Genomic DNA, 144179 nt, shown 5'->3' with positions numbered 1-144179 from the left:
CTCCCCATCCCTCTCGGGCTCTTTCTATCCTGTCTTCCTCTCCTCCCTGCTCCATGTGAGATTGAGTCTTCAAACAATAGATCCCCCTGCCTGCTCATTTAATCTGCATATCACTCTTCCATTGACCATTATCAACAAAATAGCCACCCATACTTAGCATGCAAATTATCTAGTTATTTGGAGAAAGAGAGAGAAAGAGTGAGGCCCAGCAGGGGGTTTGCTGAAGGAGTGTGGGCTTCCTTGAACATAATGGGATTTTAACTGGGGGAAGGGGGCTTTATTGTCTTTTGGCAGCTCATTGAAACCCTTCAATTTTCTGGGGGTTTGTTGATAAGATATACCTGTTAAACTGTGTCAGCTTTTGTCTCTAAAGTGGTTTGAGCACATGTTACTTTATAGCAGTTCTTACCGGTTTAGTGGAGCATGCCAGTTTAAAACTGGAAAAGGAATAAAGTTTAAAGGATTGTTCAAGGTTGAGAACAAGTTGTGCTTTATCTATGGGTCAAGGATTAGAGCAGAAATAAACACCATACATTTGTTTGTACAAAAACTGTACACTATTCTGTATAAGTATACTTTGATCTCATTCATTCATTTTTTTCTTTCAGCTTAGTCCCTTTATTAATCTGGGGTCGCCCCAACAGAATGAACCGCCAACTTATCCAGCATATGTTTTATGCAGCGTATGCCCTTCCAGCCGCAAACCAACACTGGGAAACACCTATACACACACATACACTACAGCCAATTTAGTTTATTCAATTCACCTATACCACATCTCTTTGGACTGAGGGGGAAACCGGAGCACCTGGAGAAAACCCACACGAACATAAGGAGAACATGTAAACTCCACACAGAAATGCCAACTGACCCAGTCAGGGCTCGAACCAGCAACCTTCTTGCTGTGAGGCGATCGTGCTAGCCACTGCGCCAGCATTACTAGCTTACTCACTCTCCTTCAGCTTAGTCCCTAATTTATCAGGGGTCGCCACAGTGGAATGAACCGCCAATTATGCAATACATGGCCTCCAGCTGCATTAAATACGGGAGAGCGGGGCACAAAGTAAAATTTTTTGGTTTAGGCCAAATAATGAACAAAGTAATGGGGTTAAACAAACCATATTTTTTTAACAACAACACACAAGCTTCTCCTACAAATGAGCACTGGTTGTTTGATCGCCGGACTTATGGTTTCTGTGCAGTATTGCCAAACATGCCAGGAGTATAAATGCTACTATTTACCCCACCTGCGGGGCAAGTTGTAACAGACACAGGGTTAGTTGTTAATTTTACACAATTAATTCAAATCCAGTTTACTTTAAATAGTATTTCCTCAGTACTTAACTCATTTTATTTTTTATTCTACATAGCACAGTATGTTTATTTACTTATTTATTTATTGGATAAACACATTTGGATTGATTTGGATTATTATCCATGATTATACAATGCATTTATTTGTAGTTTTTGCAAGAAAATATATTTTTTGTCTATTAAAAAAATATTTTTTATTAAAAACATTTTATATAAAAAGTTCTCAACATTACACTCAAAATTGACTAATTATTTTGTTAGTTTAGTTTAATTGGTGTCCAACTGTGTGTGGCTTAATTGTAACACCCTGTTACAACTAACCCCACTGTGTCGTGTTTTCCTCAAAACTGGCCAGCAGTCAGTGTGTGTTTTACATCTTTCAAAATGGTTCCATCTTTTAGCCTAGAAGACAGTAGTCACAACAATATACAATTTTACGTACATACTTTCATAGATTTTTTTTAAATAAAAAAATATTGACTATAATAAAAAATACTTTTATGCTGCAAAAATGGTTTCTTCTGTGTTTCTCATTCAAATTTCGCTGAACTTTTTCAATAATTGGCAGGAAGACGTCTGCCGACACTGTAGTGAATACCTTGGAAGCATGCCATGGTTAACCCTGAGGAAATACCTTAAAACTCTGTGTTACATTTTACTCCGTGTTACTTTGTGCCCTGCGCTCCCCTAGATTACATGACATTTAAAAAGACTAATTATTTCTTCACTCCACCGGTACTATTAAAGCGCATGTTAATGAGCGTTAAATGGTCATCACAGTAGTTTGACGATTGGATCTGTCCATCTATCGGCTATTGTGTTTCTCAGCCACGTTTCTGGAAGCCCACCAGCACTGGATGTCACATCCATTGCAGGTCTGTCAGTCTCTGATAATGAGCTGATGATCTGGATCAGGTGTGTTTGATTAAGGAGACATGGACTGCATGAATGCATTTGAATTTACTACTCGGCCATTTACTTGTGTTTTGGCAAGGTGGTTCAGTTGTTAGCACAGTTGCCTCACAGCAAGAAGGTTAAAGTCCCGGCTGCACCAGGAAGCCTTTCTATCTAGAGTTTTGATGTTCTCTCTGGTTTCCCCCAACAAAGATATGCGGTATAACTTGGATAAACTTACTTGGCGTAGTGTGTGAATGAGAGTGTGTGGGTTGCAGCTGGAAGTGCATCCACCGTTAAAACATGTGCCTGAGTAATTGGTGGTACATTCCTCTGTGGCGAGCCCTGATAATGCAGAGAATAAGTCGAGGGAAAGTGAATGTCATCTGCAAGTGGAATTTTTAAGAAATACAATGGTTAAGTTTTTCATTGTTACATGAAATATTGATTGAAATAAATATTATTTATTACTTTAATAATGTTTCCGACTTTCTGTATGTAAAAAAAGTATCATGGTTTCCACAAAATGCACTGTATTTGATTATAATCAAATTATTTAACAATAAGAAAAATATTTTTGAGCACCACATTAGCTTTTAAAGATTTTTTTTGTCCTGAATGATTTTTAAAAATCAGGACTAAAATTTCAATACTAAATAACATTCACTTCAAATTGTAATAATATTTATTGACATTCACTGTAAAAAATGCAATGTTCCACACAATTTCTACATGTTGTCTCAACACAAAACCATTAAATCAACTTAATTGTTTCTGCAAATTTAAGTAGATTTAGCATATGACAATTGAGTTGACCCCCTTAAAAAACTCAAGAATTGTGTTGATTCAGCTTATTTTAAATAAGTAGTTTGAAAAAGGGCGACGCAGTGGCGCAGTAGGTAGTGCTGTCGCCTCACAGCAAGAAGGTCTCTGGTTCGAGCCTTGGCTGGGTCAGTTGGCGTTTCTGTGTGAAGTTTGCATGTACTCCCTGCGTTCGCGTAGGGGTTCCTCCGGGTGCTCCAGTTTCCCTTAGTCCAAAGACATGCGGTACAGGTGAATTGACTAAGCTAAAATGGCCGTGAATGAGAGTGTATAGGTTTTTCCCAGAGATGGGTTGCAGCTGGAAGGGCATTCGCTGCGTAAAACATATGCTGGATAAGTTGGCGGTTCATTCCGCTGTGGCGACCCCTGATGAATAAAGGGACTAATGAGTTTGAACAAGCAGCAAAAATATTTTTGAGTGGTATTTTTTTTGCTGTTTTTGAATCAGATCAATGTAGCTTTGATGACTTAATTGAAAATGTAAATAAAACAATCTGATCCTAAAATGTAACTTTGTGAAAGCACAATCGAGGAAAAGCAAACTACTGTGACGTCGTTTCAAACATAATCAGGATGACAGTTTGTTTGGAGTTCGTTTCAAGAGTTTAAATCAGCTTGCCAAAGTGAACTTTCAGGAGAAATAGGTTTGCTTCACCCAGTAAACACCTTTAAACTTCTTCTTTTGAAGAACGAAAAAGAACTTTGCTGCAAAAAAACATCATGCCATTTAAACTCTATAAACTGTAAACTGTTTTGTCCTCTATTTCCACCTGGGGATACTCATCCCGAGGCCTCTAGAGATTGTGCAGTGCCATTGATGTGATCTAAGTTCTGTGATGAGATGATACCAACTATAGAGTACTTCTAGAGGTCTCCATAACCCTGGACCAGGCCGTATCCTGAGCAGATGCTGTGGCGGTCATGAAGAGGTGGAGAGCATGAGATTGATTCCTGAAAGACCCCAATGACAGACGAGTCTCCGCATTGATCCTGTGGGCCAGCCTGAACACCCGCCGGTGACTTACTCACACCTGCAGCTTCTCCACGATGCACTTCCGGCATTCTCCGGACGCCTCAATGCCTAGACTACAGCTCTGCAAAAGAAGTTTGGCCAGAGGAGAAATGGTCGTGCCCGACTGAACCTGGATTCTCTCTAGTTTTTTTTTTTTTGTTGTCACTTGGTAAAGTTTGTTCCTCGCCACCGGCTTGCTTGGTTTGGGACTTGTGGAGCTGCGCATCGATGGATTGGCTCTTCAGCGTTTGGACTTTCAGCAGTGAAATTTAAACCACACTGAACTGAACCAAACTGAACTTCAACTCTGAAAACTGGACTGACGCAGTTTCAATTTCAATTTACTAGAACTTTTATGTACAATCTACATTGTAAAAGTGCTAAAGAAATAAAGATGAATTGAACTGAATTGAATACAGCAGCCCAACATTTCATTACACACCAACCAGTATCTGATCTTTCCACAAGTTACATCAGCTTTGCCAAGCAGCTCTGTCTCATCCTCCAGTTCTCCTGTCTGACCCATCAAGCATCCGACTGTGTAGTTTGATATACTTTTACGTTTGATTATGTTACTCGAGAAGTAGGGCAGCACATGGGGGACCTGGACAGACAGACAGACAGATGCAGACATACAGTTGAAGTCAGAATTATTAGCCCCGCTGAATTATTAACCCCCTGTTTATTTTCTTCCCCAATTTCTGTTTAACAGACAGATTTTTTCAACACATTTCTAAACATAATAGTTTTAATAACTCATCTCTTTTATTATTGGGGGTCCAATCACTCTACCAAAAATATTACAGAGATGGTACCCCCACTCTGAGTCTCTGGGCATCATCGTAGGACACCCAATCAACCTACCTACCTGTTCACGGTTTATCCTCTTACTTCCCTTCCCCTTCATCCCACTGTTCTCTTACCATCTCCTTCAACATCCCTACAATAAAGTCTAGCTCAAAGTGTGGCGTGGTCCATGCTGGTGAAACATTATTTAACCCCTATTTTGATGTTTTTTAAGGTTAATTTACAGTCATTAAATAACCTTTGCTTTAATAAGTGATGCTTTACCATCACTTTTGTAAATTAAATTTGATGTAGACCCCAAAATCGGACCAATATTTCTTTCCAAAACTGAATAAATCTAACAATAAAAAGAACATCTAACATACTCCATATGTAAGCATAGGGTAAAATTCCCCCAAAAGATCAACACGGTGGGACAATATTACTCTTAAATAATAACTTTTGAAATTCTCTGAATCCATTAGATTGTTTCTAAGCACTCAATAATCTGTGGTCAGAGTCAGGCCAAGCGAAGCACTACTCTTTCTGCATTCCTGCTCTGCTTGCAGCCAAGTTTTTAACACAGCCACCCATTTAGAGTCAACCCTGCCTGCGTTCGGTCAGCACAGAGCCGCTAATAAAGTGAATCAGTGCAAGAGTGTGTAAATGAATTTTTCCTCCATTTGAGACCAAACCAAGTCAAATGTATACACAACCCATTAGCAGTCCTGTACACAATGTGTTTTTTTTTTCCTGAAATGGGGTCTCGGTGTTTGACTTTCCTGGTCTGTTCTCACTCAGACTCATACACGGTAAGCGAGGAAATGAATCGAAAGGCTTAACATTGACTGAAAAGCCCCCAAGAAACAGCTGCACATTATGAAACACCTATTAACATTCTTTTGTTAAGTGAGAGAGGGAAAGACAGTCACATGGACAGACAGACGCACACTGAAGTATTATTCTCTTGCATATTTCCTCCATCTTAGTTTAGTCACAGGCTGCAAATACACTGGCGTATAGAAATGAAAGCTGGGATTATGGAGGATCAGGTGAGTTAATAAGTTAATGAGCGGCTTAATTCAGAAAATATTGTTACTTTGGCAGTTGTGTGGTAATTTGATCTTCCAGTGACTCTTCCATGACTCTTTTCTAAGCAGTTTGACCCAGTTTGACACACTGGAAGAAAAATGGCTGCCAGAATAATTTTATTTTTTGATGATGTTTATGGTTTTATTCGACGTCTTTATAATTTACCATGTATAATTGCATAGATATATATTTCAAATGATGTATAATGTTAACATAACAGATCAAAACCTCCCATTACTCTTCTAATACACTGATTAACCACCGTCATACATGTGGTAAAATAGAAAGTAACATGTTGACTTAAACGCACATGAAGAACAACATTCAGTACACTAAAATAAAATATATAAATAATATATATATATATATATATATATATATAATAAACAAAACACATAATAAATATTAAATATATTAGTACAAATTTACTGAAAATATTACTGAAAATAAACATAACCAAAAAAACCTATTATTTTCTATTATTTAACTATTATTTCCACAATACATGGATACAACTACATGGTGACGCAATACAATACAATTTGCACTTACATGTGACACGGCACTAAGGTTGCACGGATTACTGGTACTTCGGCAGCACCTCGATACTATGGCTCCAAAATACTGGCGGTGCCTCTGTAATTTGTAATGATAGTATCATTATTAACAGTTATTAGTTAATGTTGCATGTGGAAAGTCACTAAAATGCTCACACATTTGTGCCGGCATATAATCAATAGACCACTTTATTTTAATTGTAACAGTCTGCATTAAGGCTGCAAAACTGTGAAGAATTTGTGCCTTTCTGATGCTTCAAACAGAAATCTGATCATCAAATCAGCTCATTTCAGATCCTGTGAACATGATTTAGCTACAATGACCGCAATAATTAAAAAAAAAAAGACTCACTAAAGTGAAAATTGAAATGACTTTGGATTCTTACCTAATAAGACTGGAAAAAATACAATAGATGAAGAAAAAATAAATAGATGTTTCTGTAGCATAGTGTTTAGTGTGGATAACCATATTGCTTGTAGCTGGAATCTTGTTGCATTGCATGTAGATAAAATACGGTGTTAGCTTCTTGCTTTTTGGAAATTTACTTGAAGCTTTAGTTTTATGCAAAAGTTTCAGATCACAACAACAGAAAACCACGACTTCATATCTATAGATCTGTCAGTGTCCCACGTTTAATTTTTGACATGAGTGAAAACAAGACTCTGAAAGATAGAATTACAGTTTGTTCAATAAAGTGTACTGTTGTTTAACAACATTTTTCAGCAGACAGATATTTCAAAAGACAAAAACTCCATAAAACTATGTTGAAAGTTGTGTTTTATACTGTGCATTCCACTGTAAGTCTATCCCTCACTGCCTTGCTTTCCTACACATTAAGTTTTACATGCTGTTTGACAGGTCTAAAGGGAACAGAATATCATAGAAACTAAGGTGGGGCTCTTTTGATTTGAGTCAGAAAGGATCCACCCTAGCAACCACTTAACTACAAGCATTTTGGATGGTTTTGCATTAACAAGCACAAACACTTCCCTCAGAAAATCGAAAAATATGATCCCACATTTAGTCGCTCACATTTACCTAAAAATATGTGGAAAACAATTTTGGACCCCCATGGAAATGCAATGAGCGCTCAAGGCTCTGTTTCCACCTGGTCTTAATATGCGCTCAGCTCCATCTTATGTGAGACTATTCCCTCTTGTTTCCTCACATTGAATTTTGAATGAACAAACTCATGCTTTTTTTGAGCAAACAGGAAAGAAAGAGATTTAAATGGATGTGGATAGCAATTGTGATTTCGATCCTATAATGTTTGTTTTAGTGCTCTTTCTCAACAAACTACCCATAATGATCACATGTTCTGTCTGTGTGTAGATGATTGTTGGGCTTTAGTGACCATTTGAATGTGTTCTATCATTGATAATATTAAAATGTGTTGTTGTTTTTTTCCCTGGAAGTGGTTGAAAGAAAAAAAAAGGGTTTCATGTCATCCATTTGAGATTAGATTGATGACAATGCATTCTAAAGCAGGCCTAAGCAGAACCTACGATCTATAAGGATCAGAATATATCTGGTTTCATGTCAGTTCTCACATTTATTTATTGTGAAAGATCATTTTGGCCTGTTGAAATACCAGAATGTCATGCTGACCACTGAAATGGATGCCATATGATCTGGATCTAGAACAAGTTATTTTGGCCAATTTTACACTGGATGCATAAACAGTACATAACTGTCATGCGAACGGCACATGTTCTGCTTTTTTTTACGTCAGCAACATTTCAAGTGTTCAGCTGATGCTCTAAATTGTATTCTGTGCTTGCTTATGTATTTAAAGCCCTGATTACATCTGGTATTAAGATTTTTTTTTTTGGCAGTGCAGTGGCAGTGCAGTCACAAGTGGTCCACTTCCAGGTGTAGTGGAAAAATACAATCCGATTTTTACCTATTTATAGCATAAATGCTCATGCTATTGAATGTGAAAAACCACAAAACACCAGCTATACTCTCCATCTAATGACCGAACGTGATCTTTATGTAACGTGTTATGAGAAAGCAGATAAACAAGGTATTCCTATTTTGTATATTCTTCCCAAAATGCTCAGATCTCAACCATTTAAGGAAAGCGATTGCAACAACTCATTTAAGTTCAAAAACTAATCCTAATGAGTACTGTAAACTTAATCCAATTGAGTAAACAAAGTAATCTGAGCACAGTAAAACCCAATAAATGAAGAGAACTCAAACCAACTGAGTACTGTAAAACCTGATAAGTTAAGTCAACTCAAACCATTTGAGGAAACCAATTGCTACAAACCATTTGAGCTAAAAAAAAAAAGTTATCTATATGAGTGCTGTGAACATACTCCATATAAGAAGTAATGAAGTGTTTAATTAACTCATTACCTTCAACACGGAGCTCAAAACTCTTTTCAATTGAGTAGATTTAACTTTTAGTCAATTCCGAGTTAACTACACTCATTTTATTTGATAAAGCTCACTGTTGGGTTTTACAGTGTACTAACTGTACTAACTTGACTAGCTAAAGTAATATATGAAACAAGAGATCCAAATACAAGTGCTTACAAGATGCAGTTTAGTAAAGCACTTTAGTTTAGGGGTTCCCAAACTTTTAGCTTGTGACCCCCAAAATAACAATGTCAGCGACTCACGACCCCCACTTTTCTCAAATGTGGTTATAAATTGTCATGATTACCAGCGATTTCTAACCACCAGAGGTTGCTGGTAAGCACTCACTTTCACATGGACTACATCTTATGAACTACATATTCAGTCATGCCACACACACACACCTGCTCCAAGTCTCCACTGATTGGACTCCCACAGCTGATGCTGCTTCTGGACTAATTACACACACACTACTTTAGCAGCACACACACTCACTTCCTGGCTGAGTCTTGTTTACCTGTAAAGTGACAATTCAACGTGGTTTGCTTACTCTTGTTTCTCCGTGTTTTGACCCTTGCCAAGTTTGTCTGTTTGTCCATGTTCACTGCCTGCCTTCCGACCTCTCGCCTGTTATAGTGACTACGATTCTGTATTTGCCTTTATTCATCTGTTTGCACCTGTGTTGACCCTTGCTTGCCTGACTACCGAATAAACCTGCACTTGGATCTTAACGTTGTCTCTGTCATCCACGTGTTACATAAATATATAAACGTTGCACACACAACTATAGGCCTATATAAACATGAGCATATTGAAAACACAAAAATGCAACAGTCTAATAACCATATCATTTTTAATAGTCATTTATTAATTTAATTAATTTATTAACTTCAAATATCTTATTTTTAATGTATGAGAGTGTCGTAAAGGTTTTCAGAAAGTTTAACCTGGCCCCATAAAGTCAGTCTGCTGCAGCTGACACTATTGCTGTGTGGTTCATCTAAACACCCCAGAGGTCACAATCCAATGGAAAAAAAAATTGAAAGGCTGTTAAATTTTTATGTGTATGTTGTTGTTGTTTCTTTAATGTAACTATGAACTATCTTCTGTGGGTTATGAATAAAATATGGTAATATAGTAATATAGTGTGGTATTATATTTTATTCAAATTTATTTGTGGTGTGGAAATCACCAAGCGACCCCTCATCATTGTCCCGTGACCCTCACTTTCGGAACCACTGCTTTGGTTGACCACTTGGATCACTAAAATTGCATGCTAATACCAAGTGGAAATGGGGCATAAATAGGCCGTTCACATCGAGAATGAAACCTGTATTGACAAAGATAGTTCTATTCATTCATTCATTCATTCATTTTCCTTCGGCTTAGTCCCGTATTTAGGGGTCACCACAGCGAAATGAACCGCCCACTTCTAAAAATGTTATTTTAACTATAAAGAAATTAAACTATATGATTAAAATCCCTTTCAGAACTTACGTTTTTCCCAGTCAACACTGTCCAAAGTGATTAGGTACTTCAAAAAATGCCTTAAAAGCAGCAAGTTGACTTTACTTAAATAAATGATTAAACCTGTAGGAATTTGGAGTAACATGTAATTGTTAAGTTAACTTAACTTTTTACAATTTAAAATATTTCTATAATGAAAAAAATTAAAACCACACAATCCCTTCATGTTGTCCCAACACAAATCAATTAAGTCAACTTAATCTTTTTTGTGAATTTAAGTGGATTAAACATAAAACAATTAAGTTGTCCCAAAAAAAATTAAGAATTGTGTCGGTTTAACGCATATTAAATAAGTAGTTTGAACAAGCAGCAAAAGTAATTCTTTAATAGTTAATTTACTTAAAAGGTTTACTCACCTTTTTAGTAAAACCAACTTATCACTTTAAAAGCAACAGGTTTACTCAATTTTTTAAAGTAAAGTCAACTAATCACTTTTTTTATTTTATTTTTTTTACAGTGAATGAACAATAAAACATTGACAGCTAATTGGAGTTCAATCGAATTTAAAGATTGTCAAAGTGCCAGATGACAAAACTGTAGCGCACACTAAATAAACAGCACTATTATTGTGCAGTGCTTCTTCACAATATTGCACAATATTGTTGCACTGCATTGCTTCTTACATATAAAGCTTTAAATAATCTAGCTCCTGTTTATCTAACCAACCTTCTGTCTCGCTACAATCCAACTCGCTCTTTAAGGTCTCAAAACTTAGGGCTTCTGGTAGTACCTAGAATAGCAAAGTCGAGTAAAGGAGGTCGAGCCTTCTCATTTATAGCTCCTAAACTCTGGAATAGACTTCCTGATAACGTCCGAGGCTCAGACACACTCTCCCAATTCAAAACTAGATTAAAGACCTATCTGTTCAGTACAGCATACACTTAGTGCACCACTTAAGGGGCTTCCACACAGGTTATGCATCTTGTTGATATACACTGTGAACATCAGCTATGCTAATTATTTTCTTTATTCTCCATTTCCACCTGGGGATACTCTTTCCGAGGCCCTCAGACTATGCAGAGTCACTGATTCGATCCAAGACCAACGACGAGATGCTCCCAAGGTTTCCATATTCTATACAAATAAAGGTGAATTGAATTGAATTGAATTGCAGTGGTGTGGATATTGGATATTAATATAGTTATCCTAATATTTTTATTTCTCAATGTGAACTTCTATTTACTTTTTATCTCTAGCATAAAGAAATAGATTTGAAGCTTAGACGTGCCTTTTGTTAACGATAATTATTTCACCGTTCATTAAATTTCATTAGTTGTTGTTTTAGCCTAAACAGATGTGAATTGCGTGAGTCTTTAAATCTCACCTCTCTCACACAGCAAAAGAAAACCAAATGCCTCTTTGGCACCATCAAAGCTACAATACAGTGTTAGGAATGACAAATTGTTGTCAGAGAGAGAGAGAGAGAGAGAGAGAGAGAGAGAGAGAGTGTGTGTGGGTGTGTGTGTGTGTGTGTGTGTGTGTGTGTGTGTGTGCGTGCGTGCGTGCGTGCGTGCGTGTGTGTGTGTGTGTGACGGAGGTATAGAGAAAGAAAGGAGATAAACATTGCTAGGTGTCAGATTTAGCTGCATAATCTAGTCTTTAAATTTACGTAAGAATTTTTTTTCATGGGCTTGTGTACGGTTTATTCAAATTTAAAAAGGTAAACATTATTAAAAATTCAAATACTTCATTTAATCCTTGTTATCTTTACAGCTTTGTAAAAAAGTTTAACTTCAAAGTACCTAAAAAGTGATTTTTATTGAAAGATTTAGTATTTGATTGCCTCCGTTTAAACACACTGTCTGCTTTTCTCTCACATAATCAGTTTTCTTTCAGATCAGAGTCCATTTCTGAGTTCAAACTGCTCACAGCGAGATCCCTGGATCAGTTTTAAGTGATATTGATGGTCTGATCAAAATACTGTGTATTTTCTTAATTAATTCATGAGAAAGCGAGAGATAAGGAATGCTGACAGACGGATAAAATATTCAGGTGGATGTGAAAGGGAGAGACAAATGTTTGTATAATAGATGCTGGATCCAGACATCTTTCTGGCAGAGATGCTGATAAGCCAAAGAACAGACAGAATGATAAACATATCTTTAGAATAACTGATTATGTTTATTTAGACTCTGATAAAGGATTGATTGCTATCAGACTCGCTTTGCTTTTAAGAACGGGCCCATGTGCATGCTATTCAATTACAGGTGAACCAAAAAATTTTATTTGAATAATTGGGGGAAAAGTCCGAATAGTACTTTTTTAAAAGCATCTGTTATATACCTTGCTTTCAGTTTAAAAGCATAGCGCAATAGTCAGCAGTTCCCCCTTCTTATGAGTTTTTGATTTTTTTACATGATCTTAGAATGTTCGCAATAAAACAAAAGCCAGAACAGTTCCAGAAAGTCTGGAGCTCTTTTCTAAAGAAATTTTAAGAAATTTTTAAGGAGACACCTATATCTTAAATTATTTTTCTTTGTATATATATATATATATATATATATATATATATATATATATATATATATATATATATATATATATATATATATATATAGCCTACGCGAACATACAGAGAACATGCAAACTCCACACAGAAATGCCAACTGACCCAGCCGAGGCTGAACCAGTGACCTTCTTACAGTGAGGCAACAGCGCTCCCCACTGAGTCACTGCATCATGTATTTTATATTTATAGCCATGATAGTCTCGTGCAGCCTCTTCACCCTTGTGTATTACTCCGCCCATATAGAGTGACAGCAGATGAACAAACTCACTACAGTTTGACAAATATTGCAGCTGTTGGACAACATAATGTACTTTTGAGGCTTTTTAGACGATAATGTAGTTGTTTAGATTACAACTATGCAGTTTATAATAGAGACAGTGCCTAATTGAAATATTTTTCATTTCGCAGATTCACCACATTCGTGGTCATCAGTCTGTCATACTGAGCAGAGCAAAGATGGTTTCTTCCGCCACAAAATGGCAACAGAGACCACATAATAAGTGCTTAGGGGAGAAAAACTCATTATAAAAAAATCATTCTAAAACAGGTAAGTGACATTTTAAGTCGATCTCTCTCTTTTCTATGTTGTAGTGCTGGATTTATAACATTGTAATCTGGTAGTGTTTGCTTTGCTTTGGCTTTTTTGCAGTTAATTATCGTGATATCCCAATTGCATCAGAGAAATAATGGGAAATCTCTGTAGACTGATGGCATTTCATGCCGTTCAGCCTCATAATCTTAAAATGTGAGCAAAATCACCTGTTTTGTCATCACTTTAGACATTACACTAGAGAATCATTCAAATACTAGCTCTAAAGTGGCGTTTGTGAAGTGGCTACGGTTTCTGCTGTTCTGACAGTCAGCTGCAGATGTGAATGAATGGCGGAAGAAAGTAGTTCCTCTTACAAAAGGGTTTTTGAGACTCTCCGTGTTTGATTTTTTTTTTTTATACACATGATTATGCTGTCGAACTGTTGTATAAACGCAATATCACACTCGTAGCAGTGTGATATGGCTGTATATCATCATTTGTGGGGGGCACCAAGGCACTCGGTCTGCAGCCTCGAGTCAATACCACACTGCTATGAGTGTGATATATATATATATATATATATATATATATATATATATATATATATATATATATATATATATATGTGTGTGTGTGAGTGTGTGTGTGTGTGTGTGTGTGTGTGTGTGTGTGTGTGTGTGTGTGTGTGTGTGTGTGTGTGTGTGCGTGTGTGTAATCCTATTGTTTGTTTTATTTTTTATTATTATTGTTATTGTTTATTGTTATTGTTATCTAATGTATTTTTGTGTATATTTGTGATATTTTACCTTATTATTTACATATAATTTAATGTATAATTATGTTTTCCTGATAATTTCTTGTTTGATGAACTGTATCAGTGCGTGATTTTTATGGCATGTTTTGTATTTCTATATGTATCAATATTATTTGCATTGTATTTACGGTGTTATTTTCTGTCTGAGCTAAGATGAGCCTAATAAAGCAACAAAAAAAAGTTTAGTGCAATGTGTCACCTTACTGATCGTCCTGAATGGTTTTATCATCATATGTGTTTTTTTAGCTGCATAAATCTCCACGAATCGCATACCGCAGAGATTTATCAACAACTCTGAGCTCAAACATCCCCACAAATATGGCCATTACAGCAGTTTTGGCCAGCAATTTCTCATAAACAGATTTCTCATTTATCATAGACACACACGCACGGGCCATTTTCAGGTTACAAATCACCAAACGTAACTTTTCACAAGTTAAATGTCCTCTTATATTTTTTTGAGAGCAATAACTCAGTACAACTCCCACTCCATCACCAAATGGCTTTATGATGTATGTGGCAGAAATCACATTCAGTTGAGGAGTAGCTGTTATAAATCCATTAGTTTTATTACGCAAACATCTATTTCTAAAGGTCTTGCATTGGAATCCAGGATTGCTAAAAAAAATACGACAAAATATGACCAAACATTTATTAAAGGGAGTAGATCATGCAAAAATGAAAATTTCCTAGTACTTATACTTTAAGCCATTCGAGATGTAGGTGACTTTTTTCATTCATTCATTCCTTTTTCTACGGCTGAGTCCCTTATTTATCAGGAGTCGCCACTGCGGAATGAACCGCCAACTATTCCAGCATATGCTTTACGCAGCGGATGCCCTTGCAGCCGTAACCCAATATTGGGAAACACCCATACACTCTCGCATTCACAAACACCCTCATACACTACGGATAATTTAGTTCATCCATGTCTTTGGACTGTGGGGGAAAGCGGAGCATGGCTTTTTCATTCAGCAAAACATTAAAGAAGATTTTTAGCTGTGTGAGCGCACACATATACGTCATTATGCAGTGGAAATGTCAAATAATGTAAATAATGTTTTTTATTGTTCAATGAAAAAAAGATTCATTTGATTTTTTATTTGCAAACAATTTAAACAAACAAATTAAGTTGAACATTACTAAATTTAATTTGTTTGTTTAAATTCAGCCCATATAAATTGTTTGCAACCACTTAACTTACTTTTTTTTTGTCAATTTACTCAAGATACTTTTGGAAAGATTGTAGTGTATGAAAGAAATCTGTTTTGATTTTGATCTGATTTGCTTTTTTTATTATTGAAAATGAGAACTTGAGTTGGAAAGAACAATATATTGTTCATTTGTTTATGTTATTAAGAAAGTGCCATATACAAAAGAAGAAGTGGACGTAATGTACACTGAAAAAAGTGTTGCATGCAAAACTGTTGCAAACAATTTATTTGTGTTGAATTTAAACAAACAAATCAAATTTAATAGAGTTCAACTTAATTTGTTTGTTTAAATTCAGCCCAAATAAATTGTTTACAACCACATAACGTAAAAAAATTGAGTAAATCCAAGGAATCATCTTTGAATTATTTTTTTCAGTGTAGACCAAATTTCACATTTTATAAATGACGTCAAATGATATATAAATCTTTTAGAACAATAAAAAAAGCACTGAAAACATCTACAGCCTAATACATTGAAAAGATTTCAGTTAGTGCTGGGCAAAAATTAATTGGGATTAATCACATCCAAAATAAAAGTTTGTTTTGACATAATATATGTGTGTGTACTGTGTATATTTATTATGTACATATAAATGAATATATTTGAGAAAATGTTTATTTATATTTAGATATAAAATATGTAAGTGATACAAATTATATATAAATTTCAATATCTATTGTTTTGTATTTATATCTTTGTGTATGTTGGTGCGGTGGCTCAGTGGTTAGCATTGTCACCTCACAGCAAGAAGGTCGCTGGTTCGAGCCCTGGCTGGGTCAGTTGGCATTTCTGTGTGGAGTTTGCATGTTCTCCCCATGTTCACATGGGTTTTCCGGAGTGCTCTGGTTTGGTCCACAGTCCAAAGACAAGCGCTAGGTGAACTGAATAAGCTAAATTGGCTGTAGTGTATGTGTGTGAATGCGAGAGCGTATGGGTGTTTCCCAGTGCTGGGTTGTACATATGCACAAAACATATGCTGGATAAGTTGGCGGTTCATTCCACTGTGGCGATCCCGGAAAAATAAAGGGATTAGGCCGAAGAAAAATGAATAAATGAATGAATCTGTGTGTATCACATATACAGAATAAATATAAATAATACACCCACATATATTTTGTCAAAAGAAACTTATTTTGAATGTGATTTATTGTGATAAATCTTTGCCCAGCACTAATTTAAATTCATGTATAAATGTCTATTTTTCTCTGTCAGCTAAAGATACCAATTTTGAGTAACCTATGAAATAATAGCGCTTGTTTTTGTGTCACTGAATTGATAAAGTATTTTTGTAGGAAAATAATATTTCGTTTTTTTCTGCACAGACCGATTGTTTTGCTACATAAACCTTAATTCATTGTCAGAAGTCATTTGTGTCATTTATATCCCTATATTTGTTTTTGACTACTAAATAGTAAGGAAACAAGTTCACACATACGTCATTAAGCAACGGAAATAACGAAAAATGTAAATACTGATTTTTAATTGTACTTAATATATTGTATTTGAGTGTATGAATGAAATTTGTTTATTTGATTTGCTTTTTTATATTGAAAATGAGAACTTGTGTTGTCATCAAATTATTCCATTGTTTATGTTATTAGGAAAGTGCCACATATACATAAGAAAAAAATTGCATTAATGTTGACCAAATTTGATAAATGACTTAAATTATACTTAAATTATAGATAATTCTGTTCGAACAATCAAAAAACTACATAAAAAATAAATTAAAACATGTATGGCATATTGCTCTGAAAACATTTAAATTAGTGCTATGCAAAAAACAATCGTGATTAATCACATCTAAAATAAGTTTGTTTTGATTGATTGATTTGCATATATGTATTTGTATTGTATATATTTATTAAAAATACACATGCAGGCATATATTTGAGAAAATGTTTATTTAACTTTAAATATAAAATATATTCATGTAGGCCTATATGATTCAAGTTATATATAATTTAAATATCGATGTTACAAAATTGTTTTGTATAGTTTTGTTTTCTATCTCTGTGTGTGTATCACATAGTACATAATACACACACACACACACACACACACACACACACACACACACACACACACACACACACACACACACACACACACACATATATACATATATATATATATATATATATATATATATATATATATATATATATATATATATATATATATATATATATATATATATATATATATACCCACATGTATTATGTCAAAACATACTTTTATTTTGGATGTGATTAATCGTGATTCTATATATATAACCCACAAATTCCTGCATATATAAATATATAAATAGTGTGGGCAGATTAATAATAAAATAAATTACACGGATATGGGGGAATAAGAAAATGCTAAACTAAAAGTAGATTTTTCCCCCTTTCACACTGCACTATTAATTATTTATATATTTGTTTATGCAGGAATTTGTAGATTTATATATACATTTATTTATTTATTGGCATATTTATTTATTTATTTATTGTTTTGTTTATTCAGGAATGTGTGTATTAATTAATTAATTTATTTATTTGTGTGTTTATTCATTGATTTTGCAGGTTTTGTCCTCCATACACCAATTTATATTCATGTTAATGTCTATTTTTTCTCTGTCAGCTGAAGTTACATTTTTGTATTCTTGTGTCATTGGATTAATAAAGTATTTTTATAAGTAAATAGTGTTTAGTTTTTTTTTCTGCACAGACTGATTGTTTCGCTACATAAACCCTAATTGGTTAAAAATTTGTCAGAAGCTCTTTGAGTTATTTATATCCTTATTTTTTTATCTTTATTATTAATATTATTATTTTTTTACTATTAAACAGAGTAAATAAATAGCTAATTTTCTTATTTAAAACTTTGAAGTGGGACATAATTTAATTTAGCTCGAGTGCCAAAACTACAACACACACACTTATGCATAAATATAAAATAAACCTGAAAGTGACTAATGTTCGTGAATAAGATATTAAAATCCCACCCTTTTTCCAAAATATTCCTTCCGATCCAATGAGAAACGTCGCGCTAAGGAAAACACATCTTCTCATTGGTCGGACGGCGGGTGGTTTCAAGGCGCCCCGCGGAGAGGCGCTTGGGAATGGTGAATGAAGGGCCGCTTGAAACCGTTTTATCATTACTGTGTGTGGAGCAATGTGGTGTCCGCGTATCAACTTCACACCGGAGAGTGCGGATTCAACAGGAGTGGCGGAGAAAGTTTCTTACATTGTGTTTGAAGCGAGAGGAGGGCCGAGCGCTAAAGGAGGCAGATGTTTGAGAGTTTTGATGATGAAATATGTGGAGGAGACTCAAAAAGGGGGTCATGAATACCTGAACGCAACAAGTCTCTGAGCTAGAGGATAGTTTGTGGCTCGCCTTGTTGTACGAGTGATCGGACACGTCTGGAGCTCCAGATCGGATTTGAGGAATAGCAGCGAAGCTCAAGCCGAAGTTTCGCTGGATACGCGAGCTCAAGTAAGATTACATTTCTTTGTGTTTGCTTTCAAAACGATATTGTATTAAGTTCGAGTCTCTCTGTGACGCTTTATGTGTGTGGAAAGATTTAATCTTATTACTCAGTTTGGTCTGCGAAACATCCCTTTGTTTAAAGGTTTCCCGAAAACTGTTTTCAGATGTTTATTTCTTTAAGCTTAATGTTAGAATACGAGTTATTTTGATGTTGTGATTTGACTTTTTTAGTTTCACTAGTAATTATTTATTAGAGACTATTACTTATTCCAGTTCTAGTTATCCAATTTTCACTAGCATACTAGTAATCAATGTGGTTAGTTGCTAACTCTTCACTTGCATTGTAGCTTTACCAGCTGTTACTGTAACAGATTTTGCTATTGAATTTGATGTAGTTACTAGTAACTTTTATTTATTTTTGTAACTTCTTATATTAATAATAGTTTAATTTTATAACTTTTGTTTAACTTAGTTTTACCTAGCACTGAAAATGCATTTATTAGTCTTGAATGTTAACGTGTGAGCTCGCACTAACAATATTATAACCAAAACTTATATCTGTTAACATTAGTCAATGCACTGTGAACTAACAAGCTAGTTTTATTTAAGTAATGTTAGCTAAGGTTAATAAGTGCTCTAAAAATGCTCCTAGTTGTTAATGTGCTAACAGATGAGAACTTTTAGTAAAGTGTCAACCTTTTTTTTTTTTTTTTTTGCTTTTTTACTTACAGATTAATGAGAGAAGTAATAGTTACTAGTAAAACTAAACTAGGTACCAACAAAAAATATAATGCATTCTAAATCGCAGTTGATTAGCTGATATGCTTCCAGTAACAATAGAATACTTGCCACCATTTGGACTTTTATTAACTAAACGAATATTTTAAATAAATGATAGTAACTAATAGTTTCTAATTAAATAGTACTAGACACTACAGGATTACTTAACAAAATAAGCGCTATAAAACATACATGCTAATTGTAATGAATAACTGTTGAAATGGTTTCCCTATTTGTGTGTTTACCAGGCAATCAATGATGGCGGTACGGGAAGTTGGTCCATGTGTCTACAAAACATACTGCGTGTTCATCACAACACTTCTGTTTGGACTGTCTTCTGCCCAGTATCACGGAGAAAAGGGCATCTCCGTCCCGGAGCATGGTTTCTGTCAGCCCATATCTATTCCCCTGTGTACAGACATTCAGTATAACCAAACGATCATGCCAAACCTGTTGGGACACACCAACCAGGAGGATGCAGGACTAGAGGTGCACCAGTTCTACCCTCTGGTCAAAGTTCAGTGTTCTCAAGATCTGAAGTTTTTCCTCTGTTCCATGTATGCACCAGTGTGCACCGTTCTGGAACAAGCAATTCCACCCTGTCGCACTTTGTGCGAGCGTGCAAGGCAAGGGTGCGAGGCCCTTATGAACAAGTTTGGCTTCCAGTGGCCTGAAAGACTCCGCTGTGAAAACTTCCCTGTTCACGGAGCAGGAGAGATCTGCGTGGGACAGAACAAATCAGACCCTGATGTCCCGACGACAGACCCCACGCCATACATACCAGAACCCTTCAGTCCACGTATTCATGCGCCAAGCATAAATCAGGCATTCACATGCCCTCTTCAACTCACAGTCCCTTCCTACCTCAACTACCACTTTTTGGGAGCGAAAAACTGTGGTGCTCCTTGCGAGCACAAGCAACCATATGGCCTGATGTACTTCAAGGAGGAAGAGGTACGATTTGGTCGCCTCTGGGTGGGAATCTGGTCTATCCTGTGCTGTGTGAGTACCCTGTTCACGGTCCTCACTTACCTTGTGGATATGCGCCGGTTCCATTATCCAGAGCGCCCCATTATCTTCCTCTCTGGGTGTTATTTTATGGTGGCGGTGGCTTACGCAGCAGGTTTTTTACTAGAGGACAAAGTAGTCTGCATCGATAAATTCAGGGATGATGCTTTTAAGACTGTGGCTCAAGGGACTAAAAAAGAGGGCTGCACCATTCTCTTCATGGTGCTGTATTTCTTTGGCATGGCCAGCTCCATTTGGTGGGTGATCCTATCTCTCACTTGGTTCCTCTCTGCTGGGATGAAATGGGGTCATGAAGCTATTGAAGCCAACTCTCAATATTTTCATCTAGCAGCATGGGCTGTTCCTGCTGTGAAGACCATTACTATCCTCGCTTTGGGTCAAGTGGATGGAGATCTTCTGACTGGTGTATGTTATGTAGGCATCTACAATGTTGATGCACTGCGTGGATTCGTTCTCGCCCCCCTTTTTGTTTACCTCTTCATCGGTACGTCTTTCCTTCTGGCTGGATTTGTCTCATTGTTCCGCATTCGTACTATCATGAAGCATGACGGCACCAAGACAGAAAAACTAGAGAAGCTTATGGTACGGATTGGGGTGTTCAGCGTCCTCTACACCGTTCCTGCAACCATCGTCATTGCGTGTTACTTCTACGAACAAGCGTTTCGTGAGCAGTGGGAAAAAACCTGGCACATGCAAACGTGTAAGCGATTTGCCGTGCCATGCCCAAACAACAACTTTGCACCAATGACGCCGGATTTCACTGTGTTTATGATCAAGTACCTCATGACCATGATTGTAGGCATAACATCAGGATTCTGGATTTGGTCTGGAAAAACTCTACAGTCATGGCGCAGGTTTTACAAACGGCTAGGCAACAACCAAGGGGAAACAACGGTGTGAACTGAACTTTGTGGACTGCATGTGAGAAATACAGGTCAATATAGAAAGGAAACGTGAACTGCGATCAGGTCACACATTTGCTGATGGTAAAGGACACTGATGTGTGAGCCCAGCATGAAGCATTTCTCATTTCTAAAGTGCCCAGATTTAGCAAACACTTTTTTTTTTGAAAGCACAACTCCAAAGAACATGCCTTTCTCCAATGGACTACGTTTTAGATTGTTTTTATAGCCTTGGAAACCCTACCTACTAATGATTTTTATGGAAACATGGCATCATTCGTATCTTTTATACATATGTGGGAACTTTAGTACTGCCTTTTTGTTTTATCAGGAGTGTACGCTGTGATTTCTTCACCCAGCGTCAGCCAAAAATGTCTGCAATTTAGTCTTGTGCCTTGCAGTACTGATCAATTCCTGTTGTTGAATGAATGTCTCCTTTGTTTAGTCTTTTTTTTTCTTTTCTTTTCCGCATTTTGGGTCATTTTCTCATAGATTACATATTTTAGTATCTGGTTGCACATGGCCGTTTATTTAGATTTTAGAACTAGTTGAATTGAATGTTCTTCGGTCATGAGTTGCTTATTCATCCATGTTGCCATATCAAGTCAGGTCTTATGAAGTAATTTAATACTCTGGCGTTTTTAAAGGCCTTAGCAACCATCTGGATTTCAAAATGTTTAGCTGAGAAAGCATGGACAGGAGGAAATGTTACCATTATTTGTAAATATCACATTTCTGTCAAAAGATGTACGATGTATTTAAGCAGATTTTGTTTAAGGCCTTTTTCAGTTTCACTTAATAAAGTGATTAGATTTTTAAAAGCTTTGATTGGCTTGATTTGGTTTGCACAAATGGTGACCTGCTGCTTCGCTTTGATATCCCCCCCTCAAAACAGTTGTTAGCAAGTAGTTGAAACTGATAGCAGCATAATTTACTACAATAACAGACCTCAAGTGAGCAGCCCTCCATGTGTCTCGACTCCATTAATGCTTTCGGTCTGTATGTGAGAGGAAAGCGACGACGAACAAAGGAATCAAGTGGGTGGATGAAGGTGAAAGAGTAAACGTTACTCTTCAGAAAGAAAGAAACATAAAAGTGGCCTACAAAAACAGGATCCAATCACGAGTGGTGTGAATTTTGCCACCCTGCCTCTGGGACAACAGGAAGCCCCGAGATGCACCAAAGCATGAGATTTCTTCCCTTCCTCTCTAAATGAAACTGGAGACGGCTTCATTCTTTAGGGTGAGGGAAACGCCCCACCCAAGTCCCCTTCTCCTGTTTTGTTTAGTTTTTTCTGGGGGTGGGGGGGCTGTGAATGTTTCTCAGCGAGGGCATTTAGAAGGTGACTGGGGTAGATTACTGAATCTGTAAACGCAGATACTGTCCTAATGATTTTGAGAAGGAGGGACCCAACATTTTTGTTCATGTTGCAACCATGTCCAAATAGTACAAGGTTATGATTACATGGCAGTAAGCCATAATGGTACAAAACTGCCTCTGTAAAACATTGTTTATTTAATCTGTATTTTATAATGAAACTAACAAAACATTACAGGGGAAACTCCAAGGTTCTTACGGATCCTGGAAATCCTTGGAAATTACTCTCTGGTCTTTTTCAAGGTTTGAAAAGTGCTTTGATTTCGGATAAAGTGCTTGAAAATGTAATTGTCTTGCTTTAATAATAATTTATCTTACTATATAGGTAACAATAATTGATTATTTAAATAAAAATCTTTGCTTTTTCATACAATGAAAACTCTTGAGTCTGCGCAAGTGCTTGTAGCTTGATCTGCCTCTCTTATTTATCATTAAATAAATATGTGTCTTGATGTTAAAAATAAATCTATATGTTGTAGTAATGGTTTTGGGAAAAGCGTAAGAACACTTAAACTGAAATTTGGCATCAATGGCAACAATATATCATTATTGCAATGTGTGCATCTGCAATAGTCACATTGCAGGATTAGATTAGATACAAGTATTATTAAATACATATATATTTTTCCATTATTCATATAATGACCATTTTATTTACATTTGATTGTTAATTTCTGTATATACTGGAACAATGTTAGACTCTTTATAAAACCAAAAATCACTGTTTATTTACTTATTTTTGCTTGTAATGTATTAGAATTTATGCAGATCCACTACATAGGAAAATACTTTATCATCCCCTTCAATCTTAACTAATGATATCTTTCCAAATAGAGCTATTTAAATCAACAATATTTATATATATATATATATATATATATATAAAACAATGTTTATTTAATCTGTATTTTAAAATGAACCTAAAAAACATTACAGGGGAAACTCCAAGGTTTTTTGCAGATCCTGGAAATCGTTGAAAATTACACTCTGGTCTTCTTCAAGGTTTGAAAAGAGCTTAAATTTTGGAAAAAGTGCTTGAAAATGTAATTGTGTTGCTTTGATAATAATTTATTTTACTATATAGGTAAGAATAATTGACTATTTAAATAAAAATCTTTGCTTTTTCATAAAATAAAATCTTTTGAGTGAGTCTTTTTTGTTTTGAATCCATGTCCTTTGAGATTAAAATAAATATATGTACTATATTTGTACTAGTAATGGTTTTGGAAAAGGAACCCTAAACTCGACGTTAGCATAGGATCATGCATTTGGTTTTTTAGTGTAATGTGGGTACATGCACCCCGGTGTGTTGGCACGCGGTGCCTGTGGGGATGTGAAGTGTGTAAAATTCACAGCATGTGCAGCCAAGAAACGTCCATCACTTGGATTGACAGTTGGGTTTATGGATTTTTTTTACAACAGTGTAAACTGTCACTGTCTGATTTGCTCCCAGGCCATAAACACACACACACACGCATACACATTTGTAACATACAAGCAGTTTTACTGAGGTGAGATATGGGGCATTCTCTAAAAACATTGCACTCTAAAAACTGTAATTTTAAACCAGCAGTTGGGTTTATAAATGTAATTTAGATTTAATTGTAAAACTTAACCCAACAGATTTGACCAAATATTGGGTTATAGAACGTGCAGCTTGTGTTTTATCTTTGATCCTATGGACTATTTTTAGGGATGTAAACAAAAACAAGGGTCCCAACATATTTTTTGCTTTACATTGTTTAATTTCTATAGCTTCCAATAATCCAAAAAAAAACCCCACATATTAATAAATAATGTTCTGGCAGCTGTTTGAACATTAAGTTATGATTAAATTGCCTCTTGTTACAGCTATGAAATAGTTTGATAACAAGCAGAAAATGACATGACCACATTGAAATGGTCTGTACACAAAAATAATTCATTATCAATACCATTTTATGAAAAATCCTTTTCCTATAGGGTGGGACTGTCACATTTGTTGGCAACCAATATTGTTAAAAATCAGTAACACTTTCCAATAAGGTTCCATTAGGTAAATTAATACATTTACTAACATAAAACACTTATTTTAGTATCTATTCATCTTTGTTAATGGTTAATGACAAAGTTGTTCATTATTAGTTCATGTTAACTAATAGTACATAAATGTAAACAAGCACTTTTAATTTTATTAAAGCATTATCAAATATTGAACTGTGATTAATAAATGTTCTATATTGTTTATTCTTAGTTCATCTTAGTAAATATATTAACTAATAAAACGTTTTTGTAAATTGAAAACATTATCACTTCTTTTGTGTTCAGAAGAAACTCGAGGAAAATTTGCATAATTTTTTTTTCATAAAACATCTTGGGGGTGAGTAAACGTTGATTAAATTTGCATTTTGGGGGGAGGTAACCCTTTACCATGATCACATAGCTAAAACAGGTTTATTTCTTTTAGTCTTAGCAATGTTTTATTTTGAGTAAACACTGCCTTGTTAAGTTCAATAGTTTGTCAAGCTTATTTATGGGAAGAAACCACATTCTTGGCACAAGTGAACAAATTGTAATTAATGTGTTTGACAATGGTATTTGCTAGCTAAAACTTATCAAGCGTTAAACGTTGTTTAAAAGGGCTGACATCAAAGACATTTGGAAAGATGAATGTCATGGGTCAATTAAATCATGTGCAACTTCATAAAAGCCACACAAAAACTGAGTAATAACATCATAATTTACTTTATTATCTATAAAATCAAATTTGAAGCATGAATATTAGAAATGTTGTGTAATGCAGCACTTAGGGATTGGCTTAAATGGGATAGTTCAACCAAAAATGAAACATTGCTGTTAATTAATTCAACCTCGCACTTTTTTGTTTAATAGTACATTGAAAAATAGTTTAGCCTGGTCTTTGGTGATTTATAAATAAAATATAAAATTATATAGAAATAAATGTTATATATTATATCATATATATATATATATATATATATATATATATATATATATATATATATATATATATATATATATATATATATATATACACACACTGTAAAACCTAATGCTGTAACTAATTAATTGAACTGAGTTGTGTTAACTTAAATCATTAAAATTCGTTAATCTTAATTAACCGTGACGAGTATTTAGAACTTTTTCTAATTTTTGAGTTTGTAAAAATTAAATCTTTCAAGTAAGGTGAACAATTTTGCTGTGTTTAATTTATACAAAATGACTCTTTAAAGTTTTACTAACTTAAAATCTTTGAGCCCACTGATTTTGCGTGTGACGTCATTAAGGTTCACGTACGTGTTCGTGCTTCATTCGTTTTTTCAAGATGGCGGATCGGCCTCGCTATATATATATTATCATTAAGTCATAGGCCAGTTTGAAGGTCATAAAAATAAAGAAAAATACAGTCTAAACTAAATTACTATTTGGCTTCTAATACATTAATCTGAATGTGTATGTATAATCCACTGTATGTATAATAACTTTAATCCACAGCTTTGGGAAACTATCCTGGGGTGCGTTTCCCAAACAACGACGTAACTCGCGGCTGAACTATCATAGCATCGGTTGGGAAAATAACGATGTAGTGACGAGTGTTTCCCAAAACCATAGTTTCTCTGTCGCAGATCCATCGTTTAAACCACGTTAGTTATAACGTAAAACACCCATAATGATGCTCTAAATGGGGTGGTAACAACTTCTTTAGAGAAGAACCCCATAATTTCTTTGTTCAATTTATATTGTTTTACACGCACACGCATTTAAAAAAAAAATTCAATATTAGTTTTGGTAAAAACATGCACTCGTTTTCCATATTAATTGAAATATATGAGACTATTTATTAGAAAATGAAATTTATATTTATTAATAATTAGGAAATGAAAGAAATCCTATACTTTAAAAATAATAATATTAATGATGATGATTATCATTATTATTATTATTAAGTAGGATATTGTTTATTTATTTTTTTAAAGTCTACTTTTACAATTTGACACATGCAAAACACTGCAGAAATGTTCTAACCAACAGGCCCATGTCATATACAGTACAGATAATAAATAACCTACTATAAATTAAAAGCATTAACGTATGCTATGTTTTTTGTTTTCAAACGCTTTGGAGACGTAACATAAATTACGCATTTAAAATAATAGGTCACCTATAGCTTTTGTCATGAGCCACGGCTGTGTTCAAAATGACATCAATGTTTTCAAAGTGCATTGCGAGGGGAGCGCAATTGTAAACATGAAGATTGCTAAAACTGAACTGTAAAAATGCCTTGAAAGCAAATTACACCTAAGAGAGATGACTTTAATGCTTTTTTTTTAATAATTCCAAGTTAAAATGTCAGAACGTTCTCAACGAATTGGCCATAGGGGAATAACTGGGAATAGCACACAGCCAGGAACTATGTTTCTAACTACAGCTACAGAGGTGTAGTTGCAGGCATAGCAGTTTGTGACGCAGTTTGCGAATGTTCGTTGGAATGACGGTTTTGGGAAACGTTAAATCAACAAACTATGTTTGTAACGACGGATTTTACTACCTTAGTTGGCTAATGATGGTTTTGGGAAACACACCCCTGAATGTGTTCATGACGGTCTGGAGCTTAATTAATTAATCACTACTTTGTTAAATAATGATATATGCTTCATATGTGGGTTTTTTGACTATCAACGTTGACTTGCTTTTAAAAATTCACCAAAGACTAAAGCTGAAAACCTTTAAAAGATAAATGTTTAATTAATAGCCATAAAAATATGTTAAAACTGAAAAATGACATGACAAAAACCCCTAAACACATATTGGTCTAATTCTTATCATTTGTTTCTTACTCAACAGAAAAACCTGTATATTAAAAATTTAAGTTGTATTTGTTTACTCTAACCTAAACATTTGGAAAAATGTACAATATGTTCTTAATCTATGTCTATTGCTGGTAAGGGGCCATGATATTTTGACCCCAAAGTTAGAAAAATGATGTATTGAAAGTTCAACAGTAACAGAGACGCCATAAATGCCACTGCCTTGTGAGAACCACTTGTGTATTAGTGCTAAAGTCATTTCGAGGGCAACATTCATGTGTTTGTCCTTAAAACAAGATGTCTGTGAACAAAACAACACAAAAAGCATGCGTGCTTTAGGCTCAAGAATGTATGTTGTACATCATGTTCCTAAAGCAAGCTCTGTTTACATGCCCAAACACCAAAACAAAAGCACACACAGCTTCTCTGAACATGACCACCTGAACAATTTATGGTCACCCGCAGTCAAGCCTATTCGGTGAACAGGTACATTTATCCAAGATGAGCATTTCTGAGGAAATCTGTTACCTATTGTGTGTCACAGGTGCCTTCGATGTCCTAAAAGAAACATGTTTTCCCAGGTAACTGCACACCCCTTTATAGGAACAGTCTTTCTCTCCCTTGAGATACAGTTACCTGAATTTATATCGAAACTCAGCTCACAAACAAAGCTGTAACCTGTGTTTTTCAAGGTGTTAACAATGTTTACCTGTGTAAAGAGCTGTCTCAGCACATCACCCCTGATGGTTGAGGTATCTGATGTCCATTCTGTCTTCTTAATAGAGATATGAAAAGGAAGTTGTCAGCGGGGTTGCCCTGGGAAACATTCCTTCTTGAAATATAATGTTTCCTTCAAATCCTGCAGTTCGGTACAGTTTCCCACAGTACAGTTCAGGGAGTCTTGGTGCCAAAAATATTACACATTCTCCTGCTGTGTTTCTCTGTCTCTGTTAGGCCTGTTATCTGCAACCTTAAATGGTTATATTCCCCCCTGAGGTCCAATTATAGTGTTAGTGAAAGTTTTTCCATCAAAACAGTCAAAACCGTCTGATTATTTTTATTTATACCCTCTCTGTGACAAATTATTTTTCAGTTTCAAGTTGTTTTTTTTATCGGGTACTGTACACAACAGCTCAGAGCTGCTCTCTGCTGGTCAGGTAGAGCGGTATAGAAATAGTGCGCATGCGCCAACGTCATTTTTAAACGATGCTAATCGCGTGTTCCTTGTCATTAAAATGTACGCACTGCTTACTGTGGTTAGCTTTATACAAAGTAAGTTCTTTTACATTTTTGTTACCTATTAATTAATATGTTCTTATATCCAACTGATCCTCGCGTAACAATTTCTGCATCGAAAACTACAGAATAGTATTTCCCAATTCATAGCAGGCTAAAACAGTAGGTCTAACCACGTCAGGGTGCGAATTATACATTGACGATCGAGGGGTGAAGTTTTTCGATTATGTTCCAAAATAGAACCAAATTATTTAATTCAATTACATCTAATTTGTTGATCAAACTTGTTTTCAGTGTTTTGAGCGATATTGAGTGGTTCTTAATAACGTTTGTGATATTAAAAAAAGCGGTGACAGGTTTGCATTCCTGCACCTAACAATGGATGACCATGAAAGACTGCGCATATTTTTTTATTTTACTGATTAACTTCCATGTGTGAGCAAGTGTAATGAAATACAAATTATGCATCTAGTAATAGAGACACCTACAAATGTCCATTTTTACAAGAAACATGTTTTGTGAACACCGCTGTCTGTTGGTGCTCTTGATTTGCCGCTGAATAAATTTTTTTGGCGCAAACAAAACATGCATTCACAATGGTATGAACCATTATAGAGGTGGTCAAATGTATATTTACGTTATCTATTATTTCAATTATTAATATTATTTAAAATACAGATCAGAGGAAACAATTTTTAACTATTAAAGGGTAGATTCCCCCTATACATCTTGTTTTAATGTCCTTCAGGGGGATCATGCGTTAATTAGGGTGGTCAGACCCCCCCAGACTCCCCTGTAATTCGCACCCTGTCTAATGTTACATACTTTTAAGGATTGCAAAGTAAACTTTAAACCACAATGTACAGCACCTATTGCAGGATCCAATTCCAGACACAGCACAACTCTCCTCTGGTGTGTTTATAGGTAACAATCTTTCACTCACATCACACAACAACAAATCGTAACAATCATTTTTTCAACCTACAATATCAAGTTCTGTCCTGCATGTTATTCTTATTTGAGAAGATCTTTTAATCACATATAGTGTTACAAAGTTTACTTAGGTAATGGAACAGGTTACAGATTACAAGTTACTTTTTTTGAAAAAGTAACTTTAAGTTACTGATTAATGTAATGGATTGCATTTGATTACTTTCTCAATTTCTAATGATTTTTTTAATCTTACGGTAGTTCTCAAATTAGATTTTTATTAATGCTAATGCTATGATTTCAATGCTTCTCAAATTAAGATTATAGAAGTTTAATTTTGAACTACAAAATAAGACTTTAGCACGTCTTTTGAGTTAATCTGAAGTTAAAAATAGATTGAAATCATAACAAAATAATACTGTTTCTGAAATAAAATTTTTGCACAGCCATGACAGCACTGTGCAGCATCAAAAACAGGCAAATCAACTCTTTAATACATTATTCAACATAAGTAACTACACTTTTTCCTACATTTTCCAAATTTAACTGAAACAGATTAGAGTTATGTCTATTTCATAACTGAATTATGTAATAGTTACATGTAATTCACAATCAAAATTTTTTTTTTGTGATTATTAAACCACACTGAACTGAGCTAAACTGAACTGAACTTAAACTTTAAAAACTGAACTACACTATTTCAATTTACTATGATCTTTTATGTGAAGCTGCTTTGACCCAATCTACAATGTAAAAGCGCTATACAAATAAAGGTGACTTGAATTGAATTGATATATATCACAATATGTCTCTGAGCTTCATCAGCCTGATTTCTGTACTCTGCAACTTTGTCCCGCTGCATAAATATTTGTGTAACTCTGAGTCAAAACCTAACAAGATTATTAAAAATGTTTGTTTTCTGACAAAGGATAGAAATGCTGTTGGCCACAGATCCGTGAGTATCAAGGGATCTCTACAAAGTAGCACAAACACAAAGTTGTCAAATAATTAGGGGAAAAAACATTGCATTTAGGAAAAAAAATGCAGTTAGCTCATTTAACTGCACCATGCCTAGCTTTTACAAATTATTATTTTTTTTTTTCTTAAATGTAATTGGCACTGCTGGAGAAAGTTACTTTTGAAAGTAATGCATTACAATATTGAGTTACTCCCCCAAAAAAGTAACTAGTTGCATTACTTAGTTACTTTTTATGGTAAGTAATGTTAAGTAATGCATTACTTTTTCAGATCTGGCTGAGGATTGATCTCTTTCAGAACTTGCACACTGTATAACCTTTGTTTACTTAAAAAAACACATAAAAATAATAATGTAGCATAATGTTATCTTCGTAGAACTTACTGACCTCATAGCTAAACAGGCCGTATATACAGATTAATGAAAGTTTAAAGCAATGCGTTTGCTACTTTTGTACTTTTTGTCATGTTGAAAAGTAAAATCACTGTCCATTATTTTTATTGCAGAAATGTAAGGCTCTGCCATCTTCCTTTCTGCCTGTTCCTGCATTCTCTACATTACGTGCAGGGTTCAACGTGACTACGTTCATTTTAATTCAACAATTAATTAAAAAAAAAAAGTGAATTAGCTAAACTAAAAAGTAATTCGAGTTACATTTTTTGAAAAGTTACTCAAATATTATTACTTCATTTTGAAAAGTAATGTGCTGCTTTACTAGTTACTTAGAAAAGTAATATTATTAGGCAGAATCTGCTGACATTGCTGTCTTGGTACAGCAAACGTTTGCAGATTTATTTGGAATCATTTTGAAAGAATAGAACCAAAAACTAAAAACTTTTTTACGGTTTACAGTGCAAATTAGATCCGCTTGCTTGGTAAACAATGCAATTCTCTCATATAATGTGTCTGCTTAAAGACAGAAAATAAGACTTTACGCACTGTATTGTAAGTAGATCACATAAATATTTGCATATTAGTTAATAATATCACAGAAATTAATATAAAAACTTAATTTATATATGTTTACATACATTTACATAAATGAATAGATTCAATGGGCAAAAAAATCTGTGGAAATCCAGATTCTGTGTGGGCTTATACACTACCTGACAAAAGTCTTGTCATCAATCCCAGTTGTAAGAGCAACAAATAATAACTTGACTTCTAGTTGATCATTTGGAAAAGTGGCAGAAGGTCGATTTTTCTGATGAATTATCTGTTGAACTGCATCTCAATCATCACAAATACTGCAGGAGACCTATTGGAACCCGCATGGACCTAAGATTCACACAGAAATTAGTCAAGTTTGGTGAAGGAAAAGTCATGGTTTGGGGTTACATTCAGTATGGGGGCGTGCGAGAGATCTGCAGAGTGGATGGCAACATCAACAGCCTGAGGTATCAAGACATTTGTTCTGCCCTTTACATTACAAACCACAGGAGAGGGCAAATTCTTCAGCAGGATAGTGCTCCTTTTCATACTTCAGCCTCCACATCAAAGTTCCTGAAAGCAAAGAAGGTCAAGGTGCTCCTGGATTGGCCAGCCCAGTCACCATACATGAACATTATTAAGCATGTCTGGGGTAAGATGAAGGAGGCATTGAAGATGAATCCAAAGAATCTTGATGAACTCTGGGAGTCCTGCAAGAATGCTTTCTTTGTCATTCCAGATGACTTTATTAATAGGTTATTTAAGTCATTGCAGAAATGTATGGATGCAGTCCTCCAAGCTCATGGGAGTCAAACACAATAATAATACTTTTTCCACTGCACCTTTATATGACTTTCAAAAGTTTGCCCCTAGCTAATCATTTATTATAAAGCGTGTTTGGCATGCTGTCCTGGGAGAGAGCCCTGAGCTCATGAGATCCTTGAGGCCAACCCCAACCCCCCACCGTTTCAGGGCGAGAGGGGAGTCCGAGTTTAGGTAGGTCTCGAGAACTCCCCTGCTTGATAATGGTGGATGTAGATTATGAATGCTATAGAGTGAATACTGGATTCAACATTGTCTATAATGTCAATTTAGTTTTATCAATTTACTTGTGTTACATGTTTTTGGTCTGTGGGAGGAAACCGGAGAGCCCGGGGAAAACCCACGCAAACACAGGGAGAACATGCAAACTCCACACAGAAATGCCGACTTGGCCAGGTAACATCTGAGCCAGTGACATTCTTGCTGTGAGGCAATGATGCTAACATCATTAGGCCTCCGTGCTGCCCTGACAAGGAAATGGGAGGAGTAGCGGTGGAGGGGGGATTCTTAAAGACGAAAATGGCTAAGGTAAGATACTCTGGTTATTTATAGTGATTTAGGAATCGTCTGATTGGTGAATCAGTGTTAGCTAATGAGGATCAGCTGCTATCAATCATAAGCACGTCCTCCTCTCGAAATAAGTTTATAAATAAACTTCACTTATATATTTATACTGTACATTATTTCTGTTAAGTGACAAGACTTTTGTCTAAGCAAAGTCAGACCTTACTGTCCTAATGGAATAATTACAAATCAAGGCATGATCATATTTTATATTGGTAATATATGCGTAATCTAGAGGCCTTTGCCTTTCATATAAGCCACTTCTGATACCAGATGATCAACTAGAAGTCAAGTTATTATTTGTTGTTTTTCATCAGGTAGTGTACAAATTATTTGATAACTTTTGACAACAAACATCACAATATCGACCATGGAACAAATTTCTAATCCAAAAATAGTCAAAAATTTTAATAAACATGCATAAATCTATCAGAATTACCAGAATACAGTCATACAAAACGAGCCGTTTTTGCATTTATAGTTGAAATGTGAAACTCTTTATGTTTTCACTGAACATCTCTTTTACTTTAAATGATCAAGGCAACGTTGTGTGATCTTTTTAAATATATTCATAGGCAACAGAGACGTTATGCACTCTCCGAAAGCATTCTTTAATGAAAAAGTGAGCTCATAGGTGATCCTGCACCCTTCCCCCCAGAATAAACACACTCGCTCCAGCCCTCCTCCACTTTCGCGAGGCCTCATCTGGTAGTGTTTAGGCTTTCGGAGGTGCTGTATCCCAGGCACAGAAATTGGATCATCCCGTTGGGGTTCGGCTATAAGAGAGGCCCCACAGCAACACTTTGTGCTTAACAACCAGCGTACACATTATTCATGTTAATTACACACATTATACTAAGACACAAGGCCTCAGTGTGGTGTTTTTATGCTTTTTTGACTACACATAAACCACAAACACAGGCGGCTTCCTCGAGTCTTAGGTAACAATGGTGAACGAAAACGCTTTGATCCGATGGAGAAACTCTGAAAAACCACTTAGTCTCTAAGGGGAAAACGCAACCTTGTTTTAAAAAAGGCCCCTAAGGCAGCAGTATGGCTCTTGTGGACACTATTTCTGAGTTTTCCCTTTTTTTCCATTCATCTCTCTTTTATAGCTCGCTCATTCATTTGAATTCTTTCTTCATCCACTCGTTGCTGTTCGTCTGACACCATGTTTCTCTCACAGACCCCCCCCCCCCCCCCCTATATTTCAACATACAAAACACACTCTCTTTTCCTCATGCCTTAATATCTGGCCCTTCCTGGAATCAGACACTTAAAATAAACAATCTTTCTGTACGGCACAGTGAGCCTCTCTCTGCAACGCACTGAATGCATCACTGGAAACGGGTTTTTACTTTTGCATTAAAAAGCATGTTGTTTTATAGATACATTACGGACTTAATTAATGTTTGAATGATCGTACAGTGTTACTATATCAGCACAAACCACTTCTTGATTTTGTCTACTGTTTATAATGTCTGAACACCAAACATAGAAGATTAAATTAGACTTTTTTATGTGTAAATTAAAATTTTTTATGGGGTTTACATTTCTTCAGCACCAAATAATGGCCTCAGCATATTCATTATTTTATCCATACTGGAAAAAATATGATCTCAGAGTTTTATTTCTTGTTTTGTAGTCCAAATATCTAAAAATTCTTAAATCAAGAAGCATTTTCTAGACAAGCAAAAGCCTTAAAGGGCACCTATGAGGATAATCAACTTTTGTGTTTGGACAGAACTGTGTGTATAGTGCGTCCACAGTCATATTAGGGTGATAGAAACACAATAAGTCTCTTTTTTAAATTTCCTCACGTTAAAATAGAATCCCTCCCATTTTGAGGCTGACAGCAACGTCATGTAGGAGTGCGGTTTTCCCTGCCCACTGAATTGATTGACAGCGGCGTAATAACATGTCTCCGTACATGTAGCGCGTATAATCATATCAACAAGACAGGGCGTGAACAAAGAAACCGGGATTAAAAGATCTGTTCAGCTCTCTGTGATCATCAATCATCAAATGTGATCAAGAATAAGTTTTACAAGTTTAAAACGTTTTTAAAACAGTGCATGTTTGTATTGAATTGCTACGATTTTACCATCTTTATCCACAGCCGCATGTCAGTACAACAGGGTCTCACACTCCAGCCCGCAACTGAAATCAAAAATATAACGATATTCGGCCCGCCAAAACAAATGTTTTTGAATCACTATCATTATTGTGCTGTCGCGAATAGCCACTTGGGGTTTCGACTCGCCACCTATAGGAGGTTTAAAGTACTGCACTATATTATAGTGTATTTCATTCAATCATTTTCTTTTCGGCTTAGTAACTTTATTAATCCGGGGTCGCCACAGCAGAATGAACCGCCAACTTATCCAGAACATGTTTTACGCAGCGGATGCCCTTCCAGCCGCAACCCATCTCTGGGAAACATCCATACACACTCACTCACACAAATACACTACAGACAATTTAGCTTACCCAATTCACCTGTACCACATGCTTTGGACTGTGGGGAAAACTGTAGGACCCGGAGGAAACCCACTCAAACGCAGGGAGAACATGCAAACCCCACACAGAAATGCCAACTGACCCAGCTGAGGCTCAAACCAGCGACCTTCTTGCTGTGAGGAGACAGCACTACCTACTGCGCCACTATGTCGCCCAACCTGTATTTCAGTTTCACTTTCTTTTTTCTCAGCGTGCGGTCGAGAGTAACGCACATGCATTTTTTTTGTGTCTGATTAAAATGTTGAAAAAAATGTGCATAAGTGCTCTATTTTTACTAAAACTCTATTTTTGCAACTATTCAAGGGTCATTTGATTATTATCAGTTTTATACCACCTGTATTTTGTTTAACAAATACTTATTCGTTGCTTACACGTTATGCTGATGGTGTAACAAATATTATAATTTTGCTACTATTTCCTTATATGAGTATTGAGATTTCTATTAAAACTATGTACTGCTGGCTGACTTGAACATGATAAAGTAAAGGTAAATATACTTACTTTCTCCTTCTTTGTTGTAGTTTTACAAAAAAGAAAGACATTAAGAAGAACAATTGCCAGTTAAGTCAGTAAAGTTACCCAAATTGTTTCTGCTGTTCTGTTAAACTTTTGGTAACGCAACAATTGTTTGGGACAGAATAATAATATTTATTATTATCAATATTATGACTATTTGAAGCAAAAAACGTGCTGATTCACTGAAGTGGCCCCCCACCAATTTGAGTTTGAGACCCCTGCAGTACAATTAAGAAGACGCTTCAATCCCGGTTTGTGGACGTTAAATCATTTTATTTTGTACTTTAACATAACGGATATCCTTACAGCAGTGGATATTAACACATATCCTGTCACATTTCCCATGCAAAAACAGTGCAAAGTTAAACGTGCACGCTCTGTGTGTGAACTTTGTAACAACATTGTGTGTGACTCATCGTTGCAGAAAGGCTTGAATTAAATCCACAACAAATACATTGAATAATCATTGGGAAAGTTCTTACTGTAATATTTCTCACAAACGTTCTGTGAGATCTGCTTCATGTCTGGCACTGTGCTGTTTATCTGACACAGCCAGAGGCACACTCTGGCTGTTTATCAATTTCAAGAGCGCAGAACTGACCTTCGTTCTTGTGGAGACCGGTCTTGCCAAGTTACCTCGAAAGAATGACCCTCGAGAACAGAGAATGCGTCCTGTGAAAAAAAATGAGATGCTGCATTCTTCCTGATGGTCACATGACCTTCACGCGATCTTAATGGAAAAATATTTAAACATTACAGCATTCATACAACAATTTATTGTTTTTCTCCTTTTCAAAATATATACTATGCATAAACACCTTTTAAATATATGTTGCACAATGCAAATAAAACAAATTTTATTATGAATTTCAGCAAATAAACACCCTTAATGTGTTTATGCCTTAATTAAGATTTTCATGGTAATGTTTACTTTCACCGTCCCATTTAGGGAAACTCCTGAGATAAATAAGTTATATCTCCAAACTTTAATAATAAACGTATATAAAATGCTGCGCTTCCTACCACCTTTATTCAGCCGCCCACAATGTCTTCTGGGACTTCTCGGGCAAGTTTTGCACTCAAATCTGAATCTATGCATCCTCAACATCAAGAACACATCCTGGAACTTTTATGCATCCTCCGTTCTTACGGTCTTGAGTTTTGAAACTGAACTTTGGTGGGTGAAGATGACGTTACACAAGATCGCTGAAGAACGCATATTGAGAAACAGCCTTAAGGGCACAGACCACAAAAACAGCTACAATGTGTTTAGAGCAGAAAATTTCAAATATTCTCAAAGGTCTAATAAATAATGTGATGGGTGTTTTGAGCTGAAACTTTACAGACACATTCTGGATACACAAAAGACTTATCTTAAATCTTAAAAAATAGGTGCCCTTTAACACATTACTAAATGTTTTGGCACATTGCTAGCATTTTCTCTGGCTTGTTTTAACACATGGCCCACATTGTAGTATGTTGATAACCCTGAGCTAACTTTATGCTAGCCTTTCGTGTTCCTAGCACACTGAATTTTGCTATTAACAGTGTTTGCATTGCTAACATTATTAAAGTCACCTCTATTTCTACAGCAATCTGTACAATGTATATTATACCACAAATCTGTTTAGCTAGTTTTGAAATGTTAAAATGCTTTTTTGCTAGCATGTTTCTAGCAAACTTGGAAAGTTGTTTACATGTTAAGGTGTTGTTAGCATAGTCCTTGGCTAGTTGTTTACCTAAAAAAAAAATAATACTTAAGTAATTTTAAATACTACAGTTTTATAAACGATACTATAGTAACATACATGAATGAATCTGTTGTGGTTTATATTACTATAGTTGCTATGGTAATATAACTACAGTAATATACGCTAGACAATTACACATTACCCAATTCTCGGTTGTCTACAACTTTGTAGAACACAAAAGTGTACTGTAGTAAAAACTAAAATATATTACAGTATTTATTAGTTTATAAGTTCATCTATTCATTTTTCTTCACCTTATCTCTTTATTCGCCACAGCGGAATGAACCGCCAACCGTCCAGCATATGTTTTACACAGCGGATACCCTTTCGGCTGCAGCGCAGTACTGCGAAACACTCATACACACTTATTATCACATATACACTACGGCCAATTTAGTTTATTCAATTCACTTATACTGCATGTTTGGATTGTGTGGGAAACCGAAGCACTCAAAGGTAACCCATGCCAATTTGGGGAGAACATGCAAACTCCACACAGAAATGCTAACTGACCCAGCCGGGATCTGAACCAGCGACCTTCTTGCTGTGAGGCGACAGTGCTAACCACTGAGCCATCGTGATGCCCCAGTTTATCAGTTCACTATAGTTTTAACAAGCATACTACAGTATGTTAAAACAGCATATGCTTAAGGTATGTTTTGATGCCGGTATGTTGGTACTGCTGGTTTCATTGCTGGTCTTGCTTGTGTCAGTGTTGGTCTTGCTGGTCTCAGTGGTTTCCTTGCTGTTCTTCCTGGTCTCAATGATAGTCTTACTGGTCTCAATGCTGGTGTTGATGGTTCCAATGCTGGTCTTGCTGGTTTCAGTGCTGGTCTTACTGGTGTCAATGCTGGGGTTGATGGTTTCAATGCTGGTTTTGCTGGTCTCAATGCTGGTGTTGATGGTCTCAATGCTAGTGTTTATGGTTTTAATGCAGGTCTTGCTGGTCTCAGTGCTAGTCTTGCTGGTTTCAATGCTGGTTTTGCTGATCTTACTGGTGTCAATGCTGGTGTTGATGGTTTTCATGCTGTTATTGTTGGTCTCAATGCTAGCCTTGCTGGTTTCAATTCTGGTGTTGATAATTTCATTGGTGGTCTTGCTAGATTCCATTCTAGTGTTGATGGTTTCAATGCTGGTCTTACTGGTGTCAATGCTAGTCTTGCTGGTCTCAATGCTGGTGTTGAAGGTTTTAGTGCTGGTCTTGCTCATCTCAATGGTCTCAATCTTGCTGATTTTAATGCTGGTCTTACTGATTTCAGTGCTGGTCTTGCTGGTTTCAATACTAGTCTTGTGGTTTCATTGCTTGTCTTACTGGTTTTGATGGTTTTAATGCTGGTCTTGCTGGTTTCAATGCTGGTCATGAATAGCATTGAGGCTATTATACCAGCATCAAAACATTCCTTACCAGCATGTTTTTTTTCAGCAGTGTCATTAAAAGGTATTGTAAATACTATAATATAAACAGTATATTTAATATGTATTACTACAGTATGTTTTCCTGTAGGAAGCATTGCTCGAGATAGATAAGTAAATAGAGGTCTGGAAGTCTTGAACTGGGTGGACTGGGTTGGATTTTAGTTAAATAATATGCTTTACAAGAACCATATGTCTGATCAGTTGGAAAAGATAAAACATACCAAGTCAGAACATCCTGAGGGTCTGATCTGAGTTTGTTGCTTGTTGAGCAAAACTGAGATGGAGAAGCAGGAGCTTAAAATGAGTCTGTATCATAATTATCCGGATTGGAGTCATAATTAACTTACACAATCTTTGGAAAACAATGATCATTTTTTACTGTTGTGTAAGTGCCTTTAAATTTAAATATGAACAAATTTTTATAAATGTTGTAAGATCTGTCAACAACTTAAAACATTTAATTTTTTTCTATCCTGACATGTTTGATGCATGAAAATTGTACATATATATTTAAATATATAAAAACTATAATCTGTATATTTTTATATGTACCGTCTCATATTTATTCATTTCAGATTAAAGGAATAGTTCACCCCTGGAAAAAACATACTCACCCTTAAGTGGTTCAAACCTTTATGAGTTTCTCTTCTGTTCAACACTAAAGGAGATAATCTGAAGAAAACTGAAAACCTTTAACCATTGACGTCCATAGTATTTGGACCACCCCATAATGACATAACTTTTATTTTTGGGTGAACTATCCCTTTAAGAAAAATCCCTCCGCTTCAAGCCGAACGGAGTTGCCGCCATCTTGTGTTAAGGAACGGAACATTCGCGGTTTTTTAACCATACACACACCCGAAAACAAACTATTTTGACACATTTTATTTAAAAAAAACAAGACAAAGCAAAGTCATAATTCTCCTAGATCCACAAAACCATCTGGACCAAACCGTACACAGTTGTTGCAGACCCCTGGAGGAAAAGCAATAAAACATTTGACACTTCTTCTAACGTGAGACAACAATTGCACATAAATAAACCACCTCTGTACGTATTCGATTGTAAAATTCGATGGCAGAGGTGTGTTCACTAGCATATGATGTACAAAAAACAAAGATATGAAATGAAAGCTAATAATCCTGACTGAGCAACCTACTACATGAACATTAGCAAACATTGCCTTAAAGGGGCAGTTCACTCAAAACGGAAAATTCTGTCATCATTTACTCATGCTTCACTTGGCTTTAGACCTTTTATGAGTTTCTTTATTAAACAGAAAAGTAGATATTTTAAAGGATGCTGGAAACCTGCAACCATTGACTTGTATTGTATTGTTCAGCTTTCTTCAGAATATCTTCTTTTGTGTTCAACAGAAAAAAAGTAACTACAAAATGAAGAGTAAATATTGAGTAATTTTTCATTTTTTGGTGAACTATCCCTTTAATTTTGTATTTATATAGAGAATATACATGAATACCACAGCTGCCATCATAAATTCGATTGGATTTACTAATATAATCTATAATATAATGATTTTTAGAAGTGCTGTACTGTTTTCAGTCAGCTTAAGGAACAACATTAGATGTCAATGCAAAATGTGACCAGGATACTTAAAAAAAGAGGCTCTCGTGAAGGCAGGTATGGATGGGTTTGCGCAAAAAAAGACAGAAGATACTAGAAGGACATTTTCTATTGTAATTCCTCCCCAACTCCTTCAAATACAGCCATCAAAACAGATTATGCATTTGATCCAGATGGTTTTTCTGCTTCCCTTTGAGGTGAAAGCAAAAGGAAACACATGTCATACATACAAAATGAAGATAAAAATAAAGAGCATGAAAATAAAAGTCTAGTCGTTCCGACAGCCTCCAGTCTGTTCCTGATACACCTCGATCACGTCCTCATCTTCCATTCCCAGCTGAAACACACACACATGGTTGATTATAAATAATAAATTCTGCTATTAATGTAGCATGAAGTTTTCAGCAGTTCTGATTACAGGCAATGATGCTTTGATAATCCTGTAGAATTTGAAAAATATCAAGTCATATATTGAAAACTATCAGTCATATAGCCGAGATGATACAAAAACCCAAATAATAATAATCATCTCAACCAAAACCTTCATGTTAATCTGAATTAAATTTGTAGAAAGACAGGAGATAGAAAGATTTCTGAGCACAGTAGTTATTAAAAATCTCTTCTATCATACTTTTCATTTATTCATGTCAAAACATTTTTATGACTGGTAAAAAGTTTTTAAATTTATAAATTGAAGTAAACACTAAATACTGTGTGATATTGAGAATATTTTCTGTTAATACGTGTGGCCTTGGACCACAAAACCAGACAAAAAAAGGAAATATTTGAATATATAAACCATATAGTTTGTTTTATAACAATAAATACACTCACAGGCCAATGTATTAGGTACACCTGTCCAACTGCTCGTTAACGCAAATTTTTAATCAGCCAATCACATGGCAGCAACTCAATGCATCTGCTGCAGTTCAAACCGAGCATCAGAATGGGGAAGAAATGTGATTTAAGTAACTTTGAATGTGGCATGGTTGTTGGTGCCAGACATACTGGTCTGAGTATTTCAGAAACTGCTGATCTACTGGGATTTTCACGCACAATCACCTATAGGGTTTACAGAGAATGTTCTGAAAAAGAGAAAATATCCAGTGAGCAGCAGTTCTCCAGGCACAAATGCCTTGTTATTGGCAGAGGTCAGAGAACGCAGAAGAGCATCTCTGAACGCACAACACGTCCAACCTTGAGGCGGATGGGCTATAGCAGCAGAAGATCATTCCGTTCCTAAGAACAGGAAACTGAGGCTACTATTGCAGAGGCTCACCAAAATTAGACAATAGAAAATTGGAAAAACGTTGCCTGGTCTGATGAGTCTCGATTTCTGCTGCAACATTCGGATGGTAGGGTCAAATTTGGTATCAACAACATGAAAGCATGGATCCAACCTGTCTTGTATCAACAGTTCAGGCTGGTGGTGGTGGCGGCGTAATACCATTGGGGATTTTTTCTTGGCACACTTTGGGCCCATTAATACCAACTGAGCATCGAATCATCACCACAGCCTACCTGAGTATTGTTACTGACCATGTCCATCCCTTTATGACTACAGTTTACCCATCTTCTGATGGATACTTTCAGCAGGATAACACGCCATGTCATAAAGCGTGAATCATCTCAGACTGATTTCTTGAACATGACAATGAGTTTACTGTACTCAAATGGCCTCAAGAGTCACCAGATCTCAATCTAATAGAGCACCTGGATATGGTGGAACGAGAGATTCGGATCATGGATGTGCAGCCGACAAATCTGCAGCAACAGCGTGATGCTATCATGTCAATATGGATCAAAATCTCTGAGGAATATTTCCAGTACCTTGTTGAATCTATGCCTCGAAGGATTAAGGCAGTTCTGAAGGCAAAAGGGGTCCAACCCGGTCCTAGTAAGGTGTACTTAATAGTGTCCGGTGAGTTAATAAAACAATATCTGGCCAAGATACAAGTATTTGAAATCTGGCATCTGAGAGTTATAAATAAATAAACAATTTTAAAAAGATATCCTGAGAAAATAAGAGTTTAAATTACAATCTTAGGAATCCACATTACAAATCAAAAAAATATATTTTTATATATTTACAGCAGAAATGTACAAAATATATGAAATGGAATGTGATCTATAATTATGAGTCATACAATTTTATATCTGTATTTTTAGCAATTGCCAAAAAATTTCATTTTAACCTAACTGACACTCAATGTTTGAACAAGAGTTTATATTTACATGCGTTAGTATTTCCATGTTGCAACTCAACACAACATCCTCACTGCAAACGGACCCTTATTTAATATAGTCATGGTTGTTTTCTTTTAACATCACATAGTTTTTGTTAATGTGGTTGATGGCATGTCATGTAACCTGTCCGTGTCGGCATCTGTAAAATTAAGCTAGTTTTACCAAGTGATGATTAATGGGAAAAAAACAGGGTTTAATTGGCTGCATGGTCAATGACATTCATAACACAAGGATTTTTTTTTTAAACGAAACTGTGTGCTTGTACCTCTTTGGGGGTCTGGTTGTCTGCGATTCTCTGTCCCTCAAAGAGAAACCTTAGAGAGTTCATGGGTACACCCTGCATCAAATAAAACACAATGTCAAAATAGAAAATTGCATTTGAAATTAACGTATATCAATGTATGGCAGCATATGTTCATGTCTACTGCAGAGCTCAGGGTTTACACGTTTAACATTTCCTGATTTTTTCAGACAAGTTTAATGCGCGTCACTTTGTAAAAACTGCTAAATACAGTTCACTACTTAAACACAGGCTTACGCTTGACAGGCTTTCAATCTATCACTCACTGCAAACACATAAATTAATAGTCACTATTTACCACCATAAACTTACAGATATAATGATTTATCAGGCATCATCATCAAACTATCCAAATTTTCACCCACAATTTTACATAATTTAAGCATTATATTCAGTACATAATACAGTCATATGTACATTTTGAGGGCAGATCTACCTTCACACATTGGCCCGTTTCCACTGAGTGGTACGGTTCAGTAAAGTACGGTTCAGTTCTTCTTTGTTTGTTTCATTGGTACCAAAAGCAAACCGTACTGTATCATACAACTTTTTGGGTACCCTTCTCTGTGCATACATTTTTGAAATAATAAACTTGAGCTCATGATAATAACTTGCGTGTAATTATTGAAGTGCGGATTCTCAAAATCTTTCAGGAATGGACAAACACTGAACAGTGAAAAGAGTGAAGCATGAAAAAAACAAACAAGCAAACAATCTTTTCAGCGATCCTAAGCACAAATAAACTGCGATGTTAAATTATTATCATTGCCTTTTGGACTATAATGAACTCGAAATGACGGAATTACTTTCTAACAAGAGGTTACATGTGCTGGTGAAGAATAAAGATGCAGCTGGTGCAAGGTTTGCACTGACTAGGCTATATGTTGTGTAGGGTTCTTGAACTCAAATTATTTTTCTGTAATTGGTAATATTTCAGAGATTGTAAGGGTCTGTATGTGTTCATATATGTTTTATTTATTTATTTATTATTTGATATAATTGCAGATGTTACAGTATTGGCATTATCATTGATCTGCAGCTATAAGCAAATCCTGTTCATAGAAAGATTAGTAATTTAACATTTGTACATAAGTATTTCTGTGTATAAAGCATGTTTTGTGAAAAGTGCTTCTCATATGATATGTGAACAACCCGTACAGCTTTACTTTTACTTTTCTTTAACTAAGAATGACGTTGACTGCAACTTGCTGCCTAACATTATGCCTACCAAAAGGGTTCTATTTGGTAGTGGAGACACAAGCCTGATAAAGGTGACCCATTCAGTACTGAACTGTACCACTATGTGGAAACAAGGCATAGCTTTATGAATTGGGTTTTCTTCAAGAAATAATAATAATAACGTGTGAAAGTAAATTAAAGAGAATAAACTTAAAGCCTGAATGAATTCACCTTCGATACACTGTCATTACGGTTAGTTTTGAAACGAACATAAAAGGGCAAAGTAAAAGTGGATGTAAACAAAGTTTCTGATCTGAGTAATGTGGAGCTGCATCCTTTTTCCATTAAAAAATACACTCTTTTAATAATGACAAACAGCTGTGTATAATGAAAATACAAGACTTGAATTCATTCAGTTGTTGTAAACTTCTCAAATCGTTTTGTTTTAGACTACAATTTAGTCAAAAAAAACACAAAATTACATTTTTGTTTGTTTTTTTTTCTAGAATGGGGTGCTTTTCCCAAAACCATCGGCAGCCAACTCAATATCAGTAGTTCCTTCATTACAATGTTCAGCAATTCAGTGTTTCCCGAATATATATCGCCCTTGCAAAAATTCACAAACAGCATCACAAATTTGTTTGGTTGGAGCCACACCTCCAGAGCTGTAGTTAGAAGCAGAGTTCCTGGCTGTGTTCTATTCTGAATTATCCAGCCTATGCCCCATTCCATTTAAACACTTCACAATATACTCAGAATCATTTTAAAAGCTTAAAGTTGTCTTGTTCAAATTTTATGTAACTTTCTTTAAAGTTCTTATTACAGTTCTGTTTATGAACTTCAGATTGACAACTGTGCAATCTTCATAGTGCACTCCTATACCATTTATGCTATTTCAAACGCAGCAGTGACTCGTGAAGAAAGCTACATTTACAATCAAAAACCTCTGTTACAACATTTCCAACGACTGTTAAGACAAACATTTACGTTAATGATTTTAACTTCTATAGAAAATTGATCTGTAGGCCTATACTGTAAAAAATGCTATGTTCCACACATTTCTTTCATGTTGTCCCAACACAACTTGATTAAATAAACTTAATTCTTTTTATTAATTAAAGCAGACTGAACTTAAAACAATTAAGTTGTCCCCCAAAAAACACAAGAATTGTGTTGTTTCAGCTCATTATTATCATTAGTACTTTAAACAAGCAGCAAAAATCTTCATTTTTTTGAGTGTATATGATATATGCAACATTTCTGCAGTGGTTTGAGTGTTTATAAAATTGTAAAAGTAATTCATTTTAATACACAAGTAATTTATTTATTTTGTAAAATGTAATTTCTGAAAACGTAATTTTATGGGCAACAGAAAATTTAAAAAAAAAATCTTTGACCATATATTACATGTCATTATAAAATGAGTTTATGTTTTATTTATAATAGCAGAATATAATATGGAATATTCTCAATAATGTTTGTAAAAGAAAGAAAATACTTGCGTCATTTACCTCAGTGTTTCATTTAAGATTGCAGAGATAAAGATAGACCTCAGCAAGCAAACCAAATGTTTAGTACCAAAACTCATAATGAGTAAAAAAAATCCATCATATGTGTGTAACAATATTTTCTGTACCAAAACAACGAGCATCTATTAATGCGAATTTCCTCTTAAAAAGTTGTTACTCCATCCCCTTTAGAACATTACAGACATATTATGTTTTAACTAACATGCTTCAAATGATGAATCTGAAAGAAAGAATATTTTTTTTCCCTCCAGACACTTCATCATACTATGGTTGTTCATCTGTGAGTTACATCGTTGTTTGGGAAACCCACCCCTGGAAATGACTTAAATTAACCCCCCGTTTTTCTAAACTGTCCAGGGGTCTCATTAAAAACATGGCATACACAAAATGGGGGTGGAAACATGTGTACGCCACTGCTTACACAGAACATTATGATCTATAAAAAAACAAACTTGACAGGAGACTGTGCGCAGCTTAAGTAAACTCTAAGTAAACATATTTGACTTAATTGAAGTACTTTAAATCATCATATAAGCCATAATAATTAATAAATAAATGAATTAAAATTTATTCTGGTGTACATTCGCTTTTAGGAAAGTTCCAAGGCAACATTTTATAAATGAGATCTCAGAAACCTATTTTTGATTTGACACAAACATAGATTACTAATTAAACATTTGGTTGCCAGTGAGAAATATACTTATATTTCAGCAAGGATGCTTTAATTTGATCACAGTTAAGGTTTTTACGGCATTACACGATATTTCTATTTGTAATATTTCACAATAATACTGATTTTATGCTATTTGATTAAATGAATTTATAATTGGTAATAAATCTTACCCACCCCCCCAAAAACTCTGAATGATAGTGTAGATAAATGGAAAAGCCGACTCACCTGTCTCTGACTGTAGGATTCCTTCAGCTTCTTTAAATGTGTCGTCATCTTCACTTTAAAGTGAATTTCACTGTTGTCCTGCGAAATGGAAGGAAATCATTATGTTCAGTTCTTTACATATTAGTTATTGTAATAGAACAGCTGCATTGGTTTTGAACCGTACTGGGGTTTTAATCTGGGTTGCAAAACCTGCAATTCCAAGAAAACAAGAGTGCGCTTTTACTCACCTGACCGATCACTTTGAGTTTAATGTACTCTCCATCCTTCTTCTCGCCTCCATCGCTTGAGGGCTTGGTCTCCTATTGAAACAAAATATTCATTCGATTTTTGCATGTTTTCTATCAAATTCAATGTAATGAATTCAATAATTAATCTGGGACTAAATTCAATAAAATACTGACTGAAGATAGTATATTATATAGAGCAGGTTTTATTTAGATATAAAAAAATGCTGAACTGCTGTTTTGTTCATATTTTAAGTACTATATTAAATAAACTGTGTGTGTGTGTGTGTGTGTGTGTGTGTGTGTGTGTGTGTGTGTGCATTGACTGTAAACACACAACCTGCTCTTCTCTCGCGAGCTGATAATACGAGCACAAAACCAAACACAAACCAACACAAACAAATTTCAAATATACCCAATTACCATATTTGAAAAGGATTAAAAACTAATTAAAATGTTCAACATGGTCTATAAGCTCAAGCTATTATGAACTTTGCTTTCAGGGCCCAGAGCAGCTAACTAGCACACATGCTAACTGGACGATTTAAGGAAGAAATTCACATATTTTTCAGATGTACGACCACGGTAAACTGGACTAATGCGTGAAATGCAAGAACCAAAGACTGTGTATTGTTTAAAACACTCGAGCAGTGTTATTAAAATACTTTCCAAACCACAGTCAGCTAAGCAGCTAGACAGGCTAAAAGCTGGGCCCTCTTATTTTCATTTTCTATAAGTCCGTCTTTCTCGTCTGCTCTAACAAAAAGTTCGATTCAGCATCACAGGTTTAGACTCACCGTGTCTGACATGGTTTTCCGCAATGTGCAGCCCTTTTGTAGATCAAGATTGCTTGATTAAACGATACAGTGTTATGTACAGTAATGTGAGGTTTTGCTACCAGCAGACCCACAACACAGCGTCGTTGACGTCATTGGGAAGGGGCGGGACTTTCATTGGGCACTGGGTCGTTGACCCAACCAGCGTTGTTTTTCTCATCCCGCTCTTCTGATTGGTTACAATCGCCATCTGCTATGTTGCTACTGGCAAACATAGGGAGGCCCGTATTTTACAAAAACCAAAAAACACACGCCAGTTTTTTAAATATTGAAACGATTCACGAAATATTAAAATAATGCAAAAACAATGTAACACTTACACCATGGAGGACGAAACCTGCAAAGGCAACAATTTAATAAATATGCCAATAAATCAACAATTGAATAAATATACACACAAATTCCTGCATAAATAAAACAATAACTAAATAAATACACAAATAAATGAATAAATACACAAATCCCTATGGAGGACGAAACCTGCAAAAGCAATAAATAAATACATGAATATATAAATAAATGTAAATAAATCCATAAATTCTTGCATAAATAAATATTTAAATAATTAATTGTGCGGGCAGGTAAATAATTAAATTAAACGAATGTTTAGGAATATGAAAATGGTAAACTGAAAGTTTATTTTTTCCCCCTTTCAAACGTTTATTCATTTCTTGAACGTAGTTCTGTATTTACTTTTCCTCAGGTCAGCATGCTAATGAGAATGAATGAATAAACGTTTGAGGGGGGGGGGGGGGGGGGGGGGGGGGTAAACTTTCACTTCAGCATTTTCTTATTCCCCCAACATTCGTGTAATTTATTTAATTATTTCTCTGTCTGCACTATTAATAATTTAAATATTTATTTATGCAGGATTTTGTGGGTTTTATATACATTTGTTTATTTATTTGCATATTTATTTATTATTTTATTTATGCAAGAATTTATGGATTTATTTACTCATTTATTTATGTATTCGCGTATTTATTTATTGTTTTTTGCAGGTTTCATCCTCCATAGTCTCATGATCCTCCACATGATTACCATTCAGAAATACAATTAAAAACTTTCGATGCCATAGATTTTTTCCTTTAAAAAAGACATTTGTTTGTCAAGGACAAATTCAGTGGATCAAAGGTAATATTAAAAATCTGAATAATGTTACTAAACATTTTATTTAAAATACATTTTATCAGAGAATTTAAAAAAACTAAATATATTGTGTATTTTAACAAAAATATCAAGCAGAATTATTGTTAATCATAGAGCATTAATTAAAATTAACTAATTAATGCAGCACATTAAACACATTCTAAAACATTTGAACATCTTATTGTTTTCTAACTTTTGTGTGGTATATTATTATTATTATTATTCGTATTTAGAAAATAACATTATCCAAAATATTTTTTCTACACACTATGAACATAAATCTCCAAAACTGAAAATCAACACGAGGTCGTGGTGCATGAAAATGAGGCTGTGACTACTGCACATGCGCACATTTCAGTGGCAGTATTGCGCATGCTCGCCCTGTCGCATGTGCGCCTCGTGGAGAGCGACTCCTTGTAGCGGAAGGCTCTCGATGTGGGGAGCTCGACCTTAAACTTTATTGAGCGCAAGAAAACTTGTTTTAAAAATGTTAGTGTTATTCGAAACTGCGGCTGGCTATGCCATTTTTAAGGTAAGCATATTTGTTGTAATCAAATGTATTTTTAGCCGTTTTCTTGTAGTTGTGTAGCTTTTACGGTTACTCTTAGCTAGCCGGCGAAGTTAGCAGTGCTATCCGAGACTTTAAGAAAGTCAAAACACACAGTCTTAAAGATTTTTGTTAATTAACATGCTGCAAATATATAGGTAATTTTATAGTTGACTCGTTTTTCCAGTGCGGTTGGTCAGTGATGGTCCAGCTGGTCTCATGTGGCCTGCTCTGCTGCACAGCCACGTTTTGTCTGAAGCGCTTCTCTACACTCACTGTTAGTCGTGTTTAGACGATATTCAAGCTAGTCAGGCGGATAAAATATAATATTGTAGTTGCAAAATAGATGTGCTAGCTGTTTTTACATGTATAATTAACTTTTATGAAGATATTTACTGTTTAGATGCGCCTCGTCACTTCTGGCGCATGTTTCCACATGGTCGCTCAGTGTAACGTATTGAGGTAAAGTTGGTTTTTATATTCACACATTCGGACTCTCCTTAATAATATAAGTTCAGAAAAGTGTCATTTACAAATTCTTAATGGTGAGATCATATTAGCAACCAATAGCTATCAAAGTATAACATTCATACACAGTCAATTAAATGTTACTTTAGGACCTACTTTAATGCGATTTCAATCCCAATACTCAAAGTAGATTGGTAAACAATATAGGGACTGTAAAATGAAAGTGTGCGAATATAAAACCAGCTTTACCTCAATGTCGACCACTTTAGGGTTTTAATGAGGTTAGTAATCAGATAGATGTTGTCTGCACCTTAATCAACAGCTTTTTCTGTTGTCCAGGTCCTGGATGAACAGAAACTCCAGCAGGTGGACAGCCTGTGGAAGGAGTTTGAGACGCCAGAAAAAGCCAACAAAGTGTGAGTTTTACAGTAGAAATGTGTAATGTATATTGTTGCCTTGTCTCAGAAATATCCTTGGTTGATAATGTTCAAGTCGAATTTCTGAAAACAAATAGGTTATAAACAAGGAATCAAACTTGCTTTAAGACCTTTAAAACACACAATATAAATTATTCATTTTCTTTCTTTTATAATATTTTAGCGATTTTAGTCATTTTGTTTTCAGGTAATTTTGGACAATGTATGGAGTGTCATATTTGTTATCAACAATGCTTTAATCTCTGTATAAAGATTTAATAAGTGTCAGAACTTTTGTGAAAAATATTTTTGCATGCTCCTCATTGTAAATTTGTACACTAATGTACACTAGAGGTGCAATGGTTCAATATACTCGAGGTTTGGTATGTTTCACTGTTTTAGGGTTTGTTCTTAGGGGGGGGGAAATGCCTACAGAACAATTCAAAGAACAATAAACATATTTATTGGTTAACAAAACCACACAATGTAACAGCTACACACACATGACTGTAGATTTGCATGTTCTCGCGTTAAATGTAGGGCATTTTGAAAATTGTATGTTCAAATAAATTGCTTAAAGTGAAAAGGCCTAAATTTCCCCTTTTTCTTGTTTTACATCTTGACTCAAAAGTCTCAAACAATTATGCAGATAATAATTGTCAACACATCTTAATTATTGAGCACTTTAAAATATTGATTCTGTTTACATTATGCTTGCATTACCAAGAAAAAAATCCACATTTTTATTTATGATTTCTTAATAATTTTATGATTCTAGAGAATTCCGTTACGCGTGTCAGCACCATCGTAGTGAATGAAACTTAAGCAGAGTTGCACTTGCATGTGCAATGAGTGTGAAAGGTAATCGGAAGCGTACAAAGGCGGAACTGCTGTGTTGCAGTTGTTTTTATTAACAAATCAATATTAAAAATGCATATTCTGCACCTCAGATCACAGGGTGCACCGAACTGTGGGAGGAAAACAGGACAATATGTTTTTTTACAGAGAACCGTTGCATCCCTAATGTACACCTATTGGTGAACTTTGCAGCATGTAAAATATTACTTTTTTTATGAATCTCTTTAGAAGCCAATGCAAGAAATTAATTTTAGAGTTGACTCGTCGAAGTAATGTATATTATTAAAAATAATTCATATGGCATCAAATGTACATGGTTTTCAGATTAGCCATTGTTACAAATTCACAAGTAATTTGTCATGATTTATTTAGATTGTACAGGTTTAACATTTTATCTGGCAAATATGTAGTTACAAATGTTTACTAACTTCTGCGGTCACAAACAGTCTGTTAATCTCACTATTTGTATGCTTGTTTTTTTTCAGAGTAAAACTAAAGCATTTTGAGAAGTTTCAGGACACGACAGAAGCTCTCGCAGGTAACATTTCCATACTGATAATCCTTTATAATGAAGACCAAACCCCTTTAAAAGTTTTTCATCTGTGTGTCTATGATGTTTCTGTTCATCCAATTTAACCATGAGGTCACCAAACAGTTATTCGTCACTACCACTGAGACCACAATTATCTCATTCTCAATGTATATAGTGCAAGACAATACAAATATAAGAGTGTTCACATTCAAAATCCTTGTGTATCATCAGCGGCCACAGCCATGGTGGAGGGCAAACTGGGGAAAAGTCTGAAAAAAGTTCTGAAGAAAGTTGTGGCCAAAGAGGCTCACGAGCAGCTGGCCATCACTGACGCTAAACTGGGAGGAGTCATTAAGGTAAGATGCAGGGTTTCAGGTGTAATTGTGCTGAAATCGTACTGCAGATTTTTGGACTTTGGGTAACAAGCTGTGATGATGATGACCATGTGTCATTTTGCTGAAAAATCATGAGGCTTTTTTGTCACTACCTCATCTGAGCTTGTTTATTCCTTAAGGAGTCATTTAAGTTAGATTTTTTTTTTTACCCTTTTATTACTTTATATCCTTTTGGTTTACACTTTAATCCACCACCTAATATCACCATATTTAGGCTGTTAATCACTTTTTCAACTGACAGATAACATTTTATGCACGTCAATGCATTTATTTTAAATGCACTATAAAAATGCTGGGTTACAAAGTCTATTTGTAATGGGACAACTTGAAGAAATTAAGTTAAAGTATTAGCGTTTTGCTAATTTAAGTGGATTGAATGTAAAAATTGAAGTTGTCCAAAAAAAACCAAGAATTGTTTCAGCTCATTTTAACTTAGTGTTTTGAATAAACAGCAAATGTTATTCTTTGAGCATATGTTTCAGAGCAACATTACCTACATATCACTTAAAACAGTCACACATTTGGACTATTTAGTGCTATTTAAAAAAAAAAATTTGAAAGATTTTTAGAAAGCATTGGGAGGGTTAAGCAGTGGGATTTGCACTGATACAGTTTTTATATTATCACTTTTGTGCACTGTAATGGGGTTTATGCACATGGTCTTTTAATTTCAGTAATGCATCATGTCATAACAAAATCGCCACATTAAAGATATGGTTTCTTTAAAAATCAAAAATTACTTCACTGCCTCACTGAGATACGATATAAAGTGGGTCTCAGACTGGACAAGAAGGACTGCATTAAATTCAGTTGTTCTGCGCCATGTCTTTAAAATATGAGAATTTATTTTACCACAGTATTTTCAATGGCATTTCAGTGATCGCTTGTTGATCCTGACGGCTTGCGTTAAAACTTATCTTGTTTTATGCTTCAACAGCTAAGTTAATGATTGGGTCTAGTTAACAGATTATATATTTAATTGCATTACATCATCAATGCTGTAAAAGAAACCTTAATGAAATTGAAAATAGTCACATTAACCTTTTTAGAGCCCTGCATTTAAAATTGAGCCCTTGCGGCCCGACTTTTTTATTCCCCTTTCATGTCATAGCTAGCACGCATATCGGGCTTCAGGCCTGCTTAAAAAAATACTTTTTAAAATGTTTATTGAGATCTAATGCATGTGGTGCAGAAGCAACAGTGATTCCTTGTGCATAGAGGTTTCCAGCCACATGCAATGGAGAACATGAAGGGAAAAATTGCCAATGGCAAACTTAACTGAAAAACGCTAGAGGAAAAGCAAACATCTGATCAACTTCTCACTGTGGACCACATACCACTTGGATATCGATGTCACTTAAACTAAAACTCACATAAAATAGATAAAAACAAAAAAAACCTCTAAACATAAAGAATTCTGATAAAGAAACAAAACGAAAAAACAAACTTTCTATTAAATACAAATTCAGTATTTTTTTAATGGCTGTAACGGTAAAAGCTGTTTGATGGAGAGAAAAAAATACTGACTTTAGGTCAGAATCGAGCCTAAAATTTTGATATGCTGGAGGACAAGGGCAGGGCTACAGCCTGTGCATCTCGGGCCTCGGGTTTATTGGTGCCTGAAACGCTAGCTTTGCATGTACCTCATGTCTTTAAAACAGCCTTTTCTGTGTCCACTGAGACTCTCTGTCGCCCCCTGCAGGAGAAGCTGAACCTGAGCTGCGTGCACAGTCCTGCTGTCGCTGAGCTCATGAGGGGCATCAGAAACCAGATGGAGGGGCTCATCACAGGTCTTCCTGCCAGAGAGATTGCTGCTATGTCTTTGGGTTTAGCCCACAGGTTAGTTTATAGTTTAAACTCAAGATCATATGCACTCTATGCTCATGTCGATGATTATTTTGTGCTGACTGACTTTTCTGACGATATTTTTCAGCCTTCGTCACTACCACTGAGACTCTGAGCAAATATTCATCAGTCTCAACATGTATATATACAAAATTTGTTCCGCAATTGACTGGTTTTCACTGTGTCTCCTAGTCTTTCGCGTTACAAGCTGAAGTTCAGCCCAGACAAGGTGGACACCATGATTGTTCAAGCAATCTGTAAGAAACATCTTAATTTACTTATTATTATGATGATGATGATGATTATTATTATTATTATTATTATTATTATTATAAGTTGGCCTGTTTATAGATGGGAAGTGTTTTAATGAAATGTAAACTTGATTCACTTTTTCACCTGCAGCTCTGCTGGATGATCTGGATAAGGAGCTCAATAACTACATCATGCGCTGCAGGGAATGGTACGGCTGGCACTTTCCAGAGATTGGCAAGATCATCACGGACAACCTGGCATACTGCAAGACTGTCCGCAAGATTGGTTAGTTATTCCAACAAAAGGCAGAAGCATCCACATATAGTATTCTTTTTAAAAAGTGTTATGCACTGAGGTGTGGAAGTCACTGATCAAACAAATTAAATATGTTAAATTAAACACACACATTGTATATAAAAATCGAAGTTTACTCACTTTATGCAAGTCCAAACTCCTGAGAAATTTTGTAATCAAACATGTTTTCAAGTAAAGCTGAAAGATTTCTGTCCCTGAATTGGGGCTTGGTGATATGGCAAAAATGCAATCTTGCTAATTTTCCATATTGAACGATTACGATGTATATTTCGAAACAAGTTGTTAATGCTTCCAGATTTAAGAGTTTCCGGATTTTTTACCCCAGCAATGACTGAAGCCACAAAAATTAGGGTACATTAAACGGCATAACATTTTTGGCTGATACATTTTCGGTGGCTGAATATTCTGTAAGTCTAATATAAACAAGCTTTTAGATTCCCATTGTTGTACATTTGTGCTGTGTGATTGGCTCTTAGATCAACATAGGGCAAAAATAAGTCAAACTTGTCATTAATGATGTAAATTATCGCGATTCGATATATTATCATTTATCGGCCCAGCCCTACCCTGGATGAATGTTTAGCTTGACTTTTTAAAACTTTGAGTTAAAAAAATCCAAATTATTAAGAGATTATTAAAAGAATGGTCACTATAAATCAAATTTTGTGACATAAAACAATTGCTTTATATGATTAAACTATTTCTGGCTTTTATTCATATATAAACTGTGATTTGTAAACGCACACAAGCTCAGTCATACAGTCTTGATGTGCTAAAATGAACCTATTTTGGTTCTTCACATCAAGCAAGTTTAAGCTTGTCGTCATTTATTTGGTGTAAATGATGTTTCCTGATGGTTATATGCGAATTAAGGGCTAAATTATTTTTGTACATGATGAATAGCAATGGAATATATGCACACGGATGTTTAATTTTTAGCCAGGCAGCCCAAGGACTTCTGGTGAACTTTCTTTCCATTGCAAAATTGTCACGTTTAAGATCTGATATCTTTAAAAGTCAGCGATCTTCACCGCCTGATAGATGTACAATATGAAGTGGGTCTCAGACCAGTCAAGAAGCATTGCATTAAAAGCTTATTATGATTCTCTTGAAGACTTCGAATTAAAAGATAATTTGATATGGATTCGTTGATAATCGGCATAAGAGCATTTATAAAGCATCAGTTTTGGAAGAGACGTTTTATAGAGTGCATGAATTCTTTTTAGATTTGATTAGTAAGATATCCTTATTTGTGTTTTAATATCTGAATAATGAACTAAGACTGGGGTTTTTTTTTACTCGTAAAATGTCTTTATTTTCATTAACCTTTTAGGTGATCGGACAAATGTGGCGACAACAGAGTTATCTGAGTTTCTGCCAGAGGAGATCGAGGCGGAGGTGAAGCTGGCTGCAGAGATCTCGATGGGCACAGAGGTGTCTGAGGAGGACATTGCAAACATCATGCACCTGTGTGACCAGGTGTGGTGAACAACAGTTTGGCTGAAGCATCTTGAGTTTAGATTGCTTTGCAGGATTAAGTGTTCTAATCAATAGTTAATATTCTAGTGTATTTATCTTTTTCCTCTCTACCTTCAGGTTATTGAAATATCTGAGTACCGCACACAGCTGTATGATTACCTGAAGAATCGCATGATGGCGATTGCACCAAACCTCACAGTCATGGTGGGAGAATTGGTGGGAGCCCGTCTCATCTCTCATGCAGGTGAGCACTGGTTAGCTAAAGAAGAAAAATAGGTGTAACATTTGATACATTTCGTTTATTATTACAGGGTTCTGATGGTAAATTGTCTTATGCTTTTTGGGGGTTGTTTTTCTTTTAGTGCAGGGGTGTCAAACTCCGTTCCTGCAGCGCTGCATAGTTTAGTTGTAACCCTGCTTCAACACACTTAAGCTGCGGTCACATTGGGCTTTGTGTGTGCGAAATTCTGTCATACGGCGCTGCGAAAAGGGGCGGGATTAAACTCAATGATTAGACATTTAAAAAAGCAAGCGATTGCTCCGTTTTAAATTTCTGTCCAGAGAGGTCATGTTTTGATCCTCGATTGGTCTCACGTAGTCAAGTTGCGAGATTTCGCAGGTCAGCGTTCACCATGCTCTAACTTTGAACTGCAGCGACATGAGAAACTTGACGCATTACCTTGCGTTTCCGGTCTGACACATCTGTGTGTGTGTATGAATGGAAGTCTATGGGAGGTAAAGCCCAGTGTGACCGCAGCTTTACCTGTAGGTTTCACAAGATTGAAGGACTCAATTAGTTTGATCAGATGTGGTAAATTAGGGTTGGAACTAAACTTTGCAGAGCTTTAGCCATCCAGGTAGTTTGACACCTGTTTTTTTTTTTTTTTTTTTTTTTTTTTTTAATAGTGTCTCATTATTAAAATATAAGTTTCCTCATTATGCTTTTTATGGGGAATTTCATTTCATTTAGAGTGTTTGTGAATGAAAGGTTTCAGAGATCCAAGTGAAGATAAATGGGGTTATTTTTAGCCATTGACAGACATGATTCTGAACTAGTCATCAGTATTTGTTTGTCGAGTTCGGATGCAAAAACCTCTAAGTGCCATCTGAAATTTCTATCAAAGATGAACATTTTTCTCAGCCACCTTTAAGATATTTTACTTTTAAGACCAGGAAAAGGACTTGTTCTTTGCCATAAAAGTGATACTACTGAACATACACACAGGAGACTGATTAAAAACTCATTTTAGAGGAACATTTCAGGCATCATTTAGAGGTTTTTGCATCTAAACTCTTCTGTCTTCCTGTACAAGCCAATCTTGGTTTGTACCAATTTGCCACTTAGTTTCCACTTAGTGACTTTATTGGTTGTTAGGATCTACTCTGATCTTCAAATTGTAGTCACTGGGGACCGAAAATTTGGTTAGATTTTAAAGGGACCGTTCACCCAAAAAAATAACATACTGCTCCTCAAGTGGATTCAAACCCATTTCTCTGAAGATAAAATTTGGATATGGTAATGAATGTTTAGTTTTCAACCTCTCCTGCAAACAATAGACCAATCATAGCAGAGCGGTCCATCTGTCCAATCAGCAGAGTTTAGAGGCCAAATCCTGGAACTACCCATTTCAGACACTGATAAGAGATCTGATATTGTTTTCATTTTCCTATAATATGTATAATATGCATTTTCCAATAATATGTATTGGGTTTAAACAAATGAATGTAAACCTATTATAGAAGACCTTCAAAACAAATGTAGTCTCTTTTAAAATGACAAAATAGGGGCACTTAAATGTACTTTTGATGTTTAATCCATCTCTTCAGTGTTTCATTTAGCATTTTCTTTGATTTGTGTATCATGTTGATTTATAAACTTGTTTTCGTCAGGATCTCTGCTGAACTTGGCCAAACACCCTGCGTCCACTGTTCAGATCCTCGGGGCAGAGAAAGCTCTCTTCCGTGCTCTGAAAACCCGTCGGGATACGCCGAAATACGGTCTCATCTATCACGCCTCTCTGGTGGGACAGACCACAGCCAAGAACAAGGGTAAAATCTCCAGAATGCTGGCCGCCAAAACGGCGCTCGCCATTCGTTACGATGCGCTGGGTGAAGACACCAATGCAGAGATGGGAGTGGAAAACAGAGCCAAGCTAGAGGCCAGACTACGCTACCTGGAGGAGAAAGGGGTTAGTGCATATATTTCTGTGTTAATAGTGTTACAAGCGGTGATGAAGATGACTTGGATGTCACGGTCCTGAAAATAACATGTGGGTTTATTTGTCACTACCTCTTCTGAGCTTGGTTTTCTATACAGCACTTCATTCCTAAAGCAAGACGTTCAGTCTAAGTGAATGCGTTTACAGTAATGTTATATCCCTGATGTAGTTTTGTCTGTTTATTCTAGATCAGGCGCATCAGTGGTTCAGGCAAAGCTCTGGCAAAGGCTGATAAATATCAACACAAGAGGTGAGTGTTTCTTTGACTAACTGTACTTTTTATATTGAAGTGTGTGTGTGTGTGTGCAAGGCTCTGGAAAAATTAAATGATCACTTTAATCACACTCGAGAAATCCTTGCTGTATGTTTTTTTTTTTTTTTTTTTTTTTTTTCCTCAGACAAACAGTAGTTTTGAATTATATCCTTTTTCTTTCGTGCTGTATAATGATGTTTGATAGTGGCTTTTATTTTGAAGCTTTCAAAGTCTGTGATTTAGAAAGTACAAAATTCTTACAAAAACACATTGATTTGCTTCATAAGACATACATTAAGCCCCTGGTGATGTATGGGTTTGTTTGATAATTGATTTAAGCACTTTTTTGCAAGCTTCAAAATAAAAGCCACTATCAAACACCATTATATCAAGGATAAAATTTAAAACTACTGTGTTTATCAGTCTGATAAGTCATATACACTGAGGATGGCTTGAGTAAATGATGGGCTAATTTTCATTTTTGGGTCAACTAATCCTTTAAGTTTTTAACAAGAGTGCCTTGTTACTTCAAAATCACCAAATTAAAATGGCTTAAATCTGCCAGAAATTCTGCATTGCCATCACAGCAATAAATTAGTTTTTAATACAGAACACGATCTTTTCATTTCCTACCAGTGATGTAAAGGTATACGACCCGTCTGGTGACTCAACACTCCCCACCGTCTCGAAGAAGAGGAAGATTGAAGAGGTTGAGGAGGCAGAAGAGGAAGACCAGCCCATAGAGGCCAAAGCCAAGAAAGTGAAGAGGGAAGCCCCCGCGGAAGGTGAACATCCATACAGCATTACGCAGCAGATACTGACACGCGTTGCACTCAGATGAAGATTAAATGGGTTTTTTTTAATCACAGGAGAGGCTGAAACAGAGACACCAAAGAAGAAGAAGAAAAAGAAGAGGGCAGAGGAGGAACCCAAGCAGGAGGAGGAGGAGACGGCTGTCAGCCTGGTAGAGGAGGTCAGAGAGGAGGTCAGTCATAAATTCATCATTGACTCATTATTTTCCAGATGTGGGTTCATTCGCTTAAGTCTAGTTTACATGGTCTTACAGTCTTAATGTCTTGTTTCAAAAACAAAATTTTAAACCTTAAAGATCTTAAATTGTGTTGTAGGTCTTAATTTTAAATGGTCTAAATTTTCCTCTTTCCATGTAAAGCTACTTGCACATCTAATCATTTCTCAAAACATTTTAACAAGTTACATTTTTAACTATTTTGCCAATAAGATGTAATTATTTTCCTTACAATAACGTTTGTTTAAAAGTTCTCAGTGTCTTTTGGATGCATTGTTCTGCATAAATTTAATATTATAGTTTTTTTTTAAAACATAGTTGAAATAAGGGTATGTGTATTACTAGAGTTTGCTTGTTTTGACACTAATTTGGCTAAGAAATGAGTTTTGAAATTCTTTTTATAAGTAAAAACCTTTTTTTCATTGGCTCAATCGTGCAATTAGCATGGGTTTTTTTATAAAAAAAATTTTAAGTACTGTGTAAGTTTTAAATTGTTCATAACAGCCTCGAAAAGGTCTTAAAGGCTTAATTTGACTTGGTAAAACCCTGCAGAAACCCTGAGTTCGTTTCTCTTTCACGCATATCACACCGGTGTGATTAGAGCATTTTAGCACAGCATCAACTGCTAAAATGTAAATCTAGAAATAGGCATAGAAAGATACACACAGCTTGTCATGAATCACAATCTATCAGCATTTTTACCCAAATAACATTTACTTTAGGTTTCAGACAGTCAAGTACACAACTATTAGCAAAACATAATATTTATGGTTTAAAAAATACTCATCTATGGAGAATTATTTTAAATATTGCTTGACAATGTGCTTTTCACCAAAGATACACGCAAGATAGCAGTCCTCTCCCAATTAAACAGGCTTTTTCCACGTATTTATAAGAAAATTATAAAAAGTCCAGCATCTGATCTCTCCTGAATCATAGACTAAACTTGCCTTCACCAATCACCCGTCATATACCAATTAATGATCGTCATTAACCAGTAAAAAAAATAAAATGCACATTTTTACACGTATTTGAAAAACTAGAATATCAGCTATTTCACAATATAATCAGGACAATTGTCAGTATTTGCCGAAGAGGGGGGAAAAGCAACAAACTACGATGTATACATAAATCATTGGGAATGCCTTGTAATGTGATAAACTAGATGCATTGCCATGGGAACTTCAAGAGCATTGTTTTAAACAAAGGTAAAAAAAAAAATAAAATGAATTCGGGAGGGTCCGCTGGAGTATTTAGAAAGGGTTAAGACCTGATTTTGTTCTGATTCGGATTGTTTTTGCTTGTTAAAGGGTTAGTTCACCTAAAGCTGAGAATTGTCATTTATTCACCCTTGTTAGAAACCCGAGGTTGTTTTTTTATTTTATTTTTTTTTATTTTTTATTTTTTTCCCCTGTTGAACTTTTTTTTTTTTATGGAATTCAATGGTTACAACATTCTTCAAAGTATCTTTTGTGTTGATGAAACCCTAAACGTGACGAAGGGTGAAGTTTAATCTTTGGTTGAACTATTTCTTTAAAGGTCTCTTTAAATTAAAATAGTGATTTTATTTTATCTGTTAGTATCAGTGTTGTTTGTCTTTAAGATATTTATAAGCTAGTGTGCTCCAAAAACAATGTCAATTTTTGCTTTTTAGGAGAAATAAAACTGATACAAACATGTAAAACTTGTAGTTTCACTTCCTCCTAAATCCCTCAACGATTTTATTCAAGTCACCTCATACTTCAGTTTCTCACCAAAGCTTGACCAATCAAATGCTCTCATAACTGACATACCCCGCCTCCTTTAAGACACTTCATTTGCTTTGATTTAATGCACTTGAGCTCAACCACTCACTGGCAGAGCTGTGAGAAAACAAAACACCACTGGCTGATTTCAAAAAAGTTGGAGGAGCAACACTTTCGGTTGTGATTACTTCAAACATTGAATAAAAATACACATTTCAATGCACTTCATGGGACCTTTAAGTATGTTTTGTTTGTTTTTTTTTATTTATTTTTTAACAAGTTGCTGCTTGCTTTACAGACGACAAAAAAGAAAAAGAAACGAGCAGCTGAGGTGGAGCTGAAAGAAGAGCCAGAAGAGGCTGCGGTAGAAGAGGTGAGAACCGTGCTACAAATACAATCATATATCATATTTATATATATATTGGAGCCCTAAATCCCCTTTTCTTTCACAGACGACAGAAAAAAAGAAGAAAAAAAAGAAAAAGGTAAAAGAGGACGAATAAACCAACAGGACTCTTTCCATGAACTTTTTGTAAATAAGACATTTTTATAGTGTTTTTGGACATTATATGGACATTATCCCCCTCTCGAACAGTTCCAGTGGACTGTTGTCATTTGTTTAAAAAAATATATACATTTAATTTTTTAATTATAGGATATTTTCTCCACACATTGCTTGATTTGTGAGAGAAAAGCCCATAGAATTCATATATTTGATCCCATGCATTGTTTTTCTAGATCATGCAGTTCAGTTTGTCTTTTTATCGATCAATGTTTTTAGTTAAAAGTGAGAACGGGGTCAAACTAAAGACAACTGTGAGCTTTGATGTAAAACTGGGTCATTTGTGTCGCAGGTTTATTAAATACTCGATGTTTCTAGCATGTGGACTCATTGACTTTCATTTTAAACCAACATAGTTTTGTTTTTGTTGGTAGATCATTATGCAAAGTACGTTGATTTGTAGTATAGAAAGATATTAACATCATAACTAATTGACCATTTACTACTAAAAATCTTTCTATATTGAAATCCACTTGCAAAGAAGAAATACAAATTGGCGTGGATTTAGTGGAAATGAAGTTGTGGACCATGAGAACGTTTAGCCAAAATCGTAGGATGAAGTACTTTGTGTTTTATTTGTGTGTTTTACATTCCTTTCTGGTTCCTCCTCTTTCCCTGTTCCAGTAAGATCAAGCCAAGTCAAGAAGCTTTGCCAAAACGCAGCATAAATTTAGCCGGCCATCAGCTTGTTCTAGGTCTAATGAGCAGGAGATTGAGCAGCTATTTTGGTTATCTCTCTAACATTAGAGGAAGTGACAGAATCTGGATATCACTGAGCCAAGATGCCAGTAAATCAGATTTGTGGTGAAAGCAGCTCATTTTTAATTTCACTAGGAAAAAAGGTAAAGCCCTTTATTATCTGAAGAGGCTCAAGTGGAAAATGTTAAGCTGTCGTTTTGTCCACATGGTGAAAACGGTGGCTGAGATCAAATTAGAGGAGATTTTTACTTCTGATAGTAACTTGGAATCCCGGTGTACATGCATAACATTTACATCATGGCATAATATATTAAGTATAACTATTCAAACACCCCTGTAGCTTCATTCAGGGTCAAGAATACGATTTTGTAAGCAATTATTTTTTCTTCATAAATGTAACTTCATTTTGTGTATTAATGTACAAGATAAGTCATATAATTTTGTTTTTTTTACCATAAGAAAAGAAATATTTACCTAATATTTTAGAAATGTGCTAACATAAATATTTAACATTGCAATTAAAGGGAAGTTCTCACTAATAAAAATTGTCATTTAGTCATCCACTTGTTCCAAACCAGTTTGAGTTTCTTCTGATGAGTAAGATGGACAGTATTTTTCCATAGAATTTTTTTCTTTACTGTGAATGTCAATTGTCTGCTTTTCTCACAGAATAATTTTTTTCTACAAGAATCATCAAAGTTGTGTAGCAAATTGGGAAATTTTCTTATTTAGACTATTTAACTATCTTTTTAATTCGTGTTTTGGTGCTTTAATTAATTAGTCTTAGAAAATAAAATGATTTAAAAAGTGCATCTTCAAATGTATAAAATGTATATTAAGCTAAAACTGGCATGCTTCAGCAAGTATCTAATAAAAAGATACTAGAACATCGTCTCACTTTAGAGTCGGTATCACAATGGCCTCATCTGCAATCTTCACATCCCAGGATATGCAATGTTGAGTCAGGAATTTACTTGACCAGACCAATATTGCAGTGACTACAAATCTAATGTTCTGAAAAGTTGTTGCCTGTTATTGGGCATTCCACAAGGGTTTAAAGCATTTAGGCACAAAAAAAGGAGCCATTTGTGATTTGAAAACCTAAAGATGCATTTTATTTACAAAAATGATGGTAATGCTGTGTTTTACATTCGATTATCCATTTCTATATATGAATTTTTACATCACACAATACCTATAAAGCACTGTTTATTATTACTGTTTTTAGCTATACTTTTAAAGTGTTTTATTTTAAAGGGCACATAGGTTACCCCTTTTTTCATATTTAATATAAGTGTGTCCCCAGAATGTGTCTGTAAAGTTTCAGCTCAAAACACCCATCAGATTATTTATTATAGCTGTTTAAAGTGTCTATATTATAGCTGGAAAAAAGTTTTTGTTGTTTTTTTTGTACTGGCCCTTTAAGCCTAGTCCTCCCCGCCCACCGTTCCCACGTGGCTGTCAGCAATCACCGCCCTCGGCAGCCTCAGGAAGCAGATCTCATGTAACGTGTGTGTGAGATATACTACAGTAAGAACTTAAACAATCAGTATTTGATGCATTTTTTGTGGATTTGCAACAATGAGACACACAATGTCATTACGAAGTTCACGCACACACAGCGAGGACACAAACACACAGAGAGAGAGAGAGAGTGCTAAGCTTTGCACTCGTTTTGCATGACATGACACTGATAATATCCACAGCGGTATGGATATCTGTTATGGTAATGTACAAAATAAACCTTATTTAACGTCCAAAAACCTCGATTGAAGCGTCTTTCTTTATAATTGTTCTGACACGCGGCTGTGCTGATTAAGTGAATCTGAAGTAAATCGCTTTAATTCATTACACACATGCTCTGTTTTAAAACATTTTAAACTTTTAAAACTCACTCTTGATCATGTTTAATGATGATTGATGATCCTAGCGAACTGAACACACCTTTTATTCCCGGCTGCTTTGCGCTCGTCCTCTCTTGTTGATATGATTATACATGTGACTACCTGACATGTTAATGCCTGCAGCTGTCAATTAATATTGGGGGGGGGGGGGGGGCACACTCCTACGTAAAGTTTCGGTCGATCTGAAAACCGCTCCAATTGGTCCACCGTTTTCATGTTGTTAAATTAAAAAAAAAAAAAAAGGACTGGGTGTGTTTATTTCACCCCAATATGATAGTTTATGCACTATACTTACACACATTTCTGTCCAAACAGCTTAAAAAGTAAATTTTTCACCATAGGTGCCCTTTAAGATTCGCTCCTCTACAAAATTAGGGTCCTGGTCAATCTAAATTAATACATTTTTAAATAAACATATTCAAGCCATCTGGAGAAATTGTATTCATATTGCACTTAATCTACATTCACGGGCCACTTTATTAGTTAGACATTACTAGTGCCGGGTTTCACCCCCTTTTGCCTTAAGAACTGCCTTAATCCTTCGTGGCATAGATTCAACAAGGTACTGATAATGATCCTCAGAGATTTTGTTCCATATTGACTTATTAGCGTCACGCAGTTGCTGCGGATTTGTCGGCTGCACATCCATGATGCGAATCTCCCATTCCACCACATCCCAAAGGTGCTCTATTGGGTTGAGATCTGGTGATTGTGGAGGACATTTGAGTGTGAGTGATTGTCCTGTTCAATAAACAAGTCTGAGATTATTTGCACTTTGACATGGTGTGTTCAGAGATGCTCTTCTGTTGAACTGTTGTAACAAGTGGTTATTTGAGTTACTGTTGCCTTTCAGCTAGAACCAGTCTGGCCATTCTCCTCTGGCATCAAGGCATTTGTGCCCACAGAAATTCCGCTCACTTGCCACACAATATTTTATTTTTTCTGACCATTCTCTAAAAAAAACCCAGAGATAGTTGTGCGTGAAAATTCCAGTAGATCAGCAGTTTCTGGAATACTCAGACCAGCCCGTCTAGTGTCAACAACCATGCCACGTTTAAAGTCACTTAATTCAACTTCCCCATTCTGAAAACGTTTGTTGTAATGATTGTCATCTTTTTTTTTACGGTTTATATCAGAACAAGCAAAAAAAGATACAATTTTAATAGATGTTAATACAGGCAGTAAAACTATTTAGCTTTTTGATTGGATGCTTAAGACATGTTTTCCTTGCGGATCCCAGAATTTCCTCAATTACAGCATTCAGAATTATCATTAAAGCAGATTTATTCATCCTCGGCTCGTCTTTGTTTGGTGAAAACACTCCTTAAATGGTGAAGGAGTTCTGTGGTGGCAGAGAATCTGACAGCAAAAGCTTGCCCTTGCTCTCTGGCTCCATAACCCTTTCCTTAGTAGTGCAGTTTTCTCTGGGCCATTCTGGCTATTAACATGAGAAAACGCTTTTATCAGCAGCTTAGACAGATTTATAGAGTTAGCCTTGACCGTTACTTATGGATGGGAGCCCACGTTTCACGAAGAGCCGGAGTTCTGGACAAGAATAACCAAGGATATTTGTGTTTCTCACCACACAAACAAAACACATTTAGCTCTTTGTGGTGGTTAATTTGATTGAACTTGTGACTTTGTGGAATGGCATTTTTGTAATAAATACAACTGATAAAGCAGTAACAGACAAGTGAGCTATAAGATTGTCTGAACTCGAGTGATTAATGGTGATTTACATCTAAGTGAGCCCAAGTTAAAGGGATAGTTCACCCCCCAAAAAATGAAAATTGTTACAAATCAGCAGTGGCAGAAAGAGTACTGAAAAAACACTTAAGTTAAAGTACCGGCCCTTGCCAAAAAATGTATTGTAAGTAGAATAAAAGTATCTGGTGTAAATATGCGAGTACAAAGTAGCCCTTTTAAAAGTACTCTAGTGTGAGTGTTATTCTGTAAAAAGCTGATGCGTTTGCATGTAATTTGTGGATGTGTGTAAACGTAACATTCTGTAGTGCATTTAGTTATTGCCCAGCAGGCACACAACATCATAAGACATTAATATTAGGTTAGATTTAGGTTAAGATGTCAGGTGACCAAAATTCTACATCTAGACAGCGTCTAAGGACGTTATTTTGATGTCCAATAACAACATCAAATGACGTTGATTTTAGGTTGTTAGAAAGTGACCAAAATCCAACGTCATATTGATGTCAAATGCTGACATTTCCTCAGGTATGGCACCAAAATCTAATGTCTGATAGACATCACAGTGGTCCACACAATGTCAAGCTGTAACATCATTAGACGTTTATATTTGGTTGATTTTAGGTTTGACATTAATGTTGGGTTCTGATGTAAACCCAATTTTCATTTCCAAACAAAATGCAATGTCCCCACGATGTTGGGGTACAACTGACTTCATGTTGACATCTTGTGCCTTCTGGGTGTTTAAGGCCATTTCGGTCATACAGTAAACATCCGTCATCTTCTCATCAGTGACATCTAAACAGTCTCCTGGGCAGGGGGGGGGGGGGGGGGGGGGGGGGTAGGGTAGGGTAGGGAAATGTCCTCGAGCCGGGATTCGAACTCGGGACGCCCTGATGTGCTACTGCACCATGTGTCGGCGCGGTAACCACTAGGCTATTGCGGCGACGAGGCTCATTTATTTTTGCATTAATTTTATTTTTTCACAACTCGGGCTAATAGAGGAACGTTCTTGTCAGTGTTGACATGTACACTTATAAGCGGTGTTTCTAAAGAATCTTCAGTTGTACACAATCTAATTTATGTGGCTAAAAACATGTTTCATAAATAATTCAATAATGTTCATGTCTGGTGACTGGGCTGGACAGTCCTGGAGCACCTTGACCTTCTTGGAGGATGAAGTATGAGGAGGAGCGCTATCTTGCTGAACTCCTGCTAAACACCTTCATATAGTTCAAATTATTTCAGAATTGCAACCCCATATCAGAAAAAGATGTGCCTGTATAGAAACCGCAAATAAAAAGTAGTGATTTGTATATTTACTTTGACTTGTATTTCATTGCAGACAAAACAACAAACATTATTTTATGTGTTCCTCATGATTTTTATAGGTTTTTTTTCCCCTAAATAAACACAAATTTCAGTTTTGGTTTTTGAAACATTTCAAAACTAGTTGGGACAGTAAAGCATTTACCACTTTGTAATGTCATTTTTTTTCACTTAGGGACTTATAAGATATTTAGGGACTTTTGACGAAATGACAACGGATGAAGTGTTTCAGGTGTAATTTTGTCTCATTTTTTCTGCAAACAAGTCAACATGGGCAACAGTAGGAGGTCTTCGTCGCAATTTGTGCTTCAAAATGTGCCACACATTCTCTATTGGAGACAGGTTGGGACTGCAGACAGGCCAGTCGATCTTCTTCCTGCGCAGCCAGAACTTTGTAATGTGTACAGAATGTGGTTTTCCATTGTCTTGTTGAAATACACATGGGCACCCCTGGAAAAGAAGGCAGCATATTGTGCTCCAAAATCTCTATGTACTTTTCAGCATTAATAGTACATCACTGAAGTGCAAGTTACCTTTGCCAAGGGCATGGACACAACCCCATATCATGACAGACCCTGGCTTTTGGACCTGTTGCTGATAACAGTCTGGATGATCCTTTTCTTCTTTGGATCCGAGCACACTGTGTCCATTCCTCCCAAAAAAAATACCTGAAATACTGATTCATCTGACCACAGAACACGTTTATAATGTGTGATGGTCCATTCCAGATGCCTCTGAGCCCAGAGAAGTAGACGGCGCTTCTGGACACTGTTAACAGTCCTAAGCCCATGTGGTGATATCGATAATAGATATATTTATTAAAATAAAAATTTAGTCACTGAACGTGTTTAGAAATAGAAAGACAAAACATTTAAATGAATGCAAAATATTTAAAAATATTACTAACTACAAAATTTCAACAAAACTCTCTTAAATTTAGCTTTTTTTATTATTTTATATTTTTCCCCAAAATATTAATTGGGGTGTATTAATTTTGGACCATTAGTATAAGCTATTTTGCTAGATTAGCTCCAGATTGGCTTCAGTATTGACTAATTTAATGTAAACTAAAGCTTCCTATAGAACATATTCATTTAAATTAGAGATTTGTGAGGGGTCCACAAATTGAGCACTATATATATATATATATATATATATATATATATATATATATATATATATATATATATAGTATGTGTATAGTTCTAATAATTCAACAATCAATAAAAATGTAGTACCTCTGGATTATCTTGTAGTATCATCGCTAAATAAACCCCTTAAAAACATAATGAAGTAAGAAAAGCCAAACTTTGATGGAAATTAAAAACACGAAGATGTTTTTCTCCTTTGGCATTGGTTTATTCACATATGGGTTAAACCACACAGGGGAAAAGTCCCAAATGAATTTCCAACATTCAAGCGTTAGCATAGAACAAAATGTTTTCAAGATAATGAAGATCATTAATTCAGTAAAGTGAGTGCAAACCTTTGACTAATGTCTGCATTGCCCTCATTAAGAATGTCTCTTTAATTTATTATTTCCCTATTTGAACATGATGCACATTTTATTCAGCGCTAATTACCAAATATGGTGGTGCGTTCTCAGTCTAGAGTAGTTTTGTGTTTAATGTACAAACGCTGTTGCATCTGGAGGTGAAAAATATTCTTATAAGGGTTTTGCACAATCATTTAGGCTTAGTGGAGTTTTTTTTAAAAGCAGAGCTACCCATGATTAAGAGCACATGGGGGTTCTGCACTCATGCATGGTTGCCAAGTGTTCCTTATAACAATCCTCCCTTTCCACTAATCAAGACATTCATTTTATTACTATCAAGTGCAAAACATGCATATTAAACCCAAACACTCAAGATACAGACAGCCAGTGGAGATAAAGTGACCTGCTAACTTAGTTATTTATTTTTTAATGGGTAAGAGGGTAATTTTCCAACATTTCCACTCTAGAAATGCAGATCAAATGATAGGATGCCTGAAAACGTATTTTAAGTTTGAAATAATCCAAATACAGTGAGTTTTATAACGTGTTTGGTTGTTTTTGCAAAATGCTTTGTATACACTTCCTGACAAAAGTCTTGTCGCCTATTCAAGTTTTAGGAACAACAAATAATAACTTGACTTCTGGTTGATCATTTGGTATCAGAAGTAGTTTATATGAAAGGCAAAGGCTTATATTACCAAAATAAAATATGATCATGTCTTGATTTTTAATTATTCCATTAGGACTGTAAGGTCTGACTCTGGTTAGACAAAAGTCTTGTCACTTAACAGAAATAATGTACAGTACAGAATATAAAGTCATGGTGCAGTGGATAAAGAATGAATAGTGTGTTCGACTCCCATGAGCTTGGAGGACTGCATCCATAAATCTCTGCTATGACTCAAATAACTTATTATTAATAAAGTCATCTGAAATGGCAAAGAAAGCGTTCTTGCAGGACTCCCAGAGTTCATTAAGATTTTTTGGATTCATCTTCAATGCCTCCTCCTTCATCTTACCCCAGACATGCTCAATAATGTTTATGTCTGGTGACTGGTCTGGCCAATCCTGGAGCACTTTGACCTTCAGAAACTGATGTGGAGGCTGAAGTATGAGAAGAAGCGCTATCCTGCTGAAGAATTTGCCCTCTCCTGTGGCTTGTAATGTAATGGGCAGCACAAATGTCTTGATACCTCAGGCTGTTGATGTTGCCATCCACTCTGCAGATCTCTCGTACGCTCCCATACTGAATGTTACCCCAAACCATGATTTTCTCCTTCACCAAACTTGACTGATTTCAGTGAGAATCTTCAGTCCATGCGGGATCCAGTAGGTCTTCTGCAGTATTTGTGATGATTGAGATGCAGTTTAACAGATGATTCATCTGAAAAATCTTCCTTCTGCCACTTTTCCAAATGATCAAGTCAAGTCATTATTTGTTGCTCTTCCAACTGGGATCGATAGCAAGACTTTTGTCAGGTAGTGTTCTTATTTTTATTACTAAACCTTTTTTTTTTACATTCGACTTTTCCCATTTTATAATACAAAATAGCAAATAAAAACCGCACAAAAACACTTGAAGTCAAAATTTTTCACCCTCATGTGACTTTTTTTTTTTCTTTTTTAAATATTTCCCAAATGATGTTTAACAGAGCAAGGAATTTTTCACAGTATTTCCTATAATATTTTTTCTTCTGGAGAAAGTCTTATTTGTTTTATTTCAGCAAGAATAAAAGCAGTTTTTAATTCTATAAAAAACATTTAAAGGTCAAAATTATTAGCCCCCTTAAGCTATATTTTTTTCAGTTGTCTACAGAACAAACCATCGTTATATATATAATGACTTACCTAATTACCCTAACTTGCCTAATTAACCTAGTTAAATTAAGTAAATGTCACTTTAAGCTGAATGCTAATATCTTAAAAAATATCTAGTCAAATATGAATTACTGTCATCATAGCAAAGATAAAATAAATCAGTTATTAGAAATAAGTAATTAAAACTATTATGTTTAGAAATGTGTTGAAAAAATCTTTCCGTTGAACAGAAATTGGGGAAAAATATACAGGGGGGCTAATAATTAAGGAGGGCTATTAATTCTGACTTCAACTGTATATATAAATGTGGCATAACATAATAAACAATCATGTACTTCTAGTGTATTATCAAAATAAAAAGTAAATAATGTGGAAATATCGAGTATGTGTGTGTGGCTTTAAAACGCCCATTCCCGCACAAGCTTCAGTGTTGTCCAGCAGTTGATATTTCCTCAGTTTGTGAGTCTGCTTTCGGCTTTGGTGGGACTGGACGTCTCCTGGCTGACCTGAGCTCCGGTCAGTCGCTCTCCGATGTTTCCACAGTACAGAAGAGAACGCATCGGCCATTTCTGTTCAAGAGAACACAAGTCTATTACAGCATGAACATACAGATTGACTCAGTTATTAAAACATATACAGTCAAGCCCGAAACTACTCATACCCCTGGCAAATTCTGACCTAAACGTTTTATTCGGATGTAAAAGGAGAGAAATTTTATTTTTTTACACAATGATGACTCTTGTACGGAGGAACAAAACCTGCTAAAACAATAAATAAATAAATGTACGAATAAATAGATTAATAATTAGGCAGATTAATAATTAAATAAATTACACAAATGTTGGGGGAATAAGAAAATGATAAAAAGAAAGTAGATTTTTTTCCCCTTTTCAAACTTTAAAGGGCACCTATGGTAAAAAATCTACTTTTCAAGCTGTTTGGACAGCCATATGTGCATGTATGGTGTATAGACTGTCATAATGGGGTGATATAAGCACACCCAGTGCTTTTTTCAATTTAACAACATAAAAACGGTGGACCAATTGGAGCGGTTTTCAGATCGACCACAACTTTATGTAGGAGTGTGGTCCCCCCGCCCACCAATATTGATTGACAGGTGCGTCATCATATCCTCAGTTTTTTTGATTCATGTCCGCCATTTTCAGCGTGAGTCGAAGCGATATCACTAAAGGAACACACTAGCTCTATTTTTTAGATGCAAGGCTCATTGGGCTCAACACAAGAGCAATATTCTCCACATTATCGCTCTAATTGGAATTATTGGTTGTATCTTTAGGTAGGTTTGCAAACATGTGTACTTCTCATTGAGTCTACCTTATACTTCAGCCGTTTGCATTTCTCGCGATCACAGAAGCTCCCTGTGATCTTAACTAGGTACTGCTACACCTGACGCTGTGCCATGCATTTTAGAATTCTAAACATAGGTTTCTATCTGGGTACACACAACAGTGCGACGATTCGGCTTCGAGCAACGCATCCCGTGCCTCAGTCAAAGTTAATTCCAGTGTGCGTGGTTATTACTCTCGGTGTAAAAGCTCGGCACTTGAAACTAGCACACAGTTGGCTGTAAAACTATACAAAGACACAAATGATTTCGTACTCTCTGCTTGGTCTGTGTCCGAGTTGTAAATGTACGACTGATTGCTGATCCTCTCACTCCTGCTCCTTCTCTCAGTCTGCCTGTCTCTGTTGCAAACGCAGAGCGGGTGAGCTCATGGCTCCGCCCCCTTGTTACATTGGGCGGGAAGCCGAAACTAGTCTACATGTGAAGCAACACACACCTAAATCAGCGAGCTGTAGACACTCCCCCAACATGACACTATTTAACACATTATAATAAAAAATCTGAATTGTGTTTTAAACTGAACCTAAACTGGCACACTCAGAAGAACCATAATATTAATATTAAATCATAAAAAAGAGGTAAACTATGTACCCTTTAAAACATTTTTGTTCGTATTTATGTGTGTCAGTCCTCAAAAGGTGGTCTTTACGCTATCATTGGTTGATTGTTAGAAACTTTTTGTGTTTAATTTTATTTTTTGGCTGGCTTTTGATGATTGATAGAAACCCTATCATTAGCATGTTGAGCTGAGGAAAAGCAAACATGGAACGACATTCAAAAATTAATAAACATTTGAAAGGGGGGGAAAATCTAACTTCAGTTTAGCATTTATAGCTTATTCCCCCAAGAATGGTGTAATTTATTAATTTCATTCATCTGCCCGCATTATTAATAATTTATATATTTAAGTTGGCAGGAATTTATGGATTTAGATTTATTTATTGTTTTATTTATGCAGGAATTTGTGGATTTATTTATTTATTTATTTATTTATTGTTTTTGCATGTTTCGTTCCTCCATATATCTTGAACATCATCTTATTATCTTTTGGGAGAAGCTGGTGTCATTTCTGGTAAAAAACAAAACAAAAACAAACAAACAAACAAACAAACAAAAAGTTGGTGGTTGACTAAAAGTAATTTTAGGTCTGAATTTGACAGGGCTTGACTGTAAATGGCTTTTTAAAATCGAAATATGATCATGTGCGGCAGCACGGTGGCGCAGTGGGTAGCACAATCGCCTCACAGCAAGAAAGTCGCTGGTTCAAGCCTCGGCTGAGTCAGTTGGCATTTCTGTGTGGAGTTCGCATTCTCCCTGTGTTCGTGTGGGTTTCCTCTGGCTTATGTTGTATGCAGTGGATGCCCTTCCAGCTACAACCCATCTATGGGAAACATCCATACACACTCATTCACACACATACTCTACGGACAATTTAGCCTACCCAATTCACCTATAGCGCATGTCTTTGGACTGTGGGGGAAACCGAAGCACCCGGAGGAAACCCACAGGAATGCAGGGAGAACATGCAAACTTCATATAAAAACGCCAATTGACCCAGCCGAGGCTCGAATCAGCGACCTTCTTGCTGTGAGGCGACAGCACTACCTACTGCGCCACTGCGTCGCCCCAAGCTATATTTGTCTCATGTGAAAAGAAGAGATACGTACAAGAAGAAATAAGTTTAATGAATAGATAAATGATGTGTGTGGTAATGGGGTGGGGAAAATAATACGCTTGTGCTTCATCCTGCTCCATTTCGACCATGTTGAAATGTATTTTGTTTAAAGGATTGTTTTATGTATGATTTTTCTGTTCGAAATAAATAAATCAAATCAAAACCGGAAAATCTAAATCTTGTATAACTTCAAAATTACGTGGAATTATGGTTAAATTAAGATAAAGTTTTGTCATGACTTGTCATGATTATGAGTTCTTGATTTTTTTACAATGTTGTTGGATATAAACTTCATGCAAGTCATGCAAAATAAAAGATGTTAACAGTTTCTTAAATTATTATTATTTTAAAGTAATAAATTAATTTGATAAAGTCAGTTTAAGTAAATAATATATATATTTTGCTTACAGAAAAGTACATTCTTATGACAATTTCACATGGTTTCTATGCATTGTGGCATTATGTTTGTAGTATATATTGGATTTTATTACATTATTAATTCCACACATGAGTAATTGTAATGAGAAATTTATTTGAAAATTAAATTTAAGATCTAAATTTACAACAGCAACTAATTCTTCACATAATTGAGTGACTGAAGACTAGAAAGACTATAAATATAGCATAAATATAGTAAAATTAATAGCCCTCCTGTTATATATAATTCCCAAATGATGTTAACAGAGCAAGGAATTTTTCACAGTATTTCCTATAATATTTTTTCTTCTGGAAAAAGTCTTATTTGTTTTATTTTGGCTAGAATAAAAGCAGTTTTTAATTCTTTAAAAAACATTTTAAGGTCAATAATATCAGTCCCCTTAAGCTATATTTATATCGATTGTCTACAAAATAAACCATCGTTATACAATATCTTGCCTAATTACCATAACTTGCATAATTAACCTAGTTAAGCCTTTAAATGTCACTTTAAGCTGTTTTGAAAAATATCTAGTCAAATATTATTTACTGTCATCATGGCAAAGATAAAAGAAATCAGTTATTAGAAATGAGTTATTAAAACTATGTTTAGAAATGTGTTTGTTTTCATTAACTTTTTATTTAATGTCAATATTATTAACCCCCTTAAGCGATAATATTAATTCTATTGTCTACAGAACAAACCATCATAATACAATGACTTGCCTAATTACTCTAACTTGCCTAATTAACCTAGTTAAGCCTTTAAATGTCACTTTAAGCTGAATACTAGTGTCTTGAAAAATATCTAGTCAAATATGATGTACTGTCATCATGGCAAAGATAAAAGAAAGTCTCTGACCTTCACTGGATGCAGGTACTCGACTCTCTGCAAGACGCTCTGGTCACCCAACATGCCACCCTGGTCCAGGGTCTCGGTCAGGTGGGCGATGTAGTTGGTTGCCAGAACCAGGACGTCCAACTTGGAGAGCTTGGTGTCTGGCGGGACGGAGGGTAAAGCAGCCTGCAGGCTGTGGAAGGCCTGTCTGAGGTTACGAACTCGACTCCTTTCTCTCGCTGCGTTTTCTGGAGACGTTTGACTCTTACAGGCTCTGGATGAAACTGTCGGTCCCGACTTTACCTGAGACCATCACAAAAATTAATACAAAAAGTGTTTTAAAGGAGGTCCCACTTTATATTAGTATGTTTATACATTTACATAAACATTTACAGTGCTCAGCATAATTGAGTACACCACATTTTGAGAATGAATATTTGTGTCCATTTCCTTGTGAATATGGGCAAAACATATTGGTGCATTTGAACAAAACAGATTTATTAAACAGATATAGTTACAAAACTTATCCAGCATATGTTATTAAAATAATATTTTAGTCACCAAGCATATATGGAAATTGAAAGATAATACATTTAAATTCATTCCAAATATAGCAAAAATAAATGGCAAACAACAACATTTCAACAAAATTTTTCCATTTTTCACTTCTTTTGAGTTTTCTTTTTTTTTAAAATTGTATTTAATATTTTTCTATAACATATACATTTGAGTGTACTAGTTTTTGGGGCGATATCGTAAGTTATTTTGTTAGATAAGCTTCAGATTTGGCTTCAGTACTGACTAATCTAATGTATAAGTAGATATACTACTTATATACTATATATATATATATATATATATATATATATATATATATATATATATATATATATATATATATATACATATATAAACATGTATATCTATCTATCTATCTATCTATCTATCTATCTATCTATCTATCTATCTATCTATCTATCTATCTATCTATCTATCTATCTATCTATCTATCTATATATATATATATATATATATATATATATATATATATATATATATATATATATATATATATATATACAGTATATATAGTATAAGCAGTATATAACTTTAACAGTTATGGACTTATTTATAAAAAGAGATTCATTAAGCACAGTCTATTTACTGTATTTCTTTTGTATCACAACTCTTTGATACAGGTTAATGATCGTATAGTTGGATCGAAAGTTAGTTACAGATGAGTGTTAATTACACAATAAGTGCATTTAAAGGTTTTCAATTGTCAAAATTGTTTGCTAAAGATAGTACATAAACTATGTATATTTCTGTATTCATATTATTTTCAATTTGATCAGTTATTAATATTGAAATTCATTATTATTTTTAACTAGCTATTGTCTGTAGAAAATGAACAGTACTTTTTTCTTGTTCTTTTAGTCCAATTGAATTGAACAAATAATTACAAATAAACGATGACTGACACGTTGGATTGAACATTACATTTTGAACTGAAATAATGTTTGTTGGGTTTTTTCGTAATGTGCCAGTCTTTTTTGTGTTGTTAGTTGTGTAGCGCACCTATAGACACATGAAATGTGGGTCTGAAATGTGTATAGTTAGGTTCATTTTTCAGGGAAATTATTTTATTTTATTACAAATTAAATTATCAGCAAATAGTGAGAAAAGATAAAATATATAAGGATATTTAGAATTAGATATAGTATATTTATTAGTAATTTTATTCATTCATTCATTTCCTTTTCGGCTTAGTCCCTTTATTAATCAGGGGATGCTATACAGCGGATTAAATTGCCAACTTATCCAGCATATGCTTTATGCAACGGATGCCCTTCCAGTCGCAACCCAACACTGGGAAACACCCATATACATACACTTCGGCCAATTTAGCTTATTCAGTTCACCTTTACCACATGTCTTTGGACTGTGGGGGAAACCAGAACACCCGAAGGAAACTTACACGAACACAGGGAGAACATCCACACAGAAATGCCAACTGACCCAGCCGTGGCTCGAACCAGCACCTTCTTGCTGTGAGGTGATAATGCTACCCACAGCACCACCATGACGCCTCTATTGGTAGTTTATTCATTCATTCATTTTATTTTCGGCTTAGTCCCTCTATCAATCTGGGCTCACCACAGCGGAATGAAACACTAATTTATCCAGCACATGTTTTACACAGCGGATGCAACCCATTTCTGGGAAACATCCATACACACTCATTCACACACATACACTACGGACAATGTAGCCTACCCAATTCACCTGTACCGCATGTCTTTGGACTTGTGGGGGAAACCGGAGCACCCGGAGGAAACCCACACGAATGCAGGGAGAACATGCAAATTCCAACTGACCCAGCCGAGGCTCAAACCAGCGACCTTCTTGTTGTAAGGCGACAGCACTACCTACTGCGCCACTGCGCCGCCATTGGTAGTTTATATATATTTAATATGATTAACTTAAATTATTATTTTGATTATTATGCTTTTTATATTTTTAATGTATTTTATTTGCTTTATAGAACAACATTTATTTGAAACATATTTACTGTCATTTTTGATTAATTTAATGCCTCCTTGGTGCATTAAATGTTTACACAAAATTATTAAGCAGGATAATTTCTAATAATAAATAAAATGCAACTAAAAGTAGAAAAAAAAATCAGTATTTTTAAAGTGTAATAGTTTTAAATACTAATATTTCTTAGACTATATTATTCATAGTTTATCATTAAATATTTTTCATGTGCTTTTTGGCATTAAAAACATTCACCATTCGTTAATAAACTAGCCTGCCACTACATTTTAACACATCTACACTGAACAAAAGGATTCATTGGATTTTCTAAATTATTTTAAGCTAAGTGGTTGCTTTCCCAGTGATGGGTTGCAGCTGGAAGGGCGTCCGCTGCGTAAAACATATGCTGGATAAGTTGGCGATTCATTCTGCTGTGGCGACCCCAGATTAATAAGGGACTAAGCTGAAAAGAAAATGAATGAATGAATAAGGGGTTGCAATTTTTATGGACAGAATTTAAACAAACAAATTAAATTTAGTAATGTTCAACTTAATTTGTTTAAATTCAGCCCATATAATTTGTTTGCAACCACTTACCTTAACATTTTTTTGTAAATGCAGTGAATCATTTTTTCAGATGTTCACTTTTAATGTGCTTAAAATATGTTATTCAATAAAACTCAACTAGCTCCATCCTCTTCTTGTACTCACCCACTTCTTTGCCTCTCTCTGCGTTGCCAGTTTGACACACGTCTGGTTCCACCTCTGCGTCCTCAGGCTCTTTCCTCCATCCTCACCTCTCTGCCAGGCCATGTCCTCATCCAGCGCCCGCTCCGCCATGGGCACCGCCGTCTCTCTAAATGACAGAAGAGGCTATGCGTCTCCTCATCTCCTCCCTCTGCTTCTCTGTGAGGTAATGTGTGGATCTTCAAGCGCTGCGTTATCTCTGGCTCTGCCTCCCACGGGTGCTCACTGCCAAGGGAGCAGAGGCTCGGGAGATGTGCGTGGAGTCCCTTGGAGGGTCTTGGGAAACGCAGAGAGCCGTCCTGCAGCTGCAGACCCACAGCAGACGCGGCCTCGACCCCTTCGGCCTGCTGGGGCGACGTGACCCAAACACTGCAGAGTTACTGTCAGACTGACGGCTGTTGATCAGCCCTCGCGGGACACGCTTCTCAAGGATATCTGGATAAAGAGACCTGATGTTGCGTTGAGCTGTGGAAAAACCCTGTCAGTTTTGACCTTTCGGCCTTTTTTGGCTTCCTGTAAAGTGTTTTATTTTCAGCATAGTGTAAAATAAAATAACCCAGGTAGCAAGATTTGTTATAAAGCTGGCACAGCAGGCATTCATCTGGCACAGGCATACAGCATGTGGACCAAACATGACCCGGGTTCAGCAGAGGTGGCACACAAGGTATGCGCCAGATGTAAAACATAGTATTTGGCCAGGATGTTAAAAATTGATATGCGGGCCACGTAAGTTTATCGTTTCTTCTTGACCCACATTTAAAATAGGCCTACATTAAAATTATTGTTGAGTAAAGAAAAAAAAAGTCAAGCAATCAGATCGCTTCGAGAAAAAGTATGCCCACCACAGCGCACCTAAAGTGCATTGGGTTTATCAATTTCATTGCAGTCATGACACACCAACAGTGTTGGCGAAAGTTACTATTGAAAATAATGCATTACAATATTGAGTTACCCTCTGAAAAAGTAACTAGTTGCGTTACTTAGTTTCTTTTTATGAAAAGTAATGCTTTAAGTTACTCTTGAGTTACTTTTCAGTTACCTTTTCATACCTGCCTTAGGCTTGATCTCTTTCAGAACTTGCAGGGAATTATAAATTTTTTAAATAGGAGCTTTTCCCAGTGATGTTTTGCAGCTGAAAGGGCATCTGCTGCATAAAACATGTGCTGGAAAAGTTGGCAGTTCATTCCGCTGTGGCGACCCCAGATTAATAAAGGGACTAAGCTGAAAAGAAAATGAGTGAAATAGGAGCTCTGCATTTAATGACACACTGTATAACCTACACTTTATTTACCTTTAAAAAACTATTTAAAAAATGTTTGAATACTGTTACCTTCTGAGAACTTATTCAGAACTTCTGAATATACAGATTAATGAAAGTTGAAAGCAGTGTGTTCGCTACTTTTATATTTTTGTCTTATTAGTTCAGTCAAATCCCTGTTTATTGAGACTATAATCCCCTTTTCTTCCATGTGTTCAAAATAATGAGAATACTTCCATCACAGAAATGTAGGACTCCGGCATCTTGGATTCTGTCTGTTCCTGCGGAGAGCTCATTCTCTCACTGAGTGTGATTCAACATGATTACATAAATTTTAATTCAGCAATTTATTTATTAAGCTTTTTTTATTATTAATTAATTTAAAAAGTAACTCAAATATTATTATAATTTTTTTAAAGTAATGTGTTACTTTACTTGTTACTTAGAAAAGTAACTTGAAATGCGTTACCTCCAACTCTGCACACCAACATATCAGGCCCAGTTATGGCTTATTTACTTGGCTGACACTTGGTCCAGATATGGTCCATGTATTTGTCCCTTGTCTGGACGCCAGACTTGGTCCAGTCATGTAGCCTACCGTACCCACATAGCAACAATTCTCTAGCCCAGCTCTGGCCCACACAATCAGCTTTTGCTTGGCCCACATGCCGCAGTGAGTTACAGTACATGACTGTACCAAGTCTGGCTTCCAGACAAGGGCCAAACATGGAACATATCTGGGTCAAGTCCCAGCCAATTTAATAACTCATAACTGGGCCAGATAGGTTGGTGTGTCACGATTGCAATGAAATTGATAACCCCATGAAGCACTGCACTTTAGGCACACTATGGGCGTGCTTTTTCTCAAAGTGACCTGATTGGTAGATTTTTTTCCTTTACTTAAAAAGAATTTTAATGTATTTTAAATGTGGGTCAAGACAGGCCAAAATTTCGTGGCCCTCATATAAATTTTTAACATCGGGGCCAAATAATATATTTTACATTTGGCCCAAATCTTGGGTGCCACATTAAAGACGGTGCCACCTCTGCTAAACCCAGGCCATGTTTGGCCCACATGCTGTATGCCAGTGCTACTGCTGTGCCAGCTTTATGGCAACTCTGGGCCAGAATTCTTTGCTACCTGGGTAATTTATTGCAACGTGTGGGCCAGAGCTGGGTCAGAGAAATCTGAGTTTTCTTAGTTAAAGAGAACTTCTCAACAAACACATTTACGTTGTAGTGATGTCTGTACAACGTTGCATTTTTTCACTTACATGCTCGCTACATTGTTACAACGTAGAAATGTAAGGCGTGAGAAGGCTGTAGCAATGTTTCATGTGACATTCAGCAACCGTGAGACGACGTTCTTACATGTATTAATGCTTTTTCGTGGCTGTTTATCTATATATATATATATATATATATATATATATATATATATATATATATATATATATATATATATATATATATATATATATATATATATATATATATAATTAAACTAAAAGGGTAGGCTAAATTTAAATAAATAAATTAATTAATTAATTAATTAATTAAAATGCAGACACTGGGTATTGAAGCTCTGGACTGGAGAATACAGCAGACCGGGGAGCGCAGTCGAAGACCAGGTGTAGTTGCTGGTACGGAGAAAGCAGTCAGAGAAAGAAACAAATCCAACAGAGAATCCAGCTCAGAGATGGATCCACAGCAGCCACAAGTCAAAATAGGCAGTGAATAAGAGAATACAGATCAGAGCTTGACACAACAGGAATACACAAGAAATGAAGCTTCAGACATTTAATGTAATTTAATTATATAAAAAAATCCAATAATTATGTAGCCTACTTTATTTTAATGCTTTAATATTGTTTACAAAAATTGCATACATTTAAAATAAAATAAATAGTAATAAATAAATAGCTATTTTTACAGGATGTAAAATAAGGCTGTACTGATTATTACTAGAAATATTTCTATTAAATCGTAATAATTAAATTTTTGAAATCAGTTTATATTCAGATTTTTTAATGTTTATAAATCTCAGTAGCCTACTTTGAAAACCTCTTCAGAGTGTAGACGTGAGATTAATGTTTAACAGCTGTTCTATTTTTAGATATTTTAATGAAACCTATTTCAATGCAAAAAAATCGCAATACAGAGAAACTTCACTAAACTTTTATTTTAAAGGTGTAGAGCAAGACACAGACATAATCAGTTGCCAGCCCATTTGTCGATCGTAGATTGCTCTGCTATCGACTGTCATGCCTTCACCAGGCACGCATTGGGAAACACATGGTGGCAAAGTATCCCATACACACTAAACTTCGCCGATTCATTTATCACGTGTTTTCTAAGCGGTTTTCGTCAAATAAGACAAAATGTCGCAGCTACAGGCCCGGTTCTTCACCGAAAACAAAAAGTGAGTATATTTGTCCATGATAGCACAGCTAGCTTATATGTTTAGCTGTAGCTTCGTAAGTAACATCCAGCTGACATTTGCTCAGTAGTGATCAGTGTTCATATGACTTCTTTATAAACTCTGCTCGTCATTGTGTGTTACCAGCTTTTAAAGATATGTAAGATAAGTAAATGTGTATAGTGTTTGAGCTGTGTTTTTATGCTCTTCTCTAGATATCTGGTAGATGATGTTCCGTTCTCCATCCCTGCCTCCTCCGAGGTTGCAGATCTCAGCGGTGTCATCAACAAACTGCTAGAAGCCAAGAGCGGTCAGATTCTGGACCAGTTATTCATTTTCATCACATGTTGTTATTTTGTTATGATGCAGCGTAATTTTCCTGTTTTGTCCACTGTTTAAAAAATTGTGTGGAATCCAATTATAGTCTTTTAAAGCCACAAATGTTATACTGTCCAAAAACAATTAAATTATTTTATATATTGTCATTTAGTATTATATATATATTGCTGAGTTATGCACTTACATTATCCCAAATGTTTCGAAGAATGTTCAAATTAAGGGAAATAAGCTATTTTAACTTGTGACGTGACACGAACTGTGTCGTGTCCTGTGTGGCCATGCTAATGGATTGTTGCTAGATCGGATGTTTGCGGCCGGAAGTTAATCAGAATAATTAATATTATTTATTAAATTTCCCATTTTTTGTATTTTATTAACGTCTACCCCTACCCCAACCCTAAACCTAATCATCAGAGTAACGTAAAAACAGTTGTGGTACAGAGTATTATTTATGTTACCTATTAAATTTCCCAATAAATTGTATTTTTTAAAGCTCACCCCAACCCTAAACCCAACCGTCACAGTACTGTAAAAATATAAATTGTTGTACAGTGTCAAAAAATGCTGCTTTATTAATGTGCATATCGCACTTCGGCCGCATATCCAATCTAGACTTTACCATGCTAATGATCGTGCTAATCAAGTCACATACCTTAGATTTGATTTTGGTTTTATAATAAAACAGAAAAACACTAAAGAGTTTAATATCTTGTTTGTTTTATTAGACAGCACAGAGCAGCATTATAACGGAACCGTATAATGTTTGTATTAGGATAAAACTGTGGTGGACTTTGGCATAATAAAAACTCTGCTTCTTTCGTGCCGCGTCGCCCTCATCTCTCATCATAGATATATACACTAGATATCACATACTGACCCTGAGCATGCGTCAATAGCGCCACCACATTTGTACAGTGCTCCCAGCACAAATGTCATTCAACCGCACTAGTCAAGACTAAAGGCTGATTTATACTTCTGCGTCATTGCACGCATATGCTATGGCACAGCCTATGCGTGGTCGCATAGCCCTCACTGTTGGCGACGCTGACGCAGACCTCTCAAAAAATGCACGAGCCAGATGCAGCGAGTGTTTACAAGTGTGGAGTCCCGTGAAGGAGCTCTAGATGGAAACTGTTGTTTTGTGTTTACCTTATGATTAAAGTTGTTGGATGTCCGGCGGTTCCCGCCTCAAAATGAGCAAGTTTGAGCCACTTGTAAATTAAGGTAGCGTTCAGAAAAATAAATAACACCAGCGAAGAAACTCAACACAAAGGAACATAAACACCTACTGCTAGCTAGCGTTTCTAAATTCTGGGAGTTTTCTGGGAGACAGAACAAAACGGGAGATAGGTCAGAAATACGGGAGACTCCTGGGAAAAACAGGAGTGTTGGCAGGTATGATCTCTGGCTCTGGATGGCCAGTCCTCCACTGCACCATGGTCCCGCATTCTTTTCAAAGAAGTGCTACCCTGTACTAAAATGGCGGCTCTATTGACGCATTCCTTCCAATAGACAGTTACAGGGTAGGCGACATCTAATGTAAATATCTATGATCTCTCATCAGCAATTGCTTCAGCTGTCTCATTTTACTTCACTGGCTTTCAATCTGCTTCAGACTACCATGATAATAAGTTTTAAATATCATAAACATGATTTCAACATATTTCTGAGTCCTGTAGGATTTAATGATGATGACAACTCCCATGATTTCACACTCAAGACCCGCTGTCATCAAAATCTGCCTTTGTTTGTAGTGAATACGTGCCCTCTAGTGGCGATAGTTTACTGTGCTGTTAATGATTATAAATTTTGTAGTTGCAATATTTTTTATATGTTTCTTACAATATCAATAATTACAATCTCCTGTGTCACTTTTAACAGCTGGACACAAACATGTTGAGTTTGATTTCCTGGTTCGAGGTCAGTTTCTTCGCACTTCGCTGGACAAACACATTGAGACGGAGAACATCTCAACGGTATGGCAGGGTAGTTTTGCCTGCACACACATGTTTTGGACCAACTTCAGTCTATTCACTGGTCATCTGATATAGAATATATTTGACTTATTCACAGTTTTGTTTTATATCCCCTTTTCTTTGCCCCTTGAAACAATTTAATCTAGTGGTAAAAGTTAGGGGTGAAAATATAAGCACTGTTTATTTCATTTATACATTGTGATTTTACCTGATTATTCAATTCTTGTACTTAAATACTGTTAGTAAACCGCTGTGAATACTGTCCCTAGAAAACATAAAGCACTGTTTATTTAACATTTAACTTTGTTCTGCTGTATTGATCTACACTTTTTTTAATAGTTTGTTTTATTTTATGCAGATATGGTCTCCTACACAATTACCCGAAACCATTATAAAATAATGAATAATAGAGCTATTAAAGTCATCTGATGAAATTTTCGTAGTGCAATAAATATTTCAAAGTATGTTTTATTCCAGTATAATGCAGCCCTCTTGATGGACATGCAGTAACCTACTGTATTTGGAATATTTGTACATATTCTTCTGTCTATGTTTGTGTTTACAGGAAGAGGTGGTGGAAATAGAGTATGTGGAGAAGCTCACGGCCCCTCAACCTGAGGAGTGTATCATGCACGATGACTGGATCAGCTCTGTGGAGGCAGATTCAGAATGGTGTGTTTCTAATCGTTCTAAACTAAAATAAAAAAATCTATTTGCTTGGCTGATTTCTAAAAAAACTATTCCTCAGGATCCTGACAGGCTCTTATGATAAGACTGCACGGATTTGGTCTATGGAGGGGAAGGCTGTGATGACTGTGGCTGGACATGCTGATGTTGTGAAGGATGTGGCCTGGGTGAAAAGAGGTCAGAATCTGGATTATATTTACTAGTATTTCAGTGATATTGGTCATTTACCAGTATGAGGTGCTAAATGTATATTTACACAATTGGGATGAAAATTCTGGCCTAAAACTGAAAATTCTAGATGCACAACAAAAACCAAAATGAAAAAATGCTTTGTAATTATTTTTTATTTTATTTTATTAAATAATATAAATTCATATAGTAAGACTTTTTAATTCTTACTCAGTAATTTAAATTATGCTGATTTTAAAAACACAAGCTAATGAAATAAACAGTAAAATTTTAATGACAGCGAATAGGTTTTGCCATGAAAGCATAGTAGCTCTATTGCAAGAAGCAGGAATAAGTGTACTACATAGACTGTACATAGAATATCCAAAAGGTGAATATTGAGCTATTTATAACTTTTACAGTAGAATTTGCGCAATCTAGTTGAAGGTGCAGAGGAAGCCATTGATATCAATAGGTTTCATAGCGCAGTGCTTTCCGTGTCTGGTGTGAAAGCTGCTTCACACTGTGCAGTTTCTTTCTGATGAAAGAGTAAATTCAATTCACTGAACAATGCTGGGCAGTGCGGCTCAGCATAGCATTTTTTACATATTTTCTCTTTCAGCAAAAAATCTAAAATGCAATTTTTGGCTGATGATTTTTGTCGACCAAAAAATTTGGTGCATTCCTGTTATGTTTGAATTTGAGTGTGAATTTTTAAAGTGGTTTTTACAACTTTTTTTGGCTCTGTTAATTATTTTGTTATAGATCATAAAAGTAAACTTGCGTTTAGTTGTGGATAGCTTAGAATTCGCACTATTATTTTTAATTATGAACCTAAATATGCAAAACACTAATAACAAGAAAATAGGTTTTATGATGTATGTATTGCGACAGAGATTATCGAACATCCAACACAATGTTTCTTTTTAGATGTCTTTGGTTTGTGTTGTACATTTGGATCAAGTGTATCAATAGTTCATAATAGTTCAATAATAGATCATATCAAGTGTAAACAGACCCTGAGAGAACTAACCATTATGATCTATCTGAATTCCATCTGATGGTTTGATGGCTGTGTGGTTTTCAGATGGTTTGAACTCTGTGCTCCTGACGGCGTCTCTGGATCAAACTGTCATGTTATGGGAGTGGAATTCTGAACGAAACAAATTGAAGGCCAGACACTGTTGTCGAGGACATGCAGGAAGCGTCGACACCATTGCTGTTGACCCCACTAGGACAAAGGTTTGTGCTTGTTTAATGTCTTAATGTCTTTAATGACAAGTAACAATAAAGACACTTATACTGCTACAAAATAATTTTTTTTATATTGATCATTCATCCTGAAAACAAATGTAAACAGTTTACCTGGAAATATAAATCATCACAACTTTTTTAGTAATTGATAATAAGTATTGTTTCTTATTTCTGGTTTCTTAAAGAGACAGTTCACCCAAACATGTCCTCACCATTTGCTCACACTCAAGTGGTTCTAAACTTTTATGAATTTTGTTTTTCTGTCGAACACAAAACTAGATATTTTGAAGAATGTTGGAAAAAGCAGCCATTACCCATTTTCCCCCACAACATTTTCCCCTGTATCATCCTTTGTTTTGAACAGAAGGAAGAAACTTAAACAGGTTTGAAACAACTGGAGGATGAATAAATGATGTCCTTTTAAATTTAATTGATGTCCCAGAAAAAACTCTCCCTTAAAATTATAAAATTATTTTACAATGATAAGGTTTTGCTGGATTTCAGATCAAATAAATGCAATATTTCTGAGCATAAGACCCTTTATTTAAAAGCAAATATTTAATAATAAATATTTAATAGTATTAATTGTAAAAATAATGCATTTGATTTTTTTATTACAGTTTTGCAGTGGCTCGTGGGACAAAATGCTTAAGATTTGGTCTGCAGGTAGGTTTTAAGGTTCTGTAAAATCTTTCTTCTATCAGAATTGTAATTCAAAAACACAAGAACATTCACTTTAAAAAAGAAAATAGTGAACGGATTTTAAAGAATGTTTAGTAAATCTGCTTTGTATCGTTGTTTTTGTCCTCCTCAGTGCCAACAGAAGAAGAGGATGAGATTGAAGAACCCAACAGACCACGCAAAAAACAGAAAACTGAGCAGATGGGGCTCACACGGGTGATAATCTATTATTACTTTTACATTTTTACATATTGAAGGTGCAAATTTCAGTGCTTTCCAGTTTTCTGGTTTCAAAGATTCTTATTCTTCCTCTTCAGACTCCACTCATGACTCTGTCTGGCCACAGCGAGGCAGTATCCTCTGTGCTCTGGATGGACGCAGACGAGCTATGCAGTGCATCATGGGATCACACTATCCGTCTTTGGGATGCAGAGACCGGTGGGCAGAAGAGTACATTAGTAAGTGACAGTTATTCAATTAAAACCCTGTCTACAACTACCATCAAACTACAAGTAATAGAAGTTTTTATTTCATCCAATATCATTTTTATTATATTATAACATATTTTGCTACCTGCTTTAATTTATATACAATTTAAAAGTATTGTCTTTTTTCAAATTGTTATAATTGTTACTTACTATTATTATTATTATTATTATTATTATTGATGCTATAGGTAAATATAATTTTAAAAACATGTACTTAATGCCTAAATAATTGATTATTTTTTAAATAATACTTTTTAATTGTTTCATTATTAATAAATAGGGCTGGGCAAAGATTAATCTCCATTTAAAAAAAAAATTATATATATATATATATATATATATATATATATATATATATATATATATATATATATATATATATATATATATATATTTTTTTTTTTATTTATTATTTTTTTTTTTACATAATATATGTGAGTGTTTTATTTATTTTTTGTATGATTGTGATATACACGCAAGTACATGGAAACAAAACTAATCAAAACAAATTTTGTTACATAGATATTTCAATTGAGATCTCATTTATATTATGTAAAAAAAAATCTTGTATTTCTTGTATTTTATATCATATTTTATATCTAAATATAAATAAACATTTTCTCAAACATATGCATGCATGTGTGTGTGTGTGTGTGTATATATATATATATATATATATATATATATATATATATATATATATATATATATATATATATATATATATATATATATATACATATACATATACATATACATATACATATATATATAAATATATATATATATATATATATATATATATATATATATATATATATACACACACACACTTAAATTGTCAAAACAAGCTTATTTTGGATGTGATTAGTCATTACAAACTTTTGCACAGCGCTATTAATAAATAATTAGTAATTGTTACACATAACTTCTATTATTATTATTTTTTTTTACAAAAATTTAATAAGTATTAATGATATTTAAAAGGTTTTCAAAACATTATGTTTATACTTATTATTTATAAATGATAAAATCAAAATCATTTGGACATACAGTTGAAGTCAGAATTATTAGCCCCTCTTTGATTTTCTTTTTTCTGATTTAAATAATTCCCAAATTATGTTTAACAGAGCAATGAAAATTTCACAGTATTTCCTATAGTATTTTTTCTTCAGGAGAAAGTCTTATTTGTTTTATTTTGGCTAGAATAAACACAGTTTTTAATTAAAAAAAAAACATTTTAAAGTCAAAATTATTAGCCCCTGTGAGCTATATATTTTTTTCGATAGTCTACAGAACAAACCATCATTATACAATAACTTGCCTAATTACCCTAACCTGCCTAGTTAACCTAATGATCCTAGTTACGCCTTTAAATGTCACTTTAAGCTGTAGAGAAGTGTCTTGAAAAATATCTAGTCAAATATTATTTCTGTCATCATGGGAAAGATAAAATAAATCAGTTATTAGAAATTAGTTATTAAAACTATTATGTTTAGAATTGTGTTAAAATCTCTCTGTTAAACAGAAATTGGGGAAAAAATAAACAGTGGGCCAATAATTCAGGAGGGCTAATAATTCTGACTTCAACTGTAATTGTTATTTTTGCTTAAATTTAATATTCTGTTTTGTTACAATGTAATTATGGATAATTGGAAAAAAATATGACTTAAAAATAAAAAATAATATAAGTAAATAATATAAAAAATAATATTTAGTAATAAGATTTCTTAAAAATATTTATGATAGTTTTCTGCAATACTAGTAAATTATTTGAATAAATAGGAAACGTACACATCGAGGCTGCTGCATTGACAAACTGATGTTGTTGATTGCAGTCAGGCAGTAAGGTCTTCAACTGCATCTCCTTCTCTCCATTGTGTCGTCGTCTGGCATCAGGCAGCACTGACAGACATGTGCGTCTGTGGGACCCAAGATCTAAAGGTACCAGAGATGCTAAATAATGATTCCCTCTCAAACTAACAGCTATTACCATCGCCCAGCTCTCTGTCTTTTCTTCCAGACGGGTCTCTAGTTCTCCTCTCACTGACGTCTCACAACGGCTGGGTGACGGCGGTCAGATGGGCTCCGTCTCATGAACATCAGCTGGTGTCGGGATCTCTAGATAATGTTGTGAAGCTGTGGGACACCAGGAGGTGAATGGATCACAGATACAGTTGAAGTCAGAATTAGCCCTCCTGAATAAGTTGCCCCCCTGTTTATTATTTTTCCCCAATTTCTGTTTAAAGAAAACAAACACATTTCTAAACATTAGAGCAGGGGTCACCAATCTCGGTCCTGGAGGGCTGGTGTCCCTGCAGGGTTTAGCTCCAGCTTGCCTCAACACACCTGCCTGGATGTTTCAAGTATACCTAGTAAGACCTTGATTTGTTCAGGTGTGTTTGATTAGGGTTGGAGCTAAAATCTGCAGGACACCAGCCCTCCAGGAACAAGTTTGGTGACCCCTGCATTAGAGTTATAATAACTCATTTCTAATTACTGATTTATTTTATCTTTGCCATGATGACAGTAAATAATACTTTACTAGATATTTTTCAAGATACCAGTAAGAGCAAAAAGAAAAGAGCAATTTTAAGGCTTAACTAGGTTAATTAGGGTAGTTAGGTTAATTTTGACTTCAACTGTAAGTTATACACTAAATACATCCGTTTCTGTGTGTCTGTCTGTTCCTAAAGCCTGTTTCACACCGCAAGCGTCAGCAGCGCATGAGCAGAGAGTGAGCAGCGTGTGTTTTTTCAGCATCCATGTAAACAGATTAGAGCTTTCATACCACACGCAGCGTCACTGCGATGCGTGAGCGTCACTGAAGCAGCAGTACCACGATAGATTCGGCGCTGGGTCTATTATGCCGCACTGCTCACACTCAATTAAAGTGACAGTGCATTGATAATGACCAAAACACATTGAATGACTGTAAAAAGTTGCAATTTTACCCAATAAATGCGGTAATAATATCCACTGATTTATATATAGTCAATCAAATGAACTTAAACAATTAAAAACTGCAACAAACATTTATTTAGGCACGAACTACAAAACCAAATGTAAAACAATTTTAGTATCTGTTTTGCTTAAGTTGCACACTAGTGTTCCAGAAGAGGGGAAATAGAAAGTGGACGCTTTATGACTGCTATTTGTGGGAGTTGTAGTCCATAGCGAAGTGTATTGTGGGTAGTGTAGTTCGACACGCATGCTGGATGATGTGAGCTCGCCGTGTGCTGTGCAGCTGAAGCGGAGGAAGAAAGCTTTATTCGGCTTTGTTTTATGTTCACTCAAGTTATTCCACCCGGGAGCTGTTTGCACTGTGAACCTGACAACACGGAAATAAGTAAAAGAAGGGCATGCATTGATTACTTCAGTCCGTCTCATCCTTTGCACGAGCTGTTACTCTGCCGCTGGACATTAATGAAGCGGAGAAAGTAACACTGGTTTGATCATGTATAAATATCATTTTAACTGTATTGTGTAAGTATTATTATAACTAGGCCTACAACAACCTGACAATCAAAAACTAATTGACATGATATCACAGGCGATTGTCTTCTGAGTGGACCAGACATGAATGACACTCCTCATAGAGCCTGAGAAGCATACAGTATTCTATAATCTATATCATTTGTAAAATAAAGACTTGCAGGTTAAAGAAACAGCATAGGAGGAGGTTGCTGCGATCCTTGGTGCAGATGAAAAGTTTTTTAAAAAGTGTAGTTGTACATAGAGAGAGATATGTAACTAGATAGAATAGACAGAGATAGATTGATCTCTGCAGGAGCTGCCGAGGAGCTGCTCGCTGCAGACGCAGCTGGTGTGAAAGGCAAACGCCTGTGTGCTGCTTCTGCTCTCCATACGCACTGTGCACGCTCATCTCGCGCACTGCTTTCGCTTGCGGTGTGAAACGGGCATAACAGTGCTGGTTTCTTCTTCACAGCTGTAAAGCACCACTGTATGATCTTGCTGCTCATGAAGACAAAGTACTGTGTGCTGACTGGACAGAGAATGGGGTATGATCAAACATTCTCTTTTCTGATCTGTTTGACTAGTGGTGTTTAAACCACCAAGAAATCATAATGTTTAATATATTTGTGATCATTTTTAAGGACAGGTGTGTTAATCTTGATTTTGTTTTCATGGAATTTCAAGAAACTGGGTTCCTGCGGATTCCTAAAAGTATTGAATGTTTATTTTAAGGCTTATTTTGACTTCTAACACTCCTTAGTTCTTATTATACAATTTATTTATTATTCTTTTTTGTTTGCTTGTTAATAAAAAAATTACGTTGTATATATATTATTTGTATATTATATACATTCAGTGTAATTTTCATAATGCCATAATGATGATGCTTCTGTCACCTCTGAACTTCAAAGATCAGTTTTTTTTTTTTATTAGTAACAGCCAAATACTGTTATCCTTATTTAACTAAGTGTCAACTTTACAATTTGTTTAATGTATGTACAACCCTTTTAATGGCGTACTTGCACTATGCTATCCGAACCGTGCCCAGGCCAGTTTCCCGCATCGTTTGAGAAGTGTGAGTGCTCTCAATCTCAATCAGAGCGCAGTTCACTTGGGCTTTGGCGCGGTACGCTTATAGCGTGAGAAACTGAAGCTGAAGACGAGACGTGACTTTTAAGGCACTGTTTCATATAGATTTATTAATCATTCTTACTGTTTAATGAACGCAAAACTGTCGTAGATTATTAAAGACGCAAACCCTTCACTGCATGACAGCTGCACCTTCAGCAAACCTCCTAATTCCTGCAGCACGAGGACTTTATGGTTGTTTATGAGCGTTAAAAGTGTCTGATCTGTTTGGCGAAATATTTCACTGCGTGTCACTGCATATCAAATGACTTAAACGATATAACTTAAGAAATCTCCACTGTGCTGAGCGAGAGCACTTTTAATTGAACAGCGCATCATCGATGACGTAAGCGTGCCCAGGCCCGAATGTAATGTGAGTGCGGGCGTCGGGGTAGACGGGAGGGGGGACAAGCATGCTTTGGCCCGGTTCAAGGCAACTGTACATAGTGTGAGTACACCCCATGTATATAAAAATACACTTATATAGGTAAAAATGCCACAGAAATTAATTTAGGATATTTAAGATTGTGCCCCTTTACAGGGTTCCAACAGGTTATGGAATTTCTGGAATATCCTAGAATTTTAAAAGAGTTGGTTTCATAAATGACAAGTAGCAAAGATGGTCCGATGTCAATAATATATTAAAAAATAAAACAGGAGAAAGAAAAACAAATGCTTTTTCTATGAGCTTTTGACACTAACTGCCTTCATAGCCATTGTATTTCGTTTTTCCTGTTGTATTATTTAGGATATTGAGACCCTCTGCTGCTTGTTTTTTTAAGGAGCTTTGGTTAAATGTAAAGTTTGTAAAACTACTATTGAGCAATCAGATATGGGAGATAAAGCAGATCAAAGCCACGCAAAACTTATGAATGTTTTAAAAGTCTGAGGTACAGTGCATCCGGAAAGTATTCATAGCGCTTCACTTTTTCCACATTTGTTTATGTTACAGCCTTATTCCTAAATGGATTCAATTCATTTATTTCCTCAAAATTCTCCACACAATACCCCATAATGACAATGTGAAAAAAGATTTTTAGAAATTGTTGCAAATTTATTAAAATTAAAAAACCTGAAAAATCACATGTACAGAAGTAATCACAGCCTTTGCCGTAAAGCTCTAAATTGAGCTCAGGCACATTCTGTTTCCACTGATCATTCTTGAGATGTTTCAGCAGCTTAATTGGAGTAAACCTGTGGTAAATTCGGTTGATTGGACATGATTTGATAAGGCATACACCTCTCTATATAAGGTCCCAGGTTTGACAGTGCATGTCAAAGCACAAACCAAGCATGAAGACAAAGGAATAGTCTGTAGACCTCCGAGACAGGATTATCTCAAGGCACATTGCTGGGGAAGGTTACAGAATAATTTCTGCTGCTCTGAAAGTTCCAATGAGCACAGTGGCCTCTATCATCTGTAAGTGGAACATGTTTGGAACCACCAGGACTCTTCCAAGAGCTGGCCGGCCATCCAAGCTGAGTGATCGGGGGAGAAGTGCCTTAGTTAGGGAGGTGATCAATAGCCTGATGGTCACTCTGTCTGAGCTCCAGCGTTCTTCTGTAGAAAGAGGAGAACCTTACAGAAGGACAACCATCTGTGCAGCAATCCACCAATCAGGCCTGTATGGTAGAGTGGCCAGACGGAAGCCACTCTCCGCTTGGAATTTGCGAAAAGGCATCTGAAGGACTCTCAGACCATAAGAAACAAAATGGTCTGATGATACTAAAATTGAACTCTTTAGAGTGAATGCCAGGTGTTACGTTTGGAGAAAACCAGGCACCGCTCATCACCAGGCTAATACCATCCCTACAGTGAAGCATGGTGGTGGCAGCATCATACTGTGGGGATATTTTTCAGCAGCAGGAACTGGAAGACTAGGCAGGATAGAGGGAAAGAAGAATGCAGCAATGTACAGAGACATACTGAATCAAAACCTGCTTCGGAGTGCTCTTGACCTCAGACTGGGACGACAGTTTATCTTCCAGCAGGACAATGACCCAAAGCACACCGCCAAAATATCAATTTAGTGGCTTCACAACAACTCTGTGAATGTCCTTGAGTGGCCCAGCCAGAGCCCAGACTTAAATCCTATTGAACATCTCTGGAGAGATCTGAAAATGGCTGTACACCATCACTTCCCATCCAACCTGATAGAGCTTGAGAGGTACTGCAAAGAGGAATGGGCAAAAATTCCCAAAGAGAGGAGTGCCAAGCTTGTGGCATCATATTCAAAAAGACTTGAGGCTGTAATTGCTGCCAAAGATGCATCAACAAAGTATTGAGCAAAGGCTGTGAATACTTATGTACATGTGATTTTCAGCTTTTTTATTTTTAATAAATTTGCAGCAATTTCAAAAAATCTTTTTCACATTGTCATTATGGGGTATTGTGTGTTGAATTTTGAGGAAATAAATGAATTTAATTAATTTAGGAATAAGGCTGTAACACAAAAATGTGGAAAAAGTGAAGCGCTATGAATACTTTCTGGTGCAAGAAACTAAATGTTACTGCTGTAAACTGACCATCGCATACAATATTAATAATAGGAATATCAACAAACTCATCAAAATATTAAATTATTGTCTTTTGAAAATATTGAGATATAAATGTTTGACAATATTACACACCTTTAATGTATTTTTTTTTTATATTCACATGCTAAAAAAAAAAAGCCTTAAATTTGACTTTAAAAAATCTTGACAACTTAAAAACCAACAAGTTAATGAAAAGGACATTAGAACAACACCATGATGACTAAATAACCGCTGAATTTAGATTTTTGGGAGAACAATTCTTTTAAAACTGTTTAAACATCATTTAAATTAGCAGTCTAATTTACCTGCTATAGAGAGAACACCTAAAATGAAGATCTACAGTAGTAAATTGACATCTAATCTCTTAAACCATTTAATGATTGTTGGTGTATAATTGTGATTAATCTTTAAATCCCTTTCTTCTCTCTAGTTGATTTTAAGTGGAGGAGCAGATAACAAACTCTACACATACAAATACGCCGCCTGTGTCTCAGACGCAGGAGCGTAAAGCCCTCAGGGCGGCCATTTTAGGATCACCTCAGAAGCGAAAACAACCACAACAACTCTGCTTTATAACCTACAAAGTGTTCCAGCTCCAAACAAACAAGACCTTAAAGCCTTACAAGAGACACATTTCTTTGTAAATCATGTGGATGTTCATCATATTCTCCTTCTCACATTGTTTAATCAAACAATTCTTGTATAAATTGCTTGTATTTCATACAGTATAGTCGCAAAGGGTTCTTGGTTTTTAAATTGAGTTCAGTGCAACAGGTTACACCAGTTGACCAGTAATTTACATGTAATTTAATGTGTTCTGCTCATGAGTCAGACAAATGGTGTTATATTTTTGTTTGTTTGATATTAAACCTGTGATTCTCAATACAATGTCTGAAACCAGTCGTGTGTGTCCGTTTTTACTTTGTTGCCTCTTCTTAAACCAAATATTAAATGATGCATTTGTTAAATTGCTGCTTAGTTGTGCGAGATTGATTAACTGAGAAGTCCTAGTTAATATATTTTAATTTATGCATTTTGATATGTTTTTACACACTTTTAACAAAAATTAACCATGATTTTACTTAAAATAAAATGTAAATGTGGTTTTAAAACCAGGCTAATCACAAATTAAACATGGGTTTGTTACACACACAATATTTTCTGCTGCTTATTCAATTTACTTATTGAAAATGAGCTAAATCAATGCAATATGAGTTTTTTGGGACAACTTAATTGTTTCATGTTTAATCCACTCAAATTTGTAAAAACAATTAATTTAACAATCAATTTGTGTTGAGACAACAAAGGAATTCTGCAGAACCCAGTATTTTTTACAGAGTACGTTTACTAACCACAATTTAACCATGATATTTGTAATAACGTTGGTTATACAAATAGTAAACACTCCACCAAAAAACGGTTACAAAACCATAACAAATTTTTGTAAGGGGTTATAATGTTTTGTAATCAATGACCTCACAGTTTCTATATAATGTTAGTCGTTATATTTTCTCGTAACAAAATAAAACAACATTGATTTATTCTACCTCAGTCAGCGTTATGTATTTTCGGTGGCTGTTGGTGTACTTACGCATCCAGCCGGAAGATGGCGGTGTGTCTTCGGGATGGTTTACTTTTCTCCACAGTTTTGTTCGTAGAATAAGAGCGTGCTGGACATGGCCGCTCCAGCAGTGTCGTCTGATATTATTCTCGTGCTGCTTTCTTATTAAAAATGTGTTAAATTATCACTGAATTCCCAATAGCGGACTTATTACTAGAGCTAAAGCCATGGGGAGGAAAGATAAGAGTGACAGAGGTAAGAAGACGACATGTTTCTTTTGAAAAATAAACAAAAACAGTTTAAGAACCAGTACAAGAGACATCTATCATGTTTACCTGAAAATATAGAGTTATGATAAAAGACAGCAATTAGATTATTTCCATTCAAATATTAAATAAACCCAAAGTACATGTCTGAACAGATTAAATCAGGAGTTTTTAATTCTGTTCCACGTTATACTTGAGCTTAATTTTGGACACATAACAGTTGTATTGTACCTAAAACTCAATAATTGAATAACAAAAAAAAAAACGTCTAAACGATGTAATTTCAAATAATAAAAGGCCACTTAAAAGTAGACTGAGTTAAGAGTGTACACTTTCTTGACACATTTTAAACCAGTACACTTAAAATGATAGAAATAACTATACTTTAAAGAACATTTCAAATCATTATGTGATCATTATCATCATATTTTGTCGTTAAGGTCAACTAAATAAAAATGGTAAATTACTTGATTAATATTTTAAACACTGAATGTGTGATATTGAGTAACTTTTTAATGTTAATATATTTACAAAAAGTTTACTATTTTTGGTTCGTAATAACGTTATGTAGGACCAGACGGAATCTGCGGACATTTTTTGCTTTTTCTGCGGAGAATTTTGGTAAAAATCTGCGGATTTCAGAGAAATTTTTTGGGGAGTATCATAACTAAAACCTTAATATGTGAATTAAAAAATAATATCTTTTAAACTTTTATTTAATGTTTAAAATGCAAATCCAATTAGATTAACTTTATTTGGTAAACAAAGCAAGTCTCTCATATAATATCTCTAGTAAAAGGCAGAAAATATTACTGTACAAACTGCTTTGTACATAAATCAGATGAACATTTTTATATTAGTCAATAATATTACTGAAATTAATTAAAAAACTTAATAAATATAGATTTACACAGATTTATTTACTCAAGTAAATAAACAGAAATAATGATTGGCTAAAAATCTGTAGAATTCTGCTGAAATTTGCTTAAAATCTGCGGAATTCTGAGATTCCTTGTAGGCCGTAACAAAACGAATGTGTATATAGTATACACGTTTCAATATAAATTACAGTATTGTTTAAGTTTACTGAAAATACTTGTCAATTCATTTTTCAATGTATTTCATTTCAAAGGTGGTAGAAGTAATTATGAAATAATAGAGCAATTCCATGCAAATGTCAACCTTGCCAAGAAAATTAGGTTTTCACCAAAATAACGAAACCGTTTCTACGTTTTTTGTTTAAGCAAGTATTTTACAGTACTTTAGAAATACTCAAAACTGTCTCTGTCAGTGTTTTTAAACAATTATATTTGATCCAAATAGTCATACAAGTGCCATTTTCACATTGGTCACATCCATAACAAGAGGTGTCACATCCATAACGCCACTTTTCCCTCATAAATGCAAAAATATTCAATAAAACTAAAATCGATCATGTTTATTCTATAGTGAGCCAACTCTAATTCTGTTGATTAGCATTATTTTTTGGGTTGTGCAGTTTAATTCACAGAATTTCTACAAAGCATGTTGTTTACTGCAAACTCGCAGACTTTTTTGGTCACATCTATAACACATGTTTATTTTCCTCATTTAAAGTACAGTTTGCAGACTGATTTTTTGTTGATCTTATAACTCTTAAAACCAGAATATATGTTCTGGAAAATATAAACAGCTGTTTCAATATAATGTTAACATAGAATTTCTCTGTGAGTTTAGGTTTTGAGTTTTTACTGCAAATGTCACATCCATAACGCTGGAATTGCTCAATAATAATAAAAATTTAAGATATTTTGTCAATTTGTTTGTGTTTGTCTATTTTCATGTTTTTCCCTTAACTTGCAGTTTGTTTGAGTTTGTTGGGTCTCACAACTAAAATGTGATTTTTAAGACTGTTAAAGTGTACTTGTTCACTTGTTGTTGATCCAGATGTGTTTTTAAATACTATTAACTTTTACTACAGACACTTAAACTACCAGGATCCATCAATGATTTTGGAAATCACGAAGGGTGCATTTAGGCAACAGCAATTTTACTAAGTTTTTCTTTTTTTTTTCTTTTTTTTTTTTTAATGTTCACATGTTGAAGAAGTGGATCGTTGAAAATGGCTAAATGCATGCTAAAAATGGTAGTTAGAGTGAATGTTTTCGGTTGTCATTCACTTTTTTTTAATGATTATTAAAACAATGATAGCACATTCAAAACAAAATAACAATATACAAAATGATTTCAGATGATAGATAGGGGTGATGCACAATCCTATAGGAATACATTTCTTGACAATGTGGACTCAATGTAATATTTCACAATTTTTAAATTCTATAAAATATGTTTTTTTCCCCGCTGAAAATGTACATTAATGAATATAAAACTTTTCCATTATTATTATTTTTTTTTTTAAATAAAAAAAACCTGTGGGACCTTTCCACTGTAAAGTAGCATTTTCATCATTAGTGTCAACAATTAAATCAAATACGATGCATCAAAAAACACACCAAAATAACTGATCAGCAGTCTCAGCTTCTGCATGCAAAAGCTGCATCTTACATCTTTATCTTTTTAAAATTTAGATACACTTTAGCAGTATCTACTCCATGAAGGATTTCAATTTTAAAAGTCTTTTACCAATTAACATCACCCACAAAACGCTCCAATATGCAATTGCATTCGTTTTTTGATGTAACATCCTTATTGATCTATTATAGTTATTACCGTTGTTGGAGAACCATATTTTACCTAACTGGGTGACAGTTGTTGGAATTGCTAATTCATACTTGAAACATGCTAACAACATGCTGATTCTTACTAGAGACATGCTAACAACAATTCAATTCAATTCACCTTTATTTGTATAACGCTTATACAATGTAGATTGTGTCAAAGCAGCTTCACATAAAAGGTCACAGTAAATAGGAACAGTGTAGTTCAGTTTGTAGTGTTTAAGTTCAGTTCAGTTTAGCTCAGTTCAGTGTGGTTTAATAATCACTACTGAGAGTCCAAATACTGAAGAGCAAGTCCAACGATGCGCAACAAGCTGATTAACATTAGAAACAAGCTAACGTGGGCAGCTTTTTACATTTAATGTGGAACTGTCATTTGGTGGCTCCATTCTGGACAAGAGTTATTCAAAACCTAGAGAAACGGCTGGGACAACCTTTACCTTATTCCCCAAGAGTCTGTCTTCTTGGTGATACATCCACTTTACAGAATGGAATATCTAAAGCACAGGCTGGGCTAGTCATTAGAGGATGTATTATTGCTGTGAGACTGATGCTGCGAAATTGGAAGAACTCAGATACTTCCTCTTTTAAGGATTGGATTGAACTGATGACTTCTACTGCATCATATGAACGCATGTTGGCAGACTTCAGGACTCCACCCATACTTTTAATCAGAAATGGGGTAGCTTTTTGCAATATTTGGAGAGCACATAAAAGGAAAATTGAAGGGTTGTCAATTTGACTGTCTGTTGTATTGTGTTGTATTATTTTATATTTGTTATACTTTTGGTTTTGCTATTATTTTTATTATAATTTTTTGTTTACATTATTTTCCTGAATGTTGATTTTGTATTGTGAATTTCATGTTGTGTGGGGTATAAAAGTAAAAAAAAAAAAAATAGAAACAAGCTAACAACATGCTAAGTCATACTATAATCATCAGTACTGTTATAGTTGTTCTAAATGGTTGAGTTGTTTGTTCACTTCAGACAAGAAGTCCAAGAAACGCTATTATGATGAGGAAGAGGAGGATGAGGAGGTGATTGGTGGAGAGTCTCAGGAGGCCGTTCCCGCAGCTGCTGGGAAACAGGTGGATGAATCCAGCACTAAACTGGACGAGTATGGAGCCAAAGACTACAGGCTTCAGATGCTCCTCAAGAATGACCACTCTTCACGACCACTATGGGTGGTAAGACTGAATCTTCTGGAATGATTGAGCAGTTTCAACAGAAGCCATTCAGAATGTTCCTGTCTCATCATCTGTTTCGCTCTTACAGGCTCCTGATGGTCACATCTTCCTCGAGGCTTTCTCACCAGTTTATAAATACGCTCAAGACTTTTTGGTGGCCATTTCAGAGCCGGTGTGTCGACCCACACATGCGCATGAATACAAACTGACGGCGTATTCTCTGTATGCCGCTGTAAGCGTCGGCCTGCAGACCTCTGACATCATTGAGTACCTGCAGAAACTCAGCAAGACCTCAGTGCCGGATGGCATAGTGCAGTTTATTAAGGTGTGTGTGTTTGCGCAGCCAATAATGTTTTAAATGTTCAACAATTTTTGTATTTCTCATCAATAATGTTTTCTTTCTCTCTCACGCAATTCAATTCAATTAGATTTAAAAGAGCCGGTCACACTTTACAATAAGGTTCATTAGTTAATGTTAATTAAGGCATTTACTAACATGAACAAACGATGAAAAATACATTTACTACAGTATTTGTTCATGTTAGTTAATGTTAGTTAATGAAAATACAGTTGTTCATTGTTAGTTCATGTTAACTCACGGTGCATTAACTAATGTTAACAAGCAAGGACTTGGATGTTAATAATGCATTAGTAAATGTTCAATTATGATTAATAAATGCTGTACAAGTGTTGTTCATGATTAGTTCATGTTAGTAAAAGCATTAACCTAAGGAACCTTATTGGCATGACTTGTCAAGTATTGACAGTAAGACAATTCAATTCAAACTTGCTTTATTTGCATGACAAATTTTAAATGTTACAAATCTTTCTCTCTCTCTCTCGTCCTACAGCTGTGCACAGTGAGCTATGGCAAAGTCAAACTTGTCCTGAAACACAACAGGTCAGTTTTCTTTTTGCAAATTCTTTGTTTTTATGCCTCACTGAAGAAATGTTATATTGTCAAGCACTTTGTTTAATGAATACTGCATATAAACACACACTGGCCACCTTATACACTTTTCTTTTTTGGTACAAGGGCTGGATTTTTGCATTCAGATTTGTTTTATTTCGATATGTCATACATCCAGCAAGACACAGATTTAGGTTCATATTGTCATAATAGCTTTATATAGCATATTACAACACCCCAAGAGTTAAAAAATTTAGTTTTCCTATTTTTTATGCATTTTGCTGATATCCAGGTCTAGCGGGTGCACTTTTAGCTTATCTTAGCATAGATTATTGAATCGGATTAGACCATTAGCATCTTGCTGAAAAATAACTACGGAGTATCAATAAATTTTGATGACGTAACTTTTTGTTGGCGGAATCGCGCAGTGGTTAGCATGCTGACATATAGTGCGGAAGTGCTCTGGGCATCCTGAGTTCGAATCCTGGCTTGTGAACATTTTCTGATCCTAGCCCCCTCTTTCTCTCTCTCCCTCTTCACTTCCTGTCAACCTACTGTCCTGTCAAATAAAGGCAAAAATAAATCTTAAAAAAAAAAAAAACCTTTACTCTTCTGTACGGTGTAATAATCAAGAAACTTTGCTGTCGTATCATGGCTGCAGCAGGAACAGCAAAGTTATTTGATTATTACGTCTAAATTAGGGTATAGTTCCTAGCCATATCGGCCCAGAAAATAGCAACTTTTACATGATGTAATTTCAGAAGACTCAAGCTTTAAATCTAAAAGTTATTGAAACTTTTGGTCGTTTTTGAGTGAGATGCTAATGGTCTAATCAGATTCAATGATCTATACTAAGCTAAGCTAAAAGTGCTCCCTGCCAGACCGGAGATTGGCTGAATGGATAAAAAAATGGTAACACTAAACTAAACTGTAGCAAACTTGAAAAATGAGCCTATTTTTTCATAATTTTTAACATAACTTTTAAAAAATAAAGTGTTCCTTGAAAGTTCAGCATTATTACTCTATGTATTCCGCATATGAAGCCATGTTTTGCTAGTTCAATAAATTTGTAATAAATCAAAAATTAAAACTAGACTTCGCATTGGAACAAGCATTGATATTTCCGATTAATAAGATTAATAAGTATTCAACACGTCATCATTTTTCTCAAAAAACATATTTCTGCTGTTGACTTGAAATTTTCACCAGATGTTGATAACAACCAAAGAAATATATACATGAAAAGAAAACAAATCTAATTAGTTTACAAATTAAGTTATGTGTAGTAAAATGAAATAAGGACACAGGAAAAAAAGTGTTGAACACATGAAGAAAGGAAGGAGTAAAAAGGCAGTGAAAGACCAGACAACAGCTGAAATCTCTCAGTAGTTCTTCAGCAACTCTCTGCCCTTCCTCATTGTAAAATTAATATTAGCTGCTTCAGTCTAACATCTACATTAGCAGGATGATGAAGATGAAACCAGGGTGGACATTTCAGCAAGAAGATGATCCAAAACACAGCCGAGGAAACTCTCAAATGCTTTCAGAAACAGAAAATCAAGCTGTGGAATGGCCCAGCCAATCGCCTGACTTGAATCCAATAGAAAATACAAAATAAAGATCAGATTTGTAAGATGAGACCCACAGAACCTCTAGATTTTAACATTTTATTGAAGTCTGTGAAAAACTCACACCTGTGCAATACATGCGACTTCATTTTTCAAATAAGAGGCATCTTTGATTGTGTGTGTGTGTGTGTGTGTGTGTGTGTGTGTGTGTGTGTGTGTGTGTGTGTGTGTGTGTGTGTGTGTGTGTGTGTGTGTGTGTGTGTGTGTGTGTGTGTGTGTGTGTGTGTGTGTGTGTCTGTTTGTGTGCGTGTGTGTGTGTTTTGGGACAGATATTTTGTGGAGAGTGCGTTCCCTGATGTCATCCAGCGGCTGTTACAGGACACTGTGATTCGGGACTGTCGTCTTCGTTCTGCCGAGGGTGAAGAGACAGAGCTCATCACAGAGACCATCTCTAGCAAATCAGCAGTGAGTAGCAATGAAAACACACATTCTCAACTTGAACAAAAAAAATCTTCTGGATACACACAATGACATTAAAACATTATTAATAAAGCAAGTGACTCATTTCTGGTACTATCGCCTCTTGTGTCCAGATCTCAAAGTCTCAGCAGGACAACGGTGGTCCATCGTCCTCTCAGCCTGCAGATGGGCAGCGCTCAGGAACTCAGGTGCCTGAGGACATCTTCAGTTACTATGAACAGATGGACAAAGAGGAGGAGGAGGAGGAAGAGACGCAAACCGTGTCATTTGAGATCCGTCAGGTGTGTGTCTGCGCTTGAATACGTAAAATGTGGAAAGATTGCGTTAGCTGTTTCATTGTTTAGTTAACGGGATAGTTCACCCAAAAACTGAAATTCTGTCATTGTTTACACACCCTTGACTTGTTCCAAACCAGTTTAAGTATTTCTAGTTCTGTTAAACACAAAAGAAGATATTTTGAAGAATGTTGGAAAGCGGTAACCATTGACTTCTATAGTAGTTGTTCTTCCTACTATGGAATGATTTCCAACATTCTTCAAAATATCTTTTTTTTGTGTTCATCAGAACAAAAAATCTCTTAACTGGTTTGGAACAAGTGGAGGATGAGCAAATTTTCCATTTTTGGGTGAACTATCCCTTTAAGAATTCATGCAGAATGACTTTTTCTTCCTGGCTCTGGTTAGGAAATGATAGAGGAGCTTCAGAAGCGCTGTATTCAGTTGGAGTATCCCCTGCTGGCTGAATATGACTTCCGTAATGACACAGTGAATCCTGACATCAACATGGACCTGAAGCCCACTGCAGTGCTCAGGCCGTATCAGGAAAAGAGTCTAAGGAAGATGTTTGGGAATGGCAGAGCTCGATCTGGAGTCATCGTCCTGCCTTGTGGTAAGCAAACTTTTTGTTACTTGAAATAAAATAACATTGACTGAAATAAGTAAACCTTTAAATTATATTCTATTATATTCATTTTTTAAGTCTAATAGAATATTTTTAACACATTTTTTAACAAATTAACAAAATTGAGTTATTCACGATTGTTCACATTCATATCTGTTTACATTTGGGCACTTTTTATTTAAAAAACTTGATCCCCATATAAATTTGACTAAAAGGAGTGCAGCAACTTTAAAGTTCAGTACCTCAAAATCACTCAGATAAAACATCATAACTCCTAAGTGACTTTATATACATTTTATTACAACAAGATCTCAAGGAAATAATTTCCTTTAGTGTAACTTGATGTGATAAAACAACTAAAACTAAAATAAAAATGCAAAAAATTAACTGTATTTAGAAAAAAAGTCAGGTAATTTATTTACTATATGTTAGCAAGTTACATAATTTTTTCTAGGTTTGTGGGAAAACATCTGTATTTTGGGGGATTTTGTTTATAACAATAATGATGCAATATTTTGCTTAATGCATTGCCAGTCAGTGGCAGCAAGTTCCTCTCATTAAGTGTTGAATTATGTGCCATTTATTGAATCACTTATTCAAATGATTTGTTCAAACTGCTGATTCATTTAGAAAGTAATCAAGTGAAAATATTTATTCGAAATACAAATGATTCTGCATTTATAAATCACCACAGTGTTTTTCTGAGACACATATGTTTTGTTCTGGCTGTGTTGGGTACTATTTTTATCTGTGAAACAAAATGAAAAGATAGTATTTTGTGTAAAATGTAGCTCACTCAATATTAAGTTCATGTTTGTTGAATTGCTGTTCTCATCTAATCTCCATTGGATGTGTCAGTGAAACAGTTTTACAAACAATGTTTACGTGAGTTTTCACATTTTCCTGAAAACTACTGATGTAGAAAAAGGTGTTCCACTTCCAGAAAAGTGACGATTCTTAAATAAAGTTAAAGCCAATTTACAAAGGCATTACATGTTGTTTTTATCTTTTGAATGGGTTTATGCCTATTTATATACTGTTGTGCAGTCATTGTACAGTATTGTTGTATACTATACTATTGTTATATTGCATACTATAGTATTGTATAGTTGTATATATCGTGTACACTACCTGACAAAAGTCTTGTCGCCTATCCAATTTTTAAGAACAACTAATAATAACTTGACTTCTAGTTGATCATTTGGTATCAGAAGTGGCTTAAATGAAAGGCAAAGGCCGCTAGATTATGATTATTTTACCAAAATAAAACATGATCATGTCTTGATTTTTAATTATTTAATTAGGACAGTAAGGTCTGACTTTGCTTAGACAAAATTCTTGTCACTTAACAAAAATAATGTACAGTATAGAATATAAAGTCATGGTGCAGTGGAAAAAGATTGAATATTGTGGATGACTCCCATGAGCTTGGAGGACTGCATCCATTCATCTCTGCAATGACTCAAATAACATTAATAAAGTCTGGAATGGCAAAGAAAGCAGTCTTGCGCGACTCCCAGAATTCATCAAGACTCTTTTGATTCATCTTCTATGCCTCCTCCATCTTACCACAGACATGCTCAATAATGTTAATATCTGGTAACTGGGCTGTCCAATCCTGGAGCACCTTGACCTTCTTCAATTCAATTCAATTCACCTTTATTTGTATAGCGCTTATACAATGTAGATTGTGTCAAAGCAGCTTCACATAAAAGGTCACAGTAAATAGGAACAGTGTAGTTAAGTTTGTAGTGTTTAAGTTCAGTTCAGTTTAGCTCAGTTCAGTGTGATAGCAAAGTAATTAAAGTAAGTTCTGATAGATCTTCTGCAGTCTTTGCTACGATTGGCTCTCCACATTGGCTACTAGTTATTTTATCCTAATGGCAGAAAAATGCACAACAGTAAAACATTACCAGAGCAACTCTTATGGCATTATTGAGGTCAAATAAAATGTTTTTGTTGTTGTTATTCTGCTCTTCTGTCCTGCAGGTGCTGGTAAATCTCTGGTAGGCGTCACTGCCGCCTGCACTGTGCGCAAACGCTGCCTGGTTTTGGGAAACTCCTCGGTGTCTGTGGAACAGTGGAAAGCTCAGTTCAAGATGTGGTCCACCATCGATGACTCCCAGATCTGCCGTTTCACTTCTGATGCAAAGGACAAACCCATTGGCTGCTCAGTGGCCATCAGCACCTACTCTATGCTGGGCCACACCACCAAACGCTCCTGGGAGGCCGAGAGGGTCATGGAGTGGATGAAGAGTCAGGAGTGGGGACTCATCATACTGGACGAGGTGCACACCATACCTGGTAGGTTGTGCGTTCATGCGTGTGTGTGTCTGTGGGTCAACCACAACTGCAACTAGATACAATTTCAAACATAAAAAGGACTTCTGTGATGTTTACTTTACTTCACTTTACTTTACTTTACTTACTTTACTTACCCACTTTACTTACTTTTCTTTACTTACTTTACGTTACTTACTTATTTACCTAACTACTTTACTTACTTTTCTCTACTTACTTCCTTAACTTATTTTACTTACTCCTCTTACTTACTTATCTACTTGCTTGCTTACTTTACTTAAACATTTTTAATTTACGTACTTATTTTACTTTACTTACTTACCTACATTTATTTTACTTGCTTTATTTTCTTTACTTGCTAACTTACTTTAATTACTTTGCTTTACTTACCTTACTTCCAGATTGAAGTTGTAGGTTTTCGAATCTTCATAAATGCATTTTAAAAGTAATTTATATCTATCAAGTGGTTTAATCTTGGTGTTTTGAAAAGATTCAATTGCTTTATTATAAAGAGGTTTAATTTTGGATCCTATTTTATATAATTAGAAAACAAAAGCGGGACAAATTAGGTCTAATTGTTCTTGTTTGTAATGCTTGGATTAGTTTTAAACAATTTAAAGCTAAATTAATTTCAGAATCGGAAGAAGTTAAAAAATAAAAATGAAATAAAATGATTCAAAGAAAAATGATATTGCTTTTGTTTAAACCTGAATCAATTTAAAAAACGAAAAAAGTCAATAAATAAAATTATCACAAATAATTTGAAACACAGATCGAATGTACAGACTTCTGACTGCTTTATGTTTGTCTTGCAGCAAAGATGTTCCGTCGTGTTCTTACAATAGTCCAAGCTCACTGTAAACTGGGACTCACAGCCACTTTGGTAAGAGAAGATGATAAGATTGTGGATCTGAACTTCCTGATTGGACCAAAGCTCTACGAGGCGAACTGGATGGAACTGCAGAACAACGGATACATCGCTAAAGTCCAGTGTGCTGAGGTGAGGGCTGAAGGTATCAGTAATGTACTGCAGTGGTCCAGAACCTTTTTTAACACAGCCCTAATAAACAAAAATGTGTTTCTGCGGCCCAATGGAATATTTAAACAAACTCCCTATTTGTGGTAGGTTGGTAATTTACATTTATGCAAGACTGTTACATGGATAGTCCACCCAAAAAATTAAAATCACTTCATCATTTACTCTGCCTCATTTAGTTTTAAATCTTTGAGTTTCCTTTTTTCTGTTGATCACAAAAGAAGATATTTTGAAGAATGTTGGTATGAAGAATGCTGATACCAATCAACTGCCTTTTTTTCCTACTATGAAAGTTGCCAGCAACCAACATTCTTCAAAATATCATCCAAATTTATTTATTTTTCACAATATTGAAGTGTTGCCCAGCCATGCTCCTGCGCAACATTTATGTTCTATTTGAGCAAATACAGATGTGAATATTTTAAGTGTTACTATATGGCGATGTCTGACCTGATACCGCAATGCACATTGACCTGACATGACAAACAAAAAAGGAAACAGGCCCCTTTATGCGCCAGTTCCATCACCCGCCACTTCCCGAGGGAAAGGGCATTAATAATGCGACATTGTTGCTTCTGTAAGTTAGATAAATGCCAATTAAATTTATTTGAACCCTTGTATGTTGTTGGGGATGTTTTCATCCACTCTGGGGTGATTTTGAGTCTTAATTTGGCCACAACTTTCTCTATGTTTTAGCAAATGGAATGATTTTTTGGTGACACCTTATTTTGACACATTTTGGGAAAATGATTTGAAAATTTTCAAAAAATTAAACAATACTCTCTGGGCAAATTGACTACCCTTTTGTTATGTTTGGGGTAGTTTTTGCTCCAATGACTTCTATTATAATGGCATTTATTGATAGCAAAACCATGACACAGAATCATGCATTCCTGATTGTTGCTGGTTTGCCCTTTTGGTAAGAGGAAAAATTTGTAACTTACAGTTGGTCATCAGGTGCAAAAAAAGCTTTTTTTTAATTAGCAGGGTTGTTGTTAAACCAATTTTTGAAATCAAATAGTGAACGCAGAGTAAAAATGTATTATATATTTCCCTCTTTATTTAATTATACAACAAATTATGACTAGACTTTTTACATTATATCAACAATGCTAATTCTAGTAATAACAACTTAAGTCCTCTGCAATACCAATATGGCTCACAGGTTTAAACAAACACTGTTGTTTAGCTGCTGTCATGCAGGAAAGAATTTGCACATTTCTCCCCTTAGTACAGTGAAATCAACAATGGCCTGGTCACATGTATATTTCATAATGTGATATTTTCATAACTTGATGTCTGAATGGTCACGCGTGGGTCAACAGGGTGCACGGGCTTGTGAAACATTGTATTCAAAGGCTTTGGAGTCTTTTGTTCAAAGAAAATACAGTAGAGTTATTCAATATTGCCTCTGATTTATGATCTCACTAAACAAAGTCCAGCAGATCCTTTTGCCACATGTGCAGAAAGCCACATGTACTGGTAACGGTGCAGTAAACAGAGTCCATACAAAGAGATTCTATGAATATAAAAAGGTTGTATACATTCTTTAAAATCCAATGAAAAACTGGCTATAATGTTGTTAAAATGTAAATAGTGATGACAAGTGTGACAGATGTTACATGTCACCCTGTAATTTGTATCATGATTTTTGTGTCACTGCAATTTTTGGTGTCCCAAAAGATTGGACCCAGTTTACATCTAAAGAGTTAGAGGTACCTGCCTCCTTATTAGCAAGACGACGGAAATCACCTGGTATCTCACAGTGGCTTGTAAATACCATGTACTTTTTGAAGGTAGAAAAGATCAGATGTTCTTGCTTTGCCAGTTATGGCTCTTTTTAATAGCAAACCCTCATAACTAGCTTCTCAAACATTCACTTCTACACTCACCTGCCACTTTATTAGGTACACCTGTCCAACTGCTCCTTAACACAAATTTCTAATCAACCAATCACATGGCAGCAACTCAATGCATTTAGGCATGTAGAAATGGTCAAGAGAGGTGATTTAAGTGACTTTGAATTAGGCATGGTTGTTGGTGCCAGACGGGCTGGTCTGAGTATTTCAGAAACTGCTGATATACTGGGATTTTCAAGCACAATCTCTAGGGTTCACAGAGAATGGTCAGAAAACGAGAAAATATCCAGTGAGCGGCAGTTCTGTGGACACAAATGCCTCATTGATGTCAGAGGACAATGGCCAGACTGGTTCATGCTGATAGAAAGGCAACAATAACTCAAATAACCACTCTTTACAACCGAGGTATGCAGAAGAGCATCTCTAAACGCACAACACGTCCAATCTTGAGGCGGGCGGGCTACAGTAGCAGAAGACCACACCGGGTACCAGTCCTGTCAGCTAAGAACAGGAAACTGAGGCTACAATTTGCAGAGGCTCACCAAAATTTGACAATAGACGATTGGAAAAACGTTGCCTGGTCTAATGAGTCTCAATTTCTGCTGCAACATTCGGATGGTAGGGTCAGAATTTGGCTTCAACAGCATGGATCCATCCTGCCTTGTATCAACGGTTGAGGCTGGTGGTGGTGGTGTAATGATGTGGAGGATATTTTCTTGGGTTACTTTTTGCCCGTTAGTACCAATTAAGCATCGTGTCAACACCACAGCCTACCTGAGTATTGCTGCTGACCATGTCCATACCTTTATGACCACAGTGTAGCCATCTTCTGATGGCTACCTCCAGCAGGAAAACACGCCATGTCATGAAGCGCGAATCATCTTAGACTGGTTTTTTGAACATGACAATTTCACTCAAATGGACTACATGGTTGCCAGATCTCAATCCAATAGAGCACCTTTGGGATGTTTTGGAACGGGAGATTCGCATCATGGATGTGTAGCTGACAATCTTTATCAACTGCGTGATGCTATCATGTCAATATGAACCAAAATGTCTGAGGAATATTTCCAGTGCCTTGTTGAATCTATGCCATGAAGGATTAAGGCAGTTCTGAAGGCAAAAGAGGGTCCAACCCGGTACTAGTAAGGTGTACCTAATAGAGTGGCCGGTGAGTGTAATTCATATATGGAAAAAAATTTAAGAGTCCACTTTGAAAATGGTCAGTTTCTTTGAAGAAAGCCAAATAAATTTAAGGTAAAGTTGTTCAATTAGAGGATTTAATTTTTTTTGCATAAAATAAACCAAAAAGGTGCTGCTTTTGCTTTTTTATGTTTTAGATTTTTATATAATTTCTTTAGACAAAACAATACTTCAGATTTTACTTCAGCAAAGTTAAGAAATCAGCATTAGTTGGAACAACCCTATTATTCTCTTAATATTAACAATTGTTTGCGGTATATATTTTTATACAAAAAAAGTTGCATAAACTAAAAGGTTCAATTAAATAGAAACATCAGATTAGCAATGGTGAGAGTTTAAGCTTGTTTAAGCAGCTAATCCATGTAGCTAATCCAGCTTATTGTCATGGTGAAGTAATCCTATGGGGTGTTTTATAAAAAATGTAAAAAGCATTGTCTATTATCCTCGCATTTTCAAACGGCTTTTCTTGTCTGTTCTTCAAACGTATATTTCCTTTGTGTCTTCACACTCTTTAGGTGTGGTGCCCCATGTCTCCTGAGTTTTACCGTGAATACGTGGCCATAAAGACCAAGAAGAGAATTCTGCTCTACACCATGAATCCCAACAAGTTTCGTGCTTGTCAGTTCCTGATCCGCTTCCACGAGCGCAGAAACGACAAGATCATCGTCTTTGCCGACAACGTCTTTGCACTGAAAGAATACGCCATCCGTCTAAACAAGTAAAGCCTTTTTTATTTGTACACAGTCAAATAGTCATGTAATAATACTTTAGTCCAACAACATTGTGTAATATTATTTCTAGAAGTTTTTAAACACCTAAAGCAGGGGTCTTAAACTCCCCCCCCAACAGCCTGCAGCTGACGACAAAAATATAATGTGATTAGGTCCCCCAAAATATAAATGTCTGAAATACTTTCACTGTTGTGCAGTCACATATAGCCACTTATACTTCACTATTTGTCCGGTTTAGTTTTACCTTTTTTCTTAGCGAATATTGTTGAGAGTAACACACATGCACTATATTTCCATGGCTGATTTAAATATTGAAATCTTGGAAATTTATGTAAGTGCTCTATTTTTACTATTAAAAATACTATTTGATTGTTATCTGTTCTATATAGCCTTCATTTTGATGTACAAATGCTTCTTTTTTCCTTGTATTATAATACAGAGAGGAACAGTTGCCAGTAAAGTCACTAAAAATGTCATGTCTGCTGTCCTAAGATCCATCAAATACATCAGGTTTGCATTTTCTTGGCCCTGCTATGAGTTGTCAGTCACTACAATGGCCCCCTCTGTAATTTGAGTTTGAGACCCCTGACTTAAAGGGTTAGTTTCCTCCAAAAAAAGGAAATTCTGTTATTATTTACTCACCCTCATGTTCTGAACAAAAATCAATACATTCTAGGCGAACTCCAGGATCTCTCTCACCATCTATAGAGAAGATTTTTTTTAAACACTTAATGGGTTAGTTTAATCAAAAAAGACAATTCTATTATCAATCACCCTCATGTCGTTCATTTTCTGAACACAAATTAATACATTTCAGATGAAATCCGAGAGCTCTCTCACCTTCTATGGAGAATTTTTGAACACTTAAAGCAGGGGTGGGCAAACTCGGTCCTGGAGGGCCGGTGTCCTGCATAGTTTAGCTTCAACTCTAATCAAACACACCTGAACATGCTAACCAGTGTCTCCAAGATCACTAATTATCTATAAGCAGGTGTGTTTGATCAGAGTTGGAGCTAAACTGTGCAGGACACCGGCCCTCCAGGACCGAGTTTGCCCACCCCTGACTTAAAGGGTTGGTTCACTCCAAAAATAAAAACAAATTCTACAAAGGAATACATTTTCGATGAAACGCGAGAGCTCTTTCATTCTATATAGAGAAAATTTTTAAAAACTTAAAGGGTTAGTTCACTTCATCAATGAAAATTCTGTTATAAATACTCACCCTCATCTCGTTCATCTTCTGAATACAAATTAATACATTTTAAATTAAATCCAAGAGCGCTCTCACCCTCTACAGAGAAGATTTTATAAACGCTTAAAGAGTTGGTTCACTCCAGAAATGAAAATTCTGTTATTAATTACTCACCTTAGTGTGTTGAAAACGAATTAATAAATTTTAGATGAAATCCGAGACCTCTCTCACTTTTTATAGAGAAAGTTTTTTAAACACCTGCGCAATAAGGCGCAAGATGTGTATGGCATGATTTGTAGCTATTTTTAGACTAGCACATGCCTAAATTTCACGCTTTGCGCCACCTTGTTTAAATAGCCAGTCCATTTGTGCCACTTTGTGGACTCATGGGTGTTCCGGTCTAGACAAGAGGCGTGTTAAAGCGTATTGTTGGCACGTTGCTATTTTGAGGAACTAAAATAGACCGCTCTATTGACCAACTAAAAGCTGGTCTAAAGTCCAGCGCAGAGTGCCTGTGCGAGTCCTAAAGCGTACACATTGCTCAGTACACACAGGATGTACAAAAATACACAAATAGCTTTACATGTGAAAAAAATTAAAGGATCAAAACATTACAAAAATTATTATTTACCACATAAATATAAAAACCACTGCCTCCATCTCTGGCGGCTTTTTTCAGTTTATTGATGACAATTTGCATGTGAATAATGTTATTTTTATTATATGCATATTATTATTTGTTTTAACAAAAACAAGTTTAGATTTGTTCACTTGTCGGGTTTTGGATACATCTGCATAACCATATGGGACATAAGAATAGGATGCGTGTTTGGATATAACTGTGTTTTTTTTTACCACACTTCGTAATTATTGTTCATTAATTTGTTTGCTGAAAATTAGAACTGAATTTAGAAATAGTTTTGAAACAAATTTTTGCGCTTAAGAAAACAAAATGAACTATGTAGGCTAACGGATGTCTTCAGTGGAGTGCGTACAACACCATTTCCTTATCCATGAAAGTAAAGGAGTAAAGTAAAGAGTAAAAGTAAAGAGAAAGTAAAGAGGCCGAATAGAGGAGGCTTGTTCTTTATCCTCAAACTGCAGATGGTCTGTTTAACTGTTTTCTCACTAGTGAAGAGTTCAGTTTTCCACTTACAAAGTCTGCCATGTAAATAGCAAATGCACCATAGTGCAAAGCAACTGACTCTTAAAAGGAATGGGAGATGAGATTGATTGGTTTAATGCACGTTATACTCAAAACAAACCCATAACTCATTATGAGAATAAGCTCAACCCTGTTAGACCATGCGCCAGGGTGGATTTTTCCATCCTTAAAATAGCAAAAATGGATTCGGACACGCTCTTAATGCTTTTACGCCATGCACTTTGCACCTAGATCGTTAAAATAGAGCACAAAGGGTTGGTTCACTCCAAAAATGAAAAATTCTGTTTTTAATCACTCATGTTGAGCACTTTCATGTTGTTCATCTTCTGGACACAAATGACTACGTTTTAGATGAAATCTGAGGGCTCTCTCATCCTATATAGAGAAGGTTTTTTAAACACTTGAAGGGTTAGTTCACTCCAAAAATTCCTTCATTAATTTTTTTTTTCAGCTTAGTTCCTTTGTTAATATGGGGTCGCCACAGTGGAATGAACCGCCAACTTATCCAGCATATGTTTTACTCAGCGGATGCCCTTCCAGCTTCAATCCATCACTAGGAAACATCCATACACACTCATTCCCACACATACACTATGGACAATTTAGCCTACCCAATTCACCTGTACCGCATGTCTTTGGACTTGTGGGGGTGAACCCACGCCAACACAGGGAGAACATGCAAACTCCACACAGAAGCGCCAACTGAACCAGCCAAGGCTAGAAATTTTTGGACTGAAATAACCCTTCAAGTGTTTAAAAAACCTTCTCTATATAGGATGAGAGAGCCCTCAGATTTCATCTAAAATGTACATGAATGTACATTGTCATGAAATGACGTGAAATGTTTCGACAATTATTTTGCTCGCGAGACGTTTAAAGTCCAGAAAATGATCCTAAAACCTTGTCAAGACATTTCATGTCGCTTCAGTTGTTCATTTGTAATTATACAAAGCTCTATGGAGGGCGAGGGAGCTCTCTGACCTCTAGTTCAGTGTCAGCAAAAACAAAAGAGCATAACAACATTGTCAAATAAACTCCTATGATCCAGAAATATCTTAACGAGTTTTTGGATGTTTACTGGAAACCTTGCGTGTTGTAAGGCAATGATGCAAACTTGAAAGATGTTTGGGTGTTCTGGAAGGCTGCAAATGTTCTGCGGGGCTGTTCCAGGCTCAACCTCTAATCAGCCTTATTAGCTGTTAATCACCTTTAACTTTGCCAAATCAGTGGGCTTTTCCTTGTGAAGTGTGCAAAGTGTGTTCTTTCAAAGAAATGAGAGGTTGTACAAGGACACTGCAGGACTCTGTGGGTTTTTGTCGTTTAAAGAAAAATAATCATATATATATATTTTAATTGATGTCCTGAAAAGCCTGCAAAAAGCATAATATGATCTGTTTAATTTAATTTTATAATGATATAATTTTATAGATCCACATGTATTTAATTCTGTCATAAATGCAGTACTTAATTACTCTAGATTTACTGGTTTATGTTAACATTTATTATATTCTGTTATTATACAGTTGAAGTCAGAGTTATTAGCCCCCCTTTGAATGTTTTTATTTATTTTTTATTTTTTAAATATTTTTCAAATGATGTTTAACAGAGCAAGGAAATGTTCACAGTATGTCTGATAATATTTTTTTCTTCTGGGGAAAGTCTTATTTGGTTTATTTTGGCTAGAATAAAAGCAGTTCTAACTTCAACTGTATATTGTAATTGACAAAAACTATTGTAATTGTAAAGCATTTTCTTTTTTATATATTCAGAAAATAACAGTTTATTAATTGTGTTATATCTTTAAGTAAATATAAACATGTCTTAACACAGTATTTTCTCTCCAAGTGATAGCATTTTATTAAATTAGGGAAAATCAAAGAACGTTATAGAATAAAAAGTCACATTCATAACAAATGCATAACTATAAACTGTAAATCAAGAGAAATGCACATTTGCAATGTTATTTTTCCTAATTATAGTTTGTACAAAGGGTAACAGAGTCTTTTAAAGTATACAAGATGTTTTTCAGCATACTGTTGACTCTTTTTTTTATTGTTTCTCTTTTTAGGCCATATATTTATGGACCCACATCTCAAGGAGAGCGTATGCAGATCCTTCAAAACTTCAAGCACAATCCCAAAATCAATACGATCTTCATCTCCAAGGTAAATGCCTCTTATCTGTCTACATAACCCCCTGAAACTCGCTAAAACTTTGAGGTATTTTTCTCTGCCTCCATTGTTGAAAGGCTTCCACTAACGATAATCAGTAGTGCTATTGAATTTAGTTCAGCAGAGGTGACCAGCAGACTCGTGTGACCCTTTAATTCTTCTCAGAACTTTACTTCCACTGATTTTACAAGATAAACAAACACATTTCTGCAGTTTGTCCTTTTGGAAATGCTAAAAATGCTACGTTTGTTTGTTTGTTTGTTTGTTTAAATCATTTTTTTTTCTAAATCAGGTTGCTAAACAAACTTTTTTTTTTTTTTTTGTGTGTAAAACAGCATACAGTTAAAGTCGAAATTATTAGCCTTGCTATGAATATACATAATTTTTTTTTCTTATTTATTTCAGCTAAAATAAAAGCAGTTTTCATTTTTTAAACCATTTTAAGGTCAATATTATTAGCACCTTTAAGCAATATTTTTTTTCGATTGTCTACAGAACAAACCATTGTTGTATTATGACTTGCCTAATTACCCTAATTTGCCTAATTAACCTAGTTAAAGGCGCAGTATTTAAGTTTGACACCCAGTGGTTGAACTAGGTGTTGCATGCCTGGTTTAAAGCAAACGCAAGTGCAGGGATATAAAAATATATAATGACAAAACTTATGCAATCTACACTCCGAAATAAAAGTAAAAGTCTGCCTTCTGGTGGTTCAAAGAGAAAATTTATTGATATGAATTTTTAGATACAAACGCGTACATGCCCAATATTTGACTTATTTAAAAAAAGGATAACAATTCATGCAGTCATGCACGTGTTTTCACCGCTAATATGCCAGTGATTTGATGCTTCGCAAAAGTTGCAGACACCTTTACCGATATCAAAATGCTTTTTTGATGCTAAATTAATTTATACAGTTATTCCTTACGCCGATTAAAAAAACGTGAGTAGGCTTAGAGGCTACTATAATTAAGAAAATATTCTCTAAATGTAGAAGTAAATACATTGATATGCATTGAAATACATGATGAATACTCTTCTTGACACATGAAAGTGTAAAGCTTGCAGCTCATAACAAAGGTGGAAAGTTATTGCAAGTCATATTTAACAAACCGTTTGCTGCTAATTTTATGTAATTTTGCTCTTCACAACACTCGCAGCGATCTCAGATCACCTCATCCAGACATTTTAATCTGATTCGCAAACTTGTTTGAAGAACCACATTAGCCAGAGATCAGTTATCAAGATTAAAAGATCCAGGATCTGCCATATCATCTTAGATCATTTAAGCGAGGTACGAAAAACGGACCCCAGGTTGCCAGATTGACATCGTCAACAGAAGTGTGCCTGACCATCGAGCAATGATATGATTTAAGGCTATGGCATGTGATATAAGGAATATTTTACTTATTAAAAGGAGTTTTTGTTCTAGCCAACACCTGAATGTTATTTTTTTAGAAACGGCTTCTATTTCTTGCAGTTGAACAAGAGAAAACTATGACAATGATCACCTTATGTACTGTACACCTCATGTGCTTTATTCAGTGTTAAACGCTAACAATGTGAGTTTGAATGCCGTTTCACATGACATTTATTGCCATACTACTGAAGCAGCAGCAGATCAGTTCACCTCAGATCTTGAAAATAAAATAAAGTTTTAGAAACTGGACTTTCAAACTGTGACTCCGTGCAAACCAACACATATCAGTGATTCAGCATGTACATATAATGATGTTAAAGAGGTTTAATATGTATTAATTTGATTATAAACCTTAGCATTTTGTTGGAGTGCAGTAAACGCACTATTCTGTGCTTCTGAATGGCTGAAGTTAAATTTCTGTCATGTTTTGTTTGGTGCAGACCCACAAATTGCTTATCACTGCAAATCTCATCACGTAGCTTGTTGTTAAGACACAGGGTTACAATGTAACCTGCTCACCTAATGTTTACGCTCTTAATATTTATATTATTTGCTAATTAATAACCTCATGTGGAACTCTAAATCTGCGTGTCATTTTGGAGTCTTCTACAGTCCACCGGAGGTCACACACACACACTTTAAGAGCCTTCATGGCTGAATAAATCAAACATTCCTTTTTTCCACCAAGGCAACCCAGGGTGCTGAAATATAATTGGCTAAACTGGCATTGGGCCGGTTAAAAGAACCAAAACAAAGACAGCTGTCGCGGCACGTAACTCACATTTTCAAAGGAGAATATCTGACTTTAGCATTGTTTTACAGATAAACTAGAAAGTCACTTGGCATATTTCTTAAGTTTTTGCAAACATATTAAGGTATTTTTATGCTTTAGAAGAGTCAAAAACTTACATAAATCAACTTTAAGCCTTTAAATGGCACTTAAAGCTGAATACAAGTGTCTTGAAAAATATCTAGTCAAATATTATGTACTGTCATCATGACAAAGACAAAAGAAACAGTTATTAGAAATGAGTTATTAAAGCTATTATGTTTAGAAAAGTGTTAAAAAAATCTCTTCTTTGAAACAGAAATTGAGGGAAAAATATAATTCCGGAGGGCTAACCACTAACCACTTAAATTTGTCAAAATAATTAGCTTAAATAATTTGTGTTGGTACAATGTGAATGAATTGTGTGGAACCCTGGATTTTTTACAGTGTACATAAACTTTTATTACATTGCTACGTATTATCAAACGTTAACTCTCTAGTCTACCTGGTAAAGTCTTGATTATAGGAAAATACACACTTTCATTTCATTTATATGGAAACATTCATTTATATGGTTCATTTTGCACATACCAATAATATAAGGAAATACCAAAATATCAAACATGGAAACAAATTCATTCATTTTCTTTTCGGCTTAGTCCCTTTATCAATCTGGGTCACCACAGCGGAATGAACCGCCAACATATCCAGCACATGTTTTACGCAGCGGATGCCCTTCCAGCTACAACCCATCACTGGGAAACATCCATACACACTCATTCACACACATACACTACGGACAATTTAGCTCACCCAAATCACCTGTACCACATGTCGTTGGACTTGTGGGGTAAACCGAAGCACCCGGAAAAAGCCCACGCCAACACAGGGAGAACATGCAAACCTGCAGAACCAGCGACCTTCTTGCTGTGAGGCAAAGGTGCTACCCACTGTGCTACCGCGTCGCCCCTGGAAACAAATTCTACATAAAAAAGCTTTTTGTGTTTAACATAATTTCAAAATGAGCTTTCTCTCGGATTAATTGACTGATTTGGGGAATGCTGGGATGCTTGTTCTGACCTTATTCACTTTCTGTCGAATGCAAATGGGTGTAAATGATTTAATGGGAAAGTGATGCACGTGTGCTGATATGATTGTCTTCAAAAGTCAGACTATTCAAATGAGATAAGAGTAGCTGCGTAGGCAAGAGCTGTAGGCGGGGTGTAAAACATGGAATGTAATAAAGGAAATCTATTTAAGATTGAAAATAATCATATTTTACATTATATATGTTTTAAAAAGTCTACAAATAATTAAAAGCACAGGTCATTTTTTCATATATTTATCTCATAGATCATATGTTCACACAACACTATTTATTTGATGTGTTTCAATTTTATTTTTCAACGTAGTGTGTTTGTATGAATCATCCTATCCGCATTAGTTGGTATTGGCCTCTTCTGTAATGAAGTATATGCTCATTTATATGTGACTCCTTCTTCCATTCTTAATCTCTTGTTCACATCAGGTAGGAGATACTTCATTTGACCTGCCGGAAGCAAATGTGCTAATCCAGATCTCTTCTCATGGTGGTTCTCGACGTCAGGAAGCTCAGAGACTGGGCAGAGTGCTGCGAGCCAAGAAAGGTAACCAGCTGGGGGTCTTATGACAAAACTATGCTATATATTTTCAAAATGTCAGTAAAAAAGTCTATTATGAAATACCTCATGTTATGCAAAATGTGTAGAATGGGCTCTAAATGATCTCAGCTGAGAAACAAGGGTCCTAGTGTAACGATTGTTCACTTTTAAAATATAAAAATTATTTCTATGCTTTTTAACCACAGTAGTGCAGAACTACTGACCCAGTGTTTCCAATTTCCATTTTAATCACCAAACTGCACACGTCTGTGCAATTTACGTTCCTTTTAGTAAGTTACAGTGTACCCTAATGTCGTTATAATAGTTGGTCTCTTATTAAGTCGGTTTGTTGGTTGAACAGAATTGAAACTGAGAGACACTCCAGCAGCAATGGACCACAACAATCAGTAATTTAAATGGGACCTATTATGTGACTTTTTACAAGATATAAAATAAGTCTCTGATGTCCCTAGAGTGTGTATGTGAAGTTTGAGCTCAAAATACTACAAAAATAATAATTTATAACTTTTTGAATCTGCTCTTTTTAGGCTCTGAACTTAAATGTGCCATTTTGGTGACTCTCGCTTTAAATTCAAATGAGATTGTGCTCTTTTCAAAAGAGGGCGGAGCTACAAATGCCTGTGTGTCAGCATAGTGGCAGATTCAAAAACAAGACGAACTTTTTATGCTAATGAGGGTGAGATCGTCACTGATGGGTAGTAATAGGAAGCTCAGGTCATTTTACAGACTCAGACCTTGAGTCTCATTCCTCAAGATGAACGAATCTTTTTTTGAATCATTTCGTTCAATTCGTTCAGTTTACCAAAATGTAACGAGATGCTTCCAAACAACTTGCCCAAATGTTGATCACACTACAAACAAGACATAACTAGAATGCTACTATACAATGCAAAGCTACTAAGAAAGAGAAAATAGTCCTTCATTGTTTACCTGGTGTTTTATCTATGATTAGCTCTGCTCACCTCATCTGGCATGTCTTGAAATTTGAGTCGTTCGTTCACCTGACACTGAGAGTCTCATAGAAGCTTAACCAGTGCACACAGTCTGAGCCGGTGTGGTGAAAAATCAAGCCCCCCTGGAATCGAGTCTGCTTAGGATTCCAAGGGGTCGTTTGAGGTGAATGCCTGTTCAAAAGCTATTATTGTGATACGTTGTTGTGTGGCTAATCAGATCTGCGTTAGCTTGTTGTAGCTAGGAGGCTGACTGTAGATGTATAACCCATGCTTTTAATTATACATCAGTATATAAAAGGGTTTTTATAACGCTTACAAATGTCATTATAATGGTGAAATGAAATGGTCATTATTACACTTTCTACATGATATAAATTATAGCGAGATTTCACAGAATTAATAGTCATAATACTGGACTTTATAATCAGGTGCTACAGACTATACCTATTACATCTCCAGTGAACAATAGGATAATTCAGGGTCCTATAGGGAGACCCAATTCTCATGAAGGGACTCATGACACTGGAAACCCCCACGATTAGATCACCTTTTGAGTCTTTGGGTTTTTGTATCGTTCGTTCATCAAGAGATGACTCAAGAAATAAACGGATCAAGTCTTTTTCTGGCTTTGATTGCATATAATTGGCCTCTGTCTTTCACGTGATGAATGAAGGACTCAAACTGAGTACTCGAGAGATGAACGAATCAAGTCTTTTTCTGGCTCTGATTGCATATAATTGGCTTCTGTCTTTCACGTGATGAACAAACATCTCAAACCTGATAAAGGACTTGAAAAATGAACTAATCTTCTCCACTTGCACAAATGTGTGCATGTGTGAATGAATCATTCCCTGAGAGTATTTCAAAAGGAACAAATCGTTAAACAACGACGCATCACTACTAATAGGCAGGGCTTTCCCCCTCTGATGATGTTTACAAAGGGGGAATGTTAATTTGTTGCTGTCACCTTGTTGGTAAACAGTACCTGTAGGAAAGTAACGACATGTCATCAGCGGCTCGCACTCGTCTGTGTATATGTTTGCACTTACTATGCATGTGCATGATGTCATCATTTACAAAAACGTTTATTTTCGGGTGTAAAAAAAACGTCCATTTTAAAATGTCACAAAACACCAAAACACATTTTTATTAGATGTTGATAGTCATATATGTGTCCCACGTTGCTAAAAACACTATTAGGACACAATTATTTGCCAAAAAAAATGGTTGGTTGTTTTTTGCATTATTTCGAGCTAATTCGTTCTTTCAAATAATTTTGAAGCTACATCACGGCCATAACATGTTTGTGTAACAACGGCTGAAACAACGTGACGTCTTTGAGTTTTCAGTATTAATTCATGAGAAAGACTTGGTTCGAACCAATCAGCACGCTCTATTGTAATGGAGGTGCAACTTCATTAATATGCGTGGTAGCTTCGAAGACCGATAGCTTGCCACCCGTAATTAAAACAAGTGGAAGAAGAAGAATTGTTTGGAGACATGGGTCATCAGTGTTGCGTTTATAAATGTGTCGCAACGAAGGTTTTGTTTCCATTTTCCCACAATGAGAGCACCGCTGCATGTGGGCCCACGTTTGACTGCGGATTACAGTGGTCTGCTAACACGCGACAAAAATATGTTTCTAAGGAACATTTTTTTACCCAAGAGCTTTTCGCATCTGGAAATGGTGAAATTCGGATTTGCCACTCGTCTCCCTTTAAAAGAAGACGTGGCTCCAGTTTGTGTTGATTGTCCTGTCTCTACACATTTGGTAAGTGTGTGATCAGTGTTCTTTGTTTATGTTTATTCAGATGGCAAAGTTAGTCAGTATCGGCAGCAGTACTCTTTCAGTTTTTAAAGACATACCTTAGTCAAAATGATTTAGTTCCTAAGTTTACAGTAATATCACTACAATATTATGGACTGAAAGATCCGCTGTAAATGCTGCTCTCCGAATGTAAACATGTAAATACCTTAATTAAACTATTAACGCCGTGAAGGTTTTTGCCACGTATGATTTTCACCGCTGTTACAAACCCCTGATGTTAGTCCAGGGGATGGTGGGGTTTGACATTTATTTGTAATTAAAATATATTTATACAAACAGTAAATAAGTGCTAAAGACAACCAAAATAATACCAAAATTGTGATTTTATTTATATTTCCCAAGTGAACAAAAACAACGAATAAATCCAAAATAAAGAAAATAAAGTAAGGCAAAATATACTATTTACAATATTTACAACACTGAAACAAATACAAAGACAGGAGAGCTGGCAGAAGGGACGTGGGCGGCGCTAAAGCAACGAAAAGAACAAAACCCAAACTAAATCTAACTTCCCAGAAGCATCTAGCTAACTAAATATGTTAAAACAAAATAATCAGCACACGAAGAGAATTCCGAGTCCTGACTGTCTACTCTATCTATCTATCCAAAAGTACAAGGGGTGGCGCTCGCCCCTAACCTAATGTACTATACAGAAGAGTAGTCCTAAGTGTTGCAAATTGTATGTCACGTGACCTTCTTACCTGTCCGCTTCGTCCAAGCCTCGTAAACAACGTTTAAACAGAGAAATGGAGGGATCTACAAATAACGGACGGATAACGTGCACACAGAAACGGGCAACAACAAAATACAGTTAGACGGGTTTTTTCGTAACGCAACGCAACAAGAAAACAAGATAAGAAAGGGAAAAGAGAGGGGCTGGTGAGTGGTCTGGCGCGCGCTTTTATGATGGGTGGTCTTTGCTTATTGGATGTGACGTAAGAATGACGTAACCGAGGGAGAAATGACTGACAGCTGAATAGACCAATGAACGGAACCTGTGAATAATGAAAGCAGATATGGGAGAGCAGAGCGAGAGAGAGAAAACACAAACAGAACACAAATATTTAACAACTGCATTTTGTGACAGGATAGTCTATACTCACACGACTGTTTGACACTATTCTCTGCACCTACCGAGTCTCTGCATCTACTGCGAAATGTGGAGGGTTTTTCTTTTCTCCCATACGGCGTGCAGCATCTGAAATTACATGAAACTCTGGAGGAAATGCGGATTGTGTGGTGATGCGATGACGTTAATCGAATTATGTGCTATAACATGTAAAACGGGATCATGAAAGGAACATTAAAAAAGCAACTCATATAGACATCTTAATCATATTAATGTCTTATTTAGATAAAGACAAATAATTTGATTACTGATGTCCATGTAAACAAAGTCACTGTGTATCTCCCCTGCGTCTGCGTTTGTGTCGCCGATGTGAAAATCAGCTGTAGTGAATGTACTGAAACTCTCCTTTTCATGCAAACCCTTCTCTCTTTCGCCACTCGACGTTCCCAATTGCAATTATCCATAATTTTCTGTTCTGGAAGTAAACTAATCCTTTTAAGTTCTACTAAAAAAGCACCTACATATTAATGGCTTCAGAATCAGGAAATTAAAAAAACATTTTCAATTAAGAGTGAACTTTCCTTTTAATACAGTGTTTCTGAAATCTTCGATATCTTTAACAAAAGCGGGCTAAACAAGTAAACTACCTTATATCCATTTTTTCCACAGGAATGGTTGCAGAAGAATACAATGCTTACTTCTACTCGCTCGTCTCTCAGGACACACAGGAAATGGCTTATTCCACCAAGAGACAGCGCTTCCTGGTGGACCAGGGATACAGTTTCAAGGTTTCAAGGCCAAATACATACGTTTAATTACGCTGACTGGAAACGGTTGTTAACACCAAGTGTAAATTGATCATCGATTTGTCACATAATATTCGTTTTATCCTCTTTTTTCAGGTAATCACAAAGTTAGCTGGGATGGAGGAGGAAGACTTGATGTTTTCCACCCGTGATGAACAGCAGCAGCTCTTGCAGAAGGTTCTGGCAGCTTCAGATCTTGACGCTGAAGAGGAAGTGGTGATGGGAGAAGTGGGAGGAAAGCCACAGGTATCAGTTTTGTTCCTCTCTGTCACCTCATTTGTTTACTGGATGGGATTTCGGATTCTCCTATCTTGATTAATAACCACAGCACTGGCCAATGAAAGAAATAGTCACCACAAAATGGACAAGGATTTACTTTTTGTCCTTCTTCAGTAGATCATAAAGGGAGATACACTATATTGCCAAATGTTTTGATACATCGCTTCGAGTCATTGAATTCAGGTGTTCAACTCACTATCATGGCCACAGGTGTATAATATCAAGCACTAGGCATGCAGACTGCTTCTACAAACATTTGTGAATGAATGGGTCGTTCTCAGAGACTGAATTTATAAATATTCCATAGTCAGCTGTTAACCTGTTGTGTTTTATTAAAATCTACCCCAAACCTAAACCCAACCTCACAGTAACCTGTTGGGTTTTCTTAATGCCTACTACACCTACCCCAACCGTAAACCCAACCTACTTGAGGAGTAATCCTTCCCACTTGGAGTTCTCCAGGCTGGGGCGATACCTACTTGGCCTAAACAGAGTCCTTACTTGAACCCGAATGAGCAGCTTTAAAGTGAATTGAGAGTGAGTGGAGACTGTGAGCCAGGCCTTCTCATCCAACATCAGTGCCCAGTCATACAAACGTGCTTCTAGAAGAATGGTCAAAACATTCTTAATCCTTGTGGAAAGCTTTTGCAGAATGCTGAAGCTGTTATAGCTGTGAAGGGTGGGCCAACTCCATACTAAATCATAGAGATTATGATTGGGATGTCTTTAAAGTTCATGTGCATGTTAAGGCAGATGTCCCAAAACTTATTGGCAGTATAATGTTTTAGCTATATATTCATGCTGCTTTTTCTGTGAAAGTAAATGGTTATTCTGGTAAGCTCCTATAATTACCAACAAACAAACAACTAATAGTAGACAATATAACTTGTGTGTTATTTTACTTTTCTTTTAATTCGCTTATTTCACGCGGCCCCCATTTAAAAAAAACTAAGGCGAGGCTGTGGTTGGAAGAAACCCGGAAGTATAGGATCAGCACTGTAAACGTTGCAACAACATGCTGTGGACTACAAACCTCCAGCTGTTGCCGTAATTTCAAAATGCAGATGTGGTGTAAACATCAATTTAATGTCATTCAGTTTAGTTTAATTTACACAATTAAAAGCATATTAGGCATCAAACAAAATCACAATCTCTGTAAGAGTAATAAACTGAAGTGTCCTCCTAGGTATCAGTTCATGGCACCAGGTAAACACCATGGGGACGCTTCCCTGCTTCAGGCTTTGTAACCCGGTGACAACGGGTTAAAAAAACGTCCATTTCCCTCTAACATTTAAGCTTTGTTGAGCACGTTGTGAAACAGCACTGATTTGCCAATGAATTCACCAGTGCTCAACAGAAATTACTGTGATTGGCCGTGAAGTTCATCAGTTCACCGCTCTTCACCAAGCGCAAACACAGATACACGGACACTGGATCGCTTTAAAGCTGCGAAGGTCAGTCGATTCATCAGCAGATTGCTCGTTTGTACACGGTAAACATCGGTGAAGTGCAACACACCCTCGATTTCGCTTTTAAAATGATACCCGTGTTAAATCAGTCTATGCAGTGCATAAGAAACACATTACATCTGTTCAACAGCATTTACTTTATTTTTATATATTTTTTTAATTTATAATTTTAAAAAAGTAGTTATTATTATTGTAAATCAACCTTTTTTTAAGATTATTTTTAGTAAATATTGTTTTAGTTTACTAAAATATATATTTCAAGATAGTTTTGTATTTTGTAATTTTGTGGGCACTATGAGCTCTTCTAAAAATATCAGAATATTTCTTGGATGGTACTTTTTTTAAGTGCATATTAAGATATATTTGCAGGGTTTGAATCGAAGGCATGAGTATTTTTCTCAATTTCTTAAGTTTATGTTCAGTAGTTTCACTTTAATTTCATGAAAATAGCATTCATTGCCATAAAAAGGAAACTACTGAACATACACACTGAGAAAAATGAGAATATATCTGAACTCCAAAGAAAGCTTGAATCCATTTTTTATTTTTTATTTATTTGAATATACCACAATATTCAATTCAATTCAATTCACCTTTATTAGTATAGTGCTTTTACAATGTAGATTGTGTCAAAGCAGCTTCACATAAAAGGTCACAGTAAATTGGAACAGTATAGTTCAGTTTTTAGTGTTTAAATTCAGTTCAGTTTAGCTCAGTTCAGTGTGGTTTAATAATCACTACTGAGAGTCCAAACACTGAAGAGCAAATCCAACGATGCGCAGCTCAACAGATCCCGAACCATGCAAGCCAGTGGCGACAGCGGAGAAGGAAAAAAACTTCACTAATTGGCCAAAGTGAAGAAAAAAAACCTTGAGAGAAATCAGACTCAGTTGAGCACGACCATTTTAATTTCTCCGCTGGCCAAATGTCTTGTGCAGAGCTGCAGTCTCAGCGGTGGAGGCTGGAAGCTGGCCTCAGCGAAGACTCGTCTTGTCCCTGGAGCATCACAGGAATCAGTCTCATGTTCTCCACTCCTCCATGACCACCAAAATATTTATTTGCTCGCTATTTACTCGCTCTCACGTGGTTCTAAACCTTCATGTGTTTCTTTTTTTGGGATTTCAGTTTCAATTTTAGTTTTTTCCTCTTGTCTTGTTAGTCTTCTGTTTTGTAGCATTGATGTGCATGCATTATAAGCATTGTGTTAATCTGTAAGGCGCTTTATGATACCCTGCTTAGACAGTTTCTGAATTCCTCTCCTGTTGCTGTAGTTTTCTCGTCGTACGGGCACTATGAGCTCGATGTCTGGAGCAGATGATGCCCTCTACATGGAGTACCAGATGCCCCGCGGCAGCAAAGCTTCAGTCGGCAAGAACATCCATCCCCTGTTCAAACGCTTCCGCAAGTGAACACATCCACTTGGAGACCCCGAAATATAATAATATTAAAGACACTCTGTGGCTGCTTGTCTCAGACAGAGCCATTTAAGAACTGAGAAGAATCTGCTTTTGTTTTGGAATCATTTGAGTCTTATGTGTGTAGGGTTACGAACAGTGTTTGTAACTGTATTAATGATTTGTTTGCGTTTGTTATGAGAAACTGAATTGAAAAGGAACAATTTTGTACAGTTTTAAAGCTAAAAGCTAAAACAGAATCTGTTGAAATGTATTGGTAAACCTTTATCAAATAAAACTTTCAAAACGAAAAAGATTCTGTAAGTTTACATCAGTGCAGTGGGTATTTTAACCTCAGTTAACACAATTTACGCTGCAATTTTTAAAATTTACTTATTTATATAGATTTTATGTGCATTCATTAATATGAATGAATAAAATGAGCAAGGAATGATTGCTTTATTTAAATTTTTTTAATTTAGTGGTTTGCAATATGTTTTTCCACATATTTTACAGGTTTCAGTCCATAAAAAGTACAGCAGGAACACGTCACCATTTTTCTTTACCTCAGAAACCATATTTCTAAAAGTGTGGTTGACTTGAATTTCTTACCAGATGTTGAAAACAATCAAAAAAATCCAAATATTCAAAGAAAACGAATCAAATTAGTTTACAAATCAAGTTATGTATAATAAAATGAAATGACACAGGAAAAAGTATTGAACGCATGAAGAAAGGGAGGTGTAGAAAGGCAGTGAAAGCCCAGACAGTGGCTGAAATCTCTCAGTAGTTCTTCAGCAAACCTCTGCTCTTCATCAGAGTAAATTAATATTAGCTGCTTAAGTACAACATCTACATTAGCAGGATGATGAAGATGAAACCAGGGTGGACATTTCAGCAGGACAATGATCCAAAACACAGCCAAAAAAACTCTCAAAGTTTTCTTTCAGAGAAAGAAAATCAAGCTGTGGAATGGCCCACCCAATGACCTGACTTGAATCCAATAGAAAATACAAATTAAAGATCAGATTTGATAGACGAGACCCACAGAACCATTAAGATTTTTACACTCTGTTGAAGTCTGTGAAAAATTCACACCTGAGAAATACAAGTGACTTCATTTTCCATATGAGAGGCGTCTTTAAGCTGCTATCACAAAAAAGCCTTTTATATAAAGTATTAAATACATTTCAGTAGTTTAGTTCTTTCTCCTTGTGTCGTTTCATTGTTATTACACTTAACTAATTTTTCAGATTTTTTTTGTTTTGTTTTATTTTTGTAATTATAATGTTTGGGTTTTTATCAAAATCTGGTTCAATTCCATGTCATCAGCTCCTTTAGAATTATTATTCCCAGGAAAAAAACATGACATGTTTAATACTTATTTCCCTGCTGTATCATGAATACTTTAGTTTTTCAGGGAAATAAAAATATTCAATAATTTTAAAAAGAAGACTATTTTTATACTATAATTTATACACATAACTTAAATGAATTAATTTCAAAAGTGCAGTGCAGTTTATTTTAACATAGCCACTCAGCCAAACATTTGTGGAAGAATAGTTTGACAAAAATGGTCATACTTTGAATTTTCTATCTTTACAACTGCATTTCTTTCTTTTACATGAAACTAAGGAAGATGTTTTGAGGAATGTTCATGCTTCTCATTATGAAATTGAATAGACATAAGGAACTTGCAAGTGCCAAAAATATAGCATATCATGAAACTAAAAAAAGTATACTACATTAGTTCAGGGTGACGTTCAGGTGGCTCAGTGCTTAGCACTGTCACCTCACAGCAAGAAGGTCACTGGTTCAAGTCCCGGCTGGGTCAGTTGGCATTTCTGTGTGGAGTTTGCATGTTCTCCCTGTGTTGGTGTGGGCTTCCTCCTGGTGCTTCGGTTTCCCCTACAGTCCAAACACATGCGCTATAGCTGAATTAAAGAAACTAAATTGGCCGTAGTGTATGAGTGCATGTGAAAGAGTATATATGTTTCCCAGTACTGGTCCACTGTGTAAAACATATGCTGGAATAGTTGGTGGTTCATTCCGCTGTGGCGACCTCTGATAAATCAGAGACTAGGATGAAGGAAAATGAATAAATCAATAAATTTGACATTTTTTGACTGAATTGTCTTGTGAAATGATAAAATATTATTTATTATTGTGGACTTTGCATAAAGTTCACAGTGCTGTTATATGCTAGATTCTAAAATTGCACATTTTAAGGCAGTTGGATTCCTCAAGTGGTTATAATGACTTAAAGAGCTTGGGTTTTATAATGATCATGCGGACTTGAAATCACTGTTATGAGATCACAGCATGAGATCTGATTTTAAAGGATTGACTAGAAGGGAGTAATATTTAAAAAAATGAACTCTATGATATGAAAGAAACTTGTATAATTGTATTACACAAAAGCTTCTTTATTCTTTAAATTCCTCAGGTTATAAAAGAAAAATATTCTGGGATCCTTATCTTAATATTCATCGTCTTAAGTTTGTAATCTTGTTATGAATGGATATTAAAAAGAAGAAACAAGCCAAGCAGAGGGCAGTACAGGATGTTTAGCTTAATCATTTTATATCAGCAAGTGTGTTCCTTCAGAATCAAACCTGTTATTTTGGGGTTATTACCACACTAAAAAAATCCTGGTTGTTGAATCAAGTGAAGTTTAAATTTTAAACTAATTTCGAGAGGAGCATGTGCTCATGATTGACCCAGCTGGTCCACATTAGCTAATCATGATCCTCCAATCAAAGGATCCCAAGTCACTATATATATATATCCTCATTTCCTCTCTACAACTATCTTCGTCTGGAAGAAACCCCCCTCCTCCCCTTCTTCCACCTTTATCAAGAATGGGCGGCATGGTGGCCTAATGACTAGCATGTTTGCCTCACAGCAAGAATACCAATGGCGTCGGGTCTTCACTAGGCCATCTGGTGTTTCTGTGGGGAGTTTGCATGTTCTCCGTGTGGGTTTCCCCCGGGTTCCCTGGTTTCCTCCCACCATGCAAATGTGCTCTATATTATAGATAAAATAAGCCTAAATCTTTTTCTAATGTCTTACTCTCAGGAAGTTCACCTTGGCCTCAGCAGCGGGGGAGTTTCAGATCGACCTGAGCTCAGTCTCCCCTCGCCCTGTGAAAGGAGGGAGCCCTGGGCTCGAGGATACCTTGAGCTCAGGGCTCTCTCCCGGGACAGCACGCCAAACAAGCTATGTATAAATCGTGAGCTAAGTGTGAACTCTTGAAATTAACTTTATGAGTCCACTGAACTTATATTATGTTAAACTCCCTTAAAACAGCTTGCGTAACTTATAAAATGAAGTCAGAACATGATTAACTTAGTATAATAAGTTACAATGACCCAAAAACATATGCTGTCAGGACTAATTGATCATATAATTTTTTACAGTGCACCAGTTCACCTATACAGAAACATTCAGGTGATCATTTCTAATGCTCTTGCCTAGATATGTCTGAAATGATTAGACTATTAAAGGTTGCAAATTATAATGACCAGCCTTCTGGTCTAAACCAAAAAATCTGCATACATAAACACATTTATTTTATAACACATTTATTTTGTTTATGTATTCATTTTTTGATAACTAACAATGTTACGGATATATGACCATAACAGCGTGATGTGTTTTATTCAACTAAATGTAGAAATATTATAATCATTAGAGTTCAGATGCAAATTCCTCAAAGTGTAATCTGAGATTTTCTTCTAAAACAAACATTTTCTCAGCTTCCTATGTTTAAAGGCATGAAAATAACATGTGAATTGCCACAAAAATGAAATTACTGAATCTACACCCAGGAGCTTGAGGATAATGAGAAAATATCTGAACTCCAAAGGAACTTTGCATCCATTTTAAAGAGATATTTCCAAATTTACTATTTACTCGCCCTCAAGTGGCTTCAAACATTTGTTTCTTCCTTCTGCTAAACAAAAAATAAGATTTTTTGAAGAAAGCTGAGAACCTGTAACCATTGACTTCCATGGTAAGAAAAACAAGCTCTATGGAAGTCAATGGTTATAGATTTCCAACATTTTTCAAAATAGCTTCATTTGTGTTTAACAGAAGAAACTAATAAAGGTTTAAAACAAGTAAAGGGTGAGTAAATGATCACAAAATTGCACTAAAACATACTTTTACTAGTGAAAGTAGCGACAGAATTAATTTCAAACAATATCTTGATGTTAAATAAAGATCAATGTCAATTATACACAAACATCAACACTATAATATAACTATAATAATGTGAATACATGTACAGATTGAAGATTTTTGGGGTCTACCAGTGTATGCAACCCAAGACCGGTTACTCACTGAAGCTAAACAGGGCTGAGCCTGGTCAGTACCTGTATGGGAGACCACATGGGAACACTAGGTTGCTGTTGGAAGTCGTGTTAGTGAGGCCAGCAGGGGACATTCAACCTGCGGTCTGTTTGAGTCCTAATGCCCCAATACAGAGAAGGGGACACTACTGTCAGTGAGTGTCGTCTTTCAGATGAGACATTAAACTGATGTCCTGACTTTCTGTGGTCATTAAAAATCCCATGGCACTTCTCATAAAGAGTAGGGGTGTAACCCCGGTGTCCTGGCCAAATTCCCTCCATCTGCCCTTACCCATCATGGTCTCCCAATCATCCCCATCCACTGAATTGGCTCTATCACTGTCAATTTCCCAGAATTGGAAGTGCTAAAAAAAAAAAACAATCGCAGAAATAAAGCTTACTTCCCTATTCCAAAGAATAAGGTGAAAAACCACACTGGGTGATACTTTACTCTTGCTTTCTGTCGGCTATTGGGGGGTCACAAAATAATTTCAAGGGGTCGTGAGAGTGATTTCATAATTTTGTCATTTTCAGTTGATTTTAACAGACATTTTCAGTATTACAAGTGAAAGTTCAGACTTTTTAAAAGATATTACTGATTAGTATTTATTTTTATTTTTTTAAGTGAATGGAACATCATAACTGTGCTTCAACTAACTAGCTAGTTATCACTACAGCACGCATCTGGATGTGAAAACTGCAACTGCAGAGATGGATAAATTTATAATTCGCACATCTTAAAATGTCGAGGAAACTATGGACAGTTTGCCCGAGTCATCGGAACTGTCTACTTTGACTAAGCATAAGAGCAAGACCCCTTCAGACCAAAGTAGGAAACATCCGAAATATCAGGATGAATTCATAAAGTATGGATGCACTTGTTCTAATGTCAACAGTACCGTTAAATACTAAGCCAAAATTATTTTAATGTATAGTAAATATAGTTAAAATACTGTAAACAGCTTAAAATTGTTTATTTTTATTGTTTGTATTTGCTCTGGTAGTGGGGATTTGCGAGTTCTTGACGATCTTACATTGGGGGTCGCTGGCTTAAAAGTTTGAGAACCACTGAGCTATTGGGTGATTTGTGTCCTAAAATATCTTTGATTCTCAATTAGCACGTTACGATTTTCTACGCTGGCTGAAAGTGCTCAAACATGCTGCAAGTTAAGAAAACACGTGTGCGTATAGAAAAACAACAAAAAAAAGTGACAACCCCAATTGCTTACTGTTTAAAGTCAGCAGTATTGTCGGATATTTGACAAGGGAGTTATTATTTTAACATACCGGTCAAACAGTCCTTTGTTGTTTGTACATTTTATAGCTCTATTAATCCGACAAACTGCACAATTAACATTATAGGTGCAGGATGTAAGTTTGACATCCAGTGGTTGAACTAGGTGTTGCACCCCTGGTTCAAAACACACGCAAGCGCAGGTTGCCAGATTGATGACACCAACAGGAGCGTGCCTGACTATCTAGTCTAAATCTGATTTAAGTCGTGTTCTATAAAAGAGCAACGACACACGATAGAAGGAATATTTTCCATATTAAAAGGAGTTTTTGTCCAAATAACACCTGGAGTTTTATATATTTTAGAAACGGCTTCTATTTCTTGCAGCTAAACAACAGGATAAAAGAGAAACTCCTACCAATACATATGCAGAAAAGGTTAACTGTCTCCAGATCTTTTAATTGCTGATGGTAATTTTATTTTATCCACAAAGAGGGTTTCCGCTCTCGCAAGCTGTTTGTAAATCTGGCCCTTCATCTATTGTTTAATTTACATTCTTAGTGCGTAATCGCCACCTAATTGGTAGCTGAGCAGGCAACCATTTTATAATCCTATAGTTTAATCTTTAATCACTTTTTAATCCTGCGAACAAAATCATATTGTTTGATTGATGAAAATATGAAATTAATCAAACGTTAAAAAACAAGCCACGTTTGCAAGATAATACGACTGTATACGTTTATTTTTATGACATGTACTTTTTTTTTGACTATTTAAATAAACAAAAGGGGAAAATACCTTTTGATTGCAGATAAACAATGCATAAAATAACAATAGTAACTTTTTCCACCCTTTTTATTATTTAAATAGTAAAAAAAAAACATACATTCACTAATCGACCATAACTAACAACACAACATACATATAAACATAGTGCTTTAACATTGTGTACATATAAACAAACTCGAATAAATAAATGAAGACAACATCAGTAGAATACAAGCAAACCTGACAGCATTAGCATCATTTTGTCCACTTGCGTTTACATTTGACTTTGGAAGTCATGAAAGGACGCTACATGCGGCAGTGAACTTTAAAATTAAGTCTTATTTCCTCTAAACTAACGAAATGCAACACATCATGGGCCCACTGTTTAAAAGAAGGAGCAATTGATTGTCTCCAAGTGATTCAAATCAAGCGTCTTGCCAAAAGAGAACCATAGTTAAGTTTTACAATTATTTTCAGTCACACTTTAAGGTGTACTTGTTATTTACAATATTTACATGTACATATTATATGGTTATGGTTAGAATGTGGTTATGTTTAGAGTTAGTTGTGTTATCACTATAAGTTTTACCATACAAGTGTAACAAAAACTCTTTCATCAATGAATTGTCATTATCACTAATGAATTATCTTCAATGAACTTGGAGAAAATTCTTCCTAGTTGAATTATTAGAGGGGGCGACGCAGTGGCACAGTAGGTAGTGCTGTTGCCTTCCAGCAAGAAGGTCGCTGGTTCGAGCCTCGGCTGAGTCAGTTGGCGTTTCTGTGTGGAGTTTGCATGTTCTCCCTGCGTTCACGTGGGTTTCCTCCGGGTGCTCCAGTTTCCCCCACAGTCCAAAGACATGCCGTACGGGTGAATTGGGTAAGCTAAATTGTCCGTAGTGTATGTGTGTGAATGAGTGTGTGAGTGTTTCCCAGAGATGGGTTGCAGCTGGAAGGGCATCCGCTGTGTAAAACATGTGCTGGATAAGTTGGCGGTTCATTTCGCTGTGGCGACCCCTGATTAATAAAGGGACTACGCCAAAAAGAAAATGAATGAATAATTAGAGTTTAAGATCTCACATTAAGCAAATATATTCTTTCACACCACACGATTATTGGTGATAGCATTTTAAGGTAAAATATATAGTCCTAAAACATAAAACCAGGACAAAATCAGTAAAAACACATCGTTTTGACAGTTTTTTCCATCATTAACACTAGAGAAACTATGTCCATGTCCAAATTGTGTGGAGTTTTAGTAAATGCAATATCAAGCTTGCATTTCTCATAATTGTGCGAGTTCAGTCTGTCGGGTCTTTCAGTTTGAGCACACGATGATTAGGTTGATTTGCCATGTGCGTTCCTGGTTTGATTTTGTTTGTGTGTGTGTGTGTGTGTGTGTTTGTAAATACATGGATTTTGCTTGTTAGCGTTTGCCATGTGCTCTTCTGTTGGTCTCGTGTCTTTGTTCTGCCTTATTATTGTTTTTTTAATTATCTAGGTTTCGTTACTTTGCTATATTATCCTCCACTCATAAGTCTCCCTGTGTCTTGTGCAGTAATTAAAATATTTAATTATACAACCCCAAATCAAAAAAAGTTGGGACAGTAATGCAAATAAAAAGAAAGTAGTGATTTCTAAATTTACTTTGAGTTGGATTTTCCTTGCAGATAATAAAACAAACATTATTTAATGTTTTCCTCGTGATTTTTTCTTCATGAAGAGGATACAGGTACTTGACTGGCCTGTCTGCTGTCCCGACCTGTCTCCAATAGAGATTTTTTTTTTTTTCTAAATAAATGTATTTTATTTTGGTTCGTGCAACATTTAAAAAAAAAATGTTGGGACAGTAAAACATTTACCACTTTGTAATGTTGCCATTCCTTTTCATAACACTTAAAGTGATGAAGTGTTTCAGGTGTTATTTTGTCACATTTTTCCTGCAAACAAGTCTTAAGGAGAGCAACAGTATGGGATTAGAATGTGTTTATGATCACGATAAATATTACTATACATGTGTAATAAAAACACTTTCATCAATGAATCATCATAAATGAATATCATCAATCCTGTCTAAACAAGGAACCTGGAGAAAAGTCTTTCTAATTGAATAGTTACAGAATTTAAGCTCTCACATTAAGCAAATATATTGTCACACCACACGATTATTGGTGATAGCATTTTAAGGTAAAATATATAGTCCTAAAACATAAAATCAGGACAAAATCAGTAAAAATGCATCGTTTTGACAGTTTTTTCCATCATTAACACTAGAGAAACTATGTCTATGTCCAAATTGTGTGGAGTTTTTAGTAAATGCAATATCAAGCTTGCATTTTTCATAATTCTGCGAGTCCAGTCTGTCGGGTCTTTCAGTTTGAGCACACGATGATTAGGTTGATTTGCCATGTGCTTTGTTGGCTTGATTTTGTTTGTGTGTGTTTGTGTGAACACATGGATTTTGCTTGTTAGCGTTTGCCATGTGCTCTTCTGTTGGTCTCGTGTCTTGGTTTTGCCTTCTTATTGTTTTTGAATTAGCTAGGTTTCGTTACTTCACTATATTACTATATTATCCTCCATTCTTTAGTCTCTCTGTGTCTTGTCCAGAAATATTTAATTATACAACACCAAATCAGAAAATTGTGACAGTATGGAAAACGCAAACAAAAAAAGAAAGTAATGATTTCTAATTTTACTTTGACTTGGATTTCATTGCAGACAATAAAACAAACATTATTTAATGTGTTCCTTGTGGTTTTTATTGTCTTTTTCTAAATAAATGTATTCCAATTTTGATTCTTGCATTTCAAAAAAGTTGAAAGTGAAACATTGACCACTTAGTAATGTTGTCATTCTTTTTCACAACACTTAAAAGACATTCAGGGACTCTGAAGACTTCAAGTGATGAAGTGTTTCAGGTGTAATTTTGTGCCATTTTTTCTGCAAACAAGTCTCAAGGAGATCAACAGTATGGGGTCTTCGTTGTCACATTTTGCGCTTCAAAATGTGCCACACATTCTCTATTGGAGACAGGTTGGGACATCAGACAGTCCAGTCAAGTACTTGTATTCACGTCATGAGGAAAAAATCCTGAGGAACACATTAAATAATGTTTGTTTTATTGTCTGCAATGAAATACAAGTCAAAGTAAATTTAGAAGTCACTTCTTTCTTTTTTTATTTGCGCTTTCCATACTGTCCCATTGTTTTCTGATTTGGGGTTGTAGAATTTGACAATAATTTAATATAATCTGTAATATCACAAACATAAACTAAAAATGAACATTTCACCACAAGATTAGTGACAAAAACATCTTAAGGGATAGTTCACCCCAAAATAAACATTTAATAACCATTTACTCAATTGGTTTCATACCTTTATGGATTTCCATTTTCTGTTTAACACGAAAGAAGATATTTAGAAAAATGCTAGAAGCCTGTATCCACTGACTTCCATTCATTAATTTTTCTTCGGCTTACTCCGTTTATTAATCAGGGGTCGCCACAGCGAAATGTACCCCCAACTTATCCAGCATATGTTTTACACAGCGGATGCCCTTCCAGCATCAACCCCAGTACTGGGAAACATCCACACACACTCATTTACACTCCGGCCAATTTAGTTTATTCAATTCGCCTATACTGCATGTCTTTGGACTGTGAGGGAAACTGGAGCACTCGGAGGAAACCCACGCCAGCACAGGGAGAACATGCAAGCTAGCCGGAACTCGAACCAGCAACAGTGCTAACCAGAGCTCGCCTACTGATTTCCATAGTAGGGAAAATCAAGCACTATGGAAGTCGATGGTTACAGGTTTCCAACATTTTTCTAACTATCTTCTTTTGTGTCCAACAGAAACTGAAACAGGATTGTGACTCGTAGATAATGAGTAAATGATGACAGAATTAACCATTTTGGATGAACTATCCCTTTAAGTTGTCTAAAATGTTTATTTATTGTATATTTATCTATATGTTTATTTATCTATTTGTTTATTTGTGTAACTTATAATATTGAAACTGAAGTAAAAGTTTGATCTGTTGATTCTCTGAGCTCTGAACTTGTCTGGTCATTCAGTTGGAGTGATGATGGAGTTCACAGTTGCCATGTGCTTTCCTGACTTGTTTGTGTGTGAACACATGACTTTTGTTTGCTGTTGTTTGCTCTTCTCTTGGTCTCGTGTTTGGCTCTCTCCCTGTATTACATTGTCAATGGTTCATTTTCCTTACCTGCTTCACCTCATTATCCGCCCCATTTCTTGTTATTCTCCCTGTATCTTGTGCCAAATTGTTAAAAAGCTCCACTTTCTGCTCTTTGCACGCGCACCTAACAATACAAGCTACATAATGAAACAATACATAGGGATTGAGGATCAGGGGGATTCAAATGATTAATATGATTATGTTAAGTGTGGTCAGAAGCCTCATTCACCTCCTAATGTTGCCAAATTGAGGAAACAAAGGCAAAACAGTCTTTCAGAAAACAATTGTGTTGGCGAAAGGGAGTCCTTTTGTAACAGTGGCTTTTCCCTTTTAAGTAGCTGCTCGTCTTATGAATTCTGTAGAATGACTAAGCAGTGGGCTTTCCTTTGGCATGTTTGTATGCGTAGTTACAAATGTGCAATAGTTTGGTTTGTAATATGGAGGATAAGAGAGATTTCAATGAGGGAGCACAAAAGTTTTTCCTCTGAAAGGATTTGAAGTATCACGCTCGTATACTGTAGGTCGTGTGTGCGGTTTAGCTCTGAGTAATCTATGAATCTAAGAATACGAGTGCGATATTGGACTTATACAACAATTTGACTTTGAAATATAAGGAAAGAAGTGTTTAATATTTTGCCACAGATTTAAAGGGCACCTATGATGGAAATCATCTTTTGGAAGCTGTTGGAGAGAACTGTGTAGGTATAGTGTGTCCACAGTCATATTGGGGTGATAAAAACACAATAATTCACTTTTTTTAATTTCCTGACGTTAAAATAGGATCCAAATACCTCCCATTTTGAGGCCCACCGCAGCGTGACGTAGGAGTGGGTTTCCCCGCCCACCAATTTGATTGACAGCCACGTATTAACATGTCTCCGTGGTAATGCATGTAATCATATCAATAAGACAGGACGTGCGCAAAGCAACCGTGACTAAAGGATCTGTTCAGCGCTCTGTGGTCATCAATCATCATCAAACGTGATCAAGAATGAGTTTTACAAGTTTAAAATGTTTTAAAAACAGTGCATGTTTGAAATCAATTACAGCGATTTTACCATCTTTCCTTTGTCACCACAGCCGCATGTCAGAACAATTATAATAGATGCTTCAATTCTGGTTTGTGGACGTTAAATCAAGTTTATTTTGTACATTAACATAACGGATATCCATACAGCGATGTATATTAACGTGTATCCTGTCACGTTTGTCTTGCAAAATCAGTGCAAAGTTAAATGTGCACACTGTGTGTGTGTGTGTGCATGCATGAACTTTGTAACGACATTGTGTGTGACTCATCGTTGCAACTCCACAACAAATACATCAAATAATAATTTGGGACAGTTCTTACTGTTGTATTTCTCATAAAACGCTATGTGAGATCTGCATCCTTCATGTCTGTCACTGTGCTGTTTATCTGACAAAGCTGAGATAGAGACACTCTGACTGGCATGTGAGAATGGTGGGCAGGGAGAACTAGCATTAAAGGCACAAACCACAAAAACAGCTACATTGTGTTCAGAGCAGAAAATGTCAATATTCTGAAAGGTAAAGTAAATAATCTGATGTGTGTTTTGAGCTTAAACTGTCCAGACACATTCTGGAAACACAAAAAACTTATCTTAAATTTTAAAAAAGGGGTAGAATAGGTGCCCTTTAAATCTCACATTGTCAGTTATATATACAGGTCAAATCATAATTATTAGCCCCCACTATTTATTTTTTTCCCCAATTTCTGTTTAACGGAGAGAAGATTTTTCCAACACATTTCTAAACATAATAGTTTTAATAACTAATAACTGATTTCTTTTGTCTTTGCCATGATGACAGTAAATAATATTTGACTAGATATTTTTCAAGACACTTCTATACAGCTTAAAGGGACATTTAAAGGCTTAACTAGGTTAATTAGGCAAGTTATTGTATAACGATGGTTTGTTCTGTAGACTATCGATAAAAAATATAGTTTAAACGGGCTAATAATTTTGACCTTAAAATGTTTATTAAAAAAATTAAAACTGCTTTTATTCTAGCTGAAATAAAACAAATAAGACTTTCTCCAGAAGAAAAAATATTATAAGACATACTGTGAAAATTTCCTTGCTCTGTTGAACATCATTTGGGAAATATTTAAAAAAGGAAAAAAATTCAAAGGGGGCTAATAATTCTGACTTCAATTAAGAAGACATTTTGTTTCTTTGTTACAGTAACTATTGTATTAAGTGGAGTAGATGGCTCACGTCTATTCACTGCAAAAAGCAATCCATATTTCGCATAGATTTCTTTCATTTCTTTCAAGTTAGTTATTTGAGTACAGTGAACTCATTGTCATGTTCAAGAAACCAGTTTGAGATGACTCGCGCTTTATGACATAGCCCGTTATGCTGCTGGAAGTAGCTATTAGAAGATGGCTACTGTGGTCATAAAAGCATGGACATGGTCAGCAACAATACTCAGATATGTTGTGGTGTTGACGTGATGCTCAATTGGTACTACCGGGCAGAAAGTGTGCCAATAAAAAATTCCCCACACCATTATACCACCATCACCAGCCTGAACGGTTAACACAAGGCAGGATGGATCCATGCTTGTGTTGATGCTAAATTCTGACCCTACCATCCGAATGTCGCAGCAGAAATCGAGACTCATCAGACCAGGCAACGTTTTTCCAATCTCATATTGTCTGATTTTGGTGAGCCTGTGCGAATTGTAGCCTTAGTTTCCTGTTTTAAGCTGAAAGAAGTGGCACCTGGTCTTGTCTTCTGCTGCTGTAGTCCATCTGCCTCAAGGTTTGACATGTTGTGCATTCAGAGATGCTCTTCTGCAGCCCTCGGTTGTAACGAGTGGTTATTAGAGTTACTGTTGCCTTTCTACAGTATCAGCTCAAACCATTCTCCTCTGACCTCTGGCATCAACAAGGAATTTGATGCCAGAGATGGTTGTGCGTGAAAATCCCTGTAGATCAGCAATTTCTGAAATACTCAAACCAGCCTGTCTGGCACCAACAACTGTGCCATATTCGTCATGGCATTGCAAATCCTTTCCAAGTCACTTAAATCACCTTTCTTGCCCATTCTGATGCTCGCTTTGAACTGCAGCAGATCGTCTTGAGCATGTCCACATGCCTAAATGGCATTGAGTTGCGGCCATTTGATTGGCTGATTAGAAATTTGCGTTAACGAGCAGTCAGTCAGGTGTACCTAATAAAGTGGCAGGTGAGTGTATATTTCTCCTGATTCTGACATTTTGTCTCCCAAATCTGATTTTTCTCCTAGCAAACTCTAGGAAGATGTTATATCCTGCAATTCTGACTTCTGTGATTAAAACTTACAAATCTGAGGGGAAAATCTGAATTTTGTTCTTTTTTTAATTCTTTATTCAGCAGAATCAAGCTACAACCACATTTTCACAGCTTAAAAACTCTTAACTAATCCATGAACAACTGCAGTTATTATTTGGACATTTCTATTGAGTTTAGCCCTCCACCAGAAGACCCAATAGGTAGAGTGATTTAAACAGTGAAGCAGTGATTCTGGTAGAACATCTCATGGCTAGAAAAAAATTCTCAGCCAATCAAAACCAGATACAAGCTGTTGTGCAATTCTTATTAGCATGTAAATCTAGCATAAACACACTCTTCTTCATCCTGATGCTCTCTCTCTCTCTCTCTCTTTTTTAAAGAAAATCAAACAAAGGCCTAAATAGAAGAGGCTTCAAACATACAGCAGGACTCCACAGATCTTTTCATGCCACGTTAAGCTGCTTTTCAAAAACGCGCTAAAAGAATATAATGTACTCTCTTAAAAATAAAGTAGTTAGCACTGAAGAACCAGTTTGTACCTATTTTAATAACCTAAAGAACTTCCCAAGAACATAAAGCTTCTTCAAGAAATCAACACCAAAAAGAAACTTGATTTTTTAAGCATGTACAATGGGAACTCTTAATAAGAAATAGGGTATTTAGATTATGCAGGCTGCAATAAAAGGAACGAACAATACATGGTTATGTAACGGCTTTAGAGGAACACAAGAGCAGGAGGTTGAGGATTGGTACGAGACAGAACATTTCGGGGGAATATTCTTTGTTTTCACTGTTATATCCTCAAGTTGTATCCCAAAGGAGCTCCAGGGGGATGAGCCCCATTCGCTTCAGGACTCCCAAAAAACAAGCCTGTTAGAAAGTAGTCAATAGTATCCTGCGTAGAGCTGAGAAATGTTAAATCGGGTCAAATTAGGGTCTTCACCCCAGGTGCCCTCAAAGCACACACAATACCTGGACTGAAGTGAACTCAGAGACTAAAAAAACAAATTTGCACTAATGCCAGCAACAACATGAAGCTTGTTGAACAGATTATGATTCTTCTATATACAAACAAACCTGGTTAAGAAGGGAAATGCAAGAGCCTATTTTAAAGATATGTTCCCCTTAAACTTTTTCCTTAATGTTTGCTATGTCCATCTGTTGCTACACTCTCAGAAATAAAGGTACGCGAGCTGTCACTGGGGTGGTACCTTTTTAAAAGGTACAAATTTGTATCTAAGAGGTCCATTTTTATACCTTAAGGGTACACATTAGTACCTTAAAAGTACAAAAGTGTTCCTCTTAAATTTTTAGGTACTAATATATAATTTTGAAGTACCAATATGGACCCTTTAAGTACAAATGTGTTCCTTTTGAAAAGGTACCACCCCAGTGACAGCTCGCGAGAGTGTAGAATGACAAAATATCAAGTTCCGTTTTGCTTATCAATGAGGGGCTTCACCGTTCACAGAAGCCAAGGAAAACTGACCTCTTCACATCCACTTGTCGGAAAAAGTATTAAAGTATTAACAGCAATGATTATGACTTTTTCGGGCAATCCAACTGTTAAAGAAAAGAATAGGAAGCAATTGTGATGGAATGGTTTAGCTCATTTAGCATTTTAATGTAGCATAAACAAAGTTGTCAGTGGTAGATAATGTATAGTTTTACACAATAAGGGCATTTGATGTCACTTATGTTTTGATTATCACTGCTGAAAGATAACTATGGTTTTATTGTAAGTAAAGCGTAGTAACTATTGCGCTGCATTGGTTATCATTTGTATACCCACAGTTTTACTACAAATGCCACTGTTAAATAGTTTTTAATCAATTTAAGTTTAGGTACCCATGATTAAACTACAATAACCATGACTTATGTACACTCATAAAAGTAACAGTTCATTATGGTATTGATGGTTCCATGAAGGACGTTTAACATCCAAAAAGGCCTTCCGTCGAACAGAAGGTTCCTTATAGTCTTTCTATATACTTTAAAAATCAGTTATTTTAAGGACTGATCACTGAAAGGCTCCATGGAGATCTAAAAATCGTTCTTCTACCTAAAGCATCGCTGCTAAATAATTATAATATTAATAAAAATGTCATGTTTGGAGCCTTGATTTGTACGTTTAAAATAAAAA

The 144179-nt window shown here is 35.6% G+C and overlaps 6 protein-coding genes and 3 non-coding genes across 10 annotated transcripts; 7 read left to right on the top strand and 2 right to left on the bottom strand.

Annotated features, from left to right (window-relative positions):
- Positions 1–18580: 18580 nt before the first annotated feature.
- fzd7b (frizzled class receptor 7b) lies at positions 18581–22451 on the top strand. The gene is made up of 2 exons (XM_056459533.1): positions 18581–18925; positions 19948–22451. The coding sequence occupies exon 2, from the start codon at positions 19955–19957 to the stop codon at positions 21626–21628; it is 1674 nt and encodes a 557-aa protein (XP_056315508.1). The 5' UTR covers positions 18581–18925; positions 19948–19954; the 3' UTR covers positions 21629–22451.
- A 17897-nt stretch (positions 22452–40348) lies between these two features.
- sumo1 (small ubiquitin like modifier 1) lies at positions 40349–48364 on the bottom strand. The gene is made up of 5 exons (XM_056459532.1): positions 48236–48364; positions 47442–47513; positions 47215–47292; positions 43573–43644; positions 40349–41397 (listed from the first exon to the last, which is right to left on the bottom strand). Exons 1-5 carry the CDS (start codon positions 48245–48247, stop codon positions 41329–41331), a joined length of 303 nt encoding a protein of 100 aa, XP_056315507.1. The 5' UTR covers positions 48248–48364; the 3' UTR covers positions 40349–41328.
- A 1434-nt stretch (positions 48365–49798) lies between these two features.
- Positions 49799–62656, top strand: nop58 (NOP58 ribonucleoprotein homolog (yeast)). Of its 2 annotated transcripts, none has more exons than XM_056459531.1 (15): positions 49799–49955; positions 50778–50854; positions 52198–52250; positions 52476–52600; positions 54342–54478; positions 54677–54741; positions 54887–55021; positions 56385–56530; positions 56648–56774; positions 58421–58719; positions 58938–58999; positions 59639–59787; positions 59875–59987; positions 62073–62147; positions 62227–62656. In XM_056459531.1, exons 1-15 carry the CDS (start codon positions 49911–49913, stop codon positions 62275–62277), a joined length of 1659 nt encoding a protein of 552 aa, XP_056315506.1. In that variant the 5' UTR covers positions 49799–49910; the 3' UTR covers positions 62278–62656. The 2 variants fall into 2 exon arrangements, with proteins under 2 accessions (XP_056315506.1, XP_056315505.1); XM_056459530.1 differs by having other exon boundaries at positions 59872–59987.
- Positions 52309–52399, top strand: LOC130231304 (small nucleolar RNA SNORD70). The gene has a single exon (XR_008838029.1). It is a non-coding gene; the product is annotated as a small nucleolar RNA SNORD70 (small nucleolar RNA).
- LOC130231305 (small nucleolar RNA SNORD11B) lies at positions 52665–52747 on the top strand. Its single transcript, XR_008838030.1, has one exon. It is a non-coding gene; the product is annotated as a small nucleolar RNA SNORD11B (small nucleolar RNA).
- LOC130231306 (small nucleolar RNA SNORD11B) lies at positions 58751–58836 on the top strand. Its single transcript, XR_008838031.1, has one exon. It is a non-coding gene; the product is annotated as a small nucleolar RNA SNORD11B (small nucleolar RNA).
- Positions 62657–71566: 8910 nt separating the features above from the next.
- tcf23 (transcription factor 23) lies at positions 71567–78962 on the bottom strand. Its single transcript, XM_056459321.1, has 3 exons — positions 78834–78962; positions 75606–75884; positions 71567–71854 (listed from the first exon to the last, which is right to left on the bottom strand). Exons 1-3 carry the CDS (start codon positions 78960–78962, stop codon positions 71738–71740), a joined length of 525 nt encoding a protein of 174 aa, XP_056315296.1. The 3' UTR covers positions 71567–71737.
- A 3420-nt stretch (positions 78963–82382) lies between these two features.
- wdr12 (WD repeat domain 12) lies at positions 82383–96182 on the top strand. Its single transcript, XM_056459529.1, has 13 exons — positions 82383–82549; positions 82762–82856; positions 84767–84861; positions 85427–85533; positions 85610–85725; positions 86804–86958; positions 87591–87636; positions 87785–87867; positions 87969–88109; positions 89978–90083; positions 90163–90295; positions 92089–92161; positions 95713–96182. The coding sequence occupies exons 1-13, from the start codon at positions 82509–82511 to the stop codon at positions 95788–95790; spliced, it is 1269 nt and encodes a 422-aa protein (XP_056315504.1). The 5' UTR covers positions 82383–82508; the 3' UTR covers positions 95791–96182.
- A 766-nt stretch (positions 96183–96948) lies between these two features.
- On the top strand, positions 96949–128493 carry ercc3 (excision repair cross-complementation group 3). Its single transcript, XM_056459527.1, has 15 exons — positions 96949–97098; positions 100816–101015; positions 101104–101340; positions 101867–101916; positions 103823–103958; positions 104087–104254; positions 104657–104861; positions 106863–107177; positions 107990–108174; positions 111788–111990; positions 116429–116525; positions 120249–120366; positions 124901–125019; positions 125134–125283; positions 128057–128493. The coding sequence occupies exons 1-15, from the start codon at positions 97071–97073 to the stop codon at positions 128192–128194; spliced, it is 2349 nt and encodes a 782-aa protein (XP_056315502.1). The 5' UTR covers positions 96949–97070; the 3' UTR covers positions 128195–128493.
- Positions 128494–144179: the final 15686 nt, after the last annotated feature.

Source organism: Danio aesculapii, chromosome 6 (assembly GCF_903798145.1).
Source record: "Danio aesculapii chromosome 6, fDanAes4.1, whole genome shotgun sequence".
In the NCBI taxonomy this organism is placed as follows: domain Eukaryota; kingdom Metazoa; phylum Chordata; class Actinopteri; order Cypriniformes; family Danionidae; genus Danio; species Danio aesculapii.
The sequence above is the reverse complement of the archived record's forward strand: the minus strand, read 5'-3'. Positions and strand labels throughout refer to the sequence as shown.

Bases quoted from the DNA above. Each gene is read 5' to 3' on its own strand.
- fzd7b (XM_056459533.1), top strand. From the start codon at position 19,955: ATGATGGCGGTACGGGAAGTTGGTCCATGTGTCTACAAAACATACTGC.
- sumo1 (XM_056459532.1), bottom strand. The intron at 47,293-47,441 runs GTGAGTAAAAGC...TCCATTTCGCAG, and splicing joins AACTCAAAGTGATCGGTCAG to GACAACAGTGAAATTCACTT. The intron at 41,398-43,572 runs GTACAAGCACAC...TGTGTGTTTCAG, and splicing joins ACAACCAGACCCCCAAAGAG to CTGGGAATGGAAGATGAGGA.
- nop58 (XM_056459530.1), top strand. From the start codon at position 49,911: ATGTTAGTGTTATTCGAAACTGCGGCTGGCTATGCCATTTTTAAG. The intron at 49,956-50,777 runs GTAAGCATATTT...TCTGTTGTCCAG, and splicing joins CTGGCTATGCCATTTTTAAG to GTCCTGGATGAACAGAAACT. The intron at 52,601-54,341 runs GTAAGATGCAGG...CGCCCCCTGCAG, and splicing joins AACTGGGAGGAGTCATTAAG to GAGAAGCTGAACCTGAGCTG.
- tcf23 (XM_056459321.1), bottom strand. From the start codon at position 78,962: ATGGCGGAGCGGGCGCTGGATGAGGACATGGCCTGGCAGAGAGGTGAG. The intron at 75,885-78,833 runs GTGAGTACAAGA...TGATGGTCTCAG, and splicing joins AGAGAGAGGCAAAGAAGTGG to GTAAAGTCGGGACCGACAGT. The intron at 71,855-75,605 runs GTCAGAGACTTT...TCTCTTGAACAG, and splicing joins AGTACCTGCATCCAGTGAAG to AAATGGCCGATGCGTTCTCT.
- wdr12 (XM_056459529.1), top strand. From the start codon at position 82,509: ATGTCGCAGCTACAGGCCCGGTTCTTCACCGAAAACAAAAA. The intron at 87,637-87,784 runs GTAGGTTTTAAG...TGTCCTCCTCAG, and splicing joins GCTTAAGATTTGGTCTGCAG to TGCCAACAGAAGAAGAGGAT. The intron at 88,110-89,977 runs GTAAGTGACAGT...TGTTGATTGCAG, and splicing joins GTGGGCAGAAGAGTACATTA to TCAGGCAGTAAGGTCTTCAA.
- ercc3 (XM_056459527.1), top strand. From the start codon at position 97,071: ATGGGGAGGAAAGATAAGAGTGACAGAG. The intron at 104,255-104,656 runs GTGTGTGTCTGC...GGCTCTGGTTAG, and splicing joins TGTCATTTGAGATCCGTCAG to GAAATGATAGAGGAGCTTCA. The intron at 125,284-128,056 runs GTATCAGTTTTG...CTGTTGCTGTAG, and splicing joins AAGTGGGAGGAAAGCCACAG to TTTTCTCGTCGTACGGGCAC.